Source organism: Mastigoproctus giganteus, chromosome 4, assembly GCF_048544385.1.
Source record: "Mastigoproctus giganteus isolate SK-2022 chromosome 4, ASM4854438v1, whole genome shotgun sequence".
Lineage (NCBI taxonomy): Eukaryota > Metazoa > Arthropoda > Arachnida > Uropygi > Thelyphonidae > Mastigoproctus > Mastigoproctus giganteus.
In genome coordinates, this window is record NC_143578.1 from 44,805,795 (window position 1) to 44,949,973 (window position 144,179).

General features: G+C 37.8%; 1 protein-coding gene and 1 non-coding gene across 2 annotated transcripts; one reads left to right on the forward strand and one right to left on the reverse strand.

Moving 5' to 3' along the window:
• Window positions 1-10,566: 10,566 nt before the first annotated feature.
• On the reverse strand, window positions 10,567-113,808 carry LOC150086682 (monocarboxylate transporter 12-B-like). The gene is made up of 6 exons (XM_090371524.1): window positions 113,505-113,808; window positions 94,314-94,631; window positions 70,056-70,199; window positions 54,836-56,122; window positions 40,634-40,759; window positions 10,567-10,837 (listed from the first exon to the last, which is right to left on the reverse strand). Exons 1-6 carry the CDS (start codon window positions 113,764-113,766, stop codon window positions 10,695-10,697), a joined length of 2,280 nt encoding a protein of 759 aa, XP_090227650.1. The 5' UTR covers window positions 113,767-113,808; the 3' UTR covers window positions 10,567-10,694.
• A 19,665-nt stretch (window positions 113,809-133,473) lies between these two features.
• TRNAE-UUC (transfer RNA glutamic acid (anticodon UUC)) lies at window positions 133,474-133,545 on the forward strand. Its single transcript has one exon. It is a non-coding gene; the product is annotated as a tRNA-Glu (tRNA).
• The last annotated feature ends 10,634 nt before the right edge of the window (window positions 133,546-144,179 follow it).

Sequence of the window (144,179 nt, forward strand, 5' to 3'; positions counted from 1 at the left end):
CTTAATACTTACGAATCCTGTGAAATTGAAAGTGAGACTCTTTCTGCTAATAAGCTGTATTGATTACTGGATATGCAAGGCTTTGGACAAATGCACAGGACCCTAATCCTATATTCATCTTTGATAACACGCAGACCTCTAGACAAGATCGCATAGCTTTATTGAGAATAACCTTGATTTCTAACCTTTCTTCACCTAAGCGTATTAGAAACATTGCTTCACCTGCATCGAAAAAACTAGGATAGGAGCACTAGTTTTTGACACTGTACGAAACTCAATCCAACTCCCCTCTACGGAACATTGTTCCTACAACTTGGGGTGGGGTCCCTCAAATCTCTCTTAAACTCCTACATTCTGCCCAAGAGAGCAGTCAGATTAATCAGTGACCCGGTTCTAACAAATTCTGTCTCCACTCTCTGTCATAAAGACGTTCAGTTTCTTCTGCATGCCACTTTTATATAAATATTTCTCTTTCTCTCTCTCCCGTCCGCATACACATTAACAGAAAATTTGTATCAATCTGACCTTCATCTGTCTTGTCGTCCTCAATCTAGGATAGGAGCACTAGTTTTTGACACTGTACGAAACTCAATCCCTCCTCCCCTCTACGGAACATTGTTCCTACAACTTGGGGTGGGGTCCCTCAAATCTCTCTTAAACTCCTACATTCTGCCCAAGAGAGCAGTCAGATTAATCAGTGACCCGGTTCTAACAAATTCTGTCTCCACTCTCTGTCATAAAGACGTTCAGTTTCTTCTGCATGCCACTTTTATATAAATATTTCTCTTTCTCTCTCTCCCGTCCGCATACACATTAACAGAAAATTTGTATCAATCTGACCTTCATCTGTCTTGTCGTCCTCAATCATCATCTATAGTGATTCATCTCCATTGCTTTCAGTGGTCTTTCCTCTACTTTCTTCAAATGAAAAACTTCTGGACCATATTAGTTTGTTTAACTATTACATTAATGGTTACGATTTGTCTAATCGTTACATTAACATTCTTGGTACAAAATACTCCATTCAACATTCGTAGAACATTTCTTGCTTCTTTAATGCTATGAATAATATCAAGTCCTCCGTGAAAGTATATTGGCTTCTCTACTATATGGCCTTAGTTGCTAATGCTCCTAAAAACCAAATAACAAACAAACAAACAAACTCTACTATATATAGGAGAATTAGACTGTTGCCAAAGTTTCCAAAAACCTCAGCAAAACCATACATCTACATTTGAGGCTTGGCGGAAGGGGACACCTATTGTATGGTTCACCTAAGGCGTCAGTTGCTGACCACTTCTGTTTATACAGCAATACACCATGGCACTACAGGATGTTGTAGATGCACCTAAAAACCACCACCACAATACTGTATCACCTTTCGGTTCATTATCGACCTTATATAAGTCTTGAGATGACGAAAGCTTAAAAAAAGTAGCTGTCTGGTGTAAAAACTGATACTAGAATGGTCAATACAGTAGAATGAATTTAATGGACTCTGGTAAGGTATGAAATAAAAATGTTTCTCCTTTCAGGAAATTTACCTCTTCCTAGATATGAGAATGTAAGGTTATACTTGTATTCGTGGTTATAAAATGAATGAATATTCCTTGTTGGAGTTTCGGTAAAAATCTAAATTCCGTCATTGGCCATTGAAATATGATTACCTCCTACAACTGTGGAGAATAAACCGGTTCCAAAGTAATAATAAAAAAAAAAAAAAAAAAAAAAAAACCGTGCTGAACCACGCTAGGCATTATTCATTACAAGCAAAAGCAGGTTCTGCAAATCCATAACTTCCGGGCAATATCTTGTCCATGACGTTTTTATATAGTCTTCAGCTCATCTTTCGAAGCTCTTGAGAAGAGAAAAAAATATATAAACATGTATGTTTTTCAACTACAGAGGAATATCGATTATCCGAACGTTGATCATACAAAACGTCGATTATTCGAACATGAAATAGTCAGATAGCATCACCTACATTAACTTTATATATTTACGAGTGTATTAGGATAGAATAGGAATAGAATAAACATACGATATGGAATAGAATAAACATATTTGTAATATTTTAATTAATATTACAACAGTAAGGTAAATTTAAGTTACAGTTAACGAGCAAAATGTATTTTTGTTTAGAAATATCAGGTGACAAATCCCAAATGCGAAGTGCTTTTGTTTCCTTTTAAGATCAAGCCGTAACTGTTTTTTTATGCTATACAATAAGACGCGTTTGAAGTTTCTGCTATTATATTAATTTATTCATAGTAGGAAAAAATATTCGGAATTATATTTGAAACACGTGAGAAGAATAAAAAAAAAATTCACTTACAGGAACTTACTTGGCTTTCTGTGAGTGTATAACTACTTTTATATTATTATTATTATTATTATTATTATTATTATTATTATTATTATTAGCCATATGGTACAAGGAAGCCTGAGGTTTATGCTGCACCAGCCAAAAAAAAAATTCCCCGAGTTACCCCCCCTGAGAGAGAGAGAGAGAGAGAGAGAGAGAGAGAGAGAGAGAGAGAGAGAGAGAGAGAGAGAGAGAAGTACAGATAAAGGAATCACCAAGAAAGAGAAGAATGATGATATCCAGCTCAGGACCCTGGGTTTGCCAAGCCCATACTCACCAGATGTGAGCCCCCGGGGTCAATTAAAGATCTTTAAAGGAACTTAAAAAAGTTTTATGGTAGAATTTAAAACTCTATGCTCCATTGGGCTGGAAATTCATGGTTATAAAATGAATGAATATTCCTTGTTGGAGTTTCGGTAAAAATCTATATACAGAGAGAGAGAGAGAGAGAGAGAGAGAGAGAGAGAGAGAGAGAGAGAGAATCGGATCTAACAGGTAGAAAATTGAGTAGGAGTGCCGCAAAATAAAATAAATTACTTAGGGGTGCCGTTATTAAAAAAAGGTTCATGGTTGAGGCTAAGTCCTAATCTAAACAAACAAGTCAGTGGTGGATCCCAACTCCGTGTACAGTTCACCTTTTAGGTGGTGGATCCCAACTAGAAATGTGCCATATATATATATATATATATATATATATTTTTTTTTTTTTTTTTTACACTATGCACCTAAAATTCGTATGAAAAAGAGTGTGAAATAAAAGATAGAGATATCGGTTTTTAGTATCGCATGCTTTCATTAGTATTTATTCATAATGAATAAGATAATTAATTTATTAAAATTAAAAAAAAAACCAAAAAACTTTCGTCTCTGTAAAGCGATGATAATCTTGAAACTAAATGATTAGACATACTTCTATCTGATTTAAATACTATGAAAAAGCAATGCACTAACGAAGGGGAAAAAAAACCTCTCAAAAGAGAAATATTTTGCTGCTTGGAAGAACAGTAGTCAAAGCCAATCCGCTAACCGCGAAGGTTTAGAAATCAAATGACCGAAATGTTCTAGATAGTTTTCAACACTTGCATCTAGTGCAAAGGGAAAAAAAATTCTACTTATAATTCGGAACGACCACATAAGGTCAGAGGAGTTCGAGAGAGAGAGAGAGGATATACTAACATCACCATGTTTAGCAGTCATGTGAACTTGAACTACAGTTAACTCGGACACGTGTATGACTACATCCTTGAGCTTGAGTACCTGGCCACTGTAATCCTAAGGTTATTCGATTAAGGAGAAAGCAGCTGTGATTGGCATTTTCGCTAATCTCTCTCTCTCTCTCTCTCTTTAATAAGTGGAACAAAAGGAAATATGGCGACAGCAAGGCGGAAGGAATAAAAAATTCAAATAGTTGTTTACGTCACTGCTTCTGCCTAAAATCAGATCGTTAAAATTCTTCATTATAAAAAAAAAAACTTGGTGGTTCATGAATATATTGATCGATAGAAATGATTAAGCAATGGATTGTAATGAGCTGTACGATTTTATCCTACCATAGCTGTATTAGTTGCTAAGATTAAATCTACTGCTTACGATACAGTAATGAAGTCAATGGAAGAGATTTTTATCTGACCTAGATTTTTTTTTTCTTTACTTTCTGCGCAGATTTCATCTTCGTGACGAAACTTTGCTACCGAAGATAGGCCTCGATGAAGAATGCAATGTCATAGATAATTTTAAATGATGCTTTATCTTGATAATTATCACTTTTCTGGTGAAGATTTCATCATCCCAGAAATACAGAAGCGTAGTGAGGATCATATTACAAACGTATTAATATATATGTACTTTCTAGATATAAATTTTAACTGCAAAATGATTCAACGAAAACTCTTTAAATGAATAAATAAATCAGCTTTATTGCTACAAAGTACGGTACAAGTACTACGAACGATAATACTCATCACGGCGACATGATCAGGAGATTTACGAGTACATTAAGGCAGAAAATAATACATGTGATTGAAAATTGGTATAAGGAAAAGTTACACTAAAATGAAAACGCATATAAAAAACATAAAATATAATAAATAGGAAAACATAAAGATAAAATATATATATATATAAACATCGTAACACAAAACAATGGCAAGGAAGGTGAATCAAAATGAAACCATCGATTTTGATCAAACAAACAACAGATGAGAATGGGTAGCCATTGTCTGCAGGTGTATTCCGAGATGCAGGGGTGCCTGTATTTCAGCGAGTGCCTGAGCAGGTAGGAAACGATTACAAAGTTTCAGACAGTTGTATTTGAGGGTTAGTGTGGAGTCAGACCTTGAGGATGGTGGAGAGTTGTGCTTCTGACAAAAATGACAGATATTCGTGGCATTTATCACTCCTGTGAACATTTTTACCGTAGTCGCAAACGTCTGAGGTCAATTAGCTTTGGGAGCCTGGTTACATTTAGCTGCTCAGCCAGGTCAGTAGTTCTCAATTGAGGGGATCGGCGATGATTATTTGTACCTCAAGTTGTGGTTGGGGCATCGTTGTTGGGAAGTAAGTGTTGTTTCGCTCTTCAACGTAACGTGATAAATCGCATCTGGAAGCATTCTGCGTGCGCATCGAACTAGACACAGGTGTCCTCCGTATGGCTAGTAACCACTGGGATGAGAGTGCCAAAAACTGATAGTTGAATTACTATTGTTCGCTGTTTGAGTGGATAAATCATTATTCCAGATTTAAAAGGGTTAAGGTTAAACCTAAAAATCTGCAATTATGTTGGAAGAGCGGTCAAGCTCTCTGTGATTGAAGAAGATATTGCCATTAGATTTGCTGACGGTGGGATTAAGATAAGCAACTTTATATCATCTGCATATATTAAAACATCGTCAAGGGGACACATAAAAGGAATAAGAATGGCTGAGAATATGAGACAAGGAAGGACTAGACCTTGTGGGACTCCTGCAGTGATCTTCCGGGTAAAGCGAGACTTCTACATTGTGAGGTGGACACTTATATTCCTCAATAAAGTGGCGAGGAAAGCTAGCAGATCGCCATTAATCCTGAAGAAGGAATGCTAAATACCGAGAAGGGCTGTGATGTCTAGGCTGTCAAAGGCAGCTTCAATATCAGTGTACAATTATTCCTTATTATTATTTACTATTATTCTCAAATTTTTAGTATAATTTATTAAAACTTACCAAACTTTATCAAGTTTTTAAACGAGCTGTTATTTTCAAGGATTATTTCCATCAAGAGAAAAGTAATTAGCCAAACAGTTACGAGTATATCATGATAATAGTTTTTCGTGATTACCAAACTTAATTTAGCTAAACCCTCAAAAAATATCTTTAGCTAACTTATCAAAAAAGCATACAATTTTGGTAACTTATCATGGTGAAATTACTTGGGTAATTAATTTTCTATTTATTACAAATTTTAATTTAGCCAAACTTACAAAAAAATCTCTTTGGTTAACTTACCAGAAAGCATAGATTTTTAGAAATTTTAAACTAATTAAACCTGCTCACAAAATTTTTGCCAAATTAATCAAAATATACGAATTTCTATGATTAATATCATTATTTATGATTTTCCACATTCCTTTTACTTTTATATTTTGTTTTTTCATAGGGATGAGAGTATTTTATTGAGGTGAAGCCATTCAGGCCAGAGCTGGTACTGCCTGAGGCTATGGAGGAGACACTGGTTAGTCTCTCTCTTTCCTTCTATAATAATGATAAGCGTGGCAAACATCTTAAATTCTGTAAGAGGTTTTTCAAGATAATACTCTATTTGGAAGCAATTTCTGTACAAGATAGAAGGACTTGGTGAAGAGAATCATTTACAACCTACAGAGTTTCTACCGTTTCTCTAAATTATTTTTTAAATAACTACATATGCATAGGAGCTGATTTCACATGTAGAAGACTGTAAATCAATCCATTCTCTGCTTCTGCAATTCCTAATAGCTTAAATAAAAAAAGAAGTGGCAAAATAGAAATCCTTTGTTATCCAAGTATATCCTGGAGCGGAGGGGTAAAGAAAATCAGGGATAAATTCACCTCCAAAATTTCTAAAATATATATTTTTATACTTCTATACTTTGATCACGAAAAATACCTACAATTATAAAACTTCCCTCGTAAAAGGGAAATTTAATTGATATAATTAATCGATATAAATAAAATAACTGATATCGAAGGCTCCCGTAGCCAAGTAGTCAGGCAGTGCAGTAGCACACTCTTTGAGTAGACCGGGGTTCAAGCCCCTGACTACTAAATACGGTCGATCTGCCAACCCGCACTGGACCAGCGTGGAAGATTATGGTCCATTTCCCTTAACATGAATCGTTGAGGAAGCTTCCATCCTCCAGTGGATTTATAATGGCTGCAGTTATAATCAATCGATATAATTAAAACTGATATAATTAATTGAATATTACGAAGATGAAACTTCTTTTACAGTACAGTACTTCCTTTTTGTATTCGTAATTTGAAATGGATCAGGTTTCAAAATAATGAAACCACCCCAGTATATTTGCCATAGAATTTAACGTCACCTATCGTAACGTTAGTATTATCAGTTCAGATTCATTCGATGTCATATTTATTTGCTGACTTTGTCGCCCGTTATAAAAGAAACGTGGAATTTGAAAAGATAAGGAAGCAAACAGAGCTCTCACCTGGATTCCTTCTTTGGAGTTGGACATTTCCGGAAACAGCTTTATTACTTTTTTTTTGATGAGCTGATCCCATTGACAGAGAAAAAAAACCATTATCAGTTATCAAATTGCTTCTACTATAAACGAGATATTTTTTTTTTTTTTTGTTTGTTTGTTTAATTTAGAGCTGTACAGAGTGAATTCAATAGAATTTTCTAATTTAACTGCTCATCGATCTATGTACTCATTACTCATCGCTTTAAAGAGAGTTTCATGAATAGCATATTTATTCTCGGTTCCTGTCTTGTTTTCTCTCTTGAAAACAAGTGTACTACTCCGCAGTGGCGGATTCAGGGTAGGGGCACCGGGGCACGTGGACCCCCCGTCCTTCTTGTCATTTTTTTCTGGATCCGTCACTGCTACTCCGTAATAAGTAACTGCGAAAGTTTCTTTTGGTATAAAAATTTTAATTAGAAAATTGTCGCGATAAAAATAAATGTAAAATAAACGGTAATTAGCTTGGAATAATCGAATTCAATGAAGCTAATGATAAACCTAATTTAATCACATCATCGATTAGAGTTATATCTTCGAATCTCAACATTATAAAAAAGAAAAGTGCTCTCAATAAATTATATTTTTTGCTATAATGCTCGTTCGTTACTACACTCAGGGTAGTAGAAAATGAAAAATACCTGTGGGTAATTGTGCAGTCAGATATAAAGTTTTCTGAGCAGTGCAAACAGTCTGCAAGAATAGTTCATGGTGTCTTGTCAATGATACACAGGAATTTTTCTAGCAGGGATAAGGAGGTGATTATCCCCTTGTATAAAGCAATGGTCAGGCCACACCTTGAGTACTGTATACAGGTCTGGAGGCCTCCTTTTAGGAAAGATGTAGAGCTGCTTGAACGAATACAGAGAAGGGCAACCAGACTGGTGAGGGATACAAAGGGTTGCTCTTACAAGGAAAGACTTAAGTTCTGCAAATTTCAGTGTCTGGAGACTAGGCACCTGGTGATCTGATTGAGGTATATAAGGTCTTGAATGGCTTGAGAAAGCTCAATGCTGATAGGATTCTTCCCCTTGTCCAGATTAGTCGCCTGAGAGGACATAAATTCAAATTGAGGAAAGACAGTTGTAGAATAGATGTGCGGAAATTTTCCTTTAGCCAGCGGGTGGTTGATTGCTGAAACCAACTTATATCTGTCGTTGTAGAAGTTGACAGCTTAAATAAATTCAAGGCAGAACTAGACAAACATTTGGAGTTAAGGAATTGGTGAAATGGGAAGTTTTTTTTTTTTTGGCTGATGCTATATAAGCTTGCATCATATGACTTACTAATGCTAATGCTCAACAGATACCTGTTCAGAGACAATGTCTGTGATCCGTTAGATCGGCTTACACTCATCTTTAGCGTTATAAATTAATATAACTTTAATATAACTAGTATTAAAAAAGACAACAAATGCAAAAATAATATTTGAAACCACTTTAACGATTATAAAATTTAAGGTTTGTTAAATACACGAACATGCAATGGTCTCTGGCGACCTGAGCGCATTGTCGGTTTTGAGAGCCATCCTTTCCTTTGTTATAATCATTTAAGAAACGTTTTGGGGCCCGGTGCATCGCATTCACCGCACCCTCCAACCTCAGCTTTGCTCAGCCCTGGTTAAATATGAAAACACGAACAAAAGCTCAGAGTTTAGAAGCGAAACAAATGACTTTCATTTATTTAACTTTAATAAGAATGATTTCAGCGCTGCTTTAAGTTCCGAGAATTTTAGCATCGCTAGAGGACGGAACTTACCCCCGATAAGTACGTTCCGTCTCCTAAAACCATGCTAATTTATACAATTACTTAATTTATAAAAATTAATTATCATAAAACTATTAAATAAATATCTGATGGATTATTTATATACACTGATATTGCAAAATATTGCAGAATGCAGTCATCAGAGAATTGGTCCTGCTTTAGCGGAAATACTCCTTGTCATTGATTACGAATGTACACACACATTCTCGATGATGTTAGACCATTCCTGTAAGAGTATCTGTCTGAGGTTTCCCACATTCGTTGGTATTGTTCCAAATAGTCGCACATACTGGGATTTGTTAATAAGGAGGCCTGGAAGCAACTGAATCCAACTCCAACCCTCAAAAAATGTGAAATTTACTTGGTCATTTTAATGTAGAAAAAACTATATATATTTTTTTTTTCTTTTGTATAGTGGTGCTTAAAAGTCATGATACAGACCAGATGATCGATTTCAAATGTAAGGACTGCGAAGGCTAAGAAAAATACCACGATCTTTAAACAATCCATTCACAATCCTTGCCTTGTATAAAACAGCATTGTAGTTTTGGAATTTTCGGTTACTTTTATTTATTTATTTACTTTTATTTTTTTTTTCTTTTTTTTTTTTTGCTGATACCATCGGTTTGTGCTCCCAGTGGTACAGAATCTGCTAGCATCTACTACTAGATGCCGATGCGCCATAAAATTCCTAACAACCAACCAACCATCTACTACTAGAACTGATTTTCCCTCCAGTGTGCGAGATTCTTACCTTGTCACTTTCCTTTGATCATGCGCGTATTGTTGCTGCCCGCCTCCTCGTGATGTGAACGGGTACTAGGAAGCAGCCTTCCTGATGGTCGCTGCTCCCTAGTAATCACGTGACCAGAAATAACAAAATTGCACAAGACACACACTTCTCGGACATAACACCATACTCATATCTGGAGTTGAACTAATGTTTAGGTGCCGCCGTATATAAGACATAACACATGTCCATGTACTCTTACGTAGCACAGTTGGTAAAATCACCATTCTCCCTACGTCGGGTGGAAAAAAAACTTGAGTTCGAATCCCATCGATGACGCGAGGAATTTTTATAGGCCTTTTTCGCAATGTGGCTCAGTTAGTGGGTCTCAGGCGAGGGTAGAACGTTTTTTATCCCCTGGAAACTCGGGTTTTTTGTCCATCAAGCAAGCAGCAAATCGAGCACAGAACACTCACTTTACAGACATACGGTGCAATATGGCCTAAGTTGCATCTAAAACCCTGTAATAACAACATTCCGTTACCATCATGGTACAGCAACAATAATTAGGTACACTTGAAATTTAACAGAACCCCTCAAGGATAATGAGAGGATTAGAAAATGTCACGAAACATAGACCACCACAAACACGATACACTCTGGATCCATTGAATTTTGTAGCTTCCTCCACAAATACTTCCTCCTATTCCATTATCGATATGTACGCTTAGCTAATATTTTGTTAGGGCAGCATATATTGTACTACGTCTGTGGGTTAGTTGAATAGCTAAACAAAGTGTCATAAGAGTCACTTGATAATATTTTAATATTGTCCAATGGCGTAAGAAAAAAAAAACAGAATAAAGCATGTCAAAATAAAATTAGTTTTATTTTCGAAAATTGTATAATTTTATGTTACAAATTTTTATATTATTTGTATTATCCTTCGTGACAAATGTTAGAAGTTACGAAAGTAAATTAGACACGACAGCGATACGCTGACTTTAAATGCAGTGAAGGATAATATAACAACATATTTTCCAATCTGACAGTAAAGTGCCCCTTTTTTATTGGAATATTTATGTCTTCTGGGTCATTGTTGCCAGCAATAGGACCTAATTAACGTCCGTGGTAGTGGTGTCGTTGCAGTAACGGGCAGCACAGGGAACCAGGAAGCTGACTACAGCTGACACAACCAGCAGTGCTCCAGAAATGTAGAAAGGAAAATCATAGTTTCCAGTAGTTTCGAAAATTGATCCTAAAATTAAAAAATACGATTTTAAACTGTACATTCCATCAATAGCAAATAAATTTATAGAAAAAATGCAGAAGAACAACTCATAAAATGTCGTCTGCAATTAATGCTTTTTTGCTGGTTTCCAAAAGATAAAATTCAAGGAATGAAAGGAAGAATTATAATTTTCAGTAAGATTAGTTATAAATACAATATTAGTGGAAAGGAAAGTCTATACGGAAAATACTGTCTATCAAGAGGTTTTACAAATTATAAATAAGATGTTGCTAAAAACCAAACTAAACTAAAATTCAATAACTGCCCATAAAGATTTTATTGATTAACAATTACTCATATCTTTAAATTGGTAATAAAATATTTTTAAAATTTTTACTTTCAAAAAAGTGACAGAAGGCACAGCAATGGATAATTTTAAGGAAACTTTCATCCAAATTTGTAAGTTCTTTGATGAGTTCAACGGTTACAAGTTGAACTCATCAAAATATATTTGATTGTTAAATCGAATATTTATTATGAAAATAAATTAAAACTTTATAATAACAGAGAGACCAGATCTTTTATTTAAAAAAATTTAAATTAATAAATTAAATAATATTTTAAATAATTTCTGATTTTGGTTAACGAGAAAATATTTATAAATATAAATGTTCGATTGGTTTCAATTATTTATGCTAATACTTCAAATATTACTTGTTTTATTATACGAGTGGTGGTCAGAAAGTTCTGAGAACATTTTTTTTTTTTTTTTTGGTAGTTGTTGGAGTATCGACTTCTGTGGCCATAGTGCACCTCCCAAGGTTTTTGCAGTACTTTGATCCAAGCCCGAGGCGGGATTCGAACCCACGACCTTTGGGTTGCCAGGCAGGCACCTTACCCACCTGGCTAGCCCGGTCGGCTTCTGAGAACAGAGTACTGTACATAAAATGTATTAAGAGATTATAGAATAGGTTATGTTGAGAGTTCAAAATAACCTATTCTATAATTTTGACAGTTCATATTGTTAAAATGATAATTATTTTGATTTTAAGGCATTTTAACAATAATACATGGGCATTTGAGAATGTCCAAAGTTTGTGCAAGATGGGTTTCCGGAAGCCTTTCCATTCATGATAAAACATCAAATGCATTAAAAGAGAACTTAAAATTAATTATTGCTAATCCAGACAGATTATGGTATCTCGTTTGGTGACTGGTAATGAAGGTTGGCTCCATTTTTACAATCCTGTGTCCAAATTAGAAAGATGCAGTGGAAGTAAGGAATCTCCAACCCAGAAAAGGTTTCGAACCCAACCATCAGATGGAAAAGGTTGACTAAAAAGCAAATGAGGGAGCCTGGTTTTATGCTCAACCTGAAGAATTTTTTTTGGCCGATTAAACTCTTTGCAGGCTACAATAAGTGTATTTAACTTCGGGGCAAATATGGTGAAAGATAAAAAAGAAACATAGAATTTTTGTACCTGTGTCTTTTATACTCCGTCCTCAGATCTTTTTGACCATCCCCTTGTATACGAGGTGTGGCAACAAAATTTCCGGATTATCGCAATAAAAAGAACACAAAAGGGAAAGGGCTCAAACATTGTTTTATTTTTATGCAAAGTAATTATCACCTGATTGAACGCACTTATTACAATGTTCTAAAAATTTCTGAAAAGAGTCAGCGAAAGCGTCCAAAGAGGTGATATTCAGTTCGGCACCTACGTTTTTCCTTTTGTCCTAACGTCCTGAAATCTCTTTCCTTTGAGGGCAGATTTCACCTTGGGAAAGAGGAAGAAGTCCACCGGTGCTACATCAGAAGAGTAGAGTGGATAGTTGACCCGTACAATGCAATGTTTCTTCAGAAATGCTTTCCAACAAGTGCGGAATGGGCGGGGGCATTGCCATGCTACAAGAGCAAGCTGCCTTTCTTTCAGAATTGTGGCCCCACTCGGGAAATTTGCTTCAGTAGTCTTTGAAGCACCTGTATGTAGATCGCAGATTCTCTCCCCTTCAGGCACAAATTCCTTGTGAATCACCCCGTTTGTCGGAAAACATGATCAGCGTTGTCTTGATCCTGGACTTCTGTAGACGAAATGTTTTGGACCTTGGTGATGACTTTGAAGGCTTATGCATGCTCTGACACTTCGTCTCTTGGTCGTTCTGAAACACGCAACACTAATTTCCAATGACACTATAGTCGAGGAAATTAGGATTGTCTTGAAAAATCTGGATGAAGTCTACAGCACAAATTTTACATAGACCTTCCTTTTCCATAAATCTTCATGCAGAATTTCACGAATCGTCTCGTAATTCATACCCAGCTCATAAGCCATCATTCTGAGGGTCAAACGACGATCTCTTGACGCAATTTCCAGAACTCTTGTAACTCTCCTCATTTCCAGAAGTTGGCGGAAGCCCACTTCTTATTTTATCATGAACATTCTCACGTCCGTCTTTGAAAAACTTAAACCATTCAGACACGTTGGTACGATTTAACGCTTCAGTACCATAAACAGTTTTTAACATTTCATACGTTTGTGTTGCATATTTTCGCAATTTGATATTCGTTCGTTGCTTCATTGCAAAAATCGTGACACGGAACGTTAACGATGCTAACGAAATTGGTTGCTACTTAAAACCTGTCGGCTTACTGGACAATCACTGTACCATTATCTATTGGAGGAAGTTTGAACTACAACATACCACTTCCATTTATTTTCAAATTCATCGAACATGACCGCAACTGCACCAGTCCGGGAACTTTATTGCCACATCCCGTATGTAATCATGTTGACACTGAAAATCTAATTTTTCAAATACTCTATTCACGTCTCTTAATGCAAACTGAATATAGAATCAAGAAATGTAAGTAAGATTTTCTAACTACATTTCTAACGAATGTACAGATTTTCCACTTGTTGGTTGACGGGTTTTTGTGTGTGTGTGTTTTTCGAAAGACAAAAACTGGATAAATTTATATTTAATTCAAGTTTATGTGTTTACATGATATCAAGCTAAACAGGTTTCAATTTTCAACAGAAAATAAAAGCAAAATTAGTTTTTAATCATAATAAATGCAAAATAGTTCAGGATATGCATGCTAAATGGGTCATAGATAAAGATATTTAAGAGAGTGGTATTTCATTTTTAAAAATAAAAATATGAACAGAAATTAATTTAAGGCCACCAATACCTATTTATTTAACTGACAGTAATGGTCCTGTGCAGTGTATCAAGGAATCAATGGAGTTTTCATGATATTTAAATTATACGACGGACGTTTTCTTTTTCCGGAAAAACGAGTTAAAGTTCGCTTCAATAACAAAAATCACGTACACTTCTTTTTCTTCCATCTACAATTTAAAACTGTAGTATACATCGTTTCTGGTTTTTTGAATGACAAACATTCAATATCGGCTTAATGATATTAGTAAGTGGGTTAACAACATAAGAACAGAGGAATTTTTGGGTTTGGTGAGAATATTTCCCCCATCCCCACAAAGAAAGTGGGTCTATTAATTACGTATATACAGGTATGACATGAATCAATATTCCTCACGCACACTGCTTCCTCAAGGTGCTGTTTTCAAAGATTTCGTAGCATGAGCTCGGTAGCCTTCTTTTAATGGCTTAGTATTTGTATAAGAATTTTTTCTTTAGAATAATTGAATATCGGATTTATTTAATTTAGTCTAATTACCTACAATTCTATACTTCCTAAAACAAACATGATTAAAAAAATTCAGCTGATTCTGATCAGTTCAAATGAAATATCCTTTAAAGGCATTAATAAGCTCCTATATAAGAACTTACTAACGTTGGGTGAATGTAGATTTTGAGCAGAAATCATCCTAACGGCGATTGAAGGAATTCCTAAAAAGGTCTGTTCAATCGAAGCTGTAGTTAGTAAATCTTATGAGGAAGGAGTAGGGTTTCTCCTGTGAGGTTTTTCAGCTTGCACAACATGCATAACTGCTCGGAATACGCAAGCGTATAGACAAATAAATAATATAGTTATATACTGTAGTATGGATATATAGTATAGCATATATAGTATAGACAAATAAATAATACTCGATAAAAATCACAATGAACTAGCGCACCAAGGTCAAAGTGGAGTATTGCCCTTTGGTACTAATACAGTTTCAATAGTAAAGATGGTTGCAAGATATTTGTTCAAATCGGCGGCCATTTCGGCTGGATTGTCGATTATTCCACCACTTTGATTTTGCAGAGGACCTATTGAATTCACTCTCTGATCTTTTGTGCTTCATATATGAGTAGAGCTCTTTTTGCCCATTCTTATTCTCTTCGTCAACGATTTTTCATAGTCAGCTTTTGCAAATCTTACCTCTCAGTGGAGTTATTTCATATTTATTTATAGTTATCGTATGAATCAGCAGAGTCGCCCGATAGCCTGTAACTATCGTTTTTTTTTTTTTTTTTTTTTTCCTCGATTAAGTGTTTCAGCTCTCTTGTCATCCATTTTGGCATATTTATTTTGCAGTACTTTTCAAATGGAACGAATGTGTTTGCAGCATCCAGAGTAAATCTCTTAAACACTTCCCATAATGCATAGTATCAACTAGCATGTAGTAATAATTCTAGTTAACACAGCCCAAGGAATACCTAGGTCCACCATAGTTGCCTTCCTGCAGGATCGATCTCAGGAAGGGGCTAACGGGGCTGAAGTTCCCCTTTGTGATCAAAATGTGGATTTTTTTTTTTTTACTGCGATATTTATTATTATTATTAGCTATATGGTGGAAGGGAAGCCTGAGGCTTATGCTGTACTAGCACAAAAAAAAAAAAAAAAAAAAAAAAATTCCCGAGTTACCCTGAGAGAGAGATTGATTTGGTAGTTGTTGGCGCATCGGCTTCTGTGGCCATATTGCACCTCCCAAGGTTTTTGCAGTACTTTGATCCAAGCCCGAGGCGGGAATCGAACCCGCGACCTTTGGTTTGCCGGGCAGGTACTTTACCCACTCGGCTAGCCCGGTCGGCCTGAGAGAGAGAGAGAGAGAGAGAGAGAGAGAGAGAGAGAGAGTCAAAAGTAGAAGGGAATCACCAAGAAAGAGAAGAATGATGATATCCAGCTGAGGACCCTGGCTGTGCCAGCCCATACTCACCAGATGTGAACCCCTATGATGATTAAGTTTTAATGATTTCGCGCAATACTGCTTTTACCCTCGCTTTAGAAAATCTTGGGACCGCTTCTGTCTTCCTGTAATCAAAGTCCTGACGTTTCCCTTTGAATTCCGAAATTTCCTTGGACACTACCCATTTCATGACATGGTGATCTCCACATTATCGGTTCCTGAAATGTCGTATTTTTATACTACTTGGATCCTGCGTGAGAATTAGTTTAAGGATATTTGATCCTCTAGGCGCTAAGGTGTTGAAATAAATGGCAATCGTCTTAATTGACTCAAAAAACTACTATCGCCATGTGCTCTGCAATATCCATGATTTCCCATCTCTAAGTGGAAAACTAACTATAATGATGTTCTCGTTCTATCTTGCCGCTCAAGTTGTCAAAAGAAATTTTTATCGTACTCTTTGGAACATGAAACTGTCTATAACATTTTCCCACTAACATCTTTACTTTCTTTCTTAGTCATCTGGGACCACACGGACTCAACACATACCTGGATTTGATAAGGCTATGGAAACTTTATATCTCTCTTGAACACTGTATTCGCCGAAATGAAATTCATCATCCTCTATTTCGGTAGGATCCATGCTTCAGTTATTCCTGCAACATCAGCGATAGTTGATCTGACCAGGAGCTCGAGTTCACCCATTTTATTAACAATACTTCCAGCATTATATACAGGCCAGTTTTGTAATTTTCTTTTTACTAATTACTATCTTAATATATCTCTTATAGTTATTTACCCAAGTCTTTTTCCGTGGTTCAACTGCCGGATTTTGTTGTGTCCAAATCATTGATTCTTTTGATTTATATAGAATTACGAAGTATTCCACGAGTACTTCCATTTTTAAAATGTTTCTAACGTCATCTGAAAATTCGTACAATCTGATAGCGATGTACAAGAGATAAAATAGTTTTTTTTTTTAAATTTATTTATTATCTATACAACTCGATAATTATTTCCACAAGGAAGAGAAATCATAGCTATATCGTTAAAGAAATCGAATAGAAACCATCCCAGCGATTGTCGTTGTTATGCTCTTGTTTAAAAAGTAAATTGACGTATATATGGTATTTTAATAAGTTATTGCATATTCTGTAAAAATATATTCCTTTTCTCATGGCCAGGATATTATTTACTTGAAATTTAATCCCTGTCCGATTACTGTTTCACTGCATATATCAGACATGTCAAACTGAAGTCCCTCTGACGTTTACAGTGCGGTCCTTAAGTATTGTCAACTTTCATAAGTTAACAGTAAAAAATAAAAAAAAAAAAAGTTAACAGTACCTATCCGTAGCCGAGTGGGCAGGAGCGGGAGTGCAGTAGCAACCGGGGTTCAAGCCCCTGACTGCTGAATACGGTCGATCTGCCAACCCGCACTGGACCAGCGTGGCAGATTATGGTCCATTTCCTTCAACATGAATTGTTGAGGAGGCTTCCATCCTGCAGTGGGTTGATAATGGCTGCACTTTACTTTTTTATTTTTTATACAAAAATAATACACCTAAGGAGTTTGGCACCGTGGCTTTTCACAGCGATGCATTTTAATTATAATCCTGTATATTTTTAAGGACATATATTTGTGCAAATGCTTTATTTTATTTTTTTAGCCCTTTATTTTTCAGAATTTGCTTGTGCTTTGAAGGAGAGTACTTCACAAAAGAAATAGCTCAGAAAACAAAAAAAAAAAAAAAAAATGGAACATGTGATCATTTTCCATTGACGAGAAACATGCTCAGGTAATGGGCAGAGTTCATAGAAGGATCAATATTTCGCCTTTACTATGAAGGGTCACTCGACAGTATCTGCATACGGAATTCAGACTACTAGTAATTTATAGCAAATCACACATACACGCAACCATATTATTAGCCCTCAGCTCCTGGACGGAGCTAGTGGACTATCATTTATTTTTGCGGGGGGATAGATATTTTGTAGTTACGCCGTTGGGGCAGATTTGTTCTGTGAAGAAACCATAACCAGTGCACAGCGTTCAATATGCAAGTAGGGATGCGGAATACAGAATGAGTACAGTTTCAGCATTGGAAACAACAGAATGGCTGAAAAAGTAAATTTGTTTTGGTATTTACTTATCAAGTCTTGTACGTAAATCAGAAAATAAATAAATTAATTAGGTTTCTGGAGATTACAAAGGTGTTCATCTTATAGTTTAATCGAATTTTAACTCGGTTTCCCTAAACCGAATTAATAAACATATTTCCCTAAACCGAGTTTCGGGTTTTGTAAATAAACATAAAAGCACAATATTAACGATAAAAATATTAAAATCCATTTTTTACTTGAAGAAATCTTTTCGAAATGGAGGCATATCCACCGCTAAAAGTTGATAAAAATAACTTTGCGTGCGTATTTGTTGCTAATATTCTTATCGACCAGGAAATTCTAGAATAACACACATAATTCGTAATAATGAGAAATGTTAATGAAGATGGCGCAACAGTTGCATAATTTCCGGTTCCTATTGTTAACCAAACGAACTGGAACATAGTGTAAGGAAGTAGTTCGTCGAACTTGATGTGTAAATAATAACTTAATATATCAAAGGTGAAGCTTTTATATAATCTAATTAACAACATTTCTAGGGAAATTACTGCCCTTTTTAAATAAAAAGGTAAGAATTTTTATAACTTCAGTTACAATACGAATAGAATTCCTGTAGCGATCTGTCTTTAAAATATTCTGTGGCTTAATCTATTATCATATACTGTACTGTACATATATTTTAGGTTCAGTATGAATGCATTTCGGATGTTAATATTTATGGTGTTTTATATTTATAGTTAATATTTATGAGTCTACACGCTATGATTTAATCTGTTATCATGCTGTACATATATTTTATGTTGCGTATACGGAACTGCATTTCGCCTGTTAATATTTATGCTGATCAGGATTATGGCTACGCAGCTTGAATGCACATTTGAAATCAGGTAAGGCACATTATTTTTGCATCATTCAAGGTCATGGCCCTTTCTATACTTTGGCACCTCTGGTGGAGGAAGCCTCGTTTAAACAGAAGTCTTCACTGCACAGGGAAATTTTATAAGCTGTAGATTATAAATTTAGAATTTAAATAGATATTATCGCAAAAATTTAACAGGGAATCCATGAAACCGGTCGAACATTTTAGTATTTATTTCTAGATATTTAACTGTGTTAATTATGCTGAAATACAGGTGCAAAGCAGTCAAACTTAAAAATCAGTATAAAACAGTCCAGCAAGATGCCAGATTAATCTCGAGGGGAGTGGAGGCTTCAGTAATCGGTCACCTATGAGCACTTATGTTACAATACTAATTAAGTATCTAATGCCATTTTCATTTGGAACTTTTAGTTCAAAGGACAATGTATATACGTGAAGCCATTTGAAAAGCTGCCATCTGGCTTGTCGACGATTTGTCTGCGTGGTCTAGACTAGACCATCGCTGGTTGCTAATCTTATCTCGTTCTACAGGGCGACTCGCCGATAACAGATAATACCTCATATACACCGAGGTCACTTACTTGGAATGGAGTATCGTTCATCGAATTATAATAACCATCTTTTTAAGCGCATCTGGTATTATCTGATATTTTTGTTGTTTACATAAATACCACATAATTTTTAAGCGATTAATCGTTAGAAAAATATCATTACAACGTAAAAATGCTTACTGAAGAAGCACAAAGATTTTTGTGACAACAGCTTTTTGATAGTAATAAAAGCGGTACTTTCAGATATAACCTCTTTCCGTCTCCTGTTTTAATGTGCCGAATGATTTATTGGAACTTATCTTTCAGATATGAATAACAATGTACTTATTAAAATCAACAAACATACTCTAACACGCACGATTTCAAGAATACCCTGCGTGACTTGATAGCGATAATTTAACCAGTAAATTATATTGTAAAGACACTAGTTAAGATATATTAGCAGAATCGTAGCTTGTTTTGAAGATAGAGCTGTCACCTTAACAGGAAAGCGTTTTTCCCTAAACTGTTTCTGAGCCTTGTAGAGTGTTTGTAGCATTTTTAAACAAATTTAAAACAGCAAATAGCGCGCCTTTTCGATGTATCCTGAATCTTTCTGAGATCGGTAAGGCGCTATTTGCTGCATTTTATTATTTTTTCAAAATAAGTTGCCATTAGTGTTGCATACAAAGTATAATGTACTGTAAATGCAATATGTAAAAAAAAAAAAAAAAAAAAAATATATATATATATATATACTGTATATATATATATAATTTTAACTATGGAATACATGCTCTTCTGTGAGCGCGGATTCTAGCGCCGATTTTATGGTTTGTCTAGGGCCTAGTTGCTCGTAGCTGTATTCTAGGGCCGAAAAGTACATGTATATTGGTAAATAAATAATAATGATAAAGAATATTTATGTGAGACTCCAGAATTAATTTAACGTTCATATACTAATTTAATTAAGATAAAAATATATACAGAGCGATAAAATATTGTTAGTTAAAAATAAACAATTGTAAGTTAAAAATAAACAATAAGTATTTCTTTTATTAAATTTTAGTTTCCATTAAGTTGGCTTTAAATAGTGGGATGGTTGAGTGGGTGAAGACAGAGAGTGGTAATCAATGGACACTGCTCTTCGTGGACTAATGTTATTAGTGGAGTCCCTCAGGGTTCAGTGTTGGGTCCATTGTTGTTTTCTGTATTTATAAATGATATTGATGATGGTATATTAGGCTTAATGTCCAAGTTTGCAGACGATACGAAAGTTGGCAGGGTTGTTTGAGCTGGACATGTATTTGGAACGAACGGAGGGGTGAAATGGGAACGGGTTTTTTTTTTTTTTTTTGGCTGATGCTGCATAAGCTTGCTTTCTTGCATCGTATGCCTCTGCTAATGCTACTATCAAGTCATAATGTACAGTTAAGTATGACCGTATTAGTTCAATAAAATATGTAATGTTATATTTATACATATTAAATATTTTTACTAAGCAAAGGCAGAACTAGAGCGAGGCGAACGGGGCCTTTGCTTCAGTGGTCAACCGAAGGGAGCACCGAAATCAATTTATTAAATTTTTTTTTTTTTGGAATTTGTTAAGTGAAATTATCGGTACTCATGCGAGTCACGTGACGAAGAAGTGACTCGCAGATTCAATTGATAATGTGTACTGCAGTTTTCCAATGCAGATACACTTTTTCAGTGCTGGAATCGGATAGCAAGCTCGCTGCGCAACTGCAGTTATTCCTTGTTCTTATGAAAAACCCTTGACTAATTAACGGGGAAAGCCCTGCACCTCCTTGTCGGTCTTAGACGGGAAATAAAATATCTAAACGGGTGCCAGGGGACTAAGCTAATATTCTAAAACGAAGATCAATTATACATTAATATATTAGATTTTTCGATATTACTGAAACGTTATTTTCACAAATCTATTTGATAAATAAGACTGACGAAGTTTGAAAATGTTTACAATGAGTTTTATTGTTTCAAGATGAGTAAAATTTTATATCGTCCGCATATAGTAAGATTTTTATTCCATTTGGGAAAGGCATATACATGTACAGTAAGTTAAGTAATTTACACAAATGACAGTTTCTGGCCAAGAAACAAATGTGCAAGTTCGCCCTCCCACATCCCCCACCAGCTTTAATCTCAGACCTTGATCCTGCGACTTCTTTCCAAAGATGAATTCGAAACTGAAGCAAGAGATGACTTAGAGTTTCATTAAAAATCGTACGAAATACTTAACCATATTAAGAATAACAATTTCACATGTTACAAAAAATGGAAAATTCGCTAGACTTGGTGTAAGTCCCAAGGAGAGTACTCTAAAGAGGAGTAGTTATGAAAAATTAATTAAGTTAAACGAATCTTGTTTTAGAGTCTCTCCATCTCTCATTAGTGTGCTTTTGGACGTTGATGATCGAAATCAAATAATGCACAAAAATCAGCGCATGCGCTTTAAATAAGCGTTCGAAAAATAAAATAAAGCAGAATAAGAATATTAACAGGTATCAGGATACCACTGGCAATTAGTAACTCTGAACAAGTATAAAATAATTAAACGGAAGCTAAAAATTATAAACAGAAGCTGTCGGGGTAGTGACAGTAGGCTACTGATTTTTGCTTAAGGTCTTTGTTCTTTCCTCGCGCTTTAGTCATCGGTAGTGGGCAAATCTAGCACATAAAAAAGTAAAATAAGCTGACTGTTGGTAATTTATTTTTTTATTAATATTCAAAGCACGTCTGGAAATATCGCGAAAGTTCCATGCCTGTGTGAAATATTTATAACGTCACGCATTAGAATTCTTTGCACAACCTTATCTGACAGGAGGACATTTGCCTGAATGGAAATGAAATGGAATTAAACCGGACTCGATACATATGTTTTCATCGTTCCAGCTTTTTTTTTTTTTCTGAAGTTAGTGGTTTTTAAACAATAAGAAGTCTTCTGTTCTCAATAACATTAACAAACCCATGCAACTCGATTTTTCACAACACGTCTCCCATTCCTTCAGCCCACACATAGTTATCAACACTGCCTACTGAGTTTGATCTTAATCCGGGTTTAGTCCATTTTGAATGGAGATGTCTTTTCAAAGTTAATGTAGGTATGTCGCACGACGAGAAAACACATCATTGAAGGAGGGCACTCAGTAGTAAGGCTTCAAATGGGGAGACTAAAGATAATATCAAACTGAATACTAGGGGTGGTTAATATTTCTAAGATACAGTGACCACTAGAAGTGTTAAAATTAAATGAACTAGCTTAGTCCATTTGATTTTTCCTTGCAAGGAACTGTAATAGATCCACAGGAGGAAGATGTTTCCGTTGGCCAGTATAAGTTGACGTTCCAATAGTACACCATCAAAAAAAAAAAAAAAAAAACTTAATTGAAAAGAATTAATGATGGCTTCTGGATGGATTTCGTTGGAATTTCTTTCCAAAAGTTTGTTTACTGGATGCTTTCGCAATGCTGAACAGTAATGCCAGTTGTATAGCCAAAGTGTTCTCAGATTATAAAAATGGCATTTTCATTTAATTTTTTGACCTGTTACGTTCTGTTACGCTTCCTGAACATTAGCTCATACACGCACAGAACTCTGTATTAGTAACATAATTTAAAACTGTTAAAATTCAAAGTTGAAGCCCACTTAGCTCGTGCCATCCATTTCATAGAATGAATCATATTATCACATTTCCAGTAAGTGCATTTGCACCTCGGATAAAATCTTCGGTGTTACATTCCTAATAATCCCAATTTATTTCTCAATTCATATCCTGCAATCATTAGAGTGCCAAACAGACTAAAGGTCATCCATATCCGCGCCTGTCCACTGTTGTCACATCCAGTATGTACTACGTGTTATCCTACCCACTATCCAACCGTCCTAACAGTCTGTCAGATCCTACAGACCTCCTACAAAAACCTCTTCGTCTCTTTCTTAACATTTTCCCTTCCCGTATTCTTTTTCCATACTGGGTTAAGCCTTCACTCTCACTATTTCAATAGAAAAATCCACCTTTATTGAACTTTCGCTTAATGTGATGCCATTGTTGATCTGTTAGTATTTTTCAAAGCAGGCAACCACGGGCGGATTTATACACAGGTGCGCTTAACGCGCTATCTGAGGGCTTCTACATCAAAGGGGGCCCTCTGGAAATTTTCTGGAAGGTCCTTTGGAAAGATGCCGTTAGGGGAAGCCCACCTATTGACTTTGGTCTTCTAACAGCTTAAATTTGTTCTTGCAGGCAGCTACTGTTAATTGTACCTCATCTCCTTGAAAGTTTCATCAGATCGGTATTACAGAATACTGTGACAAGAAGTATGAGGGTCGCTCTGAAGCTAATGCCACCAATTTTTTTTTTTTGTCTTGCATAACCACTGCAGGTATGCCAGTTTAAACTGTATGTTACCTACTTCAGGTTTTTAAGTATTTACTTATTTTTCTACATATTCGCTATTACTTTATATAGATTTTCTCCGCCGCTGAACCAGGGCCTGCATCCTCCCCTAGTAAAAGCTGCTGTCAACCTCCACGAGCCAATTCTTAACGCCCGCAATGACAGCACCGTCATCAGCGAAGTGTTCTCCACGAAGACCATGCTTCATAGGGCTAAACAGGTGAAAGCCTGATGAAGCAAGGTCGGGACTGTAGGAAGTGGGAGGGAAATTCCTCGTCAGGATGCTGGTATGGGATCTAGCATTATTATGCTGAAGGGAAATTTTTCCTTTCTTCTCTGGCCTCATCCACGTAGTTCATGTCTTTGGCTCCTTCAAAGTCTCCACATAGCAAGCGGAATTGATCGTCTGTCCCAGTTTCAGGAAATCCACTCCACAGACTGCCACTTTGATTCTGGTTCACCCAAGTCGCATTTTCAATAAAGATGCTGTCACGAAAATCGTCGTCCATTGTCTGATACCACTCCAGAAGATAGGCCCAAGCTTGCATTTTCTGCTCCTTTTAATCTGTAGTTAGCATTCGTGGAACCAACCTGGCACACAGTTTTCTGTATCCCAGATTGTCCAGAATTAGTGAAAGTCTGATGGAGAAAGAGCATACATTACAGCCTATTCCCGCTCGCTCACTCATTTCCCGATTGTCAATGCGTCGGTCATCACGAATCAGTTTACCCATTCCTCATCGTTTTGAGGAGAGAATAGATACGCTCGACCTTGACGTGTCCTTCAAGCTGCTATCACCATCACCGGTACGCCTACCGTTTGTGTCACATCGTCTGTCTCGTTCTCATATTGGTCTCCAAACGTCAGTGCATCTAAATTATTATTATTATTATTATTAATATCAATTTATTTCCGAAGAAATGTCCTTTTACAGCTATGCAGCTAGAGGACATGAGTTATATACAGAGAAAAAACATAAAATACAGACATGTGCATTGCATACAGAGCCAGATACAATATACGGCCTTAAACAGCCACTGATGAAGATACAAAAACATATTAAAAGTTATAACAAATACAAAAACATAAAGTTACAACAAATAAAAGTGCATCCGGATACATCGAAGCGTGGATATTGCGGTATCACAGAGAGTCCACCTAGAGCATGACTAAGGCATACATGTCTGCAAGAATGGAAGATCTGTAGGTTCTGTCCTTGCAAAGTTTCTCAGCGTCTATGGCTAATCTGTTAAATATTTGGAAGGAGTTGTGTGGAAACATGTTGTCCAAGGAGGACATGCTACGCAGCTTCGATCTGTATGGGGAGGTGTTGGACTGGCATCTTCTGCTGTCGGACGGTCTGGCGATGATATCCCAAATATCGGGTGACCTCAGTTTTCCGGATAGAAGCTGAGAGAGGGTAAGAAGGTTCCTAGAGATGATGTGATACCTCCAAGGAAGCGTATTAAGATTGGTGACCAGAACAGATTTTGAGATTGTAGGTGTTAGCCCGGCAACCCTATTTAGCCATTTCAAGATCCAGAATTCCAGGGAGAGGAAAGGAACCTGGCTTGGTATGATGAGGGTGCTGAGGACCATATAGTCGAGGCATATAATGGAATTGGGAAAATGCAACGAAGAATGTATTTGATGATAAGGTCCGGGTTATGGAAGTTGGAGATCTCTTGTTTTACTGCCCATAAAGCCGAATATGTTTTCGTTCGAGTGGCATTAAAGTGAGGCAAGAAGGTGAGGTCTTTGTCCCAGATGATACCCAAATCTTTATGTTGGGTGCCTTTTTTAACTGGAGAATTCGCAATAATGATGTCCACATCGTTGGTATTTTTCTTCTTGGTGATAGAGAGTTGTGCAGTTTTCTCTTTATTAATGGAGAGCCCAATAGCATGAAGGTAGTTTTCCAGTTCATGTAGCTGTCGGTTGGAGCTCACAGTAATGGGTGCAGTGTTCTCTGCATTTATTAACCTGATAGCACATTGTTACTTCACACGCACACCTCAGGTGAAAATTTGAACGCTAGGTTTAAACCTTCACCTGATGCCATTACATTTTAAATGCAACCTGACACGAGCAGGGAAAAAAAAAATTGGATATTAGTTTTGGACGACTACCGTTATACCCTCCTAGTTCAGGCAGTAGAGCAGAACCCTCTTAATGTTGGGGTCGTGGGTTCGAGCTCCACGTTGGGCGACTATTCTTTTGAGATCCGATAAAGCCGATTAGTCAATCGAAACAACACAGAAGCATATGTGTTTGAGTGGACTAACGTTCAAGCCTGCATCTCTACTAAATACGGTTAATGATTATATTCGTTATTGAAATGATTAATTGTAAACTCCTCTGAAGTATAAAAAGGACATCATGCTTATATATATATATATAAAAAAGGTGATAAAAGAAAGTTATACTTTTTTCGGTAACCATACTCAATTTAAAACAAGAAAAAGTTTAGGAACTCTTCTATTAGATCAGGGGTGCGCAGCCTCTTCTTACTCGCGAGCCCTAAATTTAGATAACAATGACGCGCGACCCCCGTTTATTTGCATAGGGAGAAATATGAAAAATACGTTATTTATATGTTTTGAATAGTATTTATTATATGTATACAATGAAGATGGTACAGTATATAGAATAGAAAAACAGAAAAATAGAAAAACTCTCTCTCTCTCTCTCTCACATCTCACTGTCCAAGAGTCCAAGAGTGTCACGTCCATGAAAAAGACTAACAAGTTTCAGCAACAAGTACAATAACAGCCATCATAGACAGAGCATAAGATCAGAAGGCTTATCTCGATTGCTCAACTACATTTTATTTATTGTATGATGTCGCGGGGAATTGAAGGAACTACAATGGGGTCGTGAGGGAATTTCGCCTATTAAGGAATTTTGGAAAGAAATAAGATACAAACATAATACTTTTATCATTTAGCTTGACATTGTAGAAACTACAGTGTCACGCGATAGGATAAAAGCATTATGTTTTGAATATGATTTCTTTTTCAAAGTTCCTTAATTGGAGACCCTTCCTCGCGACCCCTCGAACTTTTTTCACGACAGTATATAGAATAAAACAGAAAAATAGAAAAACTCTCTACCTAAAAATCTAATACCGGGGTTGCGCACCCCGGTATTAGATTTCCTTAATTTTAGAATAACATTATTTGATGTTATGCTATTCTAAAAATTCAGTTAACAATTGCTATTCTAAAATTTCCAGTTAACAACTTCAAATATTTATTACACTCATGAATATGACTATGAATAAATCTGGTAAATTATGGTCTTAGTTTGGGGGTCAGCTGAATTTCTATCGTGAATTCGCAAGACCAAAGCGTGATTTCTTACGGCAGTTGAAAGTCTGCTGATTCCAAACAGAATTCGTATATAACAAGTTGCCAACTGAGTTTTCGGAAGCGTGAAGTTAAATACTGTAACTTAAATATAATCTCATTTGAAGAATCAATTGGCCATTCCAATAGTGCTATTCGACAATTTTGTTTTTAAATAAAATTTAAATGATCAATTTCGTAAAGAAAAACAACAACAAAAACGAAGTTTCCAGTACTTCTCATTATCATTGAAGATAAATAAATTTATATTTTGCAATTTCAGTGTGAAAACCAATCGGACGCTATTATGAAAGTATAAAGATACGATGGTCCTTGATTGGGGAACTGACAAGTGCTTGTGCACTGGTAGCTTGAAATATAACAAATTATCCGACGTCATGCCTGACATTTTAAAAATTCCTAATAACAATGGTGAGAGTGACGGAATATTTAGTTAGGTGGAAAAAAAAAAAAAAAAAACACTGAGTTTAGATCTTTTCTTTCTGGTAAATTGCTCTTAACAACAAGGTCTAAACGGAAGTGCCATTATTACAACGAAACATTTCTGAAGAGGGCACAGTCTGCAACGGTATCTTTCTTGAAGCAATTATAATCAGTTGATGTCTAATTGACAATCTAAATAGAAATCCAGACATGGAAGTAAGATAATGTTTGAAAGCATACTATATTGGTAAATAATCCAATAGCTGTATTTTAATATAAAATACGAATGGTTTCAGTGAAACTTAATTTCTAGTGCAGTGCGGACTTTAAAAAATAATAATAATAAACTCTTTTTTTTTTTTTTTTTGCTTGGCCAAAAAAATCTTCTGTTTTCCTCCTGCTTACAGTCACCCAATCTCCAACTTTCCGAAAGTCAGAAGTTGGCAGCTATGCAAACATACATTAGAATACATCCGGCCAAGTACGGTTCGTTGTGTAGTGAAACACTGCTTTTCATCACAGTGGTATCTGTTTATTCAGCCAAACGAAAGTACCAACTGCTGATATTTATTTTACATATCGTCTGCTCCATAATGTGCATATTTAATATGCAAGATAATAAGTTAAATATAAATATTCATATGAACATGAACTAATGCTGATCTCTGTAATTTTACTGAGCGGTTATATCTTAATCTCTCTATCTCTCCAAGCTTAATTTAAATCAATTTAAAGCTAAATGTTAAATAAATGTATTAAAAAAAAATCATCGCTATTCCACATTGCAACAGAGATGCAGCTATGGGAAAGCGTGACGGAACGGCTGTCTCAGAACGTAGATGGAGGGGCTGAAAGTTACCTGTGGGAGTCACAATTCCGTTGGAATATAAGGAATGGATGTAGAATCAACCCATGATCCCAGACACTGTGACTTCTCGATATGTCACTATGTTGTTTATCCAGAAATATTATTATTTTCTAATCTGGAAAAAACATTTGGGATTTAAAAAAATCTTTTGCTTGATCATTAACAAATGATCAAGCAAATGATCAAGTTGACAAATCAAGCTTGATCATTAACAAATGATCAAGCTTGATTTGTCAACTACATGCAACCTCGATATAACGCACCCTTTCATCCTGCGGATTCGGATATACCACAGGTATGATCATGTCCCCTCAAAATGAATTATGAAAAAAAAAAGTAGTATGTTCAAAGAACTTGCAATTTCATATTGGAAACTGGAAAAAGTGAATACTATGTATACTCGTATCTATTGTACACCCTATTACTTATTTCCAATAGGAGAAATTAGCTAAAAATTGGCTGTAGAATTGCTTCGATATATTCGGTATTCAGTTGAAGAGTAATTTTTGTAAATAGGACTAGCCAGAGATTAATTACTAAAGACACCCAGCTTCCCCCTTCAGCTAGAGATGCGATAAAAGAGTACGTATATCAGACAGTACCTCTGGAGGGGAAAATGGCAACCGTTCGTGAAGTGCGTTACATTAGTTACAAAGTAAATTTTTGTAAACAACAGCACGTGACATCCTTTCTTCGACTAGAAGTTTTACGCTTAGGATAGAAAAAAACTGCTAAGGACTAAACTATACAAAAAAGTATTTGAAGCGAGAAATGATGGACAAATCACGTGACTTCACTTCGGCACTTCACTATGATAGGCTGGACAGCTTGCTTTTGATTTAGTTTTCTCAAAACACAGTAAATTCTATGACATCAAAAATCAAAAGTTACGAGTAGTGAAACTAAATGCAGTATATTTCACGAGTGTGGAATTCCAGAAGGAACGATACGTGGCTGGGTGAAAGAGAAAGAACGTTGCATTCATTCGTGGAATCTATAGAAAATGAAGTAGACCTCTATAGAAAGAAAACTAGATTTTGTGAAAACAGAGATGTGGACTAATGCTTATACAAGTGGTTCCTACAGAAGCGTAGTGAAGGAGTACCGATAATTGAAGTAATTTTGAAAGCACAGGCACTTAAATTTCACGAGCTACTTGGTTGAAACGATAACACATTTAAGGTTTCTGAAGGATGGCTTTGGAGATGGAAGATTCGTCGTGGGATATTCCATGTTAGTCTTGTAGGCGAATCTGCATTTAGTGACAAAAATAAAGCAGGCGAAGCGTTTCCTGGATTTTGTGCGTAATGTGATTAAAGATGGTGAATTCACAAATGAACAGTTGTAATAGCAGAAAAAAATATTCAAATAACCGTTACTAAGATAACATCCCTCTGCACTTCTATCAGTGCCTGCGCCGAACTTTCCACAGCCTTGGGATCCCTGCACCTGCTTTCGATCTATTCTAGACCGGGTGCCAACATCGATATTGTAACGAATCTTCTTCAGACAACTCTGGATACTCTCCCTGGCGCTAAAATTCTTGTCGCTATGGACGCTAACTGTCGTTCTCAACTTTGGCACAGTACCACACCTGACCGGACTGGGACACATAGCGGCGAAGACCTCAGAAATTTCATCACATCAGTAAACCTTCAGGTACTCAATCAGCCTGGAAATCTCCCTACTTTTAGCTCCACACTCTGGGAGAGTACAATAGACATCACTCTGGCCACCGCTTAAATAGCCCCAAAATTTACCAAATGGAAAGTACAGGAATCTTGGACAACGTCCGACCATCAAGCCATTACCTTCTCCCTTGGTCGGACTGTTGACAGAGCTCCACCTATGCAGCAGAATCATCATCAGCCATTTTCAATCCACTGCAGGATGAAGGCCTCTCCAGCAACTTTCCAGTTCCTTCTGTTTTGAGCACTGGCCATCCATTTACTACCCACAAACTCATGAATTTCATCTATCCATCTTCGCCTTTGTCTTCCAGGTTTTCTTCTAGCTCCTCTTGGGTACCATTCTGTTATTTTCTTAGTCCATCTGTCATCATGTCTCCGAGCTATGTGTCCTGCCCAAGACCATTTTAGTTCCTTAGTTTTGATAAGAATGTCCTTTACTTGAGTTTGCTGCCTAATCCATGTGTTTCTCTTCTTATCTAACAGTCTGATTCCCAATATAATTCGTTCCATTCTTCGCTGTGTAGTTCTCAGCTTCTCTTCCATTCTTTTGGTGAGTGCCCAAGTTTAACTTCCATAAGTCATGGTGGGGAGTAACATTGGTTCATTATTTTACGTTTTAGACAAACTGGGATATTGCTCTTCAGTATGTGACTATATTTCCTGAATGCTATCCATCCAAAATTTATTCTTCTCTTGACTTCCAGCCATCGGAGCAATATGGCCTTAGTTGCTAATGCTCCTAAAAAACTAAAACAACAACAACAACAACAACTTCCAGCTATTTATCATTATTACAGCTAATAACTTGTCTGCAAACTGTCTTCTTTCCTGGCAATGGGTGGGCTCCCAATGCTATGGGTGATTCCTACTTCTCCTTCTCACCTCTTTGCTTCGCTGGAGGATACCTTCCTTCCTCATCCTCCTCCTTGTTCCCACTTTGATTCCACTTCTCATACTATCTTCCCCACTCAATCTCACCATTTTTATTTATTTATTTATTTTATTTTATTTATTTATTTTTTATATTTTTTTTATTTATATGTTTTATTTTATTTATTTATTATTATTATTATTTTTTTTTTTGTTCTCCGTCAGGAAGCTCAGGCTGCCCCTGACAGAGAGCAGCCAGAGTACAGTGGGAGTCTGGCTCACTTCCAGTGGTGGTGGCGGGCAACGTGGAGTCCCACTAGGGGCCCGGCGGCTAAGAAGCCAGAACATTACAACAGAACCCAACAGAACTCTTCACATACAACACAATACACTTTTTCTGGCTTTTACAGAGTTCTGTAAACATCACAAGAGTACTGATGGCGCAGATGTGGGAAACCACAGGTGGCGCCTTACCCAAACACTATAAAAAAAAAAAAAAAAATATATATATATATATATATATATATATATAAATGAACAGTTGTACAACTGTGATGAAATAGGGCTGTAGACTGTAGCATAAACTTCTCCTTGGCACTTTTAAACCTCTGGCGTTCTCAGGAAACTGGTACACCCAAAAAGAAAGCAACGCGGAGATGGGGGAAACCTCTGGTGCCGCATGACAACAATATACCTTACACCTTACTTCTCTTTGATAAGTCACTGGATATTAAAAAGCTGAACAAAGCGGCCAGGAAGGAGTACCGATAATTGGGGTAATTTTGAAAGCACTGGCATTTAAATTTCACAAGCTACTTGGTGGAGACAATGACACATTTAAAGCTTCTAAAGGGTAACTTTGGAGATGGAAGGCTCGTCGTGGGATATTCCACGCGAATCTGCATTTGGTGACATTACAGTAGGAGAAGCGTTTCGTGGATTTCTGTCTAATGTGATTTAAGATGGTGATGGACAGTTGTACAGCTGTGATGAAATAGGACTGCAGTATAAACAAGTCACTGGATATTAAAAAGGCCGAACAAAGCGGCGATGAAAACTAACAGAGACAGAAGAATTACAAGCCTAAGCCATTGGGCATCGGTAAAAGTCGAAGTCCCTGGTGTTTTAAGGACGTCAATATGAAATCGTTACCTGTGATTTATAAAAATATCACTCTTCATCCATGCTTGGATGAAGAGTGATATTTTTGCTTCATAACTCAAAAGACAATGTGGATGGCCGCGTGTAAGGAAAAAGCACCAGTTAACAAAGTACTTGAAAACACCAATGTGGTTAGAATGTCAGAGTGACAGTGAACATCTTCATTTATTGCATCTAACCACTATTAAGAATTATGTACTGAAAAATCGCTGTCATCGTTCCGGCAAACTAAATTACAGGACTATTTCAGAACGGATGCGTACAATGTAAGTCCATTAACAGTATTGTGTATTAGTAGAATGTAAAGGGAATGATATAACTTTTAATGTCTTTTATTCTGTATACTCATAAACATTAGTAAATAAAGTATTTATTTAAAAGTGTATTTATGTTAAAAAAAGCTGAGAAAAAATTGTAAACTATTTTCTTCTATAACGCGCTTCGCTTATAACGCGGGTATTAAAGTTGTTGCATGAGACCCGCGTTATATCGAGGTTGCACTGTATTTCTTTCCTTTTTTTTTCTGCCTTGACCCTTTCAGTGCTTCAGTGTTCGCAAAGAGGTTTTAATAGTAAGTGTGCCTTGTTTTTGTGTAAAGAATACACAGTAATGCGATATGGTACGATGCATTAGCTTTTACAGAATGCAGAGTGCATTTTAAATAGATTAAATGAATGGAAGCGTTCTTCCAGATCACGAGTGAGCACAGACTAGAGAGAGAAAAAAAATTGCCATCTTTTGTGCTCCGAGCACCTTTCAACTTTCTAATGCTAGACCCACGCAGTTTGTTTACAACTTAATTCATGCAACGAGGCACACGTGAACAGTATCTGCACCTGAAATTTGAGCAGTACAGCAGAAAATTGGCGCAAAAATAAAGTTGTGCAATGTAAAACAACATAAAAAACAAGTAAATGTAAAAAAAAGAAAAAAAAGAAGTAAGATAGCCTATTGCAACAAAAACAGATCTTCTTACAAACCCCCATTAAAAAAAAATCGATAAAGTAAATGTTAACAGATTTTTAAAATATTGGATAAAGAAGTTCGATAAACTTTTATGTATAATAAGAGTCTCTCGATTACACCGATGAGCCAAAATATTATGACCAGCGAGTTATGCAAATCGAAGCAACTGCAGGTGAACTACGGCGCGTGCGCGGGTCGGGACATTGTATAAAAAACAGCTGATACTGAGCTCCATTAATCAGTGTTACTCTTGTTATTCAGTTGGGAAAGGCAGCAGACTTAAGCGAGTTTGACAAAGGCCAAATTGTAATGGCCAGACGACTGAGTCAGAGCATAGGTAGGTATAGGTATGTTGAGGGTCTGACGGCTCCGGGGATTTCTCCCAGAGCATATCCGAAACGGCACGGCTGGTGGGATGCTCACGGTCAGCCTACCGAAATGGTTAGTACCTACCCGAGGAGGGAAAACCCACGAACCGCCGGCTAGGTGTTGGACTACAGCTCATCGATGCTTGAGGTGAGCGAAGGCTCTCCTGGATGGTACGTGGCAACAGAAGGGCGACTGTGGTGCAACTCACCGGTAATTGGAATGCTGGTGATGGGAGTAATATGTCACAACACACAGTACATCAAACCCTGCTGAAAATGGGGCTGCATAGTCGCAGGCTGTTCTGAGTGCCTGTGCTAACCACGGTTCACCAGCGACAGCGCCTACAATGGGCACGCGAGATTCGAAACTAGACCTTGAGTGATTGGAAGAAGGTCGTCGGGTCCGATGAATCACGTTTCCTGTTGTACCATGTGGACGGCCGGGTACGTGTGCGTCGTTTACCTGGGGAAGTGATGGCGCCTGGATGCATCGTGGGACGAAAACAAGCCAGTGGTGGCGGTGTCATGCTTTGGGCGATGTTCTGCTGGGATACCCTGGGTCCAGTCATCCATGTGCCAGACACTCAGACGTCTACGTCGGGTCCCATTAGGGGCCCAGCGGCTAACAGGCCGGATGAACAAGGGCACAAAATGCTACATACCACATGACTCATATATTTTTAAATCCCTGGCTTGTCCGATTCAGTGTATATACGCGGAGATGGGAGAAATGCTAGGAGCCGTTAGACCCAAATATACCTCTGCCTATACTTCATCATATATATTTTTTAATTTTTTTATTTATTATTATTTATTTATGTATTTATTTGTTTTAATTATTATTATTTTTTATTATTTATTTATTTTTTATATATATTATTGATTTTTTTTTTTTTTTTTTTTTTTTCGCTGGCTCCCAGGTCTGGGCAGCCTGGGAGTGGAATCGCTGGAAACCACCAGCCTTGCACTACTGCTGGTGGGTGCGAGATTATAGTGCTGGATTGCACTGACAGATTTATTAGGCCTAGGTCTGGCTTTACGTGCTAGGGATGAGCGCCGGGTTGCATATGTCCATGTGGTGGCTGTCCCCCGGTGGAAAAGTGATCTGACTTCACAATACACTACACAACACCTACACATACACATTTACACTGTTTGGGTCAGAATACTGAGTTTCTTTTGTCAACAGAGTACACAGGTAGAGATAGACGTATGTCTGGGAGCCACCGAGCGACATGAATATACAATACAATACCTAAACATCATTGCTGACCAGGTACACCCTTACCGTCTTAACATCTGGCGGTGCCGTCTTTCAGTAAGATAATGCGCCATGCCACACCGCCCTGATTGTTCGAGACTGGTTCGGGAACATGAGGAAGACTTCCAGTTGTTGCCCTGGTCTCCAAATTCCCCAGACATCAATCCCATGGAGCATCTGTGATTGTGTTGGAGCGGCAACTCCGATCTGCGGCGTCTCAACCGCGGACCATACAGGAGTTAAAGGATATGCTGATTACGTTTTGGTACCAAATACCACAAGACACATTTAGAAATCTTGTAGCGTTCATGCCTCGCCGGGTACGAGCTGTTTGGGCTGCACGTGGAGGACCAACATCATATTAGGTAGGTGGTCTTAATGTTTTGGCTCATCGGTGTAGGTAAGTAAATTTTGGGACTTCTGTTACAGCAGGAACCCGAAGCTGCACCACTCCGAAGTCTCCCTTTAAATGGACCCTGGCTAAAATACGTAGTATACTTGTTCGAGTACTCGTACAAGTATATTATTTTAGTATTTTGTATATAGTATTTATACATTCAAACATTACAAAAGTTGTCATCGAATATGATGAAGATCCGTGCACGTATCCAAGAAGAAGGCGGACATTTTTAGCATTTATTATAATTCTTTTTTGTAATTACTTATTATCATTATAGTTATATAAAGATAAAATGGATAGCGTAGTTCAAAACTTTATGTAAATAACGCTAGAACTTGGCAAAATAATTGAAGAACTTAAGATTTGGGATGTCCATAAATTACAGCAGGCTGATTGGGATGGAGCGGTAAAGGTAGCTGAGATTTTATAATGATTTTTTTTTATGGATAGGATTGATAGAACTTTAATTTTTTTTGGAAAAAAATTAAGTGTTGTTATTAAAAAATTTTTTTTTTTTTCCTTTGACTGCGAAAAATCTCCAAAGTGCAGGTCTGTAGCGGTGTTCATAGTTTTATACTACACTATCATATCAGCTAATTCTTATCTGAAGAAAGGGATTTTTTTTTTTTTTTTGTTTGTTTAAGAATAACACAAGATTTTGATTATAAGATCATATTATAATGGAACATTCGCCTCTTGAAATACGAATAGGATTATTATTAAAGTCAATTGATAGGTAATACGCACTATTAGTTCGATGATCAAGCTACTGGGGATATCCAATAATTATTTTTCTGATGTTTCCCAGAAATGCCCATCTTAAGAGATCCAAATTTGATGTGCAGCCTCCTCTAGTGACGCCTGAGAGAACTAGATACCTTTAGAAAACTTTGAACTGATCTTAATATTTTTTTATTTTATGTGTTTTTTTTTTTAAATCAAGCATAAAAATTGTTTTCGAGCAGAGATTAGTTTATAAGGCGAATCTTGTATCTAACACGGTGAAATGAGTCTTAGATGCCAATTCGTACAGAAGTTTGTACTTTGTTTTCTTTACAAGAATGTGAAAGAAAACAAAAAGAATGTGTAGGAGTTTTGGTTCAAATCCCAAAATTAGTATACAGTATTTGATTATTTAAATTAATATCGTTACTACTTTAGATATTTTTTTCAACAGCTTTCTGTGCGTGTGCTTTGTAGAATATGATTAGACTGTTACAATCTGATTTCTAAAGTTGCAATTTCAAGAGTTAATGAATTATTCTCTTATAATAAGTATGATTCAATAAATTAAAATTTATCAATCGATTTTGTTTAACAGTCGCAGCGTGACCTATTTCTACGTTTTGGCTTACAATTGATTTTGACGTGATGAGATAAAACCACTTACACACACACACACAATAACGTAAACAGGAGATAACGAATGCGGAAATTCTCACCTTCACTTTCGTTATCTTCACTTTTTACTAAAGTAAACGATTCTGGTAGCGTGTAGAGGGAACGATCTCAGTGTATACAGGAGAAAGTAACTGTTGATAAGAATTAAAGTGTGGTTTCTATCAGGAAACTTCAATGTCCCTTGTAATTGGTAATAAATAATTTTGCAAAATGTCTTCTTTTTTTTATTTGTTGTTATTATTATTTTTTTTTTCAAATGCCTGCCAAATTTTTGTCATTCTTATAATTCATTATTTAAAATAAATATTTTATTTAGTCAAAATGTATTTTAACAACAAAGCGTGATTACGGTCGTGCCTGACTATAATCTGCATACTGTATGTATGTTTTTATGTATCTTGACTAGCAATGCTTTGTTTACATATTGGTATGTATTAGTATCAGCCATGTAGCACAAGGAAGCAACCCTCTTTTGCTGCATTGACCAAAAATTAAATTAAATAATAAATAAATAAAATAATAACAAATAAATAAAATTAATAAATATAAATAAAATTAATATTAAATAATTACAATAAATAAATATTTATTTAATTAATTAATAAAAATTAATAATAAAAATAAATAAGTCTAAATAAAGAATCTAAAATATATAAATATAAAATATCCTAAATTCAAATAGAATAAATTAATAAAAATTAAATAAACAACCCATATGTTTCCCTCTTCACGTAGGTAATGATCCAGCTAACCGTTGAATTACCCCAAGCTGCTAGCCTTATTACCACTGAAGGAGGTATGTTGTTGTAGGGTTTTAGGAGCATCAGCGACTAAGGACGAAAAACTCGAGTTTCCGGGAGAGAAAACCGTGATACCTTGCCTAGGACCGACTAACTCAGCCGAGTTGTGAAAAAAGGTTTATAAAAATTCCTCCCGTCATCGGCGGGAGGAATTTTACCCACTCGAGCTATCCAGGGCTCGAGTGGGTAACTTATTCCAGTAATTAACAATACGCTGGCGAAAGGAAAACTACAATCCAGTCTAGATCTCTTTCTCTGCAACGTTGCTTAATGCTTAATTAATGTTGGTATGCTGTCTTATTGGTATAAAAGCAGTTGTCGAATTTTTCCTAATGTAAATGTCAAGTAATAATGAGTAATAAGGCAACAGGGTTTGATGGAAATGGTACCCAGAAATAGTGAAATTGAAGATTTTTTTTGACCTATGGTAGAATATGCACTGCATGACATAAAGTAATAAATATAGTTTGGAAGTTTAGTTTTTTCGGCACATTGACGTAGCCGAGTGGTCAAGGGCGCGAGTGCAGTAGCACATGCTCTTTGAGTTTACTGGGGTTCATGCCTGTGACGTATTAAATACGATTAACATTTATATTGATTGATTTATTGTAAACTCCACTGACCTGGTGGTCGTGCCGGAGTATAAACAAGAACATACGTTTGGTCATAGTAAGCGCGAATTAATATAGTTAATCGTTTACAATACGGTAAGTTACCGGTATACAAATCAGCCCGTAAAAACAAACACAGGTGTGTTTGTTTTTACAGGCTGATTTGTATACCGGTGTAATTTTGTGTTTGTTTTTACGGGCTGATTTGTATACCGGTGATTTGTAAACACAGGTGTGTTTGTTTTTACCTATTTTTACACCTATTTTTTTTCGACGATTTGTATATCGTCGAAAAAAATAGGTGCAACTTACCGGAAACTTCCATCCTCTCCAACTGAGTTCTGCTAACTACGACCCAATTGCGAGATATAGTTTAAAATGCTTCTATACACACTGACCAAAAATATACAAACCTTTGTAATAAGACAGTCGCAGAGAGAAGAAATGCAAATGGATGCAAAGAAAACTGTGACGCTACGATTACGTGTTGCCTCGTTGAATATAAAGACTGCAGTAATCTGAAGCCAGAATGGTAAAAACGCATGATCTATCAGACTTTGGAAAAGGTCTTTCGTAGGTGAACGTTTAGCAGGTGCCGCGATTCAAGAAACGAAGGACATAACTGGTTTCTCAAAAGCATCCATCTCAAGGGTTTTTAATGACTAGAAAGTAAGCGGTTCTTCCACATCTCAAAGGCGTAAATGTGGCAGAAAAACAATACTTCAAGAGTGAAGCTGGCGTGCTCTAAGGAGGATTGTACGGAAAAATAGAATATCCAGTGTGAGGAAAATAACAGCTAAATTCAAGCAAACCCAGAACTGCCTATTTCAAGCCGTAACATCCGCAGGAAATTGAAGAAATTGGGTATTGGTCACCTGCCTATTTGGAAGCCACTTGTTTCAGAGAAAAAAAAGAAAAATCTGCTTGCCGAAGAACGTCGTGATTATGTGGAACAATGGAAGAAAGTCATGTGGTCAGACGAATCACGATACACTTTGTTTTGTACTGATAGTAGGCTACTATCAGTACAAAAACTTTATCCCGAAGGTGATGACCACTTTATGGACGACAGTGCACAGCGCATCGATCGTGCAAGAATGGTTCGGAGAACATGACACGGATTTCTGCCATCTACTCCGGCCCCACATTTACCTGATCTGTATCCTATTGAGAATGTGTGGGATATACTGAAGAGAGCTATTCGGCAACAAAATCCTCTTCCTTCAACTTTGTCGCAGCTACGCGATATTTCGCCTGAAGAACAGTTAGAATTAGACCAAACGCACTAAAACACCTTATAGAATCCATGTCGCACCGCACACTTAATATTATTCAAAATGTTATTTTTTTGGCCAGTATCCAACAGGATTTCGATCCAGACCTCTTCAGACGAGCATCAACTGATTTCAAGATTTACAGCTACAGTAAGGAAAAAGCAAGGGCGGTTCAAGGTCTACACTAGGCCTACTCACACTATGGGGTGGGTGAGCAAAGAGAAGCTTAGTGGGTGATTTTGATCTGCCTGTTGTTTTCCTCCTTGTTATAATATATTTGAAACACCGCTTGAAAAACCAAAGAGAGACGAGAGAGAAAGAGACAAGCCAGTTCAGCGAAAAATATTAACAGTAAAATGAAAAATACCTAATGAATTATCAAACTTCGCAGGAGCCTTATTTGGACTCGTGTGCTCTGAGTAATACATTCCTGATCAGATCTGAATAATACATTCTTGATGAGGAATGTATTATTCAGAGCACACTGTGTGTGTTACTGTAAAATATTGTGTTAATGTAAAAAAAAAAAAAAACCTTTCAGTTAGAACAAAGTTAAGTGAAAAAATTTCAGTTTTGTTACCAGTTGAATAATACCATACAAATGTAGCTGCATGTCACTGACATAAGTAATGAAAATAAATTTTGCAATGAAATGCACGTCTCTCCACTTCATTCTTATAGGCAATGTGGGGAAGAACTTTGGATAGAATTCAGTTCGATGAGAGCTTTCCAAGCGGATCCAGTCTTCATGTTTGTGGGGGCAGAACAGGAAAACAAGGAGGATCTAATCTTAGGTGAGACTAACAACATTTGAAAATTGTTTGTAAGTCATTTGAAAGGGCATGGAGCTTAATACTGGAACATTGGCACCCTTGTTTAATTTAGGATTCTAAGCAATGTCCTTTATGCAATAAAGTATTTATGTAATTAAACGAAGCCGATATGATCCATTTGAACCTGAAGGTTTTTTTGCTCGGATTGGGACTGGACAGTCCTTGATTTAGTAGGGTGGCCAAAATTACAACAAAAATTCTGGATATGGCCACCTCACTTAACTAAAATATATAATAAATAAATCATGACTGAAATTTTCTAAACCAACTACTTCAAGTGTAAAAGGTATAAATGGATAATGGGAAAAAAATTCTTTCTGTTTCGAACATCCCCTAATCTCATATTTTTATGCTGATTATAAAAATGATATTTTTGTGCTGATTATAAAAGATACTTCATGAAAAAAATATTTTTTATATTTTGAAGATTAAAAAAATACTTTATGAAAAGGATATCTATGATCAATTGCAGCTTACCAGCCAGAGGTGGTCCAACCATACTTGAGGCTCCACGGAATAAACTCAACAAGCCGAAGGCATTAGTTAGCTTCTCGAGTCCCAACAAATCCACTAAAATAACAGATGTTAAGCAAATATACGCAGCTGTAAGAAATAAAACAAAAAAGTCACACAGATTCTGAAATAAATAAATAGCTAATTTGACAGTCGATTGTATAGGAAAAATAATTAACCATTATTCGTATTTTAGAAATCAAGACTGGATCAGTGAAAACTTTAGGAATTGGTTAATTATTATTATTTATTCAATAAACAAATAGGTTACATTGGCCTCTACGTTGCATTCATATGCTAGGAGGGCAGTAAAGGTTACCCAACAGCATACGTGTATTTAAAATAAAGACTTTGTTAAACTTAACACTTTACAGTACGGGCTCCACTTAATAATTGGTTGTGTATTAACTTTTGGTTTTACTGTGTACAAATCATAGCGTATAAGTTCATTAGGTGTTGGTTGTTTCTTCGCAAAGTCATTGCCACAGTGTTCTGGGATCGTCAAGGCGTTCTGTTGGTGGATTTATTGCCGAAGGGAGGAACAATCAATGCACAGCTTTACTGTGAAACGTTGGAAAAACTGAAAGCCAACATTCGACGCAAACGACCAGGACTCTTGACAAGCGGCGTGATTTTGTTGCACGACAACGCAACTCCACACACTACCCACACCACTCGTAAGTGGTTGCGCCGTAATCGTTGGAAAACTCTGTCTCCTCCCTACAGCCCAGACTTAGCACCTTCAGACTTCCATTTGTTCAGCCCTCTGAAAAAACACCTTTCAGGAAAGCATTTCACCACAGATGAGGAAGTTCATCGGGCGGTGCGATGTTGGTTACTGCGTGTGGGCACGAACTTCTTCAGTACTGGTATTGATAAACTGATCCATCGTTGGGACAAGTGCATCAATAAAACTGGAGACTTTGTGGAGAAGTAGTGCATGTTCATTTATTTCTTGGTGTGTAATTTCAACTTCGTATTATTAAACATCATCGAGAGGGAAAATGTGTTACCTTACTTTTCGGAAACCCCTCGTACTGTGCGGGGGGGGGGGGGGATTTAGAAAATGTTATTTTATATATTATTTATATTTTATTCCCCTATTAACAACTCCCCTTTATAATAACTCCCCACTTGCGCATCTGACTATTTTACTTCAGAAAATTCCAAGTTCTAGGGGAAAATCTCCTTGATGAGTTTAATTCCCTTTGGATAGGTTTTTTCTCAGAATAACAAAGAGACACACAAATGTTGTATAATAAAAATACAGTTTATTGGACACCTTTACATAGATACATCAAACAAAAGAAATTTATTAAACTCATGACCAAATAGATTTAATTTCATCTTCTTATAACAGAATGTAAATGAGCAAAGTAATTTGCCTATTGAGCAAACTCAAGGAGGGCTATTTCCTTTACATAAATCATAAACAACTATCTCTTCTTTTAAACTACAAAATGTTTTTACTTCCTTACTCCTGAGTTCAATTGACTTTCAAAAGAATCTATTAACATTCTCCTTTCATTACAAAACAATTCCTACTCCAAATTGATAAAGCTCCGATACTCTTAATTTCAGTATAAATCATTACTCTGGTTTCTAACAGATTATAGCCTACAACCTTCTCTAATCTAGGTAATCAATACTATCAAATTTCTACAATTAACTACTTGCACATTCGGGGGTTACTGACATCCGTCTATCCCCTTCCAAAATTCATACTTAGTCATTCACTTATTTAACCAAATATTAACAAGTATCAATCACTTCAAAAATTTTATATCTATTCCCTTCCAAAATTTATTTATATATATTGACTTGCCCTGGGTAATGTCCTTCAGTTCATAACATTCACTAACTTATTCATTATAATATAGTATTACTTATACATATGTGTTCAATCAAAAGTTCTGATAAATTGGTTATCAAGTGTCTATAATCGATGTGATGGTGAGAGTACTTAAACAAACTAATCACTTACTGACATAACTTGGCAGACTTCACGGTACATCCTTCTCTAAGCGAGTAGGGGATCCTTTCTATCTGGGTCGCATCTCACAATCACTGGGGGCGTTCGACATAAGATGCTGGATTCCTTCCTGGGTACCTTTGTATTTCTTTATGGACGCATTAATTTCATCTGATCAGAATGGCTGTACTCTTTTTGTCCGGCTTCGGATTTCATCAGCTCCAGCGTACTTGCTCTCAGAATATCAGGCAATCTCGTTCCTTCATAATGGAGTTGACTCCTTCTCATCTGCTTTAAGGATCTTGAAAAATTTTCCCTCTTTTCTATGGCACGTGTTCGTCTCTCACTTCGAAACTCAGTCTACTTTGACTGACTGTCTGACCGACTTCGGCGCTCCAACTTCATCTTCCCACTTACTCGACTGCTTCTCTCACTACTTATTAGATCACTGACTTAACTGTTCACTTAAAGCTTATCTACCCCTCATACTCACTACACATTAGAACTTAGCCACTTTTCTCCACCGGCTACTCTATCTAAAAAAACTCATTCCTTTCTTTTCTTCTCCAACTCTCATCTTACTGCCCAACTCACTGACACTGACCCACTCTCATCTTACTGCCCAACTCACTGACACTCTCTCACTCTTTTCTTCCTGCCCAACTCACTGACACTCTCTCCCTCTTACTGCCCAACTCACTGACACTGACCCACTCTCTTCTTCCTGTCCTCCGCACTTCTTCTCCCACTCACCCGACCAAAAACAATCTCTTACTCCTGAATTTTCCACGCCTCCCCACAGTGGGTTTCTTCCAATCACCTCTTTCCTATATTCATTTTTATCCTTTCATTTGTTGGCAGGTCAGCCAGCCTAGTGGCACGTGATTCACAATACCCCTCTCCTTTTTTATTTCCTACCTGTTAACATCCGTTGAGCTCTTTCATGTAGGCCGAATGCATCAAAACACCTCCTCCTGTGTCATCACAGCTTGTCTCTATAGCACTTCAGAAAAACCACAAATTGTGACACTAGCTACTATAGCATCTATTTTTAGAAACTAGTGTGCGTTTTGCCGTATGCGTTTCCGGTGCGTGACCCCTCATAAACTTGTTGCGCCGTACCACCTGCTGGGCTTGCTATAGTATTTTCCGTCAGTTTTCTGTTTTTGACGGATGTAAAGCTAATTTTCTGTTTTTCGTTCTTCCTACCTTTTAAGTTTTACAATCCTTACTGGATAATTCTTGTTTATTGAACTGACGCTATTAACATTTCTCCCAACGGCAAGAATCCAAAAAGGAAAACTAACTTCAGAAGTCAAAAAAATATATTTTATTTTTGTAAGATTTTCAGATCTTACAGTACATTTCCATACAGAGCTTCTTGATGCAAAAAGCAATGAACTCCAATCTTGAGGTTCAGCTCCAATATCTTCTTGGTTATTCTACCTATACGCCCAATGTTTTTACCAATCGTATTTTTGCACTTTCAGTTGTGACTCCTACCAGAGTTTTAATATTTAATCCTAATTTTTTGTCCCTGGCAAAAATTTTCAAAACGATTTTTATTTGTAGTTGTTCTGTGCATACTCTGCAGATCAGCTAAATCTTCAACTGGTACAAAATTATCATTAGTTCACATGAAGGTAAGGAGTTGGGCTGTCATTTACATCAATACTGTCATCCAGTGGCATACTAAAAAAAAAAAAAAAAAAAATTCATTTATTTTATGCTTTCCAAAAGTTGTTAGAACAAATTCTTTCCAATATCTTCTTCTCTTCGCTTAATTGTTTGTCGAGACAAACTAATGTCTTGTATCATTATTCGTTTCTCAGGACAAATTTATTCCACAGCTTTTAACAAACAACGTTTAACAAATTCGCCATCACTGAACGGTTTACTTTCAAAAGCGATCAAATGTGCAACTTGATAACTGGCACTAACAGCAGATACATTTCTTGACTGCTACGTTTTAAGTATGTTTTGTTGTTTTCTTCAGTCCACCTTTAATTAAAAACACGACACTCCAAACCGACTTTTCTCCTTCAGAAAATTTTTAAGGATAATTTTTTTATTTCAATACAAATTAATAACAATTCAAAATAGTAGAATTTCACAATATGAAAAGATTAATACGTACATGTACATAACTGTATTTAGCGTACGTATGACTTGCCTGTATAAGCAGTGTCGCGACTCGAAAATGCTGTTTTAGTTCACTTTCCGAGCGGGCCGTATAAAAATTATTCGCGGGCCGTAGGTTGGGCACCACTGATCTAGACCGTCAAGTCTGTGAAGTCTGTCCATCTTCACAAATTTATGGGAAACCTTGCAGATCGCTTGAAATAATATCAGTCAGGACACTACTATTATATAAAATTAATCACCAGAATGTATAAGGCAGGAATAAAATCTCGTGGAGAATATTTTGATGAAAAAGCAGTATAGTCGTTAATATTAATCATTTCAATATCTTTGCTGTAAATTTTTCAATGACTTAATTAAAAAATCTTAAAATAGTTTGTATTTTTTATATATATATATATATATATATATATATATATATATATATATATATATATTAAACCTCACGTTGTCATAGCTAATATCAAAAACGTTAACGAAAACTGTTGTCATATGCTGTGATTCCAAAAAAATTTAGACGGGAGTGTACGAGTATTATTTCTAATTTGCGCGTGTTCTGTGGTCGATTTGCTCGCTTTTTTTTTTTGTAAAAAAACCATGCTACCCTCCCCTCAGCTCGACTAACTCAGCCACCTTGTGAAGAATTCCCATAAAAATTCTTCACGTCATTGATGGGATTCGCACTCGGGTCTTTTCCACGTGGAAACTTGATTCGTCTTAGAAGAACGGTGATTATACTGCCAGAAACTGTACGAACTGTGTTATCCACGCGAGTCTTTTTTGAAGCATTAATTTTTCCTTCATGTATTTTAAATCGTAAAGGAGTTATTGCTGAAAAAAAAAAAAAGAATTTATTTCTGACATTTTGTATCTTGATGTACGTATATATTGATTTTTTTTTTTAAACAAAGCTGCTAAGTGGGCTAATTTATTTATCATTTTCCAATAATTATCGCTTATATTGCAAGATGTCTTTTATCAACAAATGAGAAACAAAACCACCAATCTTGTTGTCAAGAGCCTATCGCCTACCTGTCGCTGCAGTATACTATGATATTCGATACCGTAAAATGATCATTATCTTTTGGCTCACGAAGCGGTATTTTATTTTCACAACCGCGACTACTTCATTTAAATGCTTTATCGATTGCTACGATTGTCGCTTCATCAAGTACGACTTTTTTTAAAAGAAAGACATGCGCAGAAATTATTTCTTTTCTTTTTTTTAAAGTTCTACCTACAATACATGGAACAGATGCTCGATTCTATTCCCCGAGATCGTTCTTTTAAATTTGAATTTTCGCACTGCGTCAGTGTTGCGTAAATATTCATGCCGCAGTGATTTTGTATCTTGTTTGAATGTTCCTGCATTAAAGAAACCTTATTACTGCTGCTATTTTTCGCTGGGGCACTTGTTGAATAAGCACATCGTTTACTTTAACTTATTCCCATAACGCCATTCGTTTCCAGTGGTACTTGTAAACATTTCGAATAAATATTCAGTTTGACATTTTTCTGCTAATTGTTTATACAGGGTGTTTCAGTTAAACGTTTCAGAACTTCTAAGAGGGGTAGGGTACATCCTGACAACTCGAAATCATATAGCAATGTGGGGTCGGAAATGCTTTCCTGAAGCGGTGTTGTACACAGAAGCACCATAAAAAGAAAAGAGACCGTAAGTGAGAAATCGTTTTAATAATACTTGAAAAGAAGCAAAAGGTACATGGATTAAAGTAAGTGTTCGAAGTTTCTTCAACCTCGTATTGCTTTCGCACAGTGGTACCTTGGAAAATGTGCTACAAATCCCCTTTTTCCTGCTGAAGTGTTGTTTTCCGATGAGGCATCCTTCACAAGGGAAGGAATTTTCAACACGCATAACGACCATATCTGGGCGGTCGAGAACCCGCATGCAATACGACGTCGTGCAGCACACATTCGATTTTCGGTCAATGTATGGGCCGGTATTATGGGAGATCACCTCATCGGACCTTACCTGTTACCGTGTCGTCTAACCGGACCTATCTACTTGATCTTTCTGCAGCAAGTATTGCCACAACTTTTGAGAGATGAACAGATTTCTGCATCGACGCAACAGACAATGTGGTTCCAACACGATGGAGCCCCTGCCCATTATAGCGGAGATGTTCGTAACTACCTGGATGTCACATTTGGTCAACAGTGGATCGGACGTGGTGGTCCCGTGCGTTGGCCTGCTCGGTCACCCGACCTGTCATGTCTTGATTTTTATTTCTGGGGTCATATGAAATCGCTAGTTTATGACACCCCTGTTGACAATGCTGAGGAGCTGGTTGCAAGAATCGCAGTAGCTGCCGAAGAAATTCGCCTGGAGTATTCCAGAATGTTCGGATGTCCATGCGTCGGAGATGTGAGGCGTGCATTGTAGCCCGTGGAAGAAACTTCGAACACTTACTTTAATCCATGTACCTTTTGCTTCTTTTCATGTATTATTAAAACGATTTCTCACTTACGGTCTCTTTTCTTTTTATGGTGCTTCTGTGTACAACACCGCTTCAGGAAAGCATTTCCGACCCCACATTGCTATATGATTTCGAGTTGTCAGGATGTACCCTACCCCTCTTAGAAGTTCTGAAACGTTTAACTGAAACACCCTGTATAACGTTTCCTATTTTAATTTATGATCTAATTATGGCTTAATATTTATAATTAATTAAAAAGAATTTATTTGAAAAATCATGACGATTTCTTATCCTGTTGTAGGGACTTAGGCTATATTGCTCATGTATATTGTATGTAAATTGCATCAGTTCTGTGGTCGATTTTCTGTTTGCTGAACGAAAAATCCGGGTTTCCGGCATTAAAAAGCAATGCTACCCTCGCCTGAGACCGACTAATTCAGCCACGTTGTGAAAAAAGCCGATAAAAATTGCTCACGTCATCGACGGGACTCGAACTCTGGTCTTTTCCACGCTCTGTGAGGTGAACGGCGATTGTACCAACTGTACTACCCACGAGGGCATTTCTTGTCCATTTGACAGTTGAGTTGGAGGCTTTTCATTTTAGTAGGTCATTTTTATATACATACTACAGTAGACTGTAAATTGTAACTGAATGCGAATCTTGATTTGTTTTTTGCTTTCGCACGCGATTTCGTCAAAGGCCATCTACATAGTGGGAAATTTGTGGCTAGCAGTGGTTTTTATTGAATCGTTGAAGTTCTCCAGCTTTTCGGTTGAAATTTTTGAACTGTGTCGCTGTTATGGAAGTAATGTTATAACCTGGAACTCTGCAATCTATCTTTCGAGCAGCTTGCATACTTTTCCTTATAAACACTCGGGAAAGGCTTTCAGCCTACTCGAAATCTGTGGAAATCTAATGAATCCGAGAGATATTTCTTTATTATTTTTATAGAAATGCTTGCCGCAGAATAAAGAGCACGCTAGAATGTATAATTTCCAGGGCTCTAAATTGCTTGTAGCTGCTACTGTTAGAAATTCACCTAATGTCGTTACTTCTTAATTTGCCACGTTTCTAGAATGTATTAACGTACCTTCTTCAATCTACTGTACAATTTACTCAGCTGAGTTAGTCGGTTTCAGGCGATGATAGCAAGGGTTTCCCTCCCCATCCCCGAAAACTCGGGTTTTCGTCCAAGAAAAGAAGATAACGCAGCAAATTTACATTTATATACACAATACACAGTTAGATGAGGTAATTCTCGAGTGTACCTAATAAGATAGTTTTTTTGTACAATTTAGTCTGTCCTCGCCGGTAGCACAATGATTATAATCACCGTCTTTCCCTGCACCGGCTGGAAAAGGCCTGGTTTTGAATTCGGCCAGTGAAGTGAGGAATTTTTATGGGCCTTTTTTCGCAACATGGCTGAGTTAGTCGGTCTAAGGCGAGGATTGCAAGATTTTTTTCTCTCGGAAACAGGGTTTTCGTCTAGCAAAATAGACAAACCGACCACAGGACCTATGCAATTCATGAAATGTAATACACATGGGAGGATGAGGTTATTCTCGAGTAATCCTAATATGACACAGTTCTTTTTTTTTTTTTTGATACAATTCTGTGAAAGTAGTGAAAATAAATAATGTGAGGTAAGCCCCCTTCGATACTTGAAAACTACGCAGTCATTATCTCTTATGCTCTACTTACTTTTCATTAAGCCATTTCTTGAAGATGGTTTTCTCAATGGTTGGAACATCGGGATTATCACCTCGCTCTCTAAAAATGGCTCCCTGTGCGGTACCAGCAGTTGCACACCTATATTCTTGACTTCCCCATAATTACGCAGCCTTTGTGAAACTGTGACTCGTACATCATTTGACACACCAAATCAGTTCACTTCTTTTAATAACTCTCAACACAGATTTCTTCTTGTTGCGCAGTGGTTAGATAAAGCCAATGTTGTTTAAATCGATATGTCCAAAGGGTCTGCATAATCCTGTGGGTTTTTATTTGGATGCCCCTGTTGTTAATTAACTTTGCGACTAACCTAATTGGAGATTGACTATGCGAATAAATCGATTTAAGATATTCGATTTTGACTCCTCTCGATTTTTTTTTTTTTTTACTGTCTGATGTTCAGTCGTCAAAACTGGTTCCAATAACACCTGTCCTGAGCTTTTCAGTCATATGGGTTTGACTACTCATGGATAACGCTGCACATTTAGTTCTGTGACTTTTCAATGAGATCTAGTCACTCAGCCACGAGTAAAGAACAAACTATAGCACAGGAAAGTCTCGCTTAACGTCTGCTCATGTGAATTTTATTTTAAAAACTTTCATAAAAGCAAACGAAAATATGGAGCCCTTGCGTGTAGCACAGTGGTTATAGTCCCGTTCGAATCTGGTCAGTGACACGAGGAAATTTTATGGATTTTTTCACAATTTGGTTGTCTGAGCAAGTGTTGTAGGGTTTTTTCTCCAGGAAACCGGGATTTTTCGTCCAGCAAGCGGAACAAAGAATAAACGCAGTTACAGACACACTACACTAATGCCTCATAGCCTTAGCGATTAATATATACTTAACTTAACATAAGGATATCAATATGTCCGTGTTCACGATATTGAATACATTACTGTAAGTCAGGTTCCCACGATATCAACGCTTCACACAAACAGTATTATAAACATCAATAAACGCTTTCTCACTCCATCGATAAATTACATTGTAACACCAGAAACGAAAAACACGAAATGGTATACAATACCTCGAAAGCGGTACGTCACTGGTTTTAAAAGTAAATAAAAACGCTATACATCTGTGTTTTGCCAACTAATGTCTTTAAAAGCTAAAGTTCAGTCTTGTCATTAGCGGTATGATAAATTTGCATTATATATATATATACAGTATATATACACTCGGTGATCACTGAATTCTGACCATTTCATCAGTAGATTAGCCGCATAGCTCGCAGTATAAAAACCGAACAGTTTCGTACTCTAGAACAGTGGTCTCCAAAGTGAGGTGCGCGAGATGATCCATGGGGTGCGCGAGATAATCCTCAATAAAATCGTGAGGGTTGTTTTCCACACTCATATATAATCTAGGTATAATATATTATATCTAGATAATAAAATCTAGATAATATCTAGATTATATCTAGATAATAAAATCTAGATATAATGCATACCATGTAAATTATTTATAAATAAACAAATAGTATTGCATTACATTTACTACACTTGTTACATTAATGATTTCTTATCATTTTGTACTTGAACTTCGTTTAATCTTGTTTTGTATTTTTTTATTTGTGATCTTTTAAAATTATATGTGATTTTAGATATAATGCATTTCATATAAATGATTTATAAATAAAAAATATATATTAAACTTATATATTTAATTTTCCCCCCCAGGGTGCGCGCTAGTCCTTTTAAGTAAAATAAGGGTGCGCAACCAAAAAAGTTTGGAGACCACTGCTCTAGAGCAGTGGTAAATTGCAGCTGGTCGTGCAAGTCAAAGTGATAAAGTAGCAGTCATGGGACGTAGTAAAGATATCACGGAATTCCAAAAGGGCATGATTATGGGAGCTCATGGGTCCGGTGCTTCTATATCAAAAAAAAACTATTATATTTAGGCCACCCGAATAATTAAATTCATCTGCCGTGCTATGTCTTATGTCTGTTAATTGCGTGTGTTCTATGGTCGATTTGTCTGTTTGCTGAACGAAAAACCCAGTTTATGGGGGGAGGGGGACTTTGATATCTACGCCTGAGACCGATCAGCCACGGTGCTTCTATATCAACTAAAAAACTATTATATTAGGCCACCCGAATAATTAAATTCATATGTCGTGCTGTGTGTCTTATGTCTGTTAATTGCGTGAGTTCTATGGTCGATTTGTCTGATTTGCTGGACGAAAAACCCCAGATTCTGGGGGGAAAAACCTTGCTATCTACGCCTGAGACCGATTAACTCAGCCACTGAGTGAAAAAAAGCCCATTAAAATTCCTGGCGTCATCGAGAGGATTCGAACCCAGGCCTTTTCCACCCGGTGTGCGAAGGACGGTGACGATACCACTGTGCTACCGCACAGATGGTGCTTCTATATCAGAAACGTCATGTCTTGTTGTTTGCTCACAACCCACTGTAGTTAAGATGTACAAAGAATGGTGTCGAACAGGTCAAACCACCTACCGCCGACGGAACTGTAAAGCATTACGCAAGGTGCATGTTTGTGATTAAGCGAAGAATGCAGCGCGTTGTAAGGGCTCAACGGCAGGTCGCTGTGCGACAGCTGATATTGCAGTAAAAAATAGGTAATGCAAGAACAATATGCTAAATGACGATATGCCGCACACTCTAACGTATAGGGTTTCACAGCAGATAACCCAAGGGACACCCTCTCCTCACCGCTGATCATCGTCCACGGCGAATGCTGTTGTGTTAACAACACAATGGTTGGACACTGGATGTCTGGAAACGAGTTTGCTGGTTTGATGAGTCCAAATACTTGATGCAACACGCCGATGGACGCCTTCGTGCATGGCGCAAGCAACACGAGTCCACGGACGCATCGTGATTGGTGCCCACTATCCAGGCAGATGATGGTGGTTGCTTAATACGAGGCACGTTTTGCTGGAAAGAAGTAGGACCCCTGATGCATACTGGTTTCGCTGGTGAGGTCTACTTGTTGCACTTAGAAGACCATGTGCACTCTACCATATTGCATTTTTTTCCGAACAGAAACAGGATCATCCAAGACGATAATGCGCGTGTCATCGGGCCCGCACTGTGCACAAGTGGTTTGAGGAACACAGCGAAGATATCACACATCTTGATTGGCCTCCAAATTCGCCTTACCCCAATCCATTTGAATACTTGTGGGATGTTTTGGAATGTGAAGTGAGGCGTATGGACACGCAGCCTTCTTTTCCGACAGTGTGGAAAGCTTTTGCAGGCAGTATGGCTCTAGATCCCTATGGACGTCTTCAGATATCTAGTGGAGCCAATGCCGAGGCAAATAGCGGCTGTTGTCAGTGCTAACGGTGTCCCAACACGGTATTAGGTAGGTAGTCATAATTCATGAACACTCAGTGTATATCTAAAATATCTATAAAGTGTCATATAAAATACACTTTTAAAGAATAGTAAGTTAAGTAAACAATTTTTAAATAATAATGGCTTCTTTGAATATAATGCGCAGTGAATTTTGTTGTTGTTGTAATAGGGTTTTAGGAGCATCAGCGACTAAGGCCATATTGCGCCTTATATACTGTCTCTAAATTTCGTGTGTTCTGAGGTCGATTTTCTGTATGCTGGAAAAAATCCGAGTTTCCGGGAGAAAAGCTATGCTACCCTCGGCTGATACCAACTAACTCAGCCACGTTGTGAAAAGGACCATAAAATTACCTACATCATCGATGGGATTCAAACGCGGGTTTCCCCCAACAAGTGTGGGGAGGACGGCGATCCTTCCAACTGTGCTAGCCACGAGGGCAGTGAGTTAAGTAAAAATTAATGTAATAATATGAGATTAAATGAATTACAAATAATAATATAGAAAATATATAAATAGTATAAATAAATAAATAATTATAAACCCAAAGTACATATTATCTTATCAAGAAGCCACAACATCACATTGATTTATGAAAGCACAAAGTATATCGATTAGCCAGACAATTTAGTGCACGTTCGGCATACATTTTTATTAAATTAATTTAAAATTTTGTACATCTAAACTAAAGGTCAGTGGTTTATAAAGTAATATATATATATATATATAAGAAAAGGAACCACTGACCTTTAGTTTAGATGTACCAAATTACTACATATAAAGAAACACCTACATATAAAGAAAATATATAGAAATAAAGAAAAACCTATATACCTTAAAAAAACAAGAAACATGACATTTAATTAGCACATTCTTGAAAAAAAGTTGAGGTATAATGACCAGAAGTTTTCAAAATAACTGATACAAGTCAGTGGAATTTGTTATAGTGGTACTTGATGTTTTCACGCAAAAGTACCGTGTGTGAAGATTTGAGTAAAGCAAGAAATTTGTGCAATATGCAAATTAGCTCATGGGTGCCTGAAAATGAATATCTAGCAAAGACGTCTGTAGACCTTAATACGAGCTATGATTATCTCCGACAGTCAGAAAACACTCAGACTAGATTGACATGCTATTAAGGTGCATGATGCTAAAATGCACTCTTCTAAGAGAACAATTTGTAATTCGTGTAATGTTCTGGGGTATGGTTGGAGACTCCAAATGTATCTCCTCCGCGGCGTCTCGTACATACTCACTGGGATTCTGGTCTGGAGATTTCTGAGATCAACTCCATTTGGTAAATATCCTCACTCTGAAAAGTCTACCAGTCATGCTATATGAACACTTCCCTTATAAGGAACTGGAGCCCGATTGTAATACTAAAAATGGTGCTGTGATGTTCAAGGATATCGTTCCTGCATTTCAGATTGGTTGCAGTTCTTCTTTTGCACATTATGCCTGCTCAGATAATCAGACGATCTCCTTCGTAGCGGCCCCTTAATGTTCCTTAATGTTTCCCTGATTGGAATACCTTGAAAGTTGGGATGTAGACTGAATCAGGACTCATTTGTGAACATCATATTGGGTTCTTTAGTCAAATTGACATGCTTACTTCAGTTGAAACAGGAGGGGACAGCAACCCAAATAATAGCTCATCTTCAGACTTCTCTGGGTATGCTTCCTTCCTCTCTCTCCCGCAGCCTAGGAGATACAATATACAGTTCAACCTGAGATATTCACTCCTGAGGCCGCTACAAATTCGGAAGAGATTTATCGGAGTTTCATATCTCTGTCTGGTAATTGAGGTCAGATATTGCTCATCTTCGCGAGTTTTGATCCTTGATCGGCCCTATACATGAAATTTTTCTCTTTAGATAACCACTCTTACACCTCATGGGTTTTTTAAAAGTTTTATTACAACTTTTAAAAAACCCATGTGGTATAGGAGTGGTTATTTAGAGAGAAAAATTTCATAGAAAATCACCACGTAACGTAATTTCCTAATTATATTCAACCCTGTGTCTCTCAGCGAGATACCTTTTCCGTCTCCTGGAACTGTTTACATAATGAAAATATCACATTTGAGCGAACATTCAGGAAATTTGCTAACTCCGTCTGCGACTGGCCCGCTTCCACCCTGCAGAACACCCATCACCTCAGAGAACCCATTTGGTATCTCTGTGCCATTGGACCATGAAAGTGTGACAAATGCTAAGCACTGCTGAGACGTGCTTGGCATTTGTCATAGTCAAATTTAGTGACACACGGTCAGGCCACTCTATTTAAAACGTCCACATCTACATATTTGCATGTGAGCACAACACACGCATGTGCTCATTTCGATCAGTTACGTGATCAAAGTATGCGCACAATTTTGTTCAATTTGCAAAGGATAAGTGTGAAAACTGCTACACCTTAAGTTTTGTTCACCCTTTCGCCCGGAACCAGATTAGAAAGGGATTTTAAATTATATTGACATTACATACCACTTAACGTATTATATATATAAACAATAATATTTTCCTGCATATAGTAGTAAAGATAAAACTGTTGACTTACAGACGAAGAGTCCAAAGAGGGTGCAGGTTATGGTGATAGTGATGAAGGAGTGGCATAGTGGGATGGCTAAGACGCAAATTCCACACAGAGTGACGCACACATTATTCATGTGTAGGGAACTTACGCACTGCTTGTCGGATATCCAACCGAATACGACCCTGCCTGCAGTGTTCGAAATGCCAATCGCAGACAGAAGAAAGGCAGACTCTTCTCTGGAAATCCCCTTCATTATACTGCTTTCCGTAATATAGACATAAGGGACATAGAAGCCAATCATTCCAATCACATTGGAAATGCATATTAAGAGAAATACTTTATTCTTTAAGAGAGAAAAATCTAGCATTTCCTTTAGAGTGTCGGTCATGCTGTCGGGTAATCTTAACCATGATGGACATCTGTGTCTTTCAACTTGCTTCGTTTTTGCAAACTCTTTTCGCAAGGCTTGAAAAGATGACAACATTTCCTTCTGGGACTGTCTAGACTCTGGAAGGTGATTAATGCTTCCGCTGTAAAATATATCCTTCCTGTACAGAGGTCGGAAATCCCGCTTTCCTGTTGATCTTCTTCGGTACTCATAGATAGAACGTCGACATACCTTGCTTAATTGGTGGGCCATCGTTAAATTATCACCACTAGATTGTGCTGTGTGATGAAATAACCCAGTGTGATGGATGTTATTGTGCATGCTACATTTCGTGGATTTACAAAACGTACAAGAAATTTTTCGTCGCACCAAGTTGGAATGACCAAGTTCGGTGGGAGCCTTAGTTGACAATTCATTGTTCGATAGCGAAGTCTTAACTTCTTCCCCTCCCTCCTCATCTTCTTCCTCAATCTTCTGCTTTCCATCACTTTGCCTATCCAACCCGTCCATAGCTACGACGACCACATCAGATTTATAAAACTGATCCAGCCATAAACATGAATTCACTCCAGGTTCAGTGTTAGCCATACCTTTTTTATCCTCCTTTCTGTGATCGACAGAGCTTTCGAAAAGTTTATTCGGATCTGTAACTGAGGAGGGATTATCACTTCCACAATGACAGGTCATTTCCAGTGGTCGCATAAGTGATCCGAACACCACACAATTAAGGCATATACCCGCCAAGAGAACCAAAGCACCTCTCCAGTCGTACAAATCCAGAAGCTTCTCACACACAGGGGCGAAAACAAAGGCTCCAACTCCCGATCCGCAGACGGACACGCCAGTTGCAAAGGCTCTCTTACTGGAAAAATAGTAGCCAACACTTACAATTGCTGGAAGGTATATGAAGCCAAATCCAATTCCTGAAACAAAGTAATTGGAATTAATCTATATTTAAACTTTCTCAAGTTATTTAAAAAAATTGTTTGAAGTTTGTAAAATAACAACTACTAGATAAAATTTACTTTTGCTTTTCCTTTTTTATTGGGTAAGGGGTCGGTTGAAAGAATTTATTAGTCTTTTTTATAAATTATAAAATAGCAAGTTTTTACTGACATAATTTCCCGTTAGGTGGTTTGTGGTAAAAGCAGTACGCTGGTATTGGGTAGAATTAACTTTTCAAAGATTTCAAGGAAGGCGCACCGATGATTAGGGGTCTAAAGCCTTTATGGCTCGTTGGTCGATTCTCTTTGGATACTGAAGTGACAAAATTTGTGTTCCAGATTGGTGAAATCACCGATCCAAGTGTTTTTGCGATATACCTCCTTGTTCCTCGTGCCTTGTTTTTGGCATGCTCACGTCCCCTGTGTACTGGCGCCTCATGTCTTGGCGCTTAACACGCACAGTTACAGCAGTGGACAGTTTTCTTATTTATTTATTATTATTTTAAAATTTTTGCTGTACTTAATATCTGTGCGTTTGAAGCTTTGTTTGAGTGGTATTACATTTAGATATAATTTTTCTAATTAGAGATAATTTTAGTTAGAGATTTTTCTAATTAGAGATAAATTAAGATAATTTTTCTAATTGTGATCTAAAGAAGGATGCTGTGAGAATAATTCAGTTCAAGATAGTACTGTGAAAATGTTTCATTCTCTATATATACGCACAAAATAAAATAAAATAAAAATGTTTGTAGTCGTACAACTGGAAAGCGAAAATTTCTTTCAACAGCTCTGGTATGGTATCATTTGTATTGAATATCAGCAAGTTGCGTATTGAAAATTCAATAAATTTTCGTCCATTGGTAATGTCGTTTTTAAGCATAAAATACTAGCTAAAGTTTATAGATCTCCCACTACATTCATCGACCAGCTGTTTTGTTGCAGCCATAAACGCACAAGTCTGAATTTTGTAATCTGAACCACATGTTCTCCGCATTAATTTTGCTGTTCCATTTACTTTCCGTATTGTTACATAATTATGTAGCACATGTGTTTGATCTAATTTCTTGTCTTCGGTCGAAATTCAAGGCTTCGTTTAGTGACATCTAGTGTGTAAAATAGAAATTTGATCATAATACTGTATATATATATATATATATATTTGTTTCTGTCTTTCTTTATTTATTTACTGTATTTGTCGACTTATAAGACGCTGCAGCGTGGAAGACGCATCCTAATTTTGGAACGGTAAATTTAAGAAGAAAAAAAAAACTTTTGAAAAAATATTACAATGATAAAATTCAATAAAAATAAAACCCAAAAGCCAATAAAGAAAGGTATAGGATTATTACTCTTATTTTGTTATTACTGACTTGATCATTATTCTCAACATCATCATCCTCTTCGCTAGTATCACTGTCACTCTCATACAAGGCGCCTCCGTAGCCAAGTGGGCAGGAGCAGCAGTGCGTAGCACGCGCTTCTTGATCAGACCGGAATTCGAGTCCGTGACCACCAAATACGGAGGATGCGGAAAGGTCAGGAAATGACCACCGCATATCCCCGGAGCAATATGGCCTTAGTTGCTAATGCTCCTAAAAACCAAATAATAACAACTCTCATACAATAAATGATCTTCAGTGCCATCCATTGCATTACTTATACCACATTTTTTAAAGGACTTTACCACAATTTCAGTCTTAACATCATGCCATGACTTCAGCACCCATGTGTGCTGTTGATGGACATTTCATCCTTTCCCTAGGCGTCGTGTCATAGTTCCCCCTCTATCATCCATTTATTCCATTGCTCCCGCATGTTATTCTTGAATGGCTTATTGATGCTGACATCTAACGGCTGTAACTGGCTGCTCCGAAATTTCGTTTTGCTGCTCTGTTCCCGTGTTCTTTGGCATATTGTACTACTGTATTTTTAACTTAAATCCAATAGTATAATTTTGCCTTCTTGATGCGCCTGTCATTAATTAGGGCTTAAATGTATAACTGGAATTCACTTTACTCCAACAACAACCATAATTAACTACTATACATTAACTCTCGGTTTTGCGCATGTGCTGTATTGCCACTTTCAGCTTCTAAGAGGCAGGGCGATTTTTTAAGGTGTTTATAAGGAAAAAAGGCGTTTATAAGCCGACAAATACGGTATGTTGTTTCGTTACATATACAAAGGATACTAGGAAAGTTTTGCAATATGACGCAACAATGAATCACAGGAAGCTGCTTGTTGCTGCATGTTGAGAAATGTTCATACGTGCATAGTAGCCGCCGCGCCAAGTCGATGGGCTCAGTTATTCATTAGTAGTGAGAGTGTAAAGTGCTTGCGATGGCATCGTGGTCACGAAATGAGATAAGGACAGTTTTGCGGTATAATTTCGTGTGTGGTTTAACCATAGACCAGTGCTTAGAAGAAATGACTCTTGCACTAGATGATGATTGTCCACATCGTACAACGATATTCAGGTGGTATAGAGAATTCCAAAGGGGAAATTTCACTCTGGAGGATTCTGAGAGGCCGGGAAGGCCACGAACGTCAGTTACGGAGGAAAACGTTACTGCTGCGAGGAAAATGCTTGACGAAAACAGGCGAGTGACCTACCAATAGATAGAGGATACTTTGGGCCTAAATGCACCAGCAATTCGTTCGATTCTGCAAGATCATTTGCACTTGAAGAAACTTTGTTCTCTCTGGGTGCCGCATCAACTAACTGAAGAGCAGATGACACGACGTGTGACTTGGTGCCGGGAGATGTTAAAAAAGTTTGATAAGGGACAATCTCGGTATGTGAACAACATCGTGACAGGTGACGAGACTTGGCTGTACTATTACGATCTGCCGACCAAGGCTCAAAACAAAGTTTGGGTCTTTGATGATGACGACACACCCGTAATTGTCAGAAAATCCTGATCTGTAAAGAAGAAAATGATAGCTGTATTTTTCAAATCGAGTGGAATTGTGGAACGTGTCGTTTTGGACACGCAGAAGACAGTCACAGCTAAGTGGTATACTGAACAATGCCTGCCTAAAGTCATTGGATCTATGAAGAACCTGCGGCCAAAGTCAAGAATGGACACCTGGTACCTCCATCACGATATTGCTCCAGCTCACCGCGCCAAAGCCTGCACCGAATATTTGACAATGACAGGACTGAAACTTCTCGAGCACCCTCCCTACAGTCCAGACCTTGCTCCCTGCGACTTTGCACTGTTCCCGCATGTGAAAATGAAGCTAAAAGGGAGGCGGTTTTCCAGTGATGAGGACCTTCTATGGGCTTGGGACAACGAGTGTGCTTTACTCCCTAGTGAAACTTGGCAGAACTGGTATAAAGATTGGTTTCGGAGGATGGAGAGGTGTATTGAATGTAGAGGAAATTACTTTGAAAAAATTAAATAAACAAAGCTGTATTGCAAAACTTTCCTAGTACCCTTTGTATATTACACATAATATGTATATACTTTTTTAAATAGTGATTTAATTATTTTAATGTTGTTACAGATTCAGTATGAAATGTTTTTTTATGTGTACAATATTTTTCTTACGTGTACAGTATACATACCTATATATATAGTATATATTCAAAAAATTTTACACACGTATATTAGTTGTAATTACAATATTTTAAGAAAAGGCTGATAACAAAATTTTATGTTAAGAAAAGGTGGGGTTTTATTGTTTTCTTTCAACTCATTAAATTAATGATGGGCACAATCGAAATAATGAATTATGGGCAATAATCGAAGTAATCGATTATGTCATTTTTATAAAGGATTATATACAAATTAGGTAACAATAAATGTTGTAGCGTTGTTGATAGTAGTAGTAATGGCAAATGATGCAAGAAAGCAAGCTTATATAACATCAGCCAAAAAAAAAAAAAAAAAAAAAACACCCACCTACATAGTTCACCCATCTGTACCCTCCAAGAATTTGTCTAATCCTTCCTTTAATTTATTCAGCCCATCCATTTCCACAACAACCGATGGAAGCCTGTTCCAACAATCAACCATCCGCTGGCTGAAGGCAAACTTCCGCAAATCTATCCTGCAACCATCCTTCCTCATCTTGAACTTATGCCCTCTCATGTGTGTAGTCTCAGCAAGTGGAAGAATGCCATTAACATTCAGCTTACTCAATCCATTCAGGGCTTTAAACATCTCAGTCAGGTCTCCCCGCAGGTACCTAGTCACGCGCTGCAATTTGCAGAACTGAAGCGTTTCTAGATAAGGGTACCCTTTTGTTCCCTTCACCAGTCAGGTTGCCCTTCTCTGTACCTTTTCCAGCAGATCTACATTCTCCCTAAAGTGAGGCCTCCAGACCTGTGTACAGTACTCAAGATACGGCCTAACCATGGCCTTATACAAAGAGACAATCATCTCCTTATCCCGCTAGCTAAGTTTCTGTATATCATTGACAAAACCCCTTGAGCTGTCCTGGCAGCATATCTGCACTGCTCAGAGAAGTTCATGCCTGACTGCACAATTGCCCCCAGGCCTTTTTCATTCTCCACTACCCTGAGTGTAGAATCACGCGGTTGATAAGTTACTCTGGGGGTTACTGCTACCCTTATGCAGTACCTTGCATTTGTCAATGTGTCATTGTCATTGACAATGGCACAAATGACAATGGCAATGGAAATGCCATTGTCATTTGTCACATGTGCCATTTGTATTTGTGAGTGTGTCTTCAACTGCCATTTCTCAGCCAATCGGCCCAGTTTTCCCAGATCTTGTTGCAGCAGCTCACCCTGATGGGCCCAGCACTGATCCCTGGGCAACTCCACTAATAACATTAGTCCACGAAGAGCAGTGCCCATTGATGACTACCTTCTCTGTTCTTCCACTTAACAATCCCTTTATCCATAGCAGTAATTTGTCCTTAATACCACATTACTCCATTTGTACAGCAGTCTTTTATGTGCAACAGTACCAAAAGCCTTCCTGAAATCTAAGTATATGATGTCAAAATTATTTTTTGTATTCAGTTCCTTGATCACTAAATCATAGTAACCTATCATATTCGTTAGACAAGACAGCCCCTTAACAGATCCATGCTGTGATTCCAGTATACAGTAGACTATCGAAATAACGGCACATTCGAGCTAAAGGCACATTGAGATCGGATGTTTACATACAGATGTCTCGTAGTGCCGAAAAATAAAAAAAAAAAAAGGGAAAACGGTAAGTCACGTGATTACTTTATTTGTTTAAATTCGCCATTTTTAAAGTGAATTCTGTACTGATATCACGGATTATACCGCTGTTTTATATTTATTTTAAATTAAAAACCCCTCACTAAGGCTCCTAAAGTTAATAAACCTCATACAGAGAAGAAAAGAAGAATAACATTAAAGCTTAACGGAAAAATCGAAATAACGGCATCTTGAATCCCTGAAGGTGCCGTTATTCTGAAAATCTACTGTATTTGCATGCCTGTTCAGTAATGCAGCACCATCTGAACAGGCATGTAGCTTCAGCATGAAGCCTAGTAGCTGCTTTGATTACTTCCCTGAATACTTCCCATTTAGAATTTGCCGTTAGTAGCATCATCAGTTGGTCTCACTGCAAAAAATTTAAAAATTCTGAGACCTCTGTAGTCACCCCAACGAAAGCAAAGGCCTTTCCCTTTGACAATATTTATGTCTTTAATTAAATTCCACATTAGTACACTGTGATCGCTGCCACCCAGTGGGTCTTTTACCTGCAGATTCTTAATGCATGAAGAATCAGTGCTGATAACCAGATCAAGAGTATTGTTTCCTCTTGTTGCCTCTCTAATATAGTGTTCTAGAAAACAGTCATCTCAGGTGGTAGATGACTTTCATCAACCGGTGAAATACCACCACTTTACTTATTGGAGGCTTGAAGTGGTGAAATCCATGTTTAGTCTCTAGAGCAAAGTTTCCGGCATCTCCCTCCCCCCATACTTCTCCTTCAACCCATGCACGGTACTAAGTACTATAGGTTTTAATACCTTTTGTTTGGGGTTTTCATAAAAAAAAAAAAAAAATTCACAAAAATCTTGCTAGTGTGTGAGTGACCAATCCACAAATTACAGTCGAAATCTGGAAAGTTAAAATTCCCCATTATGAGACATTCTGATTTGCTGGCCCACTCTATTTTTCTGTATAGCTATTTAGTATACTCATCGCAATCAGTAAGCCTATAACATACTCCTACTCTCAATTTTGTTTCCGCAGTGCTTAATATCACACCAAACTGATTCAATATTGCACTCGTCACCCATGACAACTGAATGCACTGCCTTAGATTTAATATGCTTTTTAACTAAGAGCATAAGCCTTGCACTCCCCTGTCCTTTCTGTATAAACTGTACTCCCCACATTCAAATTCAGTATCACTTATGTGTGAGTGACACCATATTTCCGCTGTTCCTACAGTGCCTGCATTTGATGAAAATCAGTATTTCAAATTCATCAAATTTATTTACAGTGCTCCTAGCATTAGTGTACATGCAAGTATACATGCACATGTTGTTACTCTTAGTTACCCTAACCCAGGTAACCTAGTACAGTGATATATTTATTTGTTCCACGATGATCCACAACAGGGCCTGAAGCCTCAGACACCTTGCTTTCCATGCTGCTGCATATACACTGGTGTGCAAAACTTAAGGATTTTGTGGTTATAACCTTTATTTCTAAAGGTTACAACCACAAAATCAAACGAAACAGCCTGTGGCGATTTGCATAACTGTGGCCGTTCAGTAGAAAGCTGGTGCACATGAAAAAATTTGAATCGTGATGAGAGGGCTCGCATAAACAGATAAAAGCAGCAGTTCAGCAGTTAAGTGCAAATTACCGAATGGTGAGCACGATTGTTACAGACGTTCGATTGGTTTCATACAGTGCTACAGACAACGAAATGGCCAGTCGACAACATCTGGATGACTTTACCCGGGGTAGAATAATTGGGAAGCTGGAGGAAGGTCGAAGTGTGAGGAGTGTGGCTGCAGAGTTCGGTATCGCCCATAGCATCGTCTCACGTGCGTGGTCGGCCTTCAGAACGACACATACAGCTGTTCGAAGGACCAGTGGTGGTCGTTCACGAAAAACAACGCCCAATGATGACCTCTATATACTCCTACAGGCCAAGAAGGACCGACACCAGACAGCGGGATCCATTGCAAACCAGCTACACAGGAGCACAGGACGCAGGATATCGCGGTTTACTGTGGCCAGGCGACTCCACAAAGGTGGACTGTTTGCCCGACGGCCAGTACGCTGTGTCCCTGCCCATCGGAGACACCGTTTACAGTGATGCATCGAACACAAGGACTGGACAGCAGCGCAATGGGGTAAGGTACTCTTTTCTCAGCATCGATTCTGGACGTCAGTTAATCTGGCAAGAGGTTGGTACACGGTATCACCCCGCAAACATCACTGAAAGGGATCGATATGGCGGTCGAGGTGTTCTCGTTTGGGGAGGCGTTATCTTGGATGGACGTACACAACTCCAGATACTAGAAGGCAGTACTGTAACCGGTGCACGCTACTGTACTGAGGTAATCCTTCCCCATGTGTGTCTGTTCCGAGGTGCCATTGGCCCCGAGTTCGTGTTTATGGATGATAACACCACACCCCATCGCACTGCAGCTGTTGATATGCTTTTGGAAAGTGGGGACATTGTTCGTATGGATTGGCCTGCCCGTTCCTCCCCCCATCTAAATTCCATCGAACACATATGGGACGCTCTGGGGAGACGCCTAGCGGCACGTCCACACCCACCAGAAAATATTCACCAGCTGAAGATGGCGCTGACAGAGGAATGGACGATGTTACCGCAAGAACTTATGAACAACATTGTTCTAAGTATGGACAGGCGGTGGACAGCCATCGACATTAAGGGTGGCCATATCTCCTACTGAGGACCACCTCTTTCCTTTGTTCCATCTTTGGTAGTGATGCATATGTATCATGGCAGCCAGTGCTGTGTTGCCATTTTTTAATAAAGTCCCTCTGTACCGTTTTGTTTCCGTTGTTGTGTCGGTATTGTTTCCTTCATCATTTCTGTACCTCACGAGGTTCCTTTGGTATGCTTTCCCCATATCCAGGCCACTCTTATGAGAAGCTACAGGTGAAAATCTGACTGGTCCTTAAGTTTTGCACACCAGTGTACTAATAGTAGCAGTTCAACAACCACTTTCGTCTCTGCCTGCGGCTCTATCTCTGGAGAGATTGACAAGGCTTTCAACGTATACTACCTCCTATCGTGTCTGGGCAAAATTGCAGACACTTTCCAATTCAATCGTAACTCGCTAGTTTTTCCCAACATTGCCCTGTACTTGTTAAGCAAGTCCTCAGATCTCCTACTCTTAATATCATTAGTGCCAATGTGTACAACAATATCAACTTTTTTGCTCTTAAAAGATGATAGGTACTCTGCAATGTCATCTACTTTTGCCCCTTTCAGACTACCCTTGTCCTATTCCACCTGTCCTTCTTGCACAACATATTTCACATTTCCTTGACATAGTCACCGACAATAACCATCTCCTGTGGGACTAGTGCTTTCTGCTTTGGACATTGCTGCTGTATTGTCTAATGCACAAGTGTGAGCCCTGGCGTTGAGTTGGGTAGCTGAGAGCTTAATGGGCCCTCCCATTTTAATTCCTTTGAAGGCATCTACCTTAATCTTCAAATTAATAAACACTCATCAGAACGCTGAGTTAGCGCCAAATTTCTTCACATTCCCTGTACCTAGCACACTTTGGCTGGATCATGTCCTGTTCCATAAATACTGCGAACATTTCACAAGTTGCACATTTTGTTAGGTTGTGATACGTTGGAGAATCACCCCCCTTTGGTTCACCCGCGAGCCACAGCACTCCCGCTACTTTGTGCCCGTTGCTTTGCTGCTCTAGTTTGGGGAATGATTTCCGTTTAAATACAATTTAAATGGTTAACAATGAAAATTAATAAAGTTAATAAATTTAATTGATTATTTGACAATACTACAGTTAGCTAATATATTCCTAAATGGTGATACGTATTTTATTAGTTTTACGTGCTTGATAAAATATTTATCAAGCGTGTAGAACTATCGTAATAATTAAAAACATAACTATCATAATAACTTAAAATTATCATATCATTACGTGCTACGATAATCGCGCCAAAACATCGATACAATAGAGCAGGGGTGGCAAACTTAATTGTTGATGTGATTGACTTTTTTTCTTCTAAATGTGCCGCGATTTACCATCTCAAGAAGTTCATTGCACTTGGTTAAAAAGGTTAATCAACACATATTGAAAAATGTTATTTATAAATTTTAAAATTAAATAGAAGAAGAAGAAGAAGAAAAAAATATATTTATTGTCCAGTAAAGATACAATATATGCCCGCCACAGCCAGCAGCTTGACAATTTTATAGGGTGATATAAAAATATGTACAGTATAACAAAAAGATAGCATAACATGAAATTAACTTAAAAACGTGGCATTAACCATTCTACAGATATGAGTAAATACATAGTTCTGAGGCAGACAGTACACCAAAGTATGTACACGTTCATATGTACAAGGCAGTATTTCAGAATATTCACAGAAGTCAGAATATTTCACTTGAATTAAGTTGGATTAAGAGGGACCTCTCACCCCTCTGGGCTGAGAGGTCCCTTCCTCTCTCATCCTACCCCCTTTCCCCTTTTACCCAGTAAGTAATTCCTCCCTGGGGAATTCTTCCCTTAGGGGGAGGGCGAGCTAGTTGTAGGGGAGGCCCTGCCTTCCCGCGGCTAGGGACGAGTACCTAGAAGCAGCTGCCCTGGTGATTGCACTTCCAGGTAGCCAAAAGGCCAAAACACAACATGAAACTACAGAACACACACGTAAGCTCACTAACAATTTTTTTTTTCTATCTTATCACTTTCTCTCGAGTAGGGATGAAAATTCCTTGCGCGGGATGAAAATCTTTTTTTTTCTCCCTCCTCCTCTATATTTTTTTCCCCTTTCTCTATTTATTTATTTAATTTTTCCCGACTACACACACATTTGGCCTAACCTTAACAGATTCTGTAAAAATGAACAGTGGAACGAGGCGGATGTTCTAGGAGCCGCCCTTACATAAAACACATACATTACATTAATCTATTTTTTATATATATTTAAAATTCGTCGTGATCGACCGAAAATAAAGCTAGGATCGACTTGTTGGCCACCCCTGCAATAGAGGTACGAATAGTAAATCGTAACTTACAAAATGACTAATTAAATTTAAAAATAAGCTAACGAATGTGATTAAGGCTATTTAAACAATTTGTAAAACACAGTTTAATCTGTTAATTAATCAAAAAGAGTAAAAATTTTCAAAAACTTATCTTTCCCACGAACTCAAAATTCTGGGTCCAGGCACTTATAATCTCGCACCCGAGACGTAATTTAGATATAATCAATTATGTCAATACAATAATCGGGGTAGAAAGAGGAAGATTTTGTAATCAACTAGTTTGCATATAATCGATTATATTTCCATTACTGCAGCGTTACATTGTATTGTATTGTAGACCTTTATCTAATTATAGTAATAATTAATGGGAATAACTTTCACCAGTCGCAGTTTAGTTTACTTCCTGACGTAGGGCTATTAAAACATAATGCGAAATTTATCTGTAGTTGGTCTGTTTAGTATTAGTTTAGAGACTGAACACCTGCTTGGTGATCTGAGTGAATTGTTTAAGGCTTTGAATGGATTCTCAATGAATGACAAGCTCAATGTTGATGGCATTCCTCCTCTTGCTGAGACTACTCACATGGGGGGACATAAATTCAAATTGAGGTAGGATGGTTGCGGGGCACGTGCGGTGGTTTGCCTTCAGCCAGCGGGTGGTTGATCGTTGGAACAAACTTCAATTTGTTGTTGTGGGAGTGGATAGTTCTTCCTTGAATAAATTCAAGGAAGAACGAGACAAATTATTGGAGGGAATGAATAAGTGTTCTGGGAAGGTTTTTTATTTTATTTTATTTATTTTATTTTTTTTTGGCTGATGATTTATAAGCTTGCTTTCTTACATCATATGCCACTACTAATATTATTGAAATAATTGATTATTCGATTATGCAACATCACTACATTAAATAATCTAGTGAACGTTACCCACGGCTTGCACATAGAGTTATTACCTGTCTGGAGTAATTCTCTCGGCTTCAGTTGCATGGAAGGAGAACTAATAATGGGGTTGTGAAAAAATACGCTGTGGATGGATAATATAAATAAAGGCTTTAGTCCTTCTCCAACCCCCCCCCCCCCCAACGGTAAGGAGTCCTCATCATCGGGAAGGGGACAGAAAATCAATCGCCGGGTGGTAAACATAGTTTGCACTGCCAATTAGCAAAATTCACTTCGTGAACTACTAAATTATTAACAGAAGAAAAACCGCTGTTGAAAAGAGTCGCAATGAATCCCAGTGAAAGATATTTATACAAATCGTTTACTAAAGCAAAATTTTTAAATAATATTTGGAATTATATTTTATATTGCAGGCCTTCATTTAATTATACTAATAATTATTGGGAATAGTTTTCAGCAGTCGCAGTTGAGTTTACTTCCTGGTGTAGGGCAATGAAAACATAATGCAAAATTTATCTGTAGTTATCATTGGCGCTTGCAGCATCTGTTACTTAGAGCTTTTACAGATAGCCGAACGGCGCCAAGATATAGTTGGTTGCTCCACTTTCATTGAGTTTCGATCGTTCCCCTGATAGCACCCACCTCTTGTCATTCTGAACTTTTGATTACATTGATATTTATAGGTTTACTGATATTTATTGAGTCGTCTACAGATCGACCTTCGGGTAGAGGGGTTGAAGCCAGTTCGTTCCGATTTACCCGAACCGGTTGTTAAAGTCGATTGCGTTTCATAAGTGTAAAAAAGAGAAGAAAAAGAAAAATAAATAAATAAAGCTATGTAAATTCTATTCACACATGCCCACACACAATAATAAATAAAATAAGATTGATGCTGAATAAATTTATTTATTTATTTATGTATAGTATTCCTGCGTACAATAAGGGTGAAATTTGTTAGTTGGGATTTTAGATTTAACTAAGGCCATGAGATGCCATTGCATTCTATAAATTATGTCTCTTCTGTGGTCATTTTGCAAGACGGCCATGGTGTGAAAAAACGTCCTAAGAATTCTTCTCGTCCCAGCATGAAATACTATACTTTTGAACTTCAGCCAGCAACAGGAAATCGAACTTTTGGACTACTCCAAGTGCAAATTTTGTTAGTTGGCTTAATACTTTTTTTTCTTATGGTGCCATTTACTGTGAACCATGTTCATGTGAATTTTGACATTTAATATGAATCGTTAGAGTCACATTACATCGTTAGATTACACGTTACATCGTTAGAGATTTCATAGAGAAGTACAATATTCTGCCAAATATCATTGGACACCCCTTTGGCTGCAGAGTACTTTGTGCGACTGTGAAATATGTAAATATTTTGTGCTATAAAGGTGATCAGAGGTTAGCCCGGAATTCGTTTTAAATGTGTATGCTGAATGATGAGTACACAGAAAGAGCCAACTGAATTTCAGAGAGGGAAATGATAGTTGGATATCAAAGTGTGAAAAATACCTGCGTATGCTATTGCGAAGAAATTAAACTACCTGAGTCGATATCTTGCAACATGCTCAACAATGGAAATCGGGAGATGACACACTGAGCTCAAGAAACGACCGAGCAGGCATAAAGTACTGACTAACAAGAGCTAACGTGCCTTGAGATGGCTGGTTGTTACCTCATCTCACCATCAGAGAGAATCTGAGTTTGAAAGATACGAGCGGCCACAGGCAAGACTGTAAGTGTCCACAACACTTAAACAGCTACATGCCATGAATTTTCAAGAAAGATCTGTAGCCTACAAGTCTCTGATAACAAAAATGAATGCATATGGTTGATTGACATGGTGCAAGCCACACCAAAACTAAATTGGGATCAATGAAAATGTTTTCTTTAGAGCAATGAGTCACACTACACACCTGTTCAGTCTGACTGTCGTGTTTGAATATCGAGGATAACTGAATTGCGCTAATCCGAGCGTGCTGTCCGAACTGTGAAGTTGGGAGGAGGAGAAGGTGCCACGGTCTGAGGGTGTTTCATGTAGTATGGATTAGGTCCACTGGTCGCAATGTATTGAACCATTAATGTTGTCACGTAATTATTCTTCTGGAGAATTCTGTGTGCTTTCATTGTAGAAATTTTATGGAAGTGTCCCTTATACCTTTCAACACGATAATGATCTATGTTACAAATCAAAGATTGTGAATGCGTGGTTTGAAGGGAATAATGTCGGAACGTTGCAGTGGCCAGCACAGAGTACAGACCTCCACCTAGATGAACATCTTTGGAATGAATCGGAATGCACAATTATTATATAACATTGGTTTTATAATTTTTTTCTTTTATCATTACAGGTTTGTGATGAGATTTTTTACACATTTACTTATTTTTGTCTTTGTAAATGATAGGGCTTATTTCATAATGCTTGCATTAGAAGTAACTTGGAGGATTCTTGGCGCATTCCTCTTTAAGTTATGTGCGTTTAAATGCTCATATATACTATATTTGTGTGATCTAGATTTTTTTAATGTATACATAAAATAGCAATAAAATATACTGTTTAATATTATGGATGATAGGGATTAATATTATGGATAATGTGGATTAATATTATGGATGACAATATTCGATTTATTTTGCTCATTAACAACAAAGGTAATTAACTTATGTGAATTTGACTAATGTTCGCCTGGTATTGACATAATGTATTCATCTAAATAAAATAATAATAGGATTAAAATCAGTGTTTATAACGTTAAATTTTCGATAATGTATAATAAAATAAAGCAGTAAATAAGCACAGAACTTACCTCCCATGATACCATAAGTCACTATTAACACATCGACGCTCTGGGCTAAGGTGCTAAGGAGGAAAGCAAAACAAGCGAAGAGAGCCCCCGTTATTGCAACGGAGCGACAACCAAAGCGATTTGTTAAGGCACTTACGATGGGACCTATAAGAAATAAATGTTGGGTTTGAATATCCTAGCTTCAACAAGAAATATAAATACAGTAGGGGAGTCTATTATTCGAACTAAGTGAGAACTAATCAGTTAGGGTAATCGATTTTATTGTAACTTAAATGAATTTTTAAAGAACTATAGCTCTATGCGATACAGTTCGCTTGTTCACAAATATAAATAGCGGACATCACTTTTAAAAATACAGTACAGTGGCGCAGCTAGGACGAGAGTCCTGTGGCCCCCATAGTTCATAGGGGTACGCGAAGCAGCAGACGCAAATTCTAACGGGGTCCCCCTCAATACAGGCAAAGATCTATTACCACTGCCCTCCTCATCGACAGCGAGAAACTAAAAACCACTAACAAGGAACTTAAGACAAGAACCTCCATCCTTGAGAAGGTGCTGGACACTCTACCGAATCTTCCTACACCACAGTCTCCACAGCGTACTCCCGCATATGCACAAGCGCTGAGGAATCTAAACAACAAAGAGTCAAACCCAAAGGCCCCGCAACCTAGAAAACAACCGCTGCTTCGAACACCAAACTTTGTGGTCCTCAGACCAGCAGAGATAGAAGGAACACAAACAAGTGAGAATTTTAAAACCACCATAATGAAAAAACTGAAGGATGATTTAAAGACAACAAAGATAAAGGCGATTCGAAAGACAAGAAATTTAGGTATAATAATAGAAACAGAGTCAAGGGAGGATATCAAGAATATCGTGGAAAACCCCTTGATAGCCACACTGGGTATCACTGCAGAGCCACCCAAGAGAAGAGCGCCATCAATCTTAATTTTCGATGTCAACAAAGATGTGACACATGCCGAACTTGCGGAGGAAGTCGTAACTCGTAATCTACAAGGGATAAATCAAGACATGACAAATCTTGTGCAACCAAGATATTCAAAAAAGTCAAAGTCCGGAGAAAACAACTGGACAGTAGAACTGGCTCCTGCCGCTTGGCAGATTCTAAAACATCAGATAAGACTATATTGAGTGGGGTAGCCACAGGTTCAGGGAGCATGTGACCTTGCCTAAATGCTATAAATGCTGCAGATATGGCCACACCTCCCATACATGCACTCAGGTCATACCAACTTGCGGACACTGCTCTAGCAAAGGGCATGAATACAACAGCTGTCCAAACAAGGAGCAAGAACCGGTTTGTGTGAATTGTAAATCCTCAAAGCTCGAACACACCCATTCCATCAGCAACCCAAAATGTCCGGCGTACAAGATAAAGGGTTTATACCAAATGAGGACTGATTATGGCAATACATTTTAAAAAGTTCAATACAACCAAGCTGTTAATACTACAACAAAACGCACACCACGCCAGAGCAATGCCTGAACAACTCAGAAAAATAGAGGACGAGGAAAATGCCAACATCCTCTTGTTGCAGGAACCCTACACACACTCCAAAAAAGTAAGGGGCTATCTAATAGCATATAAAATTATACAGGCTGAGAAATGAGACCCCAAAAGCGGCCATAAAAATCCGCAATCCAGCCATTACTGCCACCCGTATCACACAACTCTGCACAGGCTGGGCCACTTGTGCCCATATAATATCACCCCCGGGATCCTTCTACGCGATTGCCTTGTATTGTAAGCCGGGGGAAGAAATAACATTTGCCACGAGATACCTCCAGGTTGTGTTGGACACTCTCCCAGGCCAACGGATCTTGGTAGGGGCAGATGTAAACTGCCGCTCCCCGGTCTGGCACAGACAAACATCGGACAGAAGGGGCACCGGAAATGGGCAGTGTCTCGAGGAGTTCCTGGTGAATTCTCCCTTGACAGTCTTAAACAGGCCTCACCACCTACCTACGTTTTGTAACACTCTGTGGGAGGCAACAATTGACGTCTCCCTTGCCACCGGAAACCTTGCAGGACACATCACTGGCTGGACAGTCCAAGACTCCTGGATCACGTCTGACCACAGAGTGATTACCTTCCAAATCAACCGATCTCTATAGAACACCACTAGCCAAACAGATGCTTAACCGCTTTGTAGTAAACAAAGCTGACTGGAGACTCTTTGGGGAACTGCTGACTCAAACCTTATGCCAACACCGCATTGAAGCGGATCAACAAGAAGACCCAGACGACATCCAGAGAAAAATTACCAAGACCATAATAGCGGCCACCCTTGGTGGACTCGGGAAATCCAGAACCTCAGAAGAGAAGTCATAAAGGCAAGAAAACGATTCCAAAGGGCAAGACGTATCTGGTCGGAAGTGGAAGTAACAGCACTCAGACAAAGATACGCATCAGTGAGAAACAGATACACTGAGTTAATATGAAAAAGTAAGCAGAAGGCCTGGGAGCAATTAGTCAGCACGACTGGAAATGCCGACCCCTGGGGGGTGGTGTACAAAGTCACTACGAATAAGCTCCCCAGGGGTGAGGTCATGCCCTCCACCCGCACCCCGCAGGGCACATTGGCCACCACCTGGGAACACTCTATCATCAATATCCTCAATGTAATTTTCCAAAAACCAGTACACATGCAACTACCAGAACAACTGCAGATCTGCGATGGAAATGAAGCATATCACATAGACCAAATGCCGACCGGGCTAGCCGGGTGGGTAAAGTGCCTGCCTAGCAACCCAAAGGTCGCGGGTTCGAATCCCGCCTCGGGCTTGGATCAAAGTACTGCAAAAACCTTGAGAGGTGCATTATGGCCACAGAAGCTGATGCGCCAACAACTACCAAAAAAACATAGACCAAATGGAACCACCTTTTGCCCTAGAAGAACTACAACAGGCAGTGCAACAAATAAGGAATAAAAAATGCCCAGGCCCAGATCTCCTGGAGCCGGAAATTATTAAAAAAGTAGTAGACATCTCTCCGCAGACTTTACTAAACCTCTTCAACATGCCTGAAGACAGGAGTCTTTCCAACCGACTGGAAATGGCCAAGGTAAAATTAATTCTAAAAAATCCTATGAAGCCACTCGAACAACCCGAATCATACTAGCCAATTGCCTTGTTCCCAGTTGCTAGTAAACTCCTTGAAAAGATGCTTCACAAGCGACTCCTGCACCACTATGAAGCTGCAAATCTCGTGATGCCCACACAGTTTGGGTTCAAACCCGGAACCGCAACAGTGGATGCTCTCGACAGCCTCCTGAGTTCGGCTGCTGTCTGTGATAGGAAGTACTTCTTGGTTATTTCGGTCGATTTTGCTGAGGCGTTCGACACCATCTGGTGACCGAGCGTACTGGCTAGGCTGCGGAAGGCAAAAACACCCATCAACCTTTACAAAATAATGAAGTCATATTTATCCCAGAGAAAAATACAAGTAGTGACTCCGTACAAGAAACTGACCAGGCCTGTTTACAGGGGCTGCCCCTAGGGCTCGGTACTGGGACCGCTCCTCTGGAGTATGGTATTGGATGAGTTTCTGGCCTTCGACCTGGGGGGAGTCCACTCACAGGCATTCGCAGATGACCTCATACTGACTGTTGCCGCAGACAACCGACTTCAATTGGAAAGCCAGGCAAATCGAGCAATTCATATTCTACAAGACTGGATGAAGATCCATTTTCTTAAGATCTCACCGGGAAAAACTTCCTCAATGCTACTGAAAGGAACATTAAATCTCCGCAGACCACCACAAATTAAAGTAGAAAATAAAACTATCAAACTACTCAGTGAGATGAAATACCTAGGAGTCATACTGGACAGGAACCAATCTTTCAACCCACACTTGAAACATATCCGAGAGAAAATCAGGAGATATTCTGCCCTCGTTGCAAGAATAGTTAAAAGGGATTGGGGACTCAAGAGACACACCTTGGGACTGTATTACAAAACGACATTTATACCAGCCATAACTTACGCGTCACCCGTCTGGTTCCAGAAAGCGACTACTGCAGTTGACAGGCGGACACTAGATTCCATCCAGCGGACAATACTCCTCTCTATTACACGGGCCTGCTGCACTGTGAGTACACATTCTCTACAGGTTCTGGCGGTAGCACTCTCCCTTGACCTTGAGGTGGTGCGTTGTGCCATGGTGCATGTGGACATGTGTTTTTGTAAAGGGCGGCTCCTAGAACGTGAGTTCAACTCCGCCTCGTATCTCTGTGAAGAACAGTATCACTACAAATGGGCCAGATGTGTGTGACGTCGGTTTGTGTGTATTGTGTGTGTGTTCTGTTGTTCTGTTCTGGCCTCTTGGCTACCCAGAAGCATCAGTCACCTGGACAGTTGATTCTGGGTACTCGTCCACACCACGGGAAGGTGGGCCAGTCCCAATGGAGCACGTACTGTCTCGATGCGAGACTCTGAACTACCTGATGCTGCCAAAAGGTGGGCCAGATTTCTCTGGTGGCCCACTCCAGAGAGGGGAAAAAAATAAATAAATAAAATAAAAAATAATAAATAAAAATTAAATAAAAACAAAATATATTTCCCGTGGTGCAAAATAAAAAAAATAATAAAATAAATAAAATAAAATAATAATAATAAACAAATAAATAATTATAATAATTCCCCGTGGTGAAAAAGAAAATATATTAAATAAATAAATAAATAAATAATGATAAAAAAAATAAATAAATAAAATAAGAAAAATAAAATAAAATAAATTCCCTGTGATGAAAAAAAAGAAAAAAAAAGGGAGAGCTGTCTGCCACCAATGATAGTCCACATCCCAAATGTCAGAACAGAGCGCGAGTAATAAAAAAAAAAAAAAAAAAAATGAAGCTAAGTAAATGAAAAAAAAAATAATAATAATAATTACAGAATAATTAAATAATTTTAATCCCACAGTGAAGAGGAAGATGTAAGTCGGGGTGCCAGCAGAGAGAGAGTGAAAAAAAAAAAAAAAAAATGTGAGAGTGGTTATCTATCCTGCACAGAGGGAGAAAGAAGAAAAGGTGAGCCAAGGCTGCTCCTTGTTCCAGGACCCGGAACCAGTGCAGAACGCAGGTTAGAGGGAAAAAATAATAATAATAATAAAATAAAATAATAATAATAATAATAATAATAATAAATAAAATAAAATAAATAAATAAAAAATAAAAATAATTAAAGAATAAATAAGTAATTTTAATCCCACACCCTGGCTACAGTGAAAAGAAAGATGTAAATCTGGTGCCAGCAGAGAGAGAATGAAAAAAAAAAAAAAAAAAAAAATGGGAGAGTAGTTATCTATCCTGCACAGAGTGAGAAAGAAGAAAAGGTGAGCCAAAGCTGCTCCTAGTTACAGAGCAGGACCCGGAAACAATGCAGAACGGAGGTTAGAAAAAAAAAAAAAAAAAAAATAGTCAGTAGAAGGGGTGACTTTCAGTTGGCAGTGGAATTGTTAATGATCGGCATTTCCACGTCGGTGATTGGCGATCAGTGTCCTCCTCCAGGCAAATACCTCAGCTGCAAAGGTCTGGAAGGCTTCGAGGTTGTTTTGGGTACATATCAGTTGATGCAGATCTGCTGGTGGGAAGTCCTGGATCTTATTCTGGAGACGGTTTCTGATGTCACTTGCTTCTGGAGTTGTAATGTACACACTCCAGAAGCAAGTGTTTCCAACTTTCACTTTGTCCGCAAAAGCAGTAGGGAGTGTCGATGAGTCCCAGTGTATGCAGTTTCTCATTTAGAGAACCGTGTCCGGTAATGAGAAAGGAAGATTCGAGGCTGAGGGAGAACCATCGGGCGTTATTTTTAGTGGTTGCAAAGGTTACCTCTGGAAGAAAAATCCGAGTTACAACCCCTACAGTAGAAGAATCCCATCTGGTCTGCCATACATTGAAGAGTTTATTGAGACATCGAGATTTCTCCTGCTTTATATCCGTAGTTAGTGAAAGTTCTATATCCAGGATCGTTGCCGGAATACCTTTTTTAATTCGATAGCAGAGCCCCTTGTAGATTGTGTAGAGGTCGAGAGGGAGGGTGCCTGCTATAACTTGGAGAGCTGCTGTAGAGACTGTACGGCAGATTCGATGGGTCGCCAGTAACATAGCTCTTTGTATAGAGTTTAGCTTTTCTTTCATCTTAATGATGGGAACTCTGTGAAACCAGACCCCGGCAGCATAGGTTACTATTGGGAGAAAGACAGCTTTATAATAAAGAAGAAGGGTTCGTTTTGATAGTCCCCACTCACTTCTTGAAATCCGTATAATTGCGGCGGAGAACCTTTTGGTCTTGGAACTCAGATGCTGTAGATGGGGGAAGAAAGACAGGCGGTTGTCTATTACTACTCCCAGGACTTTTGTCTGTTCTACGAAGGTTAGCTGGGTTCCGTTGATTTTGACCTGAGGAGGCCTTCGTAAGTCGAGTCGGTTTTTAAACACCATCATCTTAGTTTTGGCAGGGTTGATTTGCAATTTGTTGATTGTTGTCCAGGTAGAGAGATGGTTGAGTACTCGCTGTGCTGTGGATTCGAGGGCTGTTCTGGAATGATCAGCGACCACGATGGTGAAGTCGTCGGCGAATGCTATGATTTTTGTTTTTTCAAAACTGTTACTGAGCCAGCTCTGAAGCACCATATTCCACACCAAGGGCCCCAGGACAGAGCCCTGGGGACACCCACGGTGGATGGGTTTAAGGACTTGGCGATATTTTGACTTAACTACTATTGTACGTTGTGAGATGGTGCAGCATCTCGCAAAAGGGCTTCCCTGCACCTTCCTGGGCCACTCCATTGACCCTACAGGAAACCTGAAAAGAGAGAAAACAAAACTCGCCACTCACCTGCAGCAAGTCTGGTAGGACAGGTAATCAGAATCCACAAAAGGGAAAATAACGAGGAAATTTCTGCCTAATTTTATTTATTTATTTATTTTTTTGTTAGTTATTGGCGTATCGGCTTCTATAGCCACATTGCACCTCCCAAGGTTTTTGCATTTTCTACTCTGATCCAAGCCCGAGGCGGGATTCGAACCCCCGACCTTTGAGTTGCCAGTCAGGCACTTTACCCACCCGGCTAGCTCGGTCGGCTTCTGCCTAAGGTCGGAAGATTATACCCAAAAGCACCATCATGGTTTCACCCTGAACTATACACTACGTATCTTTTAACAGGGCATGGGGCCCTGAATGCCAAACTAAACAGTTTTAAATTAGTGAACGATCCCCGCTGTGTCTGTGGGGAAGTGGAGACATGGTCTCAAATAATGTACAACTGTGAAAACTATGAGGATCTCCGCTGCCTCCTGACGACAAAACTGACTTACTTCCCTCGCGACAGGGAATCAAACCTGTTGGACTCGCAAGAGGAGTATAAGGAGTTGACAAAATTCGCCTAGGGGACTGTTCACCCGAAGGAGGACACTTATTGCTATCTACAGGGATCAAGAACAGGCACCACGACAAAACTAACCATCGTTCGACCCAACCAAACTGGCTCTCACCCAGATACAAGACTTTCCTTTGGGACTGAACTAGCGTAATAAAGGACTCGCAGGACCCGACCCAAGGTAGCGAAGGAACCCAATCAAGATTAATACCACGGACCTGACAAACCACAGATGGACTCCAAACACCGGACTGCACGGATGGGATTTATCCCACAAATGACCTTATAACTGGTCTGATCCCTGCTGGGATCAGACTGGGACAACCGGACAGATCGCACCTCTGCTGCCAAATGCTATTGGGCGATCTGAATAGGGTGCTCTAACCCTATTCACTTTTAATTACCAAACCCCTCGCAGGGGGAGGATAATTTTTTATTTTCCTCCCTTCCCTGCCTTTTTTTTTCCCTCCTTTGTCACGCTCCCTTGCGTGGCCCTTTGCCTCGATTCCCCGGGCGGGAGGGGGAGGTGACTTCTGGGCTCCCCCCTTCGCCGCCCCTCTCTTCCCTCTGGTGGGGGCATGGGCCTGCTCCACCGATTTGGGGGTCATCTTCTCTATGGATCCCTTATTTCTGTCTTTTTCCCCCAGCCTTCAGTCTCCCCCTCCCCTCTCTCTAACTTATAACTACTAGTGTCTGAATCATTGTTAAATTGCTTGAGTCCTACACCCAAAAACTTAATAACATCTATTCGCATAAATAGTACTCCTTTTGGCTGACCCCTATCTATAACGGGTTTTTTATTATTATTATTTTTATTTATTTATTTATTATTATTATTATTATATTATTATTTATTTTATTTTTTATTTATTATTATTTTTTTTAAGGTCCTAGCCACCGAAATCTCAGGCAATTAGGTGGCAGGACCTGCCAGAGTAAATAACTATAATAGTGGTGTACCTGATCTGCCTCCACGAAGCAGAGTGTGGACAACGTTGGGTCCCATTAGGGGCCCAGCGGCTAAATGACTTTACTACTTTACTGTACACGACACTACACATGTAGAAAATCCATACACTTTTAAACCTCTGGCAATGACAGTGTTCTGTTTCACACCCACAATGTATAGCACTCGGAGATGGGGGAAACCCCTGGCGCCATTTGACACTAAACATTACTCTACACTCTACAGGCAAAGAGAACTCCTCCTTGTTGTCTTGTTTCCCAAACAATCTCGCATCCGGGTCTCCCTGAACTCTAGGATTGGCCCTGAGTCCTACATTCCCAAGTTAGCTTGTTACCCCTATTGTTCTTGTGCTCACCTTAGTTTTCCACCTTCTCTTCAAAGAAATTTGTACCAAGTGCCCTAGGAAATTTCTTCTGCTACTAGTTTACTCAGCAATCCGCCGTAAAATTTTGGGGAAAATACTTTTTATTCCTGAATAAATGAGAAAGAAAAGTTGGTTCGGTGAATTCGGAATTGAACTGTGAGTGGACTAGTTGATGCATTTTTTTTTTTTTTTTGGAATGAGTTGGATAGAAAGAGGTGGAATTATAGATTCCAGTTTAGAAGATCAGTGCTCGTGAAATTATCAGTGCTCGTAGAAAAGGTTGAGTGTTGCGATGGGTTTATTGGCAACATGAAGTTGAGGTTTGTCTCTCGCTCCTTATGAGATTTCAGGTACAGAAATGCGGCTGTTGTCCAGAATAACTTTCTCAGTGTTTGTTAATACTGACGTAATTGACTGCTGTTTGCTGCTGTGCAGTATATGGGATTACCAGTGGCGCCTTATACTTTCATGGGGCTCAAGGTAAAATGGAATTTGAGGGCCTCAAATCTCGGGAATTTGGGAATTCCCGAACTACATGAAATAAAATCAAAGAAATCCGTCTATTAAATTTGTTTTTAAGAAACAAACGGAAACCATGAGTTTATTGCTATATATCAGGTATCCGCTGTATTTGTTAATATAAAACAAAATAAAATACCTATGATATTTAAGTTAAAATGTTCTTATTGAAAAAGTTCAGCTCGCCGTGTGCTTCTGTCACTCAATATTTAATGTTCTTACACTCATTCTTGAAGTTTCTTACACTCATTAAAATCAAGAAATGCCGAATTTTTCCGCTGCACCTCAGTTCTGCTTGAACATTCACTCAAGACTGGTTGATAAGATCGTGGCTACCTTCCCCCTGCTACTGTACTGCCTTAATTAAGCATAAGGGCGCCAGCGGCGCTAGTTAGATACAAGGCAGTCTTTATTTTTTTTAATTAATTCAACTATTTAGGGAAGAACTAAATATAAAATTTCATCAAAATCGGTGAAACCATTTTTGAAAAAAAAAGTCATTTTCAAATTAATATTACAGTAAAGTTCATTGACCTTGGCAGGTAGAAAATTCAGTTTCCGATAAAAGACATCTGCCTAGGGCCTCTCTGATCGAGGCCTTAGGTAGATGTCTTTTTTGCCTATAGGATAACGCGCCACTGGGAATTACCTGTAGTCTCACTGCGGATCTTGGACACAGTAGCCCATTCATACACTTGTGTTTTTGACAGTGTGTCATTGCCGAACTGTACTGCAAGTCTTTGGTGCGTGTCTTCTTGCACAAGAAAATCTGATTGCACACTAAGTGCATTCGCCCAACGGGTTAATGTGAGATGGAGAAAATATAAAATAGCTACTAAAGTGACACCGACCTTATCTTTGTTTACAAGAAACAATAAATATGCTAGATATCTCTCTCTCGAAAAAGTAATCCCACATCTAAGTGCTGTACATTCTTACTAGAAATGGTTGTAATGGGAATAATAGGAAATACTGTACATTGAAACTTCAGCCATACAAGCAGCTAGCCGATATTTATTGCTTGCTGCACCACACACGAAGTCGACCTACTCCTGCCTTATGTACGATGTTGCAATGAATATTACCATAGATTTCTAATGTATTAGTATGTGCACATATAATTTCATGATTAAAAATTCTTTTTTTCTTTGTGCCATAATGATAAATGTAACACCTTACTATATGTAAATATACATTTGCTCACTTACATCGATTTACATTCGCCCTTAAGACTTCCTTAAAAATGCTTCCAGATTTCCTTGATTGCTTGACTTGTTTCGAAATTTACTGCTTTCCTGCTTCCTTATTTAGCTACGCATGCAATTTAAGGCCTTATATACACACACACACACACACACATATATATATATATATATATATATATATATATATATATATATATATATATATATATACTAGCCGTAAGACTCGGTGATTTATGTCATTCATCCAAGGTCGGCAGCACCAACCCAGAGGCAAGGAGATCGTGTTGTTCTTCCATGCGAAAAATTCAGCATGGCTCCTAGGAAATGCATCTATCGGAGCGTCATTGTTTACTTCAAGGTCATCCGACGAGATCGATGAAGTCTCCATTCACAGCCAGAAACAATTCATCACTTTTTTTTTATCGGTTCCCGAGGCAGTCTGGGTGGAAATGTGCCATTAAGTTTACCGTCTGTCCTACCTCGCGCTGTCTGCTTTCGTTCGTTGTGAATGCCACAGGGTAAATCAGCTACAAACAGCAAATTGTACCTATTTCATTTGTCGTTGTTGTTATTGTTTTGTTTCCTCCCCCTCCGCCCACCATTTTTGTGAGACGTTGGCAAATTCACAAGAGAAGCATCCTTACAAAATGGCATTGCTAGAGGACAAGGAATCATTTGATGATATTTCAATGAATTTTTGTAACATCTTTGGAAAGATAAGAAATTTTTCAACAATAAATAGCCAGTTATACTAGGTGGGATTATAATTTAATGATCATACATTAATGGCTATGAGCGATTTCGGTCTGCCCAAATTAATTGCAACAACTATAAGAGAAGCTTGCCATGATGGACGAAGTTTTTAAATCAAATAGATGGCTGTGATTTATATCAGCACGATAGGAAAATTATTAAAGTTATTCTAGACCTAATACAGTACTCATCTGCTATCCTGATAATATCATCGGCCCTGGAGAGATTATGCAAGGCTCATTGGGTAAAATTTTTTCTGAACGTGGTCTGTGCTTGTTAACAGGAGAGGCTGCTTCTACAGGGATGGGATACACTTAAATAGAAGGGGTGCAAGGGTGTTTTGCTGATGCTATCGAGGCAGTGTTAGGTGGATCGGAAAACTGCTAGCTTGGGGGATTTAGAAACTAAAAGATTTACAGTAGCCGCAGGCAGAGGTGAAAGTGATTCTTGCACTGCTTCAATTACAATTAGCAGTGGCCCGGAAGGCGGGGTGCTGGGGCTTTCACGGACTAGTGGGAGTCGTCATGGAAGAAATAAATACATGAGCTTTATTTACAGAACAGGTGCATGTACACCAATGCTAGGAGTATAGTAAATAAATTTGAAGTGCTGGTCAAGACATCAAAGGCAGATATTGTTGGGATATCAGAGACGTGGTGTCACACAGATATAAGCAGTGCAGAATTAGAATTTGTGGAGTACAATGTGTACAAAAAGGATATGAAGGGAGGAGGGGTTATGCTGTTAGTTAAGAAACACATAAAATCTAAGGAAGTGCATCCAGTTGACATAGATGAACAGTGCAATGTTGAGTCAGTTTGGTGTGACATAAGCACTAGGAAAGCAAAAATGTCTAATGACTCTAATGAGTACAACGAACAATCGTACAGAGAAATACAGTGGGCCAGTAAATCAGAATGTTTTATAATGGCGGATTTTAACTTCCCAGATATTGACTGGAACTTGTGGGTTGGTCACTCGCATGCTAGTAAGACTTTTGTGGATTCATTGGATGATTGTTTTCTGCAGCAGCATGTTCGAGAGGCAACCAGAGAGAATAATACTCTTTATCTGGTTATCAACAGTGATTATTCGTGCATTAAGAATTTGCAGACAAAGGAACTACTAGGTGGCAGTGATCACGCTGTACTATTGTGGGATTTACTGAAAAATATAACTACCATCAGGGGTACAGGGAAGGGTTTTTGCTTCCGTAAAAGTGACTACTGTGGTCTCAGGCAGTTTTTAAATTCTATACAGTGGGACCAATTGATGCTGTTACCAAACAGCAAATTAAAATAAAATAAATAAATATTCTGTTTATAATCCGGGACGACCAAACGGTCAGAGGAGTTCACAAGATGGACAGAATACAAGAAACAGCACCGTATTCATCAGTCACGGGCTTGAACCCCGAGCCTCTCGAGGCACGTGTACTTATGCACCCGCGCGCCTGACCACTAGGCTACGGCGGCCTAAATGGGAAGCATTAAAAGAATTAATCTTGGAAGCTACTAGGCTTTTCATACCGATTAAGAATTGCTGTTCAAGGTTTAGTCCTAAATGGATATCAGATGAACTAATGAGACTCGTGGCAGAGAAGGAAAATGAATGGGATGCATATAAATTATCACGCGACACAGAAGCCTATGGTAGATATAAGCTGGTCTGTAATCAAGTTACAAAGGAGGTTAGGTAAGGGAAGGCAGATTACGAGAAATCTTTGGCAAAGGTTGCAAAGAAAAACAACAAAGAGTTCTTTACTTATGTAAACTTTAGAAGAAAGGGGATGAATCAGGTCGGTCCACTTGATATCGATGGTTCGACTGTTGATGATCCTGCTCAGATAGTTACAAACTGAATGAATATTTTGCCTCTACATTTACACATGAGGAATTCTGTAGGGAAGTGGAGGACAGAAGCTTATTAAACTCTAACAGAGAGCTTAATGATTTTGTAATAACTGAGAGCAAAGTGGAGGAGAAATTGTTAAAGTTAAACATACGAAAGGCACCTATTGTGTATGGGTTATATCCAGTTATATTAAAGGAGGCGACAAAAGAAGTAAGCAGCCCTTAGCCATAATTATGAAAGCATCCTTGGACTCAAGGGAGGTTCCCCACGGACTGGATATGAGTAAATGTATCCCCAATAAACAAAGGGAGATCGAAAGGTGACATGAGTAATTACAGACCTGTTAGTTTAACTTCTGTTCCGAGGAAAATAATGGAGTCACTGGTTAAAGAAGCACTGCAGGATCATTTAGACAAGACTGCAGTTATAGTACAGACACAGCATGGGTTTGTTTAGGGGAAGTCTTGTCTGACAAATTTATTTTCATATCATATACTTGGATTTAAGGAAAGCTTTTGACGTTGTTGCGCATGGAAGACTACTGTACAATTTGGAGCAGTATGGTATTAAGGGTAAGTTGCTACAATGGATAAAATGGTGGTTGAGTGGGAGAAGACAGAGAGTGGTAATCAATGGACGCTGCTCTTCGTGCACTAATGTTATTAATGGAGTCCCCTAGGGTTCGATGTTGAGCCCACTGTTCTTTTGTATATTTATCAATAATGTTGATGAAGGTATATCTGGTTTAATGTCCAAGTTTGCAGATGACACAAAGGTTGATAGAGTTGTTAATGACAGTAATGGCAGTATACTACTGCAACAGCATCTAAAAAGTTGGGCAGATGGGCTGAGAAGTGGCAACTGAAATTTAACGTTGAGAAATGCAAAGTACTGCATATATAGGTAGAAGTAACCCGAGAGAAACGTACCAACTCTGTGGTACTACACAGAGATTAGGGGAGAATGGAAAATATCTGGTGGTAATTTTGTGTAGTCATATATGAAGTTTTTTTGAGCAGTACAGACAGGCTACCAGAGCAGGTCATGAGGTTATGTCAATGATATACAGAATATTGCTAGTAGGAAAAAGGAAGTGATTATCCCTTTGTATAAGGCAATGGTCAGGCCACGCCTTGAGTATTGCGTACACGTCTGGAGGCCTCATTTTAGGATATAGAGTTGCTTGAGCGACGGGGTCTTCTTACCAAAAAAGGCTTAATTTCTGCAAATTGTAGCGTCTGGAGACTATGACCTGCGAGGTGATCTGATTGAGGTGTATAAGGCCTTGAATGGGTTGAGTAGGTTCAATTCTGGTGGGATTCTTCCTCTTGCTCAGATTACGAACCTGAGGGCTCATAAATTCAAATTGAGGAAAGACAGTTGTAGAATAGATATGCGGATATTTTCCTTTAGCGAGCGGATAGTTGATTGCTGGAAGAAACTTCCATCTCTGTCGTTGTGGAAGTTGATAGCTTAAATGAATTCAAGTAGGAACTGGACAAACGTTTAGAGGGAGTGGATGTGTGAAATGTGTTTTTTTTTTTTTTTTTGGCTGATGCTACATAAGTTTGCTTTTTGGCATATGATGCTCTACTACTACTATTTACAAAATCGTTAATTATATCATTGATTCGTCTGACTTCCATTCTTATTTCAGCTGTCTCAGCAATGGCAGGTCTTTCACTACTTGTGACATTTCTCCATGCTGTAACAAACATCTTCACCAGTGACTGATTGAGAATGTTACATCCCATAGGTACAGTAAAAAATGAATTCTATGTAAATACAGTAAAAGCTGTATTTACATAGAAGTCATTATTTTAGTTTCTCCTAATTTTTAGTACTTTTCTTATCCAGATGATGTAATTAACAAAAAAGTACTTATCGGTTGATACAAGTTATATTTTATTTAGTTATTAAATTTTTGATATTGAAATTTAAAGTAAATTTTGCAAAAAAGTACTTAGCTATTATTATACATATAGTATTTTAATTTATTTTCGATGCGATCCTTGTGCTCTATCAAAAATTTCGCTACCACCCAGATTTTTCTGCGGCTCACCGGTGGATTGCTATGCGTTTACAACCCACAGGTTGTAAACGCTGTTCGAGGCCATAACCCTTTCTAGCTCTTGAATTTCATATGCACGCATCATTAATAAATCTAACTTGGATGTTTATTCTCCTTCAGTCCTTGACCGTTATATTGTCCTAATATACTCACTTCCGCATTCTAAATTAATTCTTGACCTAAAATAGTTTTGCTGATTTCTTAAGTCGATCTCTTAAGATCGGTTTTTGTATTTTTATTTTATTTATTTTTTCTGAAATTGTCACATGATGTCAAATTTCATTTATCCAACCCGTTTGAGTTAACTGTGGTTAACTTAAACAGGTGTAACTTTCCATTGACCACTCGGCTACATCAGGCGTCGACGCCATTTTGTTTCAAAATGTCAAATAAAAAAAAAAAAAAAAAGAAAGAACACCACATCTCCAACTTCTTTCTTTCGAAATAACGAGGGAAATGGTGTATATTTGAGGAAATGGTGAAAGAAAAAGAGAATTTTTTTTTTTTTTTACCGAGGTATCGTAACATTCGAATCCAGAAAAATCAAGAAAAGAAACTTGTGATGGGACAAACATTTTTTAGGCCCTCAAGCAGATGTGCTTTATGCGCCTATTGTCTTCACCATGTCCGTCTGACGCAGGTAATAACTCCCAGTGGATGGATTTTTTCGTAAAATTTTATATTTATATTTATAATTTTATATTAGCAGGAGTGGAGACTGTTCTACACATTCGGCAGATTGTCATTGGCATTGACCTCCTGATGGTTCCAAGCTTATCTCCCATCTTCACAAGAGTTACTCGGTGGAACCAGGCGCCGGCCGCATACGTCACAATTGGTAAAAGCACCGCTTTGTAATACAACTGCAGAGACTTTTTTGGAGAGTCCCCAATCATTTTTAGAGATGCATATGATGGCTCGTGAGAAACTTTGTTTCTTAGATGGATAAGATGTGGGAAAAAGCTGAGTTTGTGGTCGATAATCACTTCAAGCACGCACCTTGGTTTGAGTGACGATTGGCAGTTGAGCATTGGAAATCTTTACCTGCGGTGGGCGACTGAGATCCAATCTATTCTTGAAGAGCAACATTTTAGTTTTTGTTGGATTGATATGCAATTTATTGAGCGCTCTCTTCATCGGTCATCTACAGGACGGGTCTCATCAGTTAAGCCGACGATATCAAGATGCTCCTATTAGCTAACGATGATCCTATCCAGGCAACAGAACTCCACCAACAGAGCTTTCCTTGACATAGCTGCATATCTTACGCAAGTTGGTTTAAAAATCAATTCCAGTAAGTCCGAGTAGCTCTTCTCATTGAGACAGATCCCTACTACCTTTATGATGATCCACTCTTTATGAAGTCTCCCTACCTATTGTCTCCAGCCACATTAAATTGGGAGCAGGTTCGGTCTCAGGATTTTCCAAAGGCGAGGGCTAAACTAGTGTTCTGGGGAATCGTTAAGTCTTTAATCATCAAGTAGCACTAAAAAAATCCACATTATTTTCATCATGAGGGATTGGGGCTATAGCTCTTTTAGCTCCATTTGTCTACTTTTGTTTTGGCTGTTGCTGTTTAAGTTTTCTTTCTTGCATCATTTACCACTACCACTAAACTACAAATACTACCTGGGACCGCCCCTGCTTGCGGGTACTGTTTAACTCCAGTTGAACCTTAACTTGAAGTTAAGATTCAACTGCCATCTTGAGGTTCTCCTCTCTTGCGCTGTTAGTCTAAAATGTATTACAAGGCGACACCTGCAATACAGAGCAACCACTCAACTACATTCAGACCATCGTTTATCCATTTAACGAAGGTCTGAATGTCCCGATAACACTGATTTAGCCCCCGCCTTTAGAAAATCCGGGGATCGAACCTGCTCCCAAAATAGTGTGGCTGGAGACCATAGATAGGGAGGCTTCGTAAAGAGTAGACCTTCATAAAGGTGGTAGGAATCTGTCTCAATGAGAAGAGTTACTCGAACTTACTGGAATTGATTTTTAGACCAACTTGCATGAGATATGCAGCGTTGTCAAGGAAGACTCTGTTCATGGAGTTCTGTTGCCTAGATAGGATCACCGTTAGCTGCGATAGGAGCATCTTGATATCGTCGGCTTAACTGATGAGATCCGACCTGTAGATGTCAGATGAAGAGTGCGGCGAATAGGAGCCCAGAGGAAACCACACCTTGTGAGCCTCCAGCTGTGATATGCCTATTGCAAATTCTGTTCTCCGCAAGGAGCTTGATTGTCCTATAATGATAAGGAAAGAAAGAGCGAAACATCTTCACCAACGAGGAAGTGACTTTCTAAGAGCGAAGGTAAACATGGGAGAATCTGCTTGGTGAGAATGGATAGAGGTACTTTCTTTAGTAACTTGCGGAGACTGGGGGCATTGGCGAAAGGTCTGTAATAATTCACAAGTATGGGAGTGCAAGTTTTGCTAATGGTCTGACAAGATATAATTGGGGAAGGAAAAAAATGAGTGGAGAGGATTGAGCTGATTATAACCAATAGAAAAAAATTGATGAAGTTAGATAGTTTAGTAAGAACTGGGAGACTCAGTCGTCACTGCCAGAACTGGAGGCCGAAACGAAATTGATAACAGTGATAAGTTGCACCTTGGTGATGATTAATGACATTAGCGGATCAGCTTGGGATTCATATGATGGTAGAGAGGCTGTAGATCGTTCAGCATCCCTGCTGAATCTAATGATGCGATCGAGTCGTTAATTGGGCTTCATCTATCAATAGGAGTAGTCTCGGTTAGCATTTTCAATTAGATGCACTGGTTTAAACTGTTATAATTCTCTAAGTTTTTGTAGATTTTTTCAGAGTATATTTATATAGCCTATAATATGGAGATGTACAATTGTTTGATTATTTGACAGGCAAAAATGTGGAAGCTCGATTGCTCCTTCACCACTCTTCAACAAAACAAGGTTGCTTTTTTTTTAGTTTTTGTAAAAGCTATGTTGCTACTACTTTTAAGATATTTAAAATATATGTGTAAAATATTGCGACTTTTCGATATCCATATCAAATTTCTTCTTGGGCCACCGCACATCGATTGGGAATCACTTTCTTAGTTATCAGACGCCCCTCAGTCGAAGTATGTACAATATTATCTCAGTTAAGAATTATTTTATTATGATATAGGTAGACATGCAGACCTTTGTGTTGTTGTATATCTCCAATAAAGGATCCTTCAAATGTCTATAGAATACAGGGAAGTAGAGTTAAAAATAAAATAACAGAGAGAAAGAATAATGAGAGAGGAAAGGAGAGAAGAAGATGAAATTGGAGGAAAGAGAGGTAGAAAGAGACAAAGAGCAATATAGAAATAGAGACAAAGAAAAAATGAAAAAGAGATTAAGAGAGAGGAGCGGGGGAGGATGGGGAGAAGCAGATAAATGGAGAGACAGAGAGAAAGAAAAAAAGAAAGAAACCGAGAGGACGATTAAGGGAGAGAAAGATAAATATAAGTGACAAGGAAATGGAGAGAAATAAAGGCGAACAAAAAAAAAGACGGAAAAATAAAGATGTTAAGGAGAAGGCAGTAATATAAACGAAAGGGGCAAATGAAGAGGAAGAGCAAAATTACTTTTGATTGGGTAAAGAGAATAGAAAAGCGATATAAAGAAAGAAGGAAAAAGGGAATTTAAGGTGTTAAAAAAAAACTGTTAGACAGCATCGATGATTCCATATTCACGTGGTACAGTTTGCTTCGCTAAATCGTCTGAGCATGTGTCACACAAACACTGCCTGGCGGTGCGTTTAGCAACAGTGACACCTGAATTTACTAGGGACTTCTTCACGCTAATGAACACAGTCACTTGAAGCATGGTCGAAGTACCTTGAGTTTCTCACAACTTGCGTCATCGAGCGAATGTGTTTTCTTAGCGTCGTGAGACAAGGACAGATGCCATTTTAGATGCATTCAGGTCATACATCTGTAACACGATGCTAACTAAACATCACTTATCAAAATGGTAACAAGCTGTACAGTGGCGTACGTGCAGATCGCCGGGAAGTGAACACCGTCAGGGGTCTATGCGAAGGACACGTTACACAACTAGTGCAGCGTTCCATAGAAACCAGCAATGGACGCAAATGAACAAGGAACTGATAGCCTCGGACTTAGATGGTCACAGAGATGGGAGCTACCGAACAGCTGTCGTAAGGGCAGAGAAGAATCGTTTGCTTCATTGCACACGCGTAAAATCCGAAGCGTGAGTGGATTACACAGACGACCCACTTTAGAAAATGAGCCTTTGCAATTGAACACCTGTTTGTCTCGATACCAGACAGGCAGTGATGACTTTTCAGTCTTTCAGACTTATTGTGTTGAAGCAAAATGACGACATTAATTACGTTAATATGTACAGCATTCATTAAAATAATAATAATGGGGCGGAAAAAATCCAATATAAAAAGGGGAAAACGTTTTTAAATAATAATAATACAGTAAACTCAGTAAAATCCAGCAGGCCTCAAAGACAGTTTAAACTATATAGATAAAGTAATAGTCTTACAATAGAACAAACCTTAACCCTTCTAAATCTGCAATAATGATTCATTCAAACAACGACCAACAGTAATTCAACCATCAGTTTGTGGCCCTCTCATCCCAGTGGTTACCAGCCAAAAGGACCTCGGTGTCTATTTTAATCCGAAGCTGAGATTTGATGCGCACATAGAATACCTCCGAAAGCGATTTATCACCTTATGCTGGAAAGCGAAACAACACTTGCTCATTCCAACGACGCCGCAACCACTACCATGCAAAAAAAAATATCTGCAAACCACTGTTTATCCGGTTATTTTATACACTGCTGAAATTTGGGCATCTGCTTCGCCCTCACTTCAAAAACCGATGGGCGCATGTGAATGCTGGACCTCGAAATGAGCCACAAATAAGCATCGCCGACCCCCTCAATTGAGAACCACCGATATGGCTGAGCAACTAAATGTACCCAGCCTCTCAAGGTTAATTGACATCAGGCGTTTAATGACTACGGTAAAAATGTTCATAGGATTGATAAAAGCCCCTGGGATTTCTATCAGTGGCACAACCCTCGGTTATCCTTGAAGTCTGACTCCACACTAAACCTCAAATACAACCAACCGTCTGAAACTTTGTAATCGTTTCCTACCTGCTCAGGCACTCCCCAAAATACAGGCAGTGTTGCATCTTGGAATTAACTTGCAAAAAATGGCTACCGATTACAAATACCATCACATTTTCCTACAGTGGATCGCATCTGTTCAACCGGAACAACGCCTTCCAAATATTGTGATTTAAACTGTGCCAGATAACTAAACGTCGACGTCAGCAATCCACTTCTCTAATTCCCGTGTTGTGTTTTGAGCTGCAACAACAATTGTCTCTCATCTGTTTGTTTGATCAAAATCCATGGTTTGATTTTGATTCACCTTCACTGCCATTGTTTTTAATTGTTCATATATTTTTTTCTCTTTATATTTTCCTATTTATTATAATTTCTTTTTTATACACTTTTTAATTTTTGTGTAACTTATAATTTCCTATATAACTTTTCCTTTTCCCAATTTTTAATCACGTATCATTTTCTGCCTTAATGTGAAACTCTTGGTTATGTCGCCGTGATGAGTATTATTGTTCCAGGTACTTGTACCGTACTTAGCAACAATAAAGACAAATTAAACTCTCAATAGAACTGAGATTCTCACAACAGAACAAACTTGCCTTTGAAACGATACGATTGACCCTGGTATCGCACTACTTTCAAAGAGGTCTCGGTAAAAGGCTAATCGGCATTTTTTTTTTTTTTTTTTTTTTAAGATGAGACTGCTATGACAGCCTGTTTCAGGACCAACTGGTCTTTCATTAGATAACAGGTAGTCTCTAGTGACAAAACAGTTGTAAAGAAGTTGTGAGATGTGAGCTCAAATAAGTTCAGTTGTTTGTGCGGTATACGAAAAGTATACCACATGGAAGCTCATATTTTTTGTTTTCAAAGTGTTATATAGCTAAAGCTGTCTGTTGAAAGTAGTGCAATACCAAGACAACTTGTTACAAAGGCAAGTCTTGGAATCCGCTAATAAGATTTAAGACCATTGCATGTACAGCAGTTTTATTTTATAGCACGCAAAAAACTATGAAAGGACAAACAGTTATCATTATAAATCTTTACAGATGTAAATAAGTTCAGTTGTTTGTGCTTAATATTTACTGAAATGTGCTTCTCTGAAACTGCTCAACCATTGGGTATACCTCTGTCAAATCCGTAAAATTTTAAAATCCGGAATTTCTCGTTCCCCGAGGGTGCCGGATTTTAAAAGAGTTTGCTGTAATAATAATAATAATAATGATGATAATAATAATAAGGAGGATATCATGAGAAAGACAAGGATAATGATGACCAAGAGCCACCAACACCACCCGAAATCTGCCGTGGAGAGACTGACAATTGCCCGGAAAGAAGGAGGTAGGGGCCTGATACACCTCATTGAGCAACAGAAGACAGCGATAGTTAACCAGAAGGATTACTTCCAGAAACACACAGCAGCACTCCAGCAGGCCATAAGGAAGATAGACAAGCGGGATACCCCACTCAACCTAAGCGAGGAGTCCCCCCAACTAGGAGGTACAAACGAAGCTAGAAAGATGGGCAGAGAAGACACTCCATGGCAGAGACTACAGTGATCTCCATCAAGATCACATAGATAAAATTGCTTCCAATGCATGGCTCACGAGTGGGACGCTCTTCCCCGAGACTGAAGGATTCATGCTCGCCATCCACGACCAGGTAATCAACACCAGGAACTATAGAAAATACATCGCCAAGGAGCCCGGAGTGTTCGATGACACATGTCGACGATGCCACCTGGCCTCAGAAACGACCCAACACATCACCGCGGAATGTAAGGTGATCACCCAGACTGAGTACACTCATAGACTAGACCAGGTAGCCAGGATAATACATCAGAAGCTAGCAAGGAAATACCAGTTGATCGAAGAAAGTGTACCGTACTACAAGTACGAACCCTAGGCAGTACTAGAGACCCCAACCTACAAGCTGTACTGGGACCGCGCCATAATAACGGATAGGGCAATCCCGCACAACAGACCGGACATAACCCTTGTGGATAAGAAGGAAAAGGCTACCTATTTGATTGATATAGCGGTACACAACACTGGCAACCTGTAGAAAACCCATGGGGAAAAAATCAGGAAGTACACGACAGGAGATCAAAGAGATGTGGCATATGCAAGAAGTAACGACCATCCCGATCATCGTGTCAACCACAGGCATGGTGCCAAAGACCCTACATAACAGCCTAGCAGCAATAGGTCTCCCAGCGAACACTTACAAGGAGCTCCAGAAAGTTGCAATCCGGAACACCTGTAAGATAGTCAGAGAGTTCCTCGACCAACAGTAACACCAGACATAACACCAACCACCCTGTGTACTTGGTAGCAATACCCGTCACGAGGTGGAACCCCAATTAGGGAGAAATAATATAAGAGCAATAATAATAATGATAAATCGACAAGAATGAAATGGCTACTTACCCGATCGACATAGTTGTGCCCAACGTCAGCAACATCCAAAAAAAAAAAAAAACATACGAGGAGAAGATCAGAAAGTACTCAGACCTAAGACATGGAACTCCAGAAAGCTACAATCCTGAACATCTGTAGGATAGTAAGAAAGTTCCTCGACCAACAGTAACAATAATAATAGTAACCTGACACAACCAACCACGCCATGCACTTGGTACCAGTACCCGTAACGGAGCAGGAAAAATCCCATAAAGGAGAAAAAGGTTTTTATAATAAAAAGTCACCCAGAGATAATTCTAGAGTTTCTTACTCAAAGAATCATATACCTGAAGAGTAAGGACCAAGAAACCCGGCGAAATACAGACTGATCACCTGTCTCCCATCAGTGTACATGATCCTGACCAGCTGCATAACCAAAAAGATATCAGAACACTTGGAGAGCCAGAACATAGTGGCCGATCAGCAGAAGGGATGCAAGGTGCAATTAGCCATTGCTGCGGCAGTTATGGAGCAAGCCTACAAGAGGCACCGGAACCTGAACACTGCCTAATAATGGATAGGATACGATAAGATACGCCATAATAACGGACAAGAGGATCCCGCACTAGCGGACACAATTCGTTTACAAAAAAGAAAAGACCTACTTGATCGATATAGTGGTACTCAGCACCAGTAATCTACAGAAAACGTACGAGGGAAGTACACAGGAGGTCAAAGATATGTGTCTATGGAACAAGTAACGACCATCCCGATCATTGTGCCAACCCAGCATGGTTCCAAATACTCTACACAAGAGCCTAGCAGCAATAGGTCTCCAAGAAAACATCTCCACAAGGAACTCAAGAAAGTTGTCATCCTGAATACCTCTAGGATAGTCAGAGAGTTCCTCGACCAACAGCAATGGCCAGACATAACAACCACCCTGTGCATTTGGCACCAGTACCCATCACCGGGTGGAACTCCCCTTCCCCGATAGGGAGAAAAAAGAAATAATAATAATTAATCAGCGATAGACCTTGTTGCCGTGGGCTCCGAAATGCTTGGCAGGTTAAGCACCATCGCCCAGAAAAATAACTACTGCAAACGTAGGTTTTTTTTTTTAAATAAGTTGCTTTAGGTAGTTTGTAAGTATAATAGAAATCTTTAAATATTAAGAATATTAGTTACGAGTAATTTGAGGATATTTGTGTGCTATTGACCTGTATTAGATTTGTTATTTGCGTGAGAATATCACTTACGTAGATGGAGATGCCAAAGAAAACGAGTTATGTAAATTCGACTGAAATTAGTATACATACATACACATAAAGTAAGCATTGTATACTTACTATAACAATCCAGTAGTATGGAAGAATAAAAGGATCATTGAGTCCATCTAATATGGTCAGAAAAAAATTATTATAGATGACAATGGAATCTAAAATGGGTGGTCATCTAAAACAAAAGCAAAACTGTAAGGAATCTGTAAGTTTTCACTGAACTTATTATTTTTCATTTGGTTTCTCAGATTCGCATGTACGGTTAAATGTGCATTGTGCAAAATTGAATATATTTAAATATTCATATTCAACACTCACCTGAACTGAGATAACACCCTGATAACAAGGATCCAATCCATGCAGTTTTACTTTTTGGAGCTTGAAAATAGCGAAGGTACTCCACAAAAAAGATGCCGTAGCTGTAGGCAATGCCATCGACTATCATATTGGATAAAAAAGAAGCGGCCACAACTACCCACCCCCAACCGCCATCTGGAGGTTCTGGAGGTTCACACGTACATTCTTTTCCTTCACTGTGGTCTCTGGATCCACGCTGAATTCCTTTGCGTTCTTGTTCAATGAAAGTAAGTGGTGGAAGTTCGTCCAACTGGGTGTCAGTTTCTTCAGTGATTTTATCTGGACAGAACAAAGACATTTATTGTTGTTGATTATCAGAGGCAACTTAGAATATGCAACTTAGAATTTCAACTTCAGCTCTATAAAACTTATTTTTTTAACAGAAGGGATTAACAATTGAAATTTATGTAAATACTGTACATAAAAACAAAACAAAATATATCACTGTACGTACGGTATCACTAAATGACATATAAAACTGTTCATTTTTCGGTTTGTTGGTTACAGACTGAAGTTTTCAATATCATGAGATTTTCCTTTGGTTAGCACTAGTAAGAATTTAACTGGTGTTGAAAAAAAAAAGTAAAGAAAAAGCGAAAAATAAATATAACCTGTGCATTCGCCAATACCTGATTTTCATATGATGACACAGTGTATATGGCATAACCTCAAAAAATCCAGTATTTTTTGATCTGAAAGTCATAGACCGAAATAGGAAAAATAAACTAAGTTGACTTAAAAAAGACACCTCGGGTGTCAAATTTGTGCATTACGTTTCATTAATATTTCCAATATTAATAGAATATTGGGAATATTTCCAACATTAATGGAACAATGGGAATATTTCCAATATTAATGGAACACTAATGAAACATCAATTTCTTTCTTTCCTTTTTTCTTTTTTTTACACATTTCCTATACTATATTGCTTTCGTTGGTAGCACAGTTGGTAGAATCGCCATCCTCTCCACACCACGTGGAAAAGACCCGTGTTCGAGTCCCGTCAATGACGAGGAATTTTTATGGTCCTTTTCCACAATGTGGCTGAGTTAGTCGGGCTCAGACGAGGGTAGCATTGTTTTTTATCCAAGAAACTCAGGTTTTTGTCCAGCAAACAGAAAATCGACCTCGAAACACACGCAATTTACCTACCGTATACACAGAGCAATATGGCCTTAGTCGATGCTCCTAAAACACTACTACAACAACAACTGAAAATGCTGCCATTTCAAGGTTATTAGTGATCTCGTATTTTCCAATACAATTTTTCCAGCAGTTTTCAATGTCTGTTGAGCATGCTTTCTTCCACTCTAATCCTATATTGTATGCAATGTCTTTCAGTGTTAAAGTTTTCAGAAATTCTTAATTTCCTACTTTAAGAGGTCAAAAATGCTGATTTTCGTATACCACCCCTCAAAAGTGCATTAACGCTGAACCAAGTGAGTATTTCAGAATAATTTTTATATATCAGGGAGACGTGGCGTGAAAGACATAGTTGTATTATGATAATTTTCCCGATAGAAAATTATCCCGTTTTACTTTCCCTTTTGTTTTGCTCGAACCTCTTTAACCGGGCTTCAGATCAGTAACTCGCCATTTCCATGGGCGGTGGGCGCATCCCTATTCCAGTCATATCCATACTTTTGTAAATTATCTCTTGCTGAGAGAAAAATTGTTGAAATAAGCTTCCACGTAGTGTTGTGAAAGTGGGTAGTTTGAATAAATTTAAAGAAAGGTTCGAACAAATTATTGGCAGGAGTGAGCAAATGAAGTGAGATTATTTTTTTCTTTTCTTTTGTTGTATACGCTTTAATTCCTTACATTGTGTTGTTAATACTTATGCTAATCCTACTAATACTAAGATATAAACCAATTGGTTTCATTTTACAATTAAACGTAAATAGCCACGTAATTTAAGTGATAGAATTTTTACAGTTATTGTCTTACTATAGCATCAATGTTTTTTTAAATGTTTATATATTGTCTTACAGAAAATTTGCTTAGATGTTTAATCTTTAAATAAATACGTATTGGCAACATTTATTACTCAATTACTCATTTCATTTGACGATTGGCTTATGAGAACAAATAACTTTTTCTGCCACTAGAGGTCGCAATTGAATAAAGACAATGCGTCAGTGTTGTAATCGGGAAACTTTTATCATGTGGTCTGACAACAGCCAAGTTATTTTTAGCTTATTGATTAAGCTAGGAATACTGAGAATACCCTGGAAATACTGTGACAAATAAACGTAATAGCAAGACTGCATGGAACATCCTTTACCTATAAATTATAATGTATTTTAGTTTCATACATTCTGTTGATTACAGAGTACAATATTTATGTTCATTTTCAAATTGTAGAACAATGTGATAAATGAGATAACTACTTTAGAAGTATGATATTATATCAAACAATTCCCATAATTTCCTGGGGCCAACATAAACAAGCACAGTATGTTCTCTGAATACAAGTAACCTCGTAATTACACTAAGGGTTTAGCATATTACTCCAATTTTTTAATGTTGTTTATTCAATACAAGTGCCCTTGTATATCAGCGGCGAGCAACAGGGGATCACGAAATGTTTTTAAGACGTTATCAGAACTTGTATTTTTGGCATAAATAGATTTTTCTTTTAGTTTAATACATGTACATAAAATGAAAAGAAATTTTCTCTCTGCTTCCTTCATATCGAATAATAATAAGTGCGACAACTCATGGTTATAATGGATTACCATCCTGACGGACCCGGGTTCGAGTCCCGCCCTTGGCGAGATGGAACGCGTCTCCATCACGCTGGGAGGCCGGCATAATAATTGTAATAAATTACAATAATAATAATAATAATAATTGCGAAAGTCGCTTCAGCGGACCTACCTCCTCCAAGGTAGAGGGAGAGGTAGGTTCCTTTCTAAAATGAAGCTTTCAAATCTGTATGCAGCTCTAGAAAGGTGATAATCGTGACGTTGTCCCTATTCGCAAAATTCCTGTTTATCATTGACAAAACAATTTTAGTAAATAAAGTTAATCTTTAATGAGGATAAAAATTGATTCTTACTTTCTTTATTAAATGAGTTGAATGAGGCTATGCCAGAGAGGAGTTAATTTATAGTTTCAGATAACTCATTTCAGTTTCAGTCTTTGGACACCATTCTGGTTAAATCATAAGAACGTTGGCTGTTTGTATGCAAACAAATGTGTTTATGATATTTTATTAACAGAATTAAGTATATCTTTTATATTCTGCTTGTAACACCTTGGTACTGTTTCTGTACCTACCATGTGATGTCTGGAATTAACTTATAACCTGTTACTTCCAGAAATGAGGTGGCCAAATACATGTAGGAGGACAGTATAGTTTAATATTAGTTAAGATATTAGTATTAGTATTGGCTGAATAATGAAAGGAAGCAAGTTGTGTTTTTTTTAGACAATATTAGCAAAAAAAAAACCTTGTATCTCGCTTTCTCCCCCCCCCATCTCTTAATCCATTCCTTTAAATTTATTTCAACTTCCTAGCACTTCAACAGCATTAGGAGGAAGTTGTGTTGGGTGTTAAGCATATCTGCAACTTGGGTCATATTTCATGTTTGCTGGATGAAAAACCCGAGTTTCCGAAAAAGATACATACAAATTTCTCGTGTCACTGACGTGGTTCGAACTCTCTCTCTCTCTCTCTCTCTCTCTCTCTCTACCTGGTGTAAGGATGATGGTGATTATAACAACTGTGGTACCAACTAGGGCTAGGAGGAAGTGTACTTCAATTTGTGTGTACTGCTTGGTAAAGAGTAAAATATCATCTGCGTTTAGTTTACTCTTTCTTGGGGAGAATACTTTTTTGTCTCTTTCCCTCTCCTCCAGTGAGTCGGTTGCTTACTATAGATCTGCGTCCTTCCAAAAACGAGGTTTCCAACCGGTATGCAGTATTCAAGGTGTGGCTTAGCCGTTGCTTTAATATGTATATTTAAAACGATAAGAATTTGATATTGAATAATAATTTATTATTGTTACATTTGGTATGGACAGTTCCGAGCTGGGTGGTGTCATCTAGTTATACTAAAAGCAGGGGAATATGATTGTATAAAACTGCTAGTAATAAATAAATAAACTTTACTGTATGCACCATAGCCTTGAAGTAACAAATGAACGGTCTTTCACGGCAGGAAGCCATGGGCCAGTATGAAACAGAGGGTATGACAGGCGTATATATGATAATTGTATTAAAATTATTATTTTAGGGTTACCCGTAAATTAAATACATTAACCCATATTTGGGTCTATAAATTGCGTATGTTCTATGGTTGATTTGCCTGTTTTGCTGGACGAAAAAAACCCAGTTACTGGGGAGAAAAACCTTGCTATCTACGCCTGAGACCAACTAACTCAGCCACGGAGTGAAAAAAACCCATTAAAGTTCCTCGCGTCATTGACAGGATTCGAACCCAGGCCTTTTCCACCCGGTGTGGGGAGGACGGTGACGATACCACTGTGCTACCGCGCAGACTTGATATGATAATTGTATTAACATAATAAAATAATGTACAAGCATGCAAAAATATACATATATACATACATACATGTAAGTATGAGTAGCCGCCAACAGGCCGTCTTTTGGTGTTTGTAAGCCCAGTGTACTCGTCATTCCAAGACCTCACTGTATTATATCATATCAAACATTTTAAAATGCCTTTAGAGCGTTTTTGTAAATTTTATATTGAAGTTATCTGCATAACACTTATTTCAACAGCAACTTACTAGCAATACGAACTTTGATGCCGTATTACAAGCTATGATTCTGATAACACAAAAAAAGCAGAAGAAAGAATTTATCTTAAAAATCTGTGCTTAAAAATAATTTGTAGAATTTTGTTGTTTGAACAAAATCGTTCAAATGACAGTCCTGGTAGCCACCATAAATGAGTTGTTAAAAGTAAAGAGGTGACAAACTGTTTGAATTACGAGTGACCCTAATATAATACAGTATATATATATATATATATATATATATATATATATTTTTTTTTTTTTTTTTTTATCACCAGTTCTCTCGAGTAACTTCACATCCTCTTCATAAATGACTGTATCACATCTGTTGACAGCAAATGGAACAAGCAGTGCCATGAAACGAACTGCGGAGAGAATACCACCATGGAGAACTTCAGTAGATTAAACTTAAAAGCATCTTTGGGCTAAAGCCTCAGGTTGCGTAGAGGTTAGCTGACGTACACGTTAGTATAAATGCATCATTTAAGTACATCTCATATTGTGAATACCTTCACATCGAGTGCCATGATATTGTACTACCTCGAATAAGTAACGCTTCACCAACGGACAACACTGTTGTTACTTATTCTTGGTGGATTCTACCACTCAAACGTCACCGTTTCGAAACTTATTGGCTTCTTATCGGTGGTTGGGCAGGTACCCTGGTGTTGCAATAATGACAATCCAATTATGAAGTATAACTCCACAATATGAGAGATGCCTGATGGTGTGCAAGTAGATTAAACTTTCGAGATCAATAACTCCAGTAGTTATTGATTTCGAAATTCTGGAGGGATTCTGCTTCCAAATTATGGTTCTTTCACTTAGGACACTGATATTTATTAGTTAAAGCGATCCCAGCCAACCAATGGCAACCCCGCTGTCAGTTACACATAATTTAGCAGTACTCTTATATACTCCCTCTCCTGTTTGCCCGAGTACAGGTAGGGAAAAAACCTGCTATGACCAAAAAAGATTGATATGAACAAACTGAAAATAATCAAATTACATAAAAAAATAAATATGCATATAATTAAATTTCAGACAAAGTCCAAACTTCATTGGAAAGAGCTACATCTATTCCCAGTCTGCTGGAAAGCCAGCAGTGCCAGGAACTACCGAGAATAGAAATGCCAGCACCAGGAGCTGGAGTTGCAGTGGATATAGCCGACTCAAGCCTCCACGATTTCACAGAACTTTAGGTAATTCGGCACTACACCATACCGCATTACAAGGATTCCAGATGAAGAACAGTCTTCCGCCTAAGAAATATTGCAGTTGCAAAGGCTTGGAAAGCCAGGAAGTTCTGTTTATCAACTAGATTTGTCTCGCAGCCTTCTGCCATAAGATTGAGATAACTAACCCGGGATACAAATTAAATTCGTAGATCGCTGTACTCCTCACAGTTGTACATAATATGTTCCCATGATTCTCTTTCGCCCCCAATGGCAACTAGATCTTTCAGTAATTCCTAAATCACGCAACTTTGCATTAATCAACCCAAGCACGGTACTAAGTACTATAGGTTCTAATACCTCTCGTGTTTGGGGTTCACATAAAAAAAAAAAAAAAAATCGAACCATGACCAGTCAATAAGAAGATAACTTGTCAGTTTGGGGCAAACCATTTGAATTTTATCGAGGCTGCATTTCTTAAATCTGGGAAAAATTTTTGTGTAATCTGCCCTTTATCACAAACACTCCAGCGCTCTTGCCAGACTTTTACCAAGGCATCCCAGATTCTTGCCCTTTCTTTCCTGGGATCTGCAGATGTCCACCTCTATATTCAGAAAAGAACAGGGAATGCCACGGCAGATGAAGTAAGACCATGCACAATACACCAAATGCAGATCAATAGGCAATTTTCCAGTCACAACCTGCAAAGCTGGGGTCAACACAGTTCTGCATGCCTTGCCGTCCTCCCCACAACGGGTGGAAAAGGCCCGGGTTCGAATCCCGTCGATGACGCGAGGAACTTTAATGGGCTTTTTTCACTCCGTGGCTGAATTAGTCGGTCTCAAGCGTAGATAGCAAAGTTTTTCCCCCCAGAAACTGGGGTTTTTCGTCCAGCAAAACAGACAAATCGACCATAGAACACATGCAATTAACAGACATAAGACATAGCATGGCAGATGAATTTAATTATTCGGGTGGCCTAAATATAAAAAAAAATGTACTGCATGCCATGCACATCCTAAGGAGCATTACTCTTTGAATAGAACTGAGCTTTCTAGTAAATACTTTTCCACTTACACACTCAAACCAGATTGGTGCACCATATGTTACCATGGGGATAAATACACATTCATATAGCAAGTCCAGCGCCTTACCTTTTATTCCCCAGCCAACCTTAGTGATTCCAGTAATCATCCCAATAAATTTCCTCACCTTTTCGGATAAGTAACATGTGAGTTGAAAGTCAAAAATCTGTCAAATATAATGCCTAGATATTTTAATTGCCTTGCCGATTTTAGGCTCGACCAATTCATTCTCACAACTGGGGGTCTTCTACTTGAAAAATTACCCTTGAAGACCATTGTCCTTGTTTTGGTTCCTAATACAGTCAGTATATGTAACCTACACCAGATTTTAACTTCGCGCATAGAGAGAGATGGTGGCATATACTGATGATCTTGTGCTGTTTATTGAAGGAAATCACGGATGCAACTAGAAACCAGGTCACAGCAGGTTTTGCTTGAACTTTCACTTAGGACAGGGGTCTGCAACCTTTTTTGAGTGAAGAGCCATTTTTGATCTAATTTTAAAAAAAGAGAATCCGAAGAGCCGCACCTCAGCTCAAGGTGGATGAGGAGAGGGGTTTAAGAAATGGAATAGAATAGGAAGGTGTTTTATTAAAAAAATATATTTTTTGAAATATTATTTATTAATACTGAAAAAACGTAACAAACATCCAATTAGGTACGAATTAATGTGATTTCTATTGCTGAACGTCTTGAGTGAGTCTCTCAACATCAGGCGAGTATGCCGTAATTTTCATCTTTAAACATGCTGAGAGACTTGCATTGTTCAGACGGTTTCTTGGTGTATTTTTAATATAGTTCATGCTCGAAAATACAGTATTTTCCTGCAGAAATACGTCGAACCAAACACTGAGAGAAGTTCAAAAATGCAAATATTTTCAAATTTATGTGTCCAGTAAGCTACTCCACGTATCGAACGAACACAATTTGGTATTGCTTTTTCAACTATCGCCATCCATTTGTGTAGAATTTCAAGGGCAGCCTTTTGCCTGTCCAAATCCTCAATTTCAGTTTTAAGGCATTTTAGTCTTGCACTCCACATGTTCTTGATTTTTAAGTCCTCTAACTCCATATTGTGCTTCATGTGGGCTAAAAGTTAAGAAGCTGCAGTTACATGCTCAGAGCCACAGGTTGCCGACCCCTGTCCTACGGCTTAGTCCGTTTGCGGTCGGACGAGTCTGGAAGTCCTTGTCAGAGTTACGCATACTAGATTTCGACCTCCAAAGTGAGGTTGAAACTTCACCAAAGAATAAGTGCGTTGGTTACATGGTTAAATTGGAACCTTTTACGGAGGTTCCAACTTTATAACTCTTTTAAGGAACCAGTAGATTATTTTATTTTTCCAAAAAGGCGGAATTTGTGTTAAGTTTTTATACTAAGAGGATTTTTTTGATAAAAATCCCAAACACGAACGGTATTAGAATCTATATCACTTAATATCGTCCATGGGTTGAAGGTTGAGAAAATGAAAGAATATACTTGTTGATATTAGATTTGAATATCTGTAGATTGTAATTTTCAGGAAATACGTGTAGAGGGAGGTTTTTCCAGAAAACGGAAGTTGATGTAATAAATGAGGAAGAAGAAAAGTTGGTTCTGGGAGTTTGATGTTGGACAGTAAAGGGATACTAATTGGTTTCGGCACTTAATTCGAGAGAGAATTATAGAAGCCAATTCAGAAGAATTGCTCCTGGAAGTATCTATAGAAAAGTCATAATATAAACAGAACGTCTATGAGACAAAAAACTGTGGAGAGACTTTGTAAGAGATGTATCAGTAATTAACCTAACTGCCTCCTTTGAATGGAGACTAGACGCCTGAAAGAGGTTATGGGGGAACTGCCCCAGATGTGGGAACAATATTCCATGATAGGGCGGATTTGAGATTTGTGCAAAGTAAGTAGCAGTTTAGAAGAAAAATAACACCGAGAGAGGAGTAAACCCAGTTATTTCGATCAAACTAAGCAATATTTGTGATGTGCTTATGCCAAGAGAGATTAGAAGTCAGGGTAATCCCTAATAGAGATTATGTGATCTTGTCTAGAAATCTGAGCGTTGTCGAAGATAATCATAGAAGTAGAAGGATCTTTTTTGCGAGATATAAAACAGAACTGAGTTTTAGAAGGATTGAAATTAACTAAGTTATTTTTGCCCCACTGGAGAATTACCTGGAGATCAGCATTTAAGGAATTATTAGAGGATATTCGAGAAATTGAAGCTGTTTGTGCAGGGGGAAGGTGGAATGCAATGTGCTATCATCAGCAAAACTATGAATAGGCTTTCCAGTCAATGAAAGAAGGTCTTTAATATACAAGATGAAAAGAGTGGTAAAAAGAACTGAACCTTGGGGAACAGCAGCATTAGTGGAGAAGTTACAAGACAGAGCCGTCTAACAACACCGCAGTGAACGGTCACAGAGAAAACTGGATACCCAATTACAAAAAAACAGTTGTCAAACTATAAGATGGGAGCTTATTTAGAAGACCTTTATACCAAACAGGATTAAAAGCCTTTGAAATGTCAAGAGCAACTGCTTGAGTTTCATCAAACGTTTCCATTGAATTTGTCGATAGATGGATAACATAAGCCAGTATATCACTAGTTGGTAGACACTGACAGAATCCATATTGGCGATCATTGATCAAGTGGAAGGTATCTGGATAGTTTAGAAGTTGGCGGTTAATGGATTTCTCCATTACTTTTAAAAGATTAGAAGTAAGTGCAATGGGACGATAATTGTATAGCAGGGATTTATCATCCTTTTTAGCAACTGACTGGAAGTGAGCAAATTTCAAAGCATATGGAAAAACACGGTGGAATAAGGAAATGTAAAAAGGCTACATAGAATAGGATTATACAGGGTGATTCACTACCAGTGCGACAAACTTGCAGGAGGTGTAGGGGGTACAAAGACGAATCGGAATCACATAGCATTGCAGGGTCCGAAATGCCTTCGTCATGTGGTAGAGGACGTTGAACGGGAGGTCGCGTGAACAGCGATCCCGCTGGAAGTCAGCATTTGCGAACCGGTTCCCGAGGCAGTAGGATGGACGAGTATTCAAACGTTGAACTGGCCGACATGCACCTCGCGTATGAAGCTGCGGACTGTAACGGGCGCGCCGCTCTGCGCTTGTACCAGGAACATTTCCCGCACAGGCGTGCTCCTCATCATACGATTTTAATCGTATGATGAGAAGGTTACGTGAGACTGGTTGTTTCACGAGAGGTACCATGAATCGAGAGCGAACGACGAGGACGCCAGATAATGAGGAGAATGTCCTACGTCTTGCAGAAGGCAATCCTCGAATACTCGAGCGATAGGTCAACGATTGGATATTTCCCAATCCACTGTATGGAGGATACTGTCAACAAACCAAATGAGTTAATACCATCTGCAACGCGTCCAATCATTGGAGCCTGCGGATTATCCACTCCGGAGGACTTTTGCTACTTGGTTTCTTCAACAGAAACGATTCGCAAATGCTGACTTCCAGCGGGATCGCTGTTCACGCGACCTCCCGTTCAACGTCCTCTACCGCATGACAAAGGCATTTCGGACCCTGCAATGCTATGTGATTCCGATTAGTCTTTGTGCCCCCTACACCTCCTGCAAGTTTGTCGCACTGGTAGTGAATCACCCTGTATAGGATCTACATAAATAGGATGCACATTCGTGAATATATCATGTGCACACGTTTTGAGAACAAGTTGGAGAAATGCCATCAATAGCGGAGCTTCTACTTATGCAAATTTTAATATAAATTAAAAGATTTTAATTTATATTAAATTTTCACTTTTTAATTTTCACATCTCTCCTATACTTCAGTATATATTAAAGAGGTACTTTATATTAAAGAATTAAGAGATATTAAAATTAAAGCGGTATCTTCCCTTCATATTAAAAAGGTCGTAAATTACAGATAAAGAAGTTTTGTCAAATCATTTAATTTATGTTAAGTTATTATATTAAGAGTTTAATAGTTAGAAGATTAATCATTAATTATGCACGATAGATGTGGGAAGAGAAAATAATTTATGTACTTTATTTTGCTGGATATAAGATGTAGGCCTATATCATGGTAATTGTACTATAAACAAATTTACAGTACAGAGCAGTACCGGTATTTTTTTTTTTTTTTTTTTTTTTTAATAATGTGGCCATCTAAAAACTGGAAAGTTCCAAGATCCGGAAAAGATCACCCCCGAAGGTTATGGTTTTAAAAGGTCTATTGTATTTGAAATTTTGCTAAGCTAAGTACTGTAAATATGAAAATTTATTATGTGAAACTTTGAGAAAGGGGCGCTGTAATAAACAAAAGTTGACTGTTATCCAATGGCTTCTTCGAATGAATGTAACTAGCAGCAGAATTTTCCCTTTTGCAATGTCTTCCTTCTATTGTCCAGTGTTTTGTTTTCGTTTATGGTAAATGCTTGAACTGACTTGTGTGTGTGTGATACCATAACGTAATTATGATAATAAGTTATACCGTCTTAATGTATAATTTGATTACATAACGTTAGTTTAGTTATCTAATTAAATAGTACGTTAAGACTATATAGGTTAATGAAAGAGGAATAACGAAATAGGTTAATGGTTGAAATGCAATGAATGAAATTTCATTAACTGTCGAAATAATTACGAATTCACTGCCACATGAGTAAACGTCATGTGTAAATAATAAAAAAATAATAACAGAATAGGTTTTTTCTTTCTTTTTTCAAGGCTGTAAGAGGCTTTCGATTTTTTAACACGAATTTTTTTTCTTAAAAAGAACTGGAATAGTTTCACTAATATACATAATTTGATATCTAACGCTATATATTTGTGATATCACGCTATATATTCGAATTTCGTAAAAAAAAAAAAAAAATCCACATTCGTGAATATATATCAAAAAAATAGTAGTTACTTGACTATTTGTAGTTACTAGTGTGTGACAACACTTATTGAACCAGGTGATTCATAGTAATATTGGAACAGCGTGAATGATTTCATCTCAAAAATTCCGTGCCTACTCAGAAAAAAAACAAAAAAAACTGACTTATAAGAGAGTGAATCATACATGACCATCACTACGGAAAGAGGACTTTTTTTGATTCATTACTTCAAATAACTTTTTAACTATCGTGGGGAAGTTAAAAATCAAAGGGGGGAGGCTATATTCTATTTCAAACAGTGTTACTTTTTATATTATTTCATATCTTTTTACTGTTTCACATCCAACATTTAAAATTCAATAATAAATGTACATGGCAGTTAAAAATAAAAGCGAAAATCTGCAGGGGGGTGATAGGGAACTTTGGTCGTTATAAAAACCTAAATTCAGTTTTCACGAAACTAATTTACGAATTATTTATAACGTAATTTATTACGTTATAAATAGCTTATTATTTATAAAATAATTATTGAATACGTTAACGAAGATTGTTGGATACGTTAATTAAAAAGGTAAATGATACGCAAATTAATTCATTTATGAACAATTAAGAGCTCAGTAAATAAATATTGTAATTGGCTACAGAGAAAAAGAGCCACGATTATAATGTTCATACATACAAAATTTGTATGAGAGCGTGTTTTAAATATGTATTCAAAAACTGGATAAGAGCTGTGCGCTTCAAAAAAAAAAAAAAAAAATAATAATAATAAAACACCTGCACTCGTAGATGCGCACTAAACTAGCAAACACATTGATATTCATCCGATGATTCCGCACACAATAATAAACTATGAAAGACGCAGTTTTTTTGTGACCTTTGATGCCTCATCTATACTCCAGTCTCAAAAATATATTTACAACAGCAAGAAACGCAAACGTGTGCCCTCGTGGGTAGCACAGTTGGTAGAATCGCCATCCGCTCCTCACCGCGTGGAAAAGACCCGAACTCGAGTCCGTCGATAACGTAAGGAATTTTTATGGGGCTTTTTCACAAAGTGGCTGAGTTAGTCGGTCTCAGGAGAGGGTAGCATGGTTTCTATTCCCTGAAACTCAAGTTTTTCATCCAGCAAACAGAAGATCGACCACAAGAACGCACGCAATTTACAGACAGTATATATGGAGCAACATGGCCTTTGTTGCTGGTGCTCCTAAAACCCTACTACAACAACCCTAACGTGTAGCACGCGAGGTACAGATGATCCCCACAATTGCTTTAAGTGAATCAAGATCTGAACCAAGCTGAGTTTATTTCCTTGTTTAGTAGATAGGAGCGCTAAATAGGGATTTTGTTGCTCGTCTGAAAAATTAAGTAAAATTTAGTTTCTGACAATAAGTTTTATGGTGTATGTATATATTTCTGTCCTTTTGCAATGATTATTTGTGTTCAATACGTTTGATCCAGCTGATTATTTGTGTACTTTAACGTTGATCTGCCGCGTCATTGACGGGACTTGAACCAACTGTGAACCGGCGATTCTACCAACTGTGCATTCATATAAATAATTTTTAAATGTATACAGTACCATGAAAATAAAAATATTCATTAACTGCAATATAGTGAGTATTTTAAAACTAAAAGCTCTGCGTAATGTTTTTGCCTAAGTTTCCACAAAATTTACAGACGACCTTGATGCGTTCCTTAGCTTTTGCACACCGGTGCACTTTCCATTATACTCTGTTCTTGGTATTTTAATTATGTCTATGAGTGTATGAAGTATATGATCTCTCTATATTTTGACTTTAAATGAACATTATGAAAGAAGATATTGATTTCGTGATGTCGAAAATATGATATCGTGTTTCGAAACTACGATTCTGTGATTATAAGGGGTTTATGCTCTATATTTTATCGAAGCACTCTAAATAAATGCAGGACAGCCGATTTGGAAGGCTTACAAGATATCAGAATTCATCTCCTGAGTACTTAGTGAATTTATACTTCACATGTACCACCACTGGTTAGTGGAAGATTGGAAGAACGTTGCTTATTGTGACCAATCCCGGTTCCTGCTGTTTCACACTGATGGCAGGACCAGAATTTGACGAAAATAACATGTATCCATGGGCCCATTCTGCTAGGTGTCAACAATCTTGGCTGGTAGTGGTGATGTAATGGTGTGAAGTGTGTTTTTGTGATACACAATGAGGCTCTTGATACCGTTTGGATACTACAGATTGGAAATTGTTTTCCATCGGGCGCATCCCTTTGTGGTTCAATATCTGCGGATGGGTTCTTCCAACAGCGTAATATGCCATGTCACAAGGCCAGAATTGTACAGAACTGGTTCCAGGAGCATAAACATTTAGTCTTCTGCGGTGGCTTTCTCAGTTATCAGATGAAAAAATTCAACACTTTTTAATAACGAAACTGTTTTGAGAACAGTGAAGATTTCCCAAGCACTGCTTATCTAAGGTATCGAGAACGATTCAGTTGCTTCTGGACTCTGACTCCCAGAGGTTCTCCTTTAAAAAAGGGGAAAAAAAAATAGAGAGAGAGAAGTGGATTCCTCATGACGTAGAATGTGAATGTAGTATACAATTGACCTCGGTGAAAAGGATAAAGTCGCGCTCTTTTACCCACCCTTTCTGTGTGTAACCATTGGCTGTAACCAGTTCATGACCAATATTCTTTCACACTACAATAAGCCCTGGATTCAATTTCTGTCGGGATCGGAGGAATACTTATGAATTTTTTTCACGCTCCGCCCTAGTTAGTCAGTGTTGGCGAAGTTTCATGCTTATTCTCCCGAAATAAACATGAAATTTTCCTTCTCTCAAATAGATCAACCGACCATGGAAAGCACGCAGTTTATAAACACAATATACTAGCATATACTGACGAATTCCCACTTACCTTTACTTATCAGGTGGGCTCCCTTGTACTCGTGCCTCTGGGTCTAGTCGTACCTGGTGCACATTCGGATGATACATCCCTGATTACTGCACGCACTGAATAGTTGGATATGTAAGTTTATCTTATACAGAAGTTTTTTGGCGTCAAATGAATGGAACTTGACCCGATATCACAAGATTTTGAAAACGTAAAAAATCCTCTTAGGGAAAACGGTATGAATAAATTATTTTCGAAATGATGTGTGTAATTCTGTAATACGAAATGTGCGTAACAGACAGTGATATTAATGACGATGGGTGGTCCAACTCCGTCCACTCTCATCTGTTCGATAACCATCAGTTAAGTTCGGATTTTGGATATGAAAACGTTCCTCATAAGCGTAACTAAGAATTTTGACACACACCTATGGCCAAACATCAGAATGCGCCTTTGTTTTCATAAAAATAATTAACTTATAATTATATTGTAATATTAATTACAATTCCAGGAGCACTGAATAATATTTTTGAATGAATTATGCCATTAATTAAATTTAAAAAAAATAATTATTATCCACGAGTGATGCCTTTATAATAAAAGAGGCTTTTATAATAATTGATTTAGATATTATTATATTTTTTATTATTATTAGCCATATGGTGCAAGGAAGCCTGAGGCTTATGCTGCACCAACCAAAAAAAATCTGAATTACCCCGAGAGAGAGAGAGAGAGAGAGAGAGAGAGAGAGAGAGAGAGAGAGAGAGAGTCAGAAGTAGAAGGGAATCACCAAGAAAGATAAGAATGATGATATCCAGCTCAGGACCCTGGGTGTGCCAAGCCCATACTCACCAGATGTGAGCCCATGGGGTTTTTTTATGCTAACGGCTTCTAAGCGTAACTTATATCGGTATAAATGTATTAAGTCTGTAGAAACGTGCGTTTAAGGGCCGATTTGCAGGAATCAGAGAAGGCAGAAAAACCAGGAATAACTCAGGGGAGTAAACCTTTCTCCCTCCACCTGAGATCGGCTAACTACAGTCTCAACTGAAGAGGACCTTAGAAATTCCTCTAATTGTCGATGGGAATCGAATCCAGACCTCTCCGAACGAGTGAAAAGTGGCGAAACCACCCTATTGTCACGGAGGACATTGATAAATAATAATAACAATTGTCGTTTTTTAAAAATAAATTATAAATTGAGTTATTCTAAATCTTTAACTCCAGTCAGAGCCTACGATGAGCCTACAGGCTGAGGCCACACTGGCTATATTTTACTTACGCCACTGATGCCCATTATCATTAAGTTATTTTGATATGAGTGAAGGAACAAAAGTTGCACTTTCTTACAGTAGAGTAATACTTAGTACATTCAAAAGGTTCCCGGAATCGCACACTGGTATTTAAATGGTTTGCGCTACGGCTGTGAGGTTTCGTGGGGCGCTGTCGTCGACCTTGGGTACGCATGCCAAGTGAGAACTAGCTCGACCTGGTGTGTCATAGCGGAATGTCGCAGTTTGAACAGCGTGATAACATCACGTTCTTCTTTAAACTTGGGAAAATGCTCCAGAGACGCTACTATAGAAAGTTTTTGGAGATGATGCTTTGAAGAAAATAGCAGTATACGAGTGGTTTAATCGGTTTAAAGCCGGAGAGGAAACACTGGAAGATGAACCTCGCGGTGGACGCCCTTCCACGTCATGAAACGACGAATATGTCACTAAATGAAGGGAACTTGTGCGAAATGATAAGCGAATAACTGTTACTGAGATTGCTCATGAAGTTGGAATGCCTGTGGGTTTAGTACACACAATCCTGACGCAAGATTTAGGGATGCATTCTGCGTGTGTGTGCAAAGTTTGTTCCACCCTTGCTGTCGGACGATTAAATGGGCCAAAAACTTATATTAAGCCACCCGAATATTTTTTTATTCATCTGCCGTCCACTGTGTATTATGTCCGTAAATTTCGTGTGCTCTATGGTCGATTTGACTGCTTTGCTGGACGAAGATTAAATAGGCCATGGCAGGTAATTTGTTTGGAAAATCTAGGCGGGATCCGAGCTTCATCAGAAAAGTAGTTACTGGGGATGAAAATTCGGTGTTCGCCTACGAACCCGAGACCAAGGTGAATCATCTGAATATCCACAAAGATGTTTCCACGGCCCAAAAAAAGTCTTGTGCAACAAAATCCAACGTCAAAAGTGCTGATCGTTTTTTCAACTATGTGGGCATAGTGCACGACGAAAATGTGCGGAGAAAACGACCTCAAAAATGGAAGGATGGCTGGATCCTGCACCATGACAATGTGCCCAGTCACACGGCGATGGCAGTTCACCAGTTCTTGGCTTCAAAAAAAAAAAAAAAAAAAAAAATCACAGTCATGCAGCAGTCCCCCCTACTCCCCTTATCTTGCACCGTCTGATTTCTGGCTGCTCCCTAAACTGAAAATCTAGCTTTGGGATCGTCATTTTGCTACAGTGGATCAAAGAAAACTACGAAGCGGTCCTATGTGCACTAAAAAAATAAATAAATAAAATCCACGATTTTAATGAACGTTGCAAAGCTTGGAAAGACCGACGAGACTGATCGATCTTGTGTGTGTGTGCGCGCACGCGTGCAGGAAGAAGGTACTTTGAAAGTGATTAGGCTAGTAAGCCCAACTGTTCATTCAATGAACTTTTATAATAAAATTCAGGGAACTTTTTGAGCGTAGTTCGTATTTGTTATTAATAGTTTAACAGTATTGTACAGCAGACTTCATTATATCATAAATCAGAGTGATAGATTAAGAATTCGCTTATATATATTGCTAGATTATTTTTGCCAAAGTTCCTATAGGCTGTGGATAATCATAATACTACGCGATTCTCTCCAACATTGTTCATATGAGTTGATTCACTGCATCCTGCTTACATCTTTTGAAGCAATTCAGTTGCTCACAAAACTCTAAGGCATCAGTTTAATTAACGGTTCTGCTATGTCCACTATGAGGCTTTTATTAGTCATAAACGTTAATAACTATCAATCTACAAAACAAATATGGCTTCTGTAGGTCAACACAAATTTTGTGTACAGTGCTTCATAAACGCGAATGAATGATTTTCGACTGTGTTTAGAGTCACCGAATCGACAAAAGTACTGCACAGTCTAGAAAACAGAAACAAATGAACTCCTTACTGGTAGTTTAAATTAAGATCCACGTTTCCGCTGAGGAGCACTCTCGAAAGCCGAAAGAATTATTTCTAATACTATGTTTTCATATGTAATTCACGAATTGCAGTTGTTTGAGGGGAGGGAGGGAGCAGTCTGTTCTAGTTTTTCTTTAAGTTAAATGGTTTTTTCCCCTTATTCTGTGATTAATAGAAGTCAAAAGTAAATATAGTATCTCCTTATCAATGAATTATTAAGATTATAACTTTATAGAACACTTAATAATTCATTAATAATTCAAAACTTTGTTGCCTAAATTTAGCCACAGTTTTTATGGAGAGAAGAAATAATAATGCCGGATTTCTATAAGTCCGATTTTAATGAAATTTAGTTTGGATCAATGAATATTTTTAACGAGCCTAAATACAAAATTTCATAAAAATCCGTCCACTGGGGATCCCTCTGTTACATGAGGAGGGATGGATATGATGAAGACGGTAGGCACTTAGCAGGTATATACAGTATATGAGCAAGTACCTAAAAAAAAAAAATGCGCGCTGAAATTATTGCAGTAAATTAAAATCTCATCTCTTAACAATGTTTCTCTTATAAAGTAGACAAGAAGATCTGCTCAATAATTTTCAGGTTGTCTTATATCTCCCCTCTAACGTACTTTATAATTTATAATGGTATTCTTTGTATACTTTTACTGCTAAAAATTCTTTACAGGATATTTTTATCGACACAGTTCAGTTTATTTAATTTGAAGCTTGATATGATAATTGAAAAACATAGCTCTCCCTCCTCCCACACGTACACAAAACAGGGGATCAGGACTAGAATTAAAACTTTATCGAAAAGCAACACGTTTTCAGGTATACCTATCATTAAATAATCGGAGAAGACTGCTTTCAGTTTTAGTTAGACTGGTCACATAAATACCAATTACCATGCACTTAGGAACACCAGCATAGATGGAAAAACAGATAACGGTTAGGAGTAACAAGGCCATCAATCATTAGAAACCGTTATCACCAACAAACACGAGTCACCGCATGATTCCAGACATACAGAGATTATACTTTAATTAGACCCCCGGATATCAGTTTTAACGAATTCGAAATGCTATCAAGAAGTCACGTGGGTTCTTGTCTGTAAAACGGAACTTAGGTTTATTCGGTAATTAGGAAGACAGACAAACTTACCGACAGAACCGACTGGCCATGGAAGAGTAGGTTCTCTAGCAAACTTCAAGAGTCCATTTAAAATGCCAGCTCTTGCACAGGGCATGCTATTACTTCTCCATCTCTTGCCCTTGTTCCTCTGTTGATCGGTAGTATTTATCATGATTCGATCTCTATGGTAACTCCCAATCCTGCGTACATATGTACTAGAAGGACACGTGGACAAAGGGTAAGTGAGATGTACTCCAATATTTGGTTGACTCTTACTAATACACCAGAACATTCGGTGGGATCAATTAAGCACCTTGTGCTAATTCTGGCTAGGTTCAGTAGTAACAGGAAACAGGGACGGCTCATCATGACCGTTATATGTCTACAGGAAGTGTTCGTTCATTACGCACAAGGCGCGCGAACGCACGGAGGACATAAAGGATGCATAAAGATCATAGAGGAAGAGGCAATTTTTTGCGCAAAAATTGTATTGTTCGTTATAGTTTAGGAACAGCGAAATAAGAGTTAACCAAAATGATAAAAAAACTTTAATTTAACAAAACGTTAGCACACCGTGATTCTTTTGACTAATTTATGATTCTATAACTTACATTTTTAAGCTCTAAATTACACCTGATAAAGGATATGATAAAAAGTAAAAGAGAGGGGGGAGGAATGTGCTTGCTCTAAAATCAGCTTCAGTTATTAGGTTTCAAAGAAAAGAGCTTGTCCAGCTCACCGACCGCCGAGTATGAAACACGTGAAAACATAAATACTGTAAGTTTTTAATGTGTTACTCAATAATTGTATTTTAATTAATCAATTACTTCAGTATATGCAGCGGAAAAAAATCGGAGTGAAAACAAATGCCGGTATGATTCCAAAATTTGGAGACACCCTTTGGGACACTATGCGATGTCCACTTTGGCAAGCTCCGATTTAATTAGATAAAAATCATGTTTAACCAACCTAGTTAGCTGTTTTGACACAGTTACTCAAGAGAGTTTTATGTAGGAAATAATTTCAACAATATATTTTTAAAATTTTATTTTATCAAAGTATTTGACTCAGTTCTTCATGAGAGGTTACTGTATAAGCTGGAACTTTTTGGAATGACGGTAATATTCTAAGGTGGATCGCAGTGTGGCTGGAGGTAGAGTGCTGTGATTAATTATTATTCTTCAGTTAGTCGAGCGTTAGAAATGAGATCCCAAAGAATCGGTTCTAGAACTACTGTTGTTTCTGATTTTATAAATGATGAAGGAATAGAGGACACGATGTCAAAATTTGCAGATGATGTAAAGATCGGGAGAATCATTAATGATCAGCACCATGCAGTGCTCCTTCATTATGACTTGGAGAGGCTTCAAGGATGGGCAGAAAATTGACAGCTATGTTTTAACGTATGCTTTTACACTTAGGGAATAGCAATTCCAAAATATCTTATACACTTGGTGGGGTTGAATTAAAAACTGTGGAGGAAGAAAAGGATTTGGGCTTTACGATACGGTCGGACAAGTTCTTTGGGCAATGTCGACAGACGGCAGAGAGTTCCCATAATGTCCTAACGATAATTTATCAAACATTTGCTTGTAGAAATAGCGAGGTCATATTCCTACTATATAAGGCTCCACTTGGAAAGAGTATCCAAGTATGGAGACTTCACTTAAGAAAAGACACTGAGCTTCTTGAAAGAGTCTAAAAACAGACAACTCGCATGGTAGTATTTGTGAAAAGGCACTCGTAAGAGGAAAGGCTTCGAATACATGGGCTACAGAGCCTGGAAATCAAACACATTAGAGGAGCCCTGACTGAGGACGAAAAGATCCTGAGAGGGAGCAGTAAAATGAATGAAGGCGAAATTTTCACTGTTATAAATGATTACAGAATGCCGACCGGGCTAGCCGGGTAGGTAAAGTGCCTGCCTGGCAACCCGAAGGTCGCGGGTTCGATTCCCGTCTCGGGCTGGATATCACGATGGTGCCGAAACAACCGGTTGGTTGGATATCCCGGCCACGATACACGAAGGAAGCAAGAAAAAACTGGTTCCTTCGTGTATTGATCACATCATACGAAATGAATTAGAGGCCATAAAATTATGAGGGAAGAGATTTAGACTGGATTATAAGAAGTTTTATTTTAGCCAGGGTATTGTTAATTACTGGAATAAGTTACCTCCGAGAGTAGTTGAGGCTGATGCTTGGGGAAATTCAGTTTTGAGCTTGATAGTTAACGCGAGGAGGGAAACATAGGATGTTTATTTTCTTTTTATATTGTATAGATTTGTTTGTTTTTTTATTTTCATTATTTATTTTTATTCATTTTATTATTGTTTATTTTATTTTATATATATTTTCGCGCCAGTGCAACAAAATCGATGGCTTCTTTGCACTATGTGGCTGGTGCTAACACTAATAGAACTGATCGATTTGGCATCCCTCAATTTTTCATATCCAAAATGTAAATAATAATTAATAGAAAACATTTATCCATTAATAGATGTTATATTTTATTTAGTCACTCAGTTTTCCCCATATTCAAATTACAATTTAATTTACAGAAAAACATATTCATAAATTATTACATATACAAAGTTCTTTATAGCAAAGAGAAGTGAGAAACCGATCATTACATTGAAAGGTTATAAAATCAGCAAAAGGAAGAGAAAAGCTTGAACATTTCATCACGAAAAACAAATCTGATAATAATGAAGAAAATTTTAATGAGGTGCATCATCGTCTAAACTTAGAGGAAAACATGTTTTGAAGAATGCGTCGAACTGGATATGGACACTGTGTGTTTTAGAATATGCACGAATGAAGAGGAACTCATTGAAGACATAATGGAACAAAAAATTTGTAGTGATGAAGAAGAGGAACTTGCTGTGGTTGAGCCAGAAATTTCGCTGGAGGACGCTCATCAAGGATTAGAATTTGTCATTGTTTTTAAAGCGCGGCCTAACTGCGAAGGTGAATTAATTGCCTTAGTAATTCTTTTTTAAAACATGCTCTACGAGTGAAACAGCGCATTTTGACAGATTATTTTAGCCTGAAATGAAATTCTCCTGTTTATGGTTAGGCCTTGATATATACTGTATGTATGTACAGTTGTACATATATGTGTACTGCACATATGTATATAGTAATTGTTGTATATACTGTATGTAATTTATAAATTAAGCGTATTATACCGTACATTCAGTGCAAAATATATAATCCTCATTTTCTTATTTAATATTACAGTACATATTTTGACTTCTAATAGATTGTACCATATTATATTAGTAGAATTACGTTAATAGAAGTAGAGGTGTGCAAAGCTTCATTCCTTGCATTATTCAAGGCGATAAATCCAGCATGTTCGAAGCAGTTGGCGATCACTTTTTCGTTAACCTCACCCTCATGCTGAAACACATAAATGCATTGCCTGCAGCACGTCGATTTGTGTTTTGTTTTCGAGACAAAGTATAATTTCGTGTAGCATTCTTCAACAGTTTTCCTTCGATGCACTGGATTACACCTTGATCGAGTGGCTGAAGAACCAGTATCATATTAGGTGGCAGGTACTCAACAGTGATTGCACGTAGGCCATTCACTTGACAATGAGTAGCAGTTATGCACAAATAGCAATTTTTTTTCTATTCTCCTCACTCATCTTGTGATCTAAATCTCTTTTTTATTCTTCGCAGACTTTTTATGACAATCAAAGCGTTTTATCCAGCAGCAACTTAAAAAAAAAAAAAAGGCCAGTTTCGCCAGCATCGAAGATGTCATTCTGGTCTTATGTCAACAAAAACATTTTTTAAATGATTATCCTTCCACTCCTTCGTAGCTTTAGTGTCTACGGCTGCACTTTCTCTGTACACTTTTTTGAAAGACTAGGCTGATACGCAAGTGATTCAGCCATATTTTTAAAAAGATTTCTGTCTACGGGAACGTTTTTTTTGCATGCATCATCATTAACCAAGAGTACCCTTTCATGAACTGGATACTTTTGAATAATATACTTCACCTTTCGTGTTTTGATCCAACCCAGCGCAACCGATTCCCCTAATCTTCCAATCTTTTAGAATGGTCAATAGAAAACGTGTACTCTTAGGAATGCCGAACTGTTTAATTAACGATGTTAGTCTTAAATTTACAGCTTGTAAAATATTAATTTTGTCTGTGATTGGTAGGTATATGGATAAGCATACAGGCTATACATACTGAAATGAACTTTAGTCCAAGATTAACAAAAAAAAAAAAAATTAGTTCCCTGTTAAAATTCCGGGTAATTCTTGTAGAGTTGATGTTGCTGAATTCAAATATGGCAACCATGTTGATGTAACATCCACCAATTTTAAGGGAGAAGGGATTAAAGTCAAAAAGTTCCTAGCAAAAAAGATTTCATATATTTTAAGAAAATGTTATATACAGTACTAAATAATGAACAATGTTCTGTTAACCTTATTCTATTTACAAAAATGTTTATCTGATAATAAAGCACTTATTTTGTCGTGTTTTTTTTTTTTTTTTTTGCTTTTTATAATCATCCACTGGTGTCTCCCTTACGAAATTCCAACAGTAGTCTGCCCAAGATATTTGGACTTCATTTTCCCTGGTATCTTTTTTCCCATTTGAGAAATAGCTTGAGAAATACCTTTCACCGTGTTCATCGGAGAACGCTCCCAAGTTTTCATGAATAAAGTCTAAATGGGAATGTAGGAAATGAAGCTTTAACGACAGCTCTTGGTTTTCGGTCATTAACCTACGATATTTGAAAATTGAAGGCGATGAGAATTTTTTAAGCACATATCTGAGTTTTTGAACATATTTCCTACGAGAATCTGTCGAAATTATTTCAGGGAGGAAATTGATGCCGACCAGTATATAATTTATTAGGCCAACGAGTAATTTCTCACAGTGAGCCTACAAGCTCGTCTTTGACTACAATAAATGTTCGTCCTTCATGGTCGTTTTAATTAGTGATGGGCATAACGAATGATTTCCATAATCGATAATTAGTAATCAAAAGATTTCAATAATCGAACGAATTGATTGAATAAAATAACCGAGTAATATAATCGAATGAAATAATGGAATAATATAATTTAATGAAATTATCAAATAAAATGATATAATTCGATTATATCATTCGAATGATTGTCATAATTGAATGAATCATTCGGATAATATGAGTATAATCGAAATAATCGATTATGATCTCTAGGTTAACTAATGTAAAATAGCATTAAGTTTATCGTAAATCGGCTGACCTACCACAGAGGTCGTTATAACGTGATGGGGCATTATAAATAGGGTCACTGTAAAGAGCTTATACAACAGTATTATATTTTATTTTTAATGCGGCCCTTGCGCTTTACAAAAAAATTGCAATGCACCCAGATTTTTTTTTAAAGAAATTTAATAAAAAAATTTTGCAATGCACTCAGATTTTTTATCACTCAAATTTTTTTTAATAAAAAATCTGAGTGTGTTGCGAAATTTCCATCCCCCCCGCCACAAAGCAAATTTTTATTATGGATTTCAATTCCATTATCCATAATTAATCACGACCTCTCCATATACAAAATTCTCCATAAGGAATATTTCATTCAAACGAGATTTATAAGGTAGTAATAATTACATGGGCAGTTGTCCAGGAATTGTATATATTTTCTACAGTGAAATTTTCATTTCATTAATACTCGTACATGTTATTATCATTATCATTATTATCCATATGGTGCAAGGAAGCCTGAGGCTTTTGCTGCACCAGGGAAAAAAGAAAAGGAAAAAAAAAAAAAAAAAATCTGAGTTACCCTGAGAAAGAGAGAGAGAAATCACCAAGAAAGAGAAGAATGATGATATCCAGCTCAGGACCCTGTGTGTGCCAAGCCCGTACTCACCAGATGTGAGCCCCTGAGACTATATTCCTTTAACGTATTTCACCTTACTCACAAAAATTGATTTCAAATTAAAACTGCATGCCTAAAGGTAGTGGTTTTTAAACTTAATGACAACTCACGTGATAAAAATAAAATAAAAATTATATAAGAAAATTTGTTGTCACGGCTTTTTTGGTCTGGTAGCTTTTTCGAGCATATATTGAAATGAAGTAGTGTCCAAAAATTATAAATATGCTTGAAGAGTACACCTAAAACAAGGTTTAAAACATGCTTGAAGAGTACATTTAAAACAAGGTTTAAAAAACGAAACTTACCTCAAAATAAATCTGTAAATAAAAGCCTTAATAATATCTATATCATAATTGTATTATAATATTAATAATATTATATACTTTTCTTTAGCAACTAGCATATCCTCCTTTCGTTTCGACTAATTTGCCTCAGGGGCTCACATCTGGTGAGTATGGGCTTGACAAACCGAGGGTCCTGAGCTGGACATCATCATTACAGTATTCTCTTTCTTGCCTTCTTGGTGATTCCCTTTTACCCCCCCCCCCCTCTCTCTCTCTCTCTCTCTCTCTCTCTCTCTCTCTCTCTCTCTCTCTCTCTCTCTCTCTCTCTCAGGGTAACATGGGAAATTTTTTTTGTTTTTGTTTATGCTGCACCGGCATAAGCCTGAGGCTTATGCCGGTGCAGCATAAACCTCAGGCTTCCTTGCACCATATGGATTATTAGCCATATGGTGCAAGGAATAATAATAATAATAATAATAAGTGAAACGTCAAATTAAGTCAGGCAGAAGTTAAAACGATGACCGCTAGGGCACGATTTAGTGAAAATTCATCGCTAAAAAAAAGGATTGTTTAATTACAAAAGAAATAATAAATAAATAAATAATCAGAAAGAAAGAAAGAAAAAACATTTCATGAGCTAACATAATAAACTATGATAAAAAAGTTGAGCCTTTTAAAATAATTTCATAACTAGTTGCGAATCCTAAAAATAAGTTGTATGAGATTAGCGCTAAATGAATCGTAATTAGCCAGTAGATCGACGTTGAAAATTAATGAAGAAAAAATTAATTAGTTTATACCCCCCCCACTGTTGTTTTAAAATCGGAAAACGAGTTTCCGATTTTAAAACAGCAGCGGGGGGGTATAAACACTCTAATTAAAACGGTACCGTATACTGAAGAAGTCTGTCAATCATTGGTACTCGCAAGGGGGTATCGGATTGTAAAGACTAACCTTGTTTCCTTTTTTTTTTTTTAACTATACAGTTAAAAAAAAGGTTTAAAAAAGAAAGTTGTACAAAATAAAATTGATACTATGATACAGGATGCATAAAAGATTATAGACCGGAAAGTGAGTTTCCTGTACGAAGCTATTAGCTTCGTACAAGAACAGGAAAGTAAACTTTGACCTTGTAAAAAAAGAAGCTAAATACAATTAATTTATGCGTGGTTTTGTCCCTTTAGAATTTAATTTATAATATATTTCATCGAATTTCCAATACAATATATGAAAAATTCATTTTTCGTTGTGTATCCGTCTACAATGTATTGTAGACAAATATAGCCCTTCATCTTGACATCATATGAAACGAAACAGCTTAAAATAAATAAATTTGTAAATAAAGGCCTTAATGATATCTATATTATAAGTATATTATAATATTAATAATATTATATACTTTTCTTTAGCAGCCAGTATATCCGGCTTTCGTTTAGTCTAAGTGAAAGGTCAAATTAATTACGTCAGGAAGAACTGCATCAGTTAAAACAATGGCCGCCAGGGCACAATGCAGTGAAAATTCATCGCTTAAAAAGTATCCTTTAACTACGAAATATATTTAATCAGAAATAAAGAAAGAATAAAAAATATTTCACGAGCTAACAAAACTACGATAAAAAAATGTTGAGCCGTTTAATTATTTTCATAACTAGTTGGGAAATCCTAAAAATAAGTTGTAGGAGATTAGATCTAGAAGAATTGTAATTAGCCTGTAGATTGACATTTACAAAGAAAATTAATGGTTGTAAACCCTTGAAGTAATAATTGTTTCATATCACGAGAGCTGTTGGTAGTTTTGTCTTAATGCTAATTCTCTAATAATTTATACAGCAATTACTAAGGAGTACATCCGGTATAAAACATTTTACCAACCCTTGCTTTTTATTATGTATATTTTACCTTATATCTATGTATTTATCTTTCATTTATGATATTTTTTGAAACATAACATACTTTTTCGTTTATTTTCATGGTAGTATTACTTAACTTGAGAGAGAGAGAGTAAGCAACGAAGCTGAAAAACCTGTGGAAGAATGTATTTATCTATACAATAAAATCCTGTTACAAAGAATACTGCTTTAACGAAAATTTCGTTACAGTAAAATCCCAATACAATGAATATCATTTTAACGAAATTTTCACTATAACGAAAATATTTATAGGTTCGGTTACCTGTGCCTAAATGTACTGTGCCCGTAGATTTAGGCACAGAAGGTCTTTGAAAGAAAAGGAAATCATTTTCGTAAAATTGTAATCGGCATTGGATACCCAAATTGTAAATATGGCTATGGGATTCGTCGCTTTAAGAAAAATATGGCAGTTAAAAAAAAAATTTTTAGGAGAGTGCTTTTTTTTTTTTTTTTTTTAATGCTCAAATTGAAGAAAACATAAGAAAAGGAATTGGGAGCAATAACAAAAGAGACCCCGTGTTTTCCTGGTTTCAAGCTCTTCAACTTACATTGATAATAGTGTAGATAGAATGTTATAAGTTGTTTCTACTAGACCGCATTTCTCATAAATAAAATATATCTTTAACCATACTCCTGTACAAAATATTTTTACTTTTGTAAAATTTCCTCATTTTATTTATTTATTATTGCTTTAAAAGTCAATATTTAAATAAAATAAAGCAGAAATTACCATTTCTACATATTAGTAGTAGTGATTTAGAAGTGTAGCAGACTTTATTTGAACAAATAATGGTTCTTTTTAAGTAATTTTCAGCGATATTTCAGTACAACGAAATGCATTGGACATTCCTGTGAATCCCGTTGTAACGGGATTTTACTGTATAACGAAAATATTTGTAGGTCTAGGTTTGCTGGTCCCAACTGAATTGCCTTATTGTTAGCGCTTGTTAAGTCTGATCATATTTAAATTTACTAAAAAAACTTTTGATTTAACTCCAATTTAAATCATAAAGTTAATTACTTCAAAATACTGAACTGAAACTATATTATAAGTTCAGTTCCATTGTATTTTAGATTAATCTGTCTTCCTTCGAATGATAAGTTTTTGTTTGTTTTTTCTCTCTATTTTTTGCGAAACTTTCCTGGTTTGTATATTTTTATGGAAACCATCCAACAAGCCTGTCTACCTTGACGTAATTGACGCCAGTAGGCGAATCCGGAAGCTGGTGATAATAGGAAACCTACGATAAACGAAACCGGAAGCTGACAATTATAGAAAGCCTATATAAACGAAACCGGAAGCTCCGGTTTCGTTTATCATACGATTCTCAGAAAAACCAATAGTTTTTCTGAGGAGGTCACCTGGAAAACCTAAACGAAATAGCTTTGACGAAAAATTAAAAACTGAATTTTTCGCCAAAAAGTTAATCCTACATTCATTTAAGATGAGATGTAGTCAGGACAGCCTCTTTTTCTGATGTTAGAGCCTTTGGTTTTTAAAACGATTGCTAATCCTTTTAAGTTTGAACGCCACTGCTTATATGAAGAAGAATACACTTAAATACCTTCGCAAAATATTTTCTCATCTCTGTCATACCAGTAATAGTAGAAGGAAGCAACTGACATATTCCAGGGAAGGATCAAGTAATTAGCAACTTTATTTGTCGAGTCAGTCCTATTTGTGTTTAGTAAATAAAATTATTTTATAAGTTTTTAGAAAGAAGAAAACGTATAAATCCACAAATAAAAGTATTTTAAGGAACGTTTAGCAGTGCCTGAAATTTAGATTTTGGAGGGATTACGGCAGGGAGCACAAAAAGTGCAATGCACCCGGACCTCCTCCCCACCCTCCCGATTGAACAGGGCTGCAAATTCAAACAAATAGGGTTCCTTGGATGACCGGTCGCCTTCAAGATCCCCATATTCTACGACCGACACAGCTCTAAGCGGCAGCTTTGCTTATATTCAAATCTGCTATGGATTGCAGGAATGCATTCAGTATTCATATCAACCATTTCAATGTTTTAATTTCCCCATTGTTTTAAAATAAAGCGTTTCGATCTGCGTCATGCTTTCTAAGAACACATTCCTGTCGTGAATAGAAGACTACCTGTAATTATTACTTTCATAATTTTCGTATCATGTCTTTGAGTAACGTGTCTTCTGTATTAAATCAAGGCATGGTAGTAGTACGTGACATACGATACTAACCAAACTGTAAAATGTCCCTTGGACTTTCATCAAGACAAATCTCGATTCCCACGATGTTTTAAAATAAACAGTGGCAAATTTAAAAGGTGACTCATACAGTTTTAAACACACTTCATATTACAGATATAAAATACCCTCATTCCTGTAAAGATTTCTCAAGCAAACAGTATCTGTGATTTGACTTATTTCTGAGAATTTTTTATTAGTTGATACGTAAAACTGAATGCGAAAATTATGATGATAAATAGAGAACAGTATTTCCATATACTCATTCTTGGTTTATATTTCATCATATCTGTTTGCAGCATTTTTGAAGGTGTTGGCTGAAAGAAACCTAGTGGATTGTTTCGACTTTTTTACACTTTATGTGAGGCGCAATATAGCCGAAGCTGCTCTTGCGCCATTAAACCCCAAAACAACAACAACAACAACGCTTTATGTTAACCCTGAGTTTTGTTAACTTTGTGATTAATAAATGGACATTTAAACTCCAGGGAGTAGTTTAATCTACTAGCTAGTAGATTAAACTAGCTAAGGCTAGTAGATTAAAGGGTCACTCCCTGACCAGTGGTCATTCCCTGACCTTTCCGCATCTTCCGTATTTGGTGATCACGGGCTCGAACGCCGGTCTAATCAAGAAGCGTATGCTACGCACTGCTGTTCCTTCCCACCTGGCTACGGAGGCACCCTATATAATGCGTCAAATTACATTATGCTACCAAAAATTATGGGACAAGTTAGGTAATGTTATATTAGTCGTACCGCCGATATGTAGCTCATACTTTGCCAGAAGATGACCTTTATAGACGAATCTAATTTAATGTCATTATGCTTAATCAATTAAAACAAGATCCATAGTTATTGGATAAAACTGTGTGGACTGACAAGGCAAAGTTTCTTCCAAATGGTAGTGTAAACCGTTACTGCTCAGTGCCGGCCCTATTGTACAAGAATTAATGCTTGCCTATCTCGTTGCACTTGTTCAATCTCAGGGACCCTTCTTCAATCAGGGGTCTGGGTGCGTTGCACTTGCTGGATTTTCCCAAGGACTAGCCTTGTGGTATCTGGTACATACGAAACCACACTGTGTCTGACTGAAGAAATTAATGCACCTGGAATAACAGTATGGGCGGGAATACCTTCTGGTGGTATTGTCGGACCATTTCATTTTTGAAGAAACAATGAACGAAGAATGTTATTTTCAAAGGCTAAAAAACTAAAGCTTACTCATTCTTCTTTGTTGTATCCCCGGAAGTCAGTGAAATATTTTGGCAACATTGGTTTCCTGTCTGTTGTCATCTGGAATTTCATGAAATTCTCGAAGATAAATTTTCCGCAACAGTGGATTAGAAGACGTGATCCATTTCAGATGCGGGGGAATTCACCTTGTCTCACCCTTATTAATTTATTTTTTGGAGCTATATTAGCGAATAAGTACAAGACGAAACCCAAAGATATCATAAATCTCCAAGAGAATATTGAAGTTTAATTCATTCCGTCCCACGCGATTTATGTGCAAGAGTAAGCCGCATAATTAAAAATATTGAAAACTGGGACATTGTGATGGTTTGCCCAACAGTTTTTATCCGCGTCATTTGCAGCAATTAATTTTCATTCTCAAACCACATCTACCAAATAACTTTATAAAAGGCATTAGCATTTATAATACGTCTGTAAATTGCGTGTGTTCTGTTTTTTATTTTTATATTTATCTCCTTTATATTGAATTTATGTCCCTAGCCTAGTGCTGTGATGGGCTTGCTGTATTTGCAATAAATGAATATTTATTTATTTATTTATAATCACCGTCCTCCTTACATCGGGTGGAAAAGACCTGAATTTGAAACCCCTCAATGACAAGAGAAATGTTTATGGGTCTTTTTCACAACATCGCTGTGTTAGTCGGTCTCACGCGAGGGGGAGAATGGTTTTTGCTGGACGAAATTATATATACATTAATAATGATTAGGAATTATAATGATAAAAAAAAAAATATATATATATATATATAAATATTGCAGAACATCACATTTGGCTCTCGGATGCAGTTACTGGGTTGCAGGCAGACAGGCAGCTGTTTTTATTTCTCATCATTTGATTGGAAATCTGACTCCTGTAGACAGACTTCAGAGTTGAGTAACCTTTCGCAATCAGTGTTGTGATAATTTATGAGGTGAAGGGAAGGGATGCACTGGGGAACAGGCGCCTCCGTAGCCAGGTGGGCAGGAGCAGCAGTGCGTAGCACACGTTTCTTGATTAGACCGGGATTCGAGCCCGTGACCACCAATATGCCCGGAGAAATATGGTCTTAGTTGCTACTGCTCCTAAAAAAAAAAAAAAAAAACGAATAACAAAAATAAATAACTGGAGAACATTCTGTCCATTTATTATTGTTATTGGCTCATGGTGCAAGGAAGCCTGAGGTTTAAGCTGCGCCTGCCAGAGAGAGAGAGAGTCACCAAAAAAGAGAAGAATGATGATATCCAGCTCAGGACCCTGGGTATGCCAAGCCCATACTCACAAGACATGAGCCCCATGGGACATTTTGTTTGAGTCTGGAGAGTTTGGATTTGAATTGTTGTTGGCTTTTTGAATTTTCTGTTTGTGAGGAGATATTATGTTGGCTAAGTTTGGTGAATCGCTTGCAGAGGTAATTAACTTTGCAAGAAGCATGATTCAGACTAGTTGATCATCTGTTGCAGAGGCTTTATTTTTAAGTTCTCATAAAGCTGTTGCCTGGATATTGTGCTACCTACGAGGGCCATTTCAGCAGTCTTAGTGGTACAGAGTTTGAGTGCAGCCCATGTACCATGCTTCAGCAGGCTACATATATATATTCCCCATATATATATTTATAGAGCAGAAAGCCCCCCTTTGAGTAAAAGCCGTACGCACTGATTTTGATGGCGACATCGCCGTTTGTAAGTTGCATAGAATTGGAAAGAAACTGCACCCTGAAAAAATAACAGTTAAGGGCGAAAACCAATGTATTTCCCCATATCGTATGCCAGTATATATATATATATTTTTTTTTTTTTTAAATATACAGGGTGATTCACTATCAGTGCGACAAACTTGCAGGAGGTGTAGGGGGCACAAAGACGAATCGGAATCACATAGCATTGCAGGGTCCGAAATGCCTTCGTCATGCGGTAGAGGACGTTGAACGGGAGGTCGCGTGAACAGCGATCCCGCTGGAAGTCAGCATTTGCGAACCGGTTCCCGAGGCAGTAGTATGGACGAGTATTCAAACGTTGAACTGGCCGACATGCACCTCGCATATGGAGCTCCGGACTGTAACGGGCGCGCCGCTCTGCACTTGTACCAGGATCGTTTCCCGCACAGGCGTGCTCCTCATCATACGATTTTCGCACGTGTGCACAGAAGGTTACGTGAGACTGGTTGTTTCACGAGAGGTACCATGAATCGAGAGCGAACGACGAGGACGCCAGACAATGAGGAGAATGTCCTATGTCTTGCAGAAGGCAATCCGAGTACGAGTACTCGAGCGATAGGCCAACGATTGGGTATTTCCCAATCCACTATATGGAGGATACTGTCTACAAACCAAATGAGTTCATACCATCCGCAACGCGTCCAATCACTGGAGCCTGCGGATTATCCACTCCGATGGACTTTTGCTACTTGATTTCTTCAACAGAAACGGTTCGCAAATGCTGACTTCCAGGAGGATCGCTGTTCACGCGACCTCCCGTTCAACGTCTTCTACCGCATGATGAAGGCATTTCGGACCCTGCAATGCTATGTGATTCCGATTCGTCTTTGTGACCCCTACACCTCCTGCAAATTTGTCGCACTGGTAGTGAATCACCCTGTATATATATATAATACACTTATTTAGTTAAATAAAACTTACATAATAAACGCACTCATAATAATTTGCATAAAAATAATATTTTTACTATATATGTGGCAATAATAATAATAATTAAAAAAGGAATAGTGAATTTATTTGTTTATAAATGATCTTTAAATAAAAATTCCGAAATGCGTTTTTTTTTTGTTTTTTTTTTGTTAAATGTGTGTGTCAGTTTCCAAATGAAAACTTTATAATTGGCACTTGCATATAGTGATATTTAAGCAATATCAAGTTTTTATGTTGTTTCCATTTTAGTTGCATCGGCGACTAAGGCCATGTTGCTCAGTGTATATTGTCTGTAAATTTCGTGTGTTCTGAGGTCGATTTTTTGTTTGCTGGACGAAAAATCCGAATTTCCGGGAGAAAAAACCATGCTACCCTCGCCTGAGACCGACTAACTCAGCCACATTGTGAAAAAGATCATTTAAAAATTCTTACCGTCATCTGCGGGATTCGAATTCAGGTCTTTTCCACTCGGTGTGTGTGTGGCGGGGGGAGGATGAAGATCCTATCAACTGTGCTACCCACAAGGGCATTAAGTTTTTAACGACTTTCCAAAAGATTGAATTTCCCTTCCCTAGACTTCTTTTTCCACTCTGATACTGGTGTTCTGCGTATACAGAGGCCCATCTTCGATTTTTGCCCTACAAAAAAATGGAAAAAGCCTCCATAGAAATTTTAATATACGAGTGGGTTCAAAAAAGATTTATACTCACCCAGAAACAGTGGTGCTAGAAAGTTGAAACAGACACCATGTATTACACTTTTTCAACATAGTCACCACACAAACTGACACATTTTTGCCATCTCTCGATACACTTCAGCGGACCAGTTTTGTAGAAGTCCTCTGACTCCTTCAAACCATGACTCGGCAGCAGAAATCACCCCATCATCAGCAGCAAAGTGTTTTCCATGAGGAAAGGACCTTCGGGGTAGGAAATAGGAAGAAATCCGAGGGTGCAAGATCGGGAATATAAGCAGAATGCGGCAATATTTCAGTTTTTCCTGGCACATCGACAACATTTCATGTGCACATTGTGCACTTTCTTCTGGTAAGGGATCATAAGACTTGGAACCCATTTGGCAGACACTTTCCTCATATGCAACTGTTGATGGATGATGTTCTTCAAGGATCATACACAGAAGCGGATTAAGGTCGGTTGAGGCCCCGGGCGCAGAAGAAAATAGTGGGCCCCTTAAAAAAAAAAGAGAGAGACAGGGAAAATAAAAATACATGTTAACCATTTTTTTAAATAAATGAAAAATATTATGTACTATTAATGTTTTATTTCCAATAAAATTTGAACATAATATATGTATTATATTATATTCGCGTCTTTTTTTAATTTGTCTTTTTTCAACCCCTGATAGATGTCGTTTCATTTTTCTAGCTGCCATTGGTAGCCTACCAATGAAAAGAAAAATATAAAATTTAATAGTCTGAATGATTAGAATACTAGAGAAGAGATTTTTCGTTATAGCGCAATAAATTAACGATTAATTAAAATTCAAAAATTATTCATAAACTACGAAAATTCAGGTGCTGATGTAACAACAGGAATTAATTTTATCTTAATATAATTTCAACAACACGATATACGCGTATTTGTTAAGTCTGCACTGCAGGAGAACCTTTGTAAGTACAAAGGAGCAAATACGATTCTATTGCTCCGATGAGCCTATGCAGGGGGGGCCTATGCAGCGTTGTATGTGTATAGTATGCAGCGTAGTAATGAAATAATGAAAATAAGTGAATATAAACATACTATCAGGTTTTATCGCCGATTGTAAACTTGTACGTAATTAAAATTGCACGTATGAAACCAAACTTGGTGTCATTAGAAAAAAGTGTAAAGTGTGGGGTTTTGTGGGGCCCTTCAGAAGTCGCGGTCCAGGGCGCCCGGTGTTAAATCCGCCTCTCCCACCTGGACTGATAGAGGACTTTTTATGTGCGGGGCTGAAGGAGGGAGATGGAGACGCTTGTCAGGTAAGAAAACTAACTAAGAATGATAAAAGTAGATTTTCAGTGAAGCATCAAAATTCGGAGTTGATGGAGGGAAGTTTCCTTGGAGTTGACACACTTCGAGGGCTGTTGAGAGCCCCCGATTCAGTAAAAAGATTTTTTTTTTCGTAAATTGTATTCTAAACTAATTTTATTTTAACTAACTTTTAAATTATTAAAAATTAAATTAAAATTTCATTTGATAATTAGTAAAATATTTAAAAAGTATTTTAATATTTAAAAGTTGTTTCGTATTGGAACTTATTTTAATTATAATAAATAAAAATGTTTACATATTTCTGTTCACAGGGAGATTCCAGTGGACCGCTGTTCATTAATCGCCGTGGCTCTGGATGGACTTTGGTCGGAATCGTGTCCTTTGGTTACAGATGTGGAGGGCCCACGTTTCCCGGAGTGTATACTAGAGTCACTGCTACCTGAAGTGGGTAAGCGATAACACCGGCATGGAAAATGCGCTGTAAATAGGCGATGGGAAGCGAAGATCCTTCTTTTGGACCCTGCTGCACTATGAATGAGTTCAGGTTGCTCAACCAAGTCTCCAATGTCTATGCCAATTCCTTACTATCACAAGATTGGCTTTGAATTGCGAAACAGAATAATATTAGAGGTAACGTTTCTATAAAAGTGTGCCTATAATCGGAAAAATACGGTATTTCATCTAATTGTGCAAGAACATATGGTTTGTCGAATGCACTTTTACACCATCTTACCTTATATATGTACGTTTAATTTTATTTTGAGATTATCATACTAATTTCATGTTTATGTGTTCTGTTTATGAAGAATGTTACGTTTTTACCGTTTTTATGAACGTGATTTTTAAGTTTATGTAAATGTTTTCCATTTACTTTGCTCGTCTTCATGTATATTTACGAGTCTTTCCAAAATACTGTACAGAAGTTTTGTTAAAGAGTATTCTTAAATAAAAGTGTTACTTTTTAAAATAAAAGTGTTAAATGAAATTTTCGTGTTTGTCTTACTTCAAAATACCTGCATGTTGTATAAACTAATGGCAGCCCTTTCAAGGAGCATGTGACAATGCTAAAGATGCTTTTGCTTCTTGCTTCGCGCACGCATATCATTTAAATAATCTTTCATACGACGAAAAGATAAATATGTTTCAGTTTAAAAAAGACAAACTCCTTTACAAAACTAAACCGTTTTTCCGCGAATAAGATACTGTACACGATATGAATCTTAACACACTTCCAGGTGATAGAGGGTATCATCTTAATGTCCTAATTGAAGGGGAGTTGATGATTTTCCAAAAAAGACTGAGCTCCACCATCTTACTACAGCGAAGATCTTACTAGAAGAGCAGGACCAACTGTGCGGTCAACAGGATCCATTGATATGGCTCTTTTAGATTTTACTATCTGATGATTCGTGAAACTGGGATTTGTGAGGCATTTAGACTCGTTGACAGGGATATGTTTTGCTGAATATGGGAGGATTGGATTACAGGTGGGACCTTTATCACACGGGTGTGGTTGCGAGTTTGAACCGTGTGTCCCATTCGCAGAATAACGCTTTAGTTTTTGAAAGGAGGGACTGTACCAAATGGCGAAGAGATATCCTTTTAATATTAAAGTATTATTATTAGTATGTTAGTAATAATAATTATTAGCTAGTAACTAACAGGAACGAGGAATGTTTTCTCTAATGAAAAAAGCAATTACCTTCTTTGAACTGCAGGTCTCAGCATGAAGAGGAGTCAGATCTAATGTACGAATAATGAACTGGGCATCGCAACAGATTCACAATAAACGCAATAATGCTTAACTGTTGCAAACTTATTTCCGGTACCCTAATATTACGAATTGAACAATTTGGATTGTTGAACTGCTATATAAAGGACTAACGAACTAAAAAGCTTGTTCCAAATTGAAACGACTTGTTCCAATTTGGTACCAGCTGTGGAGTATTCTAGCTTGAAGGACCATTGGAATGGAAGAAAGACTGTCTGAGCAGATGGTTGATCTGGAAAGGGGTAGTAGACTGTCCTTTTTTTTTCAACCAGAACTCAGCTTAGTCGAAATCCTTTTTAATGGCCGAGTTTAGGAAGCTTTACAGAAATGGCCAACGACTGTTTGCAACTTCTTAAGTAGTCCGCAGCTGGAGGAGCATGGGGTAGGAGGCGGGCAAGGCTTATCGGTTAGGGATCTTGATAGAAACAATTGGTTTCTCCGAAGGGGACTGCTAATTTTGAAGCAGTCCTCAGATGGAGGGACATGGGGTCAATAAGGTTAGGGAACTTGATAGCAGTAAACGGCCCCATGGTTAAGGAACTTGATAGAAGTAAATGGCTGTTCTAAGAGGATTATCCGGAAGTTGGAAGCTGTCGGCAGCTGGAGGAGCATGGGGACGGTTGGAGGGAACCCCTATGGTTTGGTAATTTGATAGAATTACTGTTTTAAGAGGATTGTGTCTAATTTTATGGCTGGTAACCAACCCAGCTGAAATAACAACTACTCAAAAGTCTCAAGAAAAAACAAACTGGTCAACACGGATTATGACTTTGCCTGTAAAATGGAACTGAACGGAGAACGAAATTAAAATTTAATTATTGGAATATCGGAACAGGCCATCTGGTCTAAATCCTTGAAAGGATGGTGTCTAATTTTAAGTAAGAGATTGGAGGAGAACACATATGATTATGGAATTACTATGAAGTTATTCCTAACCTCGTACTTTTGCACAAAATCCTTATTATGGGGTGTTTGTGCTGATCAAATTTATATCGAATTGTCCTACAAATAATTGCTCGGATAGACCTTTAGATGGTGGAAGAACCATACGGACGAGTGTGCCTTCATCTCGAGCTTGTGAAACTTATTTTTAAAAGTAGAATACATTGATTAATAACTGACTCGAAATTGACTGTTCCCGGATTTAGTATTTTTAAATAATTTCTATCCAGCAAAGCAGAGAAATCCACCATTCATTGAATCGCTTAATTGAGAGGCACAATATGGTGACGCCTCATAACCTTAGCTGTTCAAAGTATTTTTCACAATTTATTATTCAATTTATTTTTAATTTTACCCGAGGTGGTCTCGATCCTCGGTTGTTACGTTGGTGAAACCCAAAAACAACTGCTTCTGTGATCAGTTTACTGGAAAATTTCTTTGTAGATGAATGCCCTTCCATCTGGCACACTCGAAGTGATAAGTTTATATGATACATTTGAAGAAAAGGGGATGGAGAGGTGATTGTGGTTAATAGTAATCCACTTAACTAAAATGGAGGTTTTTAAAAATGGCCACGGGTAGGCTTTGTTTGCTTACAGGTGTGGGGCGTGTGACCAAAGCGGCAGCACCTGTAGCATTTGTGTGTGTAGTATGTGTATAGAGCGTAGTATGTATATAGTATGAAGCGTAGTAATGAAATAATGAAAATAAGCGAATATAAACATACTATCAGGTTTTACCACCGATTGTAAACTTGTACGTAATTAAAATTGCACATATGAAACCAAACTTTGTGTCATTAGAAAAAAATGTGTTTTTGTGTCTCCATAAACAGCGACTATTCCTTCGTGGGTGTTTTCCCTAGCAGAAAGAGGAACCGAATCACTGGTCTGTATTCCTCTTTATTCATTGTAATACTTCATTTCATTCAGCAAATTAAAAATGTATTTCTGTAGTGGAATCCGAAATTTAAAGTGCAATTTCGCTGTTGAAGCAACGTATAAATTTTAATCAAGGTCGCAGTATTGACTTATAAATTTTCAATTGAATCTCTATTTAAAATTTTAAAATAAAACACTGTAGTAATAAAATTATTATATATTCCCATGTGGTCTAGTGGCTAGGATACCTGGCTTTCACCCAGGAGGCCCGGGTTCGATTCCCGGCATGGGAAACATCCCTTCATTTTTTTTTACCCCAGGGGTCCACATCTGGTAAGTATGGGTTGGCACACCCAGGTTCCTGAGCTGAATATCATCATTCTTCTCTTTCTTGGTGGTTCCTTTCCACTTCTGATTCTCTCTCTCTGAGGGCAACTCGGGAATTTTTTTGGGCTGGTGCAGCATAAGCCTCAGGATTTCTTTCACCATATGGCTAATATGTAATAATAATTGTATAGCCATAGTATTGTTGTAGAATTATTGTAATTCTATAACCAGAGTATTTGATTAAGAGTCAGCAGTATTGAATGCATTTAAATGGAAAAGTATATTAAAATAGTTATTTACATTTTTGGATATGTTTTCCGTCCTTTGGAATGTCTTTCTGCTTAAAATACATTTTTAATACTATGCCTTTTTTCAAAATTAAGTTGAATTCACCTCATGGTATTGGCGTGGCTTTTAGCATTAGTAGAGGCATATGATGCAAGAAAGCAAGCTTATATAGCATCAGCCAAAAAAAAAAAAAAAAAAAAAAAACCTTTCTATTTCACCCATCCATTCGCTCCAGAAGTTTGTCCACTTCTTTCTTGAATTTATTTAAGCTATTAACTTCCACAACGACAGATGGAAATTTGTTCCAGCAATCAACTACCCGGTGGCTAAAGGCTAATTTACACACATCCATTCGACAACTGGCTTCCCTCAATTTCAGTTTATGTCCCCTCAGGTTTGTAATCTGAGCAAAAGGGTGATTCCCATCAGTATTAAGCCTGCTCAATCCATTCATGGCCTTATACACCTCAAACAGATCATCTTGCAGGTTCTGCAAATTGAAGCGTGCAATTTGCAGAACCTAAGCCTTTCTTCATAAGATCACCACTTTGTCCCCCTTACCAGTCTTGTTGCCCTTCTCTGTACTCGTTCTAGAAACTCGACATCTTTCCTAAAACGAGGCTTGTAGACCTGTACGCAGTACTCAAGGTGTGGTCTGACCATTGCCTTATACAAGAGGATAATCACCTCCTTATTCCTGCTAGCAAAATTCCTGTATATCATTGACAAGATTCCATTACCTATTCTGGCAGCCTGTTTGCACTGCTCAGAAAACTTCATATCTGACTGCACAATTACCCCCAGGTCTCTATCATTCTCCACAATCCTGAGTGTAACATCATCGAGTTGGTACATTTCTATGAAGTTACTGCTACCCATATGCAGTACTTTGCATTTGTCAATTGTTAAACTTTAATGTCCTTTAATGTAACTGGATAGATTCCATCCAGTTATATTAACTTATCAAGTTAATCCATCCAGTTATATCAACCTATTAAGTTTAAGCTTCATCTGCTTAAACTTAATATTATACGAGGGGTTTCCGAAAAGTAAGGTAACACATTTTTTTTCTATGTAAAAAAAAAAAAAAAGGTATTCTATGCCTTTCACCTGAGATTGATAACTCAGTTCCGATTAAAGAAACTTTTAGAAATTCCTTCATTCGAATCTCAACCTCTCCATGAACAACAAATGGCAACATCACTGAACTCTCAAAGAGAACTTAAATAAATGAATATCGAATAAATATTATAATAAAATAGTTTTTTACAATAGGACAAATTAACATTTATTTCTTAATAAAATTTTATGAATACCATTAAAAGAAGCACACTTCCATGTTATGGAACTGCTATGCCATTGACATTTCTGTGTCAATGATATTCATCAATGACACAGAACATAGCAGCCTAAAAATTCTAGTTATCCCATTGACACAAAGTGTCAATGGCATAACTAGAATTTTTAGGCTGCTATGCAAAGGCCACTGATGGGTCCCTATCGCGAAACACCAATGTCTTACTATTAAAAATATTTATAATGTACGGGGGGCATTCAAAAAATAAGTTACACCTGCCGCCATCTCTTAGTATAATTGCGCAACAAATGTGGTGCCTGCGCGGAATGGAGTTCATATCGTGCGCCCCCTGGTAGGTAAGTTTCGTTGACGTAGCGGTAACTGTTGTGTAGGAGCAAGCTTTCATAATGGCACATCAGCTAGAATGTCACTCCAAGTTCGAGGTACGCGGAACAGTGCGATTTTTGTGGAAGAAAAGTCTGAATTGTTCCGAGATTCATCGTGAAATAACGGCGGTGTATGGGGAAAATGCAATGTCGCGTCCAGCCATAATGAAGTGGTGCCAGAAGTTGAAAGTGGTCGCACAGAATTGACGGATGCTGATCGAACGCCAACCACTGCAAACAACGTGATGCAAGTTGATGAAATGATTCGCAATATTCGAAGACTGACAGTCACAGAAAGGGCAAAGGAGTTGGATATTTCCATAGGCAGTGTTCATTCCATCGTCCGTGAACATCTTGACTATCGCAAATTGTGTGCACAATGGGTTCCTCGTTCACTGACAGATGAACACTAAGATCAACGTTTTTTGTCTTCTTTAGCCTTCCTTCAACACTATTCTGTGGAAGGCCATGGCTTCTTACGCCGCATCATCATTGGCGATGAAACGTGGGTGCACCATTTCACTCCAGAAACGAAGAGAGCGTCTATGGAATGGAGACACACAACATCGCTTGTGCGGAAGAAGTTCAAAGTTGCACCATCAGCAGGAAAGGCCATAGCCACTGTGTTTTTCGACTGTGAAGGAGTTGTTTACACGAAATTTATGGCAAAAAGCACAACAACTGAAGCTGCCCCATACTGCCAAACATTATGGTCTTTGCGAACAGCCATGGAAAACAAGAGGCCTGGAAAGTTAAGCAAAGGTGTTGTTCTCATTCAGGACAATGCCACGACATACAATGCACGAACAACACGACACTTGCTCCAAAGGTTTGGATGGGAGGTATGGAAACATCAGCCGTACAGTCCCGATCTTTCGCCTTGTGACTATCACATCTTCGCCAAGCTGAAAGAACATCTAGGAGACAACGATTTTCAAACGATGAGCAGGTGCAAACAGCAGTTCGACGGTGGCTGAATGACCAAGGAGTGGATTTCTATCATCAGAGAATCGAACGATTAGTCACACGTTCCGAGAAGTGTTTACACCAACTCTGTGACTATGTGGAAAAGTAGTGCACGGTATGTGCTTTCTATTGAATAATGTTACATACCTCAATAAATGTCTCTTGGGCTACAATGGTCAAGTGTAACTTATGTTTTGAATTACCCTCATACATTAAGTAACCACAGGGGCTCCCATCCGATGAGTATGGGCTTGGCAAACCCAGGGTCCTGAGCGGGATAACATCATTCTTCTCTTTCTTGGTGATTCTTTCTACTTCTCTCTCTAAGGGTAACTCGGGAATTTTTTTTTTTTTTTTTTTTGGCTGGTGCAGCATAAGCCTCAGGCTTCCTTGTACCATATGGCTAATAATAATAATAATAATAATAATAATAATAAATAATATTCAATAAAACTAAACTATAAAAAAACTAAAAAGTTGCTACATCAAAATAAATGGTATAATCTATAACATCTATATAATCATCTATAACATTATAAATAGATTAATTTATAAATTTGGAGCTGATGTGGTGGATCTTGAAACTGAAGATATTCGATGATTGCCATAGCCAGCATAATCACCAGACATAAATTCGATTGAGCATGTTTGGAATGCCCAAGGGCATCCCAAACATTACCTTGCACTCCTTAGTCACCTGGTGAGCACTGTTGGAAGAATGGGATTTGTTAGGACAGAATCTTATAGACATCCTCATGTTGAGCATGGTTCACCGTCAGGCCTGTTTAGTCATTGGACGTGATCATAAGCCATACTGGTGTCATGTGACCATATTTTCAAGCATCTTGTATCGACTTCTGAAATGTGACTTTTTTTGGTAATTTTAAGGCAATCCCTATAAATGTCCCTTATACCTGTCTGAATATTCTTGCTGTCTTCTCATTTCATTGTTATGCTATGGTATACCACTACCATACAAAATTTTGTCCTGGTTCATTGCAAGTTGCACTAGTTACACTATGTTTTCTACATATACTGTTAATTTTATCAAGCAGTGTATTATTTGATGTAGTTTTTTTTCTATTTATAAATACATATATATTTTTATTGGGACAGATCTATGGGCCCTTGGTCTTAATATGCCTTTACACTTTGATAATTGTTGTACAGTGGGTAGCTATGCTTCTGCATAGTGCACTAGGTACACCAATGAGCCAAAACATTATGACCAGCAAGTCGTTATGCAAATCAAAGCAACTGCAGGTGAACTATGGTATGTGTGCAGGTCAGGACATGGTATAAAAAACACCTGATACTGGGCTCCATTAATCAGTGTTACTCTTGTTCTTCAGATGGGAAAGGCAGCAGACTTAAGCAAGTTTGACAAAGGCCAAATTGTAATGGCCAGACGACGGGGTCAGAGCATATCCAAAACGGCATGGGTGGTGGGATGTTCATGGTCAGCCATGGTTAGTACCTACCAAAAGTGGTCAAGGAGGGAAAACCCACGAACTGCCGGCAAGGTGTTGGATGACCGTGGCTCGTCTATGCTCGAGGTGAGTGAAGGCTCTCGCGGATAGTATGTGGCAACAGAAGGGCGACTTTGGCACAACTAGCTAGTAATTGGAATGCTGGTGACAGGAATAATGTATCACAACACACAGTACATTGAACCCTGCTGAAAATGGGACTGTGTAGCCGCAGGCCGCTCTAAGTGCCCATGCTCTCCACGGTTCACCAGCGAAAGCACCTACAATGGGCATGCAAGCATTGAAACTGGACCTTGAGTGATTGGAAGGTCATCTGACTTGATGAACCATGTTTCCTGTTGCACCATGTGGATGGCCGGGTACATGTGCGTCATTTACCTGGGGAAGTGATGGCACCTGGATGCACCGTGGGACGAAATTAACCTGGTGGCAGTGATGTCATGCTTTGGGCGATGTTCTGCTGGGATACCCTGGATCCAGTCATCCATGTGCTGGGCACTCTGACATCTACTACCTACTAAACATCATTGCTGACCAAGTACACCCTTTCATGGCAGTGGTCTTCACCTCTGGTGGTGCCAAATTTCAGCAGGATAATGAATGCACCATGCCACACTGCCCGAATGTCGAGACTGGTTCTCGGAAGATGAGGAACACTTCCAGGTATTACCCTGGCCTTCAAATTCCTGACATCAATCTCATTGAGCATATGGTTTGTGTTGGAACAGCAACTCCGATCTGCGGCATCTGAACCACGGACCTTAGAGGAGTTAAAGGATCTGCTGATTATGTGTTGGTACCAGATACCACAAGACATTTAGAAATCTTGTAGCGTCCATACCTCTCTGGGTATGAGCTGTTTTGGCTGCACATGGAGGATCAACATCATATTAGGTAGGTGGTCATAATATTTCAGCTCATCAGTGTATACTGAATAAGCAATTACTAAAAATTGAATATTCCAAACATTGCACAATAGGGGACCGAGAGTTGTGTATCAAACGACTGAAATACAACTTAAATTTCATCACTATATAATTTCTACATGTTGGACAGACAACTTGTGTAGTCAATACCTGCTAATTTTTGTAAAGTCGGAAAAATGCTACCCGGATGCAGCCATTCCAATAAACTTCAGGTAAGAGAATTTCTGACTTAAAATATAAAATTTCTAAAATTTAATATTTTGACTTAAATATATTTCTAAAATTACTCCTTCATAGCCTACACTATCCTATCTGGGTTATATTCACACCATTGATTTTAAATTCAAAATGAGAACACAGATCCTCTACAAGAGAAAATCACAGTAAGTTAGCATTTGTCCGACTTTACAAAAATTAGCAGGCCTCGACTACACAAGTTGCCTGTCCATGTCTAATAAAGTTTCAAGACTTTAGGATTTCCTTAATTTTTTGCACTATATATAATTTCTAGTAACAACCAACATTTGGTTTAAGTTAAACTTAAACCCAAAGTTACATTGAAACTATCGACTATTCACATGATTACAACCAGCAATCATGGCTCGAGGCACTCGACATAGCTGTAACAGTACTATGAATCATAATAGGGAAGTTCACATATACCCCATTATGGAGTCTGCCATATAACTGTATGCTACTTCACTCTAAACCTGCTGAACAGTCACTTGGCAGAAAAACGCAGACTCGTCGCTCACCTGCAGCAGGCTTGGGAACAGCGATGAAATGCCTCGACAAAAAGGACCATCACAAAGAAATTTCTCCCAGACATCCAGAAGACGCTCCCCAGATCACCAGCCTGGCTTTCTCCGGGGCTACTAACCACCTACCTTCTTAAGGAACATGGAGCCATCAGAGGGAAGCTAATCGTATTTGGCCTAACGGATAACCCACTTTGCTCCTATGGCCTCCTGGAAGCATATCATGTACCGCTGCCCAGTCTTTGAACATCTCTGTTGCTTACTAATTTTCAAGATCCACTTCATCCTGAGGAACCAAGAACACCACCTACTGGAATCAGAAGAAACATAGTGCCCCTTTCCAAATTTTCTCAGGATCTTTTTGTGAGATGCAGGACCCTTCCACCACAGCCGCCACCATAGTAGATTGTCTTTCCACCATCATACCCGACACAACATGTGGCTGGAATCACAAACTATAACTCTACTCCAAGTCCCTATGATTAACCGATATAGTGCTAACAAAAATGGAGATACTTCTCTGACCAAGTTTCCAACAACACTGCATGTCAACGATCTGTCGCAGGGCATAGTCACTGCAAGAAGCAATTAAGCTGAATCAGAGACACTCTTAACAGAGGAACCATCCTCATGGACAATACCTGGCACATTCAATGCTCTAAATTCAGCTATACTGGACATGACACCTGATAAACCTACAGGACACTTGACCATTGTCAGTGACCACATTAATTGGACAACCACTCCTGGATGGGGACACTGCCCCACGTGTGACCTGCAGCTTCGTTATCCCTGCACCACCTTGGCGATCTAAACCAGGCACTCTTACCTGGTTTTCTTTTACTCCCCTCCCCTGCCTTCCCCTCTGGTGGGGTCTAGGCCAGCCTCACTGACAATACTGACTCACTTTTCAGTGAAAGGTAGCCATATTGACTACCTTTCACTCCCCAGTCTTCAGTCTCCCCCCCAACTCTACCTACAGCTAGTGTATGCCCCACACAAAGTTCAAACTTAATTACATCTAAATTAAATTGCATTTATAAACATTTGGCCTTTCCAATTCTAGTGCTTACTCCTACTATAGTTTTTTTTTTTTTTTTTTTTTAAGGTCCTACCTAGCCAATGAAATCTCAGGAAATTAGGTGGCAGGGTCTGCCAGAGTAAAAATTTCAAGCTACTGGGTACCTGGTCTGTCTCCACAGGGCAGTGTGTACAACGTTGGACCCTAGCTGGAGTCTAACAGCTAAACGTCAGATGAACAATGGTACACAACATTACACATACAAAATCCATACACTTTTAAATCTCTGGCCTTTGCAGTGAACTGTATCATACTCACAATGAAAGAAACGCGGAGATGTGGGAACCCCTGGTGCCATCTGACAACTAACACACTTTACACTACAGTGCGACGAGTACTGGCGTTCTTTACACATGCGTAATGCTGCGTTACTGGCACCGAAGTTGATTTATGATCATGCCCAGTTGTCTTCTGTTATTTTACCCAATGTGTGTGTATATATATATAATATATACTCAATACACCATACACTGACTAGCTGATGAAGGGACACCTTGCCTCAAAAGCTTCTATTTTATTGCTTTTTACTTATATTTTAATGCTTTTATTTTATATCTGTTTTAGTACTTTATTTATGTATATATCTATTTATTTATTTAATAAGTTTAACTTAAGCCAGCCTGTTTTCTAACTTCAATTTTATGTTGAAGAAACCTTCAACATGAAATGGCTAGCAAAATTTTAACTGATCACAAATTCAGGGTGAACAATTGATATAATTTAAAGATGAAATATTTGATATGTATAAAAAAAAAGTTGTGAATAACTAGAAAAAAATGGCTGCACCCTTCAGTAAATTCAACTTTTGGTATAGATCCTTTTAAAAAATACACCCGAGTTGCTAGAACCAAACGTATAAGAACACTGATATGGAATTTCATATTAACAAAAACTTATAAAAGAAACTTATTGTTTAGTCAGTTTTCTTTTCTTCATAGTAGAAGGGCTGAAAGAAAGGTATGATAATGGCTTCAGAGACAATGTTGTGGTTAGCAGTAATTGTTTTCTGAGGTTTCTATTTCAAAATCAAACCTTGAAAATTAAAAAAAATATATCTGGCTTATTGTTTGCCACAGCATAATGAAAATGTTAAATTTTTTGGAAATTTGTAAATCATTATTCAAATAACTGGACACATCTCTGCTCTGCCATACCAGAATCAAATTCTAAAATTATATTCGAGAAAAATCTATAATTCATTTAAAAGATTCTAATTTTTAATTTACTGTCAATCACACTAAAATCTATATTTTCTTGGAAAATTTATGTTCCTGGAATATAGTTTTAACACATCACATTAATTAAAGTGTTTAATTAATGTGATGTGTTAACCACCTGCATGTAAACTGTTAATGCGATTTTGTTATGTAAATATAACATGTAAAGATTCTTACTGATCAAAATGATTAGGGAGGAAAGAAGTTCAATAAAGTATGGCTGAATAAGCCTTTGCTCTTGATTCATTTTATTGCTATCCTGCTTAATTATTCCTCAAATATATTTAATGTGATTATTTTACAATATATTTAAAACATTTTCTCTTTTATAAAGTATTTCTGTTTCATTTTCACAGCACATGGCAAAGTTTTCATTATTCCAGGTTTTAAAATTCATTTTTTCCCAGTTGTGGCCAATAGCATTAGGTCACCTTATAGTACAATCATTTGTTGAATTGTGGGAAAGCAAAATAGACAGGAGACAGAGGATAGTCATATATGGATATTCTTCAGGGTGGATCTATGTAGTCAAGCAAAGTCCCTCAAGGGATTGTTCTCTGCCAACCTCCGTTTCAAATCTTCCTTGTTGGAATTTACAAAGGAGCACATGAGAAGCTGTCAATATTCAGAATGTCATGGATCAGAATCTAATGTATATAAGGCCTTGAAGGGAATCAGTATGGAGGGTATATTTTGGGGGGAGAAAATAACCAGGGCGCACAAATACAGGACCTCATATATCCAGCATCCTCAGGTACATAGTATAGTCTTAATTTTTGAAAATTGTTTTTTCTGAAGGTTGCACATATAGCCAAAGTAGTTGGGGGTAAGTCTATTTTTGTAAATAATACAGCAGCTCCGATCCCTATAATCCCCACACAATGATAGTCACTAGTCTTAAGCCAAAATGTTAACTTGTAATGCCGGATTGGTCCGGAGAAATAAAGGTATAAATGCATTTGAATGCAGCCTTTGGTATGGGTGTTATGATTGTCCAATATTTTTTTAATAATGAGGTATAAATAGTGCAATATGATTTCAACAATCGAATTGCTTTAAAAACTCAACATGTACTACTGCACTATACTGATTACTAGTAGAATATCTTGGAAAGTGAATTTACATTGAAAATACAAAGTAACAACAATATGCAGTCTAGGAAATATGTAAAGCAGAAAGAAATTGGTGTTTTGAAGTTATAATGGAACATAGTAGATAAATTTGGCATCTGCGATGCTTTTTTTTTTTTTTTTTTTTTTTTTTTTTTTTGGCTGGCTAGCTTAGTTTCCCTCTGCCCCTGTCCTGTTGACTATAATTGGAGAAATGTTCAAAAGGTTCTAAACTTTTGAATTTAAGGATTTACTGTATAAAACCTTAGGAGTAACAAAAGGCTGGATCTTATGAAGTTTATATTTGAGAAGCATGCTGTAGTAGAAAATAATGTAAGAGGCACTAAAGTGTGTGTGCACGTGCACACACACACACTTTTTATATTTTTTTTGTGGCACCCACCAACATAACTTTTTTGGCTGGCCATGCTTATTTTGTATATTTTAAGAAGTTGGAAGGGTGCTACAAAAAATATTTACCAAATAAGTGTAGGCATACACTTCACTGCTTCTTACATTGTTTTCAGTTTTATATGATCATCTGTAATTGGTCATGTAGCAAAATGTGCAATTTCCCATGCAAAAATGTTAAACGTTGGTGAAACTTTATTTCATGAACTAAATTTTTCAAAGACCAGTTGTAAACAACTCTTTCTATATTATAATTTTTCATATTGCTCACCACATTTGTTTTTGTGTCCTGCTTACTGCCAGATTTGTTATGTTAAAAAAAAAACAAAAAAAAACACTCACACTTCAGTTGTAATCCTTCAGTAATAAGCATTTAAAGGATAGTTTCACTCTCCCAATCCATACGTTTTGTGAAGGCTGTGGTACTGGAAGGTAAGAAAAGGCATGATATTATAGCCATCATGTGATAAAATTTTCACTGGATGAATGTGAAAGTGCATTAGCTAACAATACCTTCTTTTCATTTGCATTTAATTTTCCTTTAGAATGACATTCCTTCTTTTCCAAGTGATTTTTGAATCCATTCTAATAAAATTTTGAATACTGTCATTAAATTCTCATTAGGAAAAACTTCCATTCTGTATTAATAAAATACATACATAAAAAGAGAT

Coding starts and splice junctions, on each gene's coding strand:
- LOC150086682 (XM_090371524.1), bottom strand. CDS start 113,766: ATGTTCTGGTGTATTAGTAAGAGTCAACCAAATATTGGAGTACATCTC. Junction 56,123..70,055: donor GACTTATGGTATCATGGGAG/GTAAGTTCTGTG, acceptor ACTTTGTTTCAG/GAATTGGATTTGGCTTCATA. Junction 10,838..40,633: donor GGTTGGACCACCTCTGGCTG/GTAAGCTGCAAT, acceptor TTTTAATTTTAG/GATCAATTTTCGAAACTACT.